Source organism: Triticum urartu, chromosome 6 (genome assembly GCF_003073215.2).
Source record: "Triticum urartu cultivar G1812 chromosome 6, Tu2.1, whole genome shotgun sequence".
Taxonomy (NCBI): Eukaryota; Viridiplantae; Streptophyta; class Magnoliopsida; order Poales; family Poaceae; genus Triticum; species Triticum urartu.
Genome location: NC_053027.1, coordinates 74,594,043 through 74,738,221, shown reverse-complemented (window position 1 = coordinate 74,738,221; position 144,179 = coordinate 74,594,043).

Sequence of the window (144,179 nt, the reverse complement as noted above, 5' to 3'; positions counted from 1 at the left end):
AGTTCGTCGTTTCTAAGCACGCCGTGATGATCGGGTGTGATGGATCCTTACGTTCACATACAACGGGTGTAAGACAGTTTTACACATGCAAAACACTTAGGGTTAACTTGACGAGCCTAGCATGTGTATAGACATGGCCTCGGAACACAGTAGACCGAAAGGTCGAGCATGAGTCGTATAGAAGATACGATCAACATGATGATGTTCACCGACGTTGGCTAGTCCGTCTCACGTGATGATCGGACACGGCCTAGTTGACTCGGATCATGTAATACTTAGATGACTAGAGGGATGTCTAATCTAAGTGGGAGTTCATTAATAATTTGATTAGATGAACTTAATTATCATGAACTTAGTCTAAAATCTTTGCAATATGTCTTGTAGATCAAATGGCCAACGTAGTCCTCAACTTCAACGCGTTCCTAGAGAAAACCAAGCTGAAAGACGATGGCAGCAACTATACGGACTGGGTCCGGAACCTGAGGATCATCCTCATAGCTGCCAAGAAAGATTATGTCCTACAAGCACCGCTAGGTGAAGCTCCCGTCCCACAGAACCAAGATGTTATGAACGCTTGGCAGACACGTGTTGACGACTACTCCCTTGTTCAGTGCGGCATGCTTTACAGCTTAGAGCCGGGGCTCCAAAAGCGTTTTGAGAGACATGGAGCATATGAGATGTTCGAAGAGCTGAAAATGGTTTTTCAAGCTCATGCCCGGATCGAGAGATATGAAGTCTCCGATAAGTTCTTCAGCTGTAAGATGGAGGAAAATAGTTCTATCAGTGAGCACATACTCACTATGTCTGGGTTACATAACCGCTTGTCTCAGCTGGGAGTTAATCTCCCGGATGATGCGGTCATTGACAGAATCCTCCAGTCGCTTCCACCAAGCTACAAGAGCTTTGTGATGAACTTCAACATGCAGGGGATGCAAAAGACCATTCCTGAGTTGTTCTCAATGCTGAAATCAGCGGAGGTAGAAGTCAAGAAGGAACATCAAGTGTTGATGGTCAATAAAACCACTAAGTTCAAGAAAGGCAAGGGTAAAAAGAACTTCAAGAAGGACGGCAAGGAGGTTGCCGCGCCCGGCAAGAAAGCTGCCGGGAAGAAGCCAAAGAATGGACCCAAGCCCGAGACTGAGTGCTTTTATTGCAAGGGAAGCGGTCACTGGAAGCAGAACTGCCCTAAATACTTAGCGGACAAGAAGGCCGGAAACACCAAAGGTATATTTGATATACATGTAATTGATGTGTACCTTACCAGTACTCGTAGTGACTCCTGGGTATTTGATACCGGTGCCGTTGCTCATATTTGTAACTCACAGCAGGAGCTGCGGAATAAATGGAGACTGGCGAAGGACGAGGTGACGATGCGCGTCGGGAATGGTTCCAAGGTTGATGTGATCGCCGTCGGCACGCTGCCTCTACATTTACCTACGGGATTAATTTTAAACCTCAATAACTGTTATTTAGTGCCAGCTTTGAGCATGAACATTGTATCGGGATCTCGTTTAATTCGAGATGGCTACTCATTTAAATCTGAGAATAATGGTTGTTCCATTTATATGAGAGATATGTTTTATGGTCATGCTCCTATGGTGAATGGTTTATTCTTAATGAATCTCGAGCGTATTGCTACACATATTCATAATGTGAGTACCAAAAGATGTAAGATTGATAATGATAGTCCCACATACTTGTGGCACTGCCGCCTTGGTCACATAGGTGTTAAACGCATGAAGAAGCTCCATGCAGATGGACTTTTAGAGTCTCTTGATTATGAATCATTTGACACGTGCGAACCATGCCTCATGGGTAAGATGACCAAGACTCCGTTCTCAGGAACAATGGAGCGAGCAACCGACTTATTGGAAATCATACATACTGATGTGTGCGGTCCAATGAGTGTTGAGGCTCGCGGTGGCTATCGTTATGTTCTCACACTCACTGATGATTTAAGTAGATATGGGTATATCTACTTAATGAAACGCAAGTCTGAAACCTTTGAAAAGTTCAAGGAATTTCAGAGTGAGGTTGAGAATCAACGTGACAGGAAAATCAAGTTTCTACAATCAGATCGTGGAGGAGAATACTTGAGTCACGAGTTTGGCACACACTTAAGAAAATGTGGAATAGTTTCACAACTCACGCCGCCTGGAACACCTCAGCGTAACGGTGTGTCCGAACATCGTAATCGCACTCTATTAGATATGGTGCGATCTATGATGTCTCTTACCGATTTACCGCTATCTTTTTGGTGCTATGCTTTAGAGACTGCCGCATTCACTTTAAATAGGGCTCCGTCGAAATCCGTTGAGACGACACCGTATGAATTATGGTTTGGGAAGAAACCTAAGTTGTCGTTTCTGAAAGTTTGGGGATGCGATGCTTATGTCAAGAAACTTCAACCTGAAAAGCTCGAACCCAAGTCGGAAAAATGCGTCTTCATAGGGTACCCAAAAGAAACTATTGGGTACACCTTCTACCTCAGATCCGAAGGCAAGATCTTTGTTGCCAAGAATGGGTCCTTTCTAGAGAAAGAGTTTCTCTCGAAAGAAGTAAGTGGGAGGAAAGTAGAGCTTGATGAAGTATTACCTCTCGAATCGGTAAATGAGCGCAACTCAAGAAAATGTTCCTGAGGTGCCTGCACCGACTAGAGAGGAAGTTAATGATAATGATCAAGATACTTCTGATCAAGCTCCTACTGAAATTCGAAGGTCCACAAGGACACGTTCCGCACCAGAGTGGTACGGCAACCCTGTCTTGGAAATCATGTTGTTAGACAACGGTGAACCTTCGAACTATGAAGAAGCGATGGCGGGCCCGGATTCCGACAAATGGCTAGAAGCCATGAAATCCGAGATAGGATCCATGTATGAAAACAAAGTATGGACTTTGACTGACTTGCCCGTTGAACGGCGAGCCATAGAAAATAAATGGATCTTTAAGAAGAAGACACACGCGGATGGTAATGTGACCATCTATAAAGCTCGGCTTCTCGCTAAGGGTTATCGACAAGTTCAAGGGGTTGACTACGATGAGACTTTCTCACCGGTAGCAAAGCTGAAGTCCGTCCGAATCATGTTAGCGATTGCCGCATTCTATGATTATGAAATATGCCAAATGGACGTCAAAACGGCATTCCTTAATGGTTTCCTTAAGGAAGAATTGTATATGATGCAGCCGGAAGGTTTTGTTGATCCTAAGAATGCTGACAAGGTATGCAAGCTCCAACGCTCGATTTATGGGCTGGTGCAAGCATCTCGGAGTTGGAACATTCGCTTTGATGAGATGATCAAAGCGTTTGGGTTTACACAGACTTATGGAGAAGCCTGCGTTTACAAGAAAGTGAGTGGGAGCTCTGTAGCATTTCTCATATTATATGTAGATGACATACTTTTGATGGGAAATGATATAGAACTCTTGGACAGCATCAAGGCCTACTTGAATAAGAGTTTTTCAATGAAGGACCTTGGAGAAGCTGCTTATATATTAGGCATCAAAATCTATAGAGATAGATCGAGACGCCTCATAGGTCTTTCACAAAGCACATACCTTGATAAGACATTGAAGAAGTTCAATATGGATCAGTCTAAGAAGGGGTTCTTGCCTGTGTTGCAAGGTATGAAATTGAGCTCAGCTCAATGTCCGACCACGGCAGAAGAAATAGAAGAGATGAGCATCATCCCCTATGCCTCAGCCATAGGTTCTATTATGTATGCCATGCTGTGTACCAGACCTGATGTAAACCTTGCCGTAAGTTTGGTAGGAAGGTACCAAAGTAATCCCGGCAAGGAACACTGGACAGCGGTCAAGAATATCCTGAAGTACCTGAAAAGGACTAAGGAAATGTTTCTCATTCATGGAGGTGACGAAGAGCTCGTCGTAAAGGGTTACGTCGACGCTAGCTTCGACACAGATCTGGATGACTCTAAGTCACAGACCGGATACGTGTATATTTTGAATGGTGGGGCAGTAAGCTGGTGCAGTTGCAAGCAAAGCGTCGTGGCGGGATCTACATGTGAAGCGGAGTACATGGCAGCCTCGGAGGCAGCACATGAAGCAATATGGGTGAAGGAGTTCATCACCTACCTAGGAGTCATACCCAATGCGTCGGGACCGATCAAGCTCTTCTGTGACAACACTGGAGCCATTGCTCCTGCCAAGGAGCCCAGGTTTCACAAGAAGACAAGGCACATCAAGCGTCGCTTCAACTCCATTCGTGAAAATGTTCAAGATGGAGACATAGAGATTTGTAAAGTACATACGAACTTGAATATAGCATATCCGTTGACTAAACCTCTCCCTAGAGCAAAACATGATCAACACCAGAATTCCATGGGAGTTCGATTCATCACAATGTAACTAGATTATTGACTCTAGTGCAAGTGGGAGACTGTTGGAAATATGCCCTAGAGGCAATAATAAAAGTATTATTATTATATTTCCTTGTTCATGATAATTGTCTTTATTCATGCTATAATTGTGTTATCCGGAAATCGTAATACATGTGTGAATAACAGACACCAACATGTCCCTAGTAAGCCTCTAGTTGACTAGCTCGTTGATCAATAGATAGTCATGGTTTCCTGACTATGGACATTGGATGTCATTGATAACGAGATCACATCATTAGGAGAATGATGTGATGGACAAGACCCAATCTTAAACATAGCACAAGATCGTATAGTTCGTTTGCTAGAGTTTTCCAATGTCAAAGTATCTTTTCCTTAGACCATGAGATCGTATAACTCCCGGATACCGTAGGAGTGCTTTGGGTATGCCAAACGTCACAACGTAACTGGGTGACTATAAAGGTAGACTACGGGTATCTCCGAAAGTGTCTGTTGGGTTGACATGGATCAAGACTGGGATTTGTCACTCCGTATGACGGAGAGGTATCACTGGGCCCACTCGGTAATGCATCATCATAATGAGCTCAAAGTGACCAAGTGTCTGGTCACGGGATCATGCATTACGGTACGAGTAAAGTGACTTGCCGGTAACGAGATTGAACGAGGTATTGGGATACCGACGATCGAATCTCGGGCAAGTAACATATCGATTGACAAAGGGAATTGCATACGGGGTTGATTGAATCCTCGACATCGTGGTTCATCCGATGAAATCATCGTGGAGCATGTGGGAGCCAACATGGGTATCCAGATCCCGCTGTTGGTTATTGACCGGAGAGTCGTCTCGATCATGTCTGCTTGTCTCCCGAACCCGTAGGGTCTACACACTTAAGGTTCGGTGACGCTAGGGTTGTGAAGATATGTATATGCAGAAACCCGAATGTTGTTCGGAGTCCCGGATGAGATCCCGGACGTCACGAGGAGTTCCGGAATGGTCCGGAGGTAAAGAATTATATATAGGAAGTACTGTTTCGGGCATCGGGACAAGTTTCGGGGTTGTCGGTATTGTACCGGGACCACCGAAAGGGTCCCGGGGGTCCACCGGGTGGGGCCACCTATCCCGGAGGGCTCCATGGGCTGAAATAGGATGGAACCCAGCCCATAGTGGGCTGGGGCGCCAGCCCCTATAGGCCCATGCGCCTAGGGTTCCACCATGGAAGAGTCCATGTGGTGGAAGGCACCCCTAGGTGCCTTGGGGGGAGGGAATCCTCCCCTTGGCCGCCGCCCCCCTTAGTAGATCTCATCTACTAGGGCCGGCGCCCCCCATGGCACCCCTATATATAGTGGGGGGGAGAGGAGGGATTTCACACCAGCCCCTGGCGCCTCCCTCTCTCCCCGTTACGTCTCCTTTTCGTAGTATAGGCGAAACCCTGCTTCTGTGACGCCCTGCATCCACCACCACGCCGTCGTGCTGCTGGATCTTCATCAACCTCTCCTTTCCCCTTGCTGGATCAAGAAGGAGGAGACGTCTCCCGTCCCGTACATGTGTTGAACGCGGAGGTGCCGTCCGTTCGGCGCTGGTCATCGGTGATTTGGATCACGTCGAGTACGACGACATCATCACCGTTCTTTTGAACGCTTCCGTGCGCCATCTACAAAGGTATGTAGATGCATCCGATGACTCGTTGCTAGATGAACTCCTAGATGATCTTGGTGAAACGAGTAGGAAAATTTTTGTTTTCTGCAACGTTCCCCAACAGAAGCACCGCTAGGTCAAGCACCCATCCCAGAGAACCAAGACGTTATGAATGCTTGGCAGTCACATGCTGATGATTACTCCCTCGTTCAGTGCGGCATGCTTTACAGCTTAGAACCGGGGCTCCAAAAGCATTTTGAGCAACACAGAGCATATGAGATGTTCGAAGAGCTGAAAATGGTTTTCCAAGCTCATGCCCGGGTCGAGAGATATGAAGTCTCCGACAAGTTCAACAGTTGTAAGATGGAGGAAAATAGTTCTGTTAGTGAGCACATACTCAAAATGTCTGGGTTGCACAACCGCTTGTCCCAGCTGGACATTAACCTCCCGGACGAGGTGGTCATTGACAGAATCCTTCAGTCGCTCCCACCTAGCTACAAGAGCTTTGTGATGAACTACAATATGCAGGGGATGGTGAAAACTATTCCTGAAGTATTTTCAATGCTGAAATCAGCGGACGTGGAAATCAAAAAGGAACATCAAGTATTGATGGTCAATAAAACCACTAGTTTGAAGAAAGGTAAGGGTAAGAAGAACTTCAAGAAGGACGGCAAAGGAGTTGCCGTGCTCGTAAATTAGTTTCCGGGAAGAAGCCAAAGTATGGACCCAAACCTGAGACTGAGTGCTTTTATTGCAAGGAAAAGGGACACTAGAAGCGGAACTGCCCCAAATACTTAGCGGACAAGAAGGCCGGCAACACTAAAGGTATATTTGATATACATGTAATTGATGTGTACCTTACCAGTACTCGTAGTAGCTCCCGGGTATTTGATACCGGTGCGGTTGCTCATATTTGTAACTCAAAACAGGAGCTGCGGAATAAGCGGAGACCGGCAAAGGACGAGGTGACGATGCGCGTCGGGAATGGTTCCAAGGTCGATGTGATCGCCGTCGGCACGCTACCTCTACATTTACCTACGGGATTAGTTTTAAACCTCAATAATTGTTATTTAGTGCCAGCTTTGAGCATGAACATTGTATCTGGATCTCATTTAATACGAGATGGCTACTCATTTAAATCCGAGAATAATGGTTGTTCTATTTATATGAGAGATATGTTTTATGGTCATGCCCCGCTGGTCAATGGTTTATTCTTAATGAATCTCGAACGTGATGTTACACATATTCATAGTGTGAATACCAAAAGATGTAAGATTGATAATGATAGTCCCACATATCTGTGGCACTACCGCCTTGGTCACATCAGTGTCAAACGCATGAAGAAGCTCCATACAGATGGACTTTTGGAGTCTCTTGATTTCGAATCATTTGATACGTGCGAACCATGCCTCATGGGTAAAATGACCAAGACTCCGTTCTCCGGAACAATGGAGCGAGCAACCAACTTATTGGAAATTATACATACTGATGTGTGCGGTCCAATGAGCGTTGAGGCTCGCGGTGGCTATCGTTATGTTCTCACTCTCACTGATGACTTAAGTAGATATGGGTATGTCTATTTGATGAAACACAAGTCTGAGACCTTTGAAAAGTTCAAGGAATTTCAGAATGAGGTAGAGAATCAACGTGACCGAAAGATAAAATTCTTACGATCAGATCGTGGGGGAGAATATTTAAGTCACGAATTTGGTACGCACTTAAGGAAATGTGGAATCGTTTCACAACTCACGCCGCCTGGAACACCTCAGCGTAACGGTGTGTCTGAATGTCGTAATCGCACTCTATTGGATATGGTGCGATCTATGATGTCACTCACTGATTTATCGCTATCATTTTGGGGATACGCTCTAGAGACAGCTACATTCACTTTAAATAGGGCACCGTCTAAATCCGTTGAGACGACACCGTATGAATTATGGTTTGGGAAGAAACCTAAGCTGTCGTTTCTAAAAGTTTGGGGATGCGATGCTTATGTCAAGAAACTTCAACCTGAAAAGCTCGAACCCAAGTCGGAAAAATGCGTCTTCATAGGATACCCTAAGGAAACCATTGGGTATACCTTCTACCTCAGATCCGAAGGCAAGATCTTTGTTGCCAAGAATGGGTCCTTTCTGGAGAAAGAGTTTCTCTCGAGAGAAGTAAGTGGGAGGAAAGTAGAACTCGATGAAGTACTACCTCTTGAACCGGAAAGTAGCGCAGCTCAGGAAGATGTTCCTGTGGTGCCTGCACCGACTAGAGAGGAAGTTAATGATGATGATCAAGGTACCTCGGATCAAGTTTCTACTGAACTTCGAAGGTCCACAAGGACACGTTCCACACCAGAATGGTATGGCAACCCTGTCCTGGAAATCATGTTGTTAGACAACGATGAACCTTTGAACTATGAAGAAGCAATGGCGGGCCCAGATTCCAACAAATGGCTTGAAGCCATGCAATCCGAGATAGGATCCATGTATGAAAACAAAGTATGGACTTTGACAGACTTGCCCGATGATCGGCGAGCAATAGAGAATAAATGGATCTTTAAGAAGAAGACGGGCGCGGATGGTAATGTTACCATCTATAAGGCTCGACTTGTCGCTAAGGGTTATCGACAAGTTCAAGGGGTTGACTATGATGAGACCTTCTCACCCGTAGCGAAGCTGAAGTCCTTCCGAATCATGTTAGCAATTGCCGCATACTATGATTATGAGATATGGCAAATGGACGTCAAAACGTCATTCCTTAACGGCTTTCTTAAGGAAGAATTGTATATGATGCAGCCGGAAGGTTTTGTCGATCCTAAGAATGCTAACAAGGTATGCAAGCTCCAGCGCTCCATCTATGGGCTGGTGCAAGCATCTCGGAGTTGGAACATTCGCTTTAATGAAATGATCAAAGCATTTGGGTTTATGCAGACTTATGGAGAAGCCTGCGTTTACAAGAAAGTGAGTGGGAGCTCTGTAGCATTTCTCATATTGTATGTGGATGACATACTTTTGATGGGAAATGATATAGAACTTTTGGACAGTATTAAGGCCTACTTGAATAAGTGTTTTTCAATGAAGGACCTTGGAGAAGCTGCTTACATATTAGGCATCAAGATCAATAGAGATAGATCGAGACGCCTCATAGGTCTTTCACAAAGCACATACCTTGATAAGATATTGAAGAAGTTCAATATGGATCAGTCCAAGAAGGGGTTCTTGCCTGTGTTGCAAGGTGTGAAATTGAGCTCAGCTCAATGTCCGACCACGGCAGAAGATAGAGAAAAGATGAGTGTCGTCCCCTATGCCTCAACCATAGGGTCTATCATGTATGCCATGCTGTGTACCAGACCTGATGTAAACCTTGCCGTAAGTTTGGTAGGAAGGTACCAAAGTAATCCCAGCATGGAACACTGGACAGCGGTCAAGAACATCCTGAAGTACCTGAAAAGGACTAAGGATATGTTTCTCGTATATGGAGGTGACGAGGAGCTCGTCGTAAAGGGTTACGTCGATGCTTGCTTCGACACAGATCTGGATGACTCTAAGTCACAAACCGGATACGTGTATATTTTGAATGGTGGGGCAGTAAGCTGGTGCAGTTGCAAGCAAAGCGTCGTGGCGGGATCTACACGTGAAGCGGAGTACATGGCAGCCTCGGAGGCAACGCATGAAGCAATCTGGATGAAGGAGTTCATCACCGACCTAGGAGTCATACCCAATGCGTCGAGACCGATCACTCTCTTCTGTGACAACACTGGAGCTATTGCCCTTGCCAAGGAGCCCAGGTTTCACAAGAATACTAGGCACATCAAGCGTCGCTTCAACTCCATTCGTGAAAATGTTCAAGATGGAGACATAGATATTTGCAAAGTACATACGGATCTGAATGTCGCAGATCCGTTGACTAAACCTCTTCCGCGAGCAAAACATGATCAACACCAGAACTCTATGGGTGTTCGATTCATCACAATGTAACTAGATTATTGACTCTAGTGCCAGTGGGAGACTGTTGGAAATATGCCCTAGAGGCAATAATAAAATGATTATTATTATATTTCCTTGTTCATGATATTTGTCTATTATTCATGCTATAATTGTGTTATCCAAAAATCATAATACATGTGTGAATACATAGACCATAACATGTCCCTAGTGAGCCTCTAGTTAACTAGCTCGTTGATCAACAGATAGTCATGGTTTCCTGACTATGGACATTGGATGTCATTGATAACGGGATCACATCATTAGGAGAATGATGTGACAGACAAGACCCAATCCTAAGCATAGCACAAGATCGTGTAGTTCGTTTGCTAGAGTTTTTCCAATGTCAAGTATCATTTCCTTAGACCATGAGATCGTGTAACTCCCGGATGCCGTAGGAGTGCTTTGGGTGTACCAAACGTCACAACGTAACTGGGTGACTATAAAGGTATACTACAGGTATCCCCGAAAGTATCTGTTGGGTTGACACGAATCGAGACTGGGATTTGTCACTCCGTATGACAGAGAGGTATCTCTGGGCCCACTCGGTAATGCATCATCACAATGAGCTCAATGTGACCAATTGTTTGGTCACGGGATCATGCATTACGGTACGAGTAAAGTGACTTGCCGGTAACGAGATTGAACGAGGTATTGGGATACTGACGACCGAATCTCGGGCAAGTAACGTACTGATTGATAAAGGGAATTGAATACGGGATTGATTGAATCCTCGACATCATGGTTCATCCGATGAGATCATCGTGGAACATGTGGGAGCCAACATGGGTATCCAGATCCCGCTGTTTGTTATTGACCGGAGAGTCGTCTCGGTCATGTCTGCATGTCTCCCGAACCCGTAGGGTCTACACACTTAAGGTTCGATGACGCTAGGGTTGTAGAGATATTAGTATGCGGTAACCCGAAAGTTGTTCGGAGTCCCAGATGAGATCCCGGACGTCACGAGGAGTTCCGAAATGGTCTGGAGGTAAATATTTATATATAGGAAGTCCAGTTTCGGCCATCGGGAAAGTTTCGGGGGTAATCGGTATTGTAGCGGGACCACCGGAAGGTTCCCGGGGGTCCACCGGGTGGGGCCACCTATCCCGGAGGGCCCCATGGGCTGAAGTGGGAGGGGAACCAGCCCCTGATGGGCTGGTGCGCCCCCCATGGGCCTCCCCCTGCGCCTAGGGTTGGGGGGCGCCCCACCTGACTTGGGGGGCAAGTCCCCCCCCCTTGGCCGCTGCCCCCCTTGGAGATTGGATCTCCTAGGGCCGGCGCCCCCCCATAGGGGTCCTATATATAGTGGGGGGGGGGGAGGGCAGCCACACCCAAGCCCTTGGCGCCTCCCTCTCCCTCCGTGACACCTCTCCATCTCTTTGGTACTTGGCGAAGCCGTGCCGAGATCCCGCTACTTCCACCACCACGCCGTCGTGCTGCTGGATCTCCATCAACCTCTCCTCTCCCCTTGATGGATCAAGAAGGAGGAGACGTCTTCCCAACCGTACGTGTGTTGAACGCGGAGGTGTCGTCCGTTCGGCGTTTGGTCATCGGTGATTTGGATCACGACGAGTACGACTCCTTCAACCCCGTTCACTTGAACGCTTCCGCTCGCAATCTACAAGGGTTTGTAGATGCACTCCCATCTCCCTCGTTGCTAGATGACTCCATAGATTGATCTTGGTGATGCGTAGAAAATTTTAAAATTTTGCTACGTTCCCCAACATTTTCAACTTGTTCTCCGGGTGCTTCGAAATCGTGCGTTTGGGCTACACCATCACCCTCATCCTCGACAATCATATTGTGTAGAATAACACAACATGTCATCAGCTGCCACAAAGTTTCTGATTCCCACATCATTGCAAACGCTCCGCAAAATTCCCCAGCGAGCCTGAAGCACACCAAATGCCCTCTCCACATCCTTCCTAGCTGCTTCCTGCATTGTGGTAAAGTGACTCTATTTATTGCCACACGACTCGGATATGGTCTTCACAAACGCCGCCCACCGAGGATAGATACCATCAACAAGATAGTACCCCATATTGTAGCCTTGTCCGTTCACGATGTAGTTGCATGGCGGTGATTGCAAAGCCTCCTAAACACCGGAGATCGTGAAAGCACGTTGAAGTCGTTGTGAGAACCGGGCATTTTCAAGAAAGCATGCCAAATCCATAATTCATGTAATGCCACCGCTTCTAGTATGATGGTGGCCTCTCTGGTGTGACCTTGATACATTCCCCGCAGACCTTTGGGGCAGTTCTTCCATTGCCAATGCATGCAATCAATTGATCCGAACATTCCTAGAAAACCCCCCTTGCCTCTCCAATAGCCAACAACTTCTCCGTGTCCTACGCTTTTGGTTCTCTCAGATACTCAGGTCCAAACACCTCCACCATGATGTGGGAAAACTTGACAGTATTCTTCAGGCACGTGCTCTCGCCCATCCTGACCATCTCACCAATTGCGTCTGCAACGGTACCAAGTGCAAGCATCCTTAGAGCAGGCGTGTACTTCTGCTTGGCCGAGAAGGAGAGTTGGTCGCGGCAATCCTGTAAGGGCATATTTATCCCTTAGTAGTTTTGGTGATTGATGACAATGCTTTTGCGGACTAATCGTGTGCATTGAGCATTTCAGATATATCATATCTAAGCATAAGACAATTCTGTGCCCCTCGAAGCTTATTGAAGACGGCGTTTTCTTTGTTTCTTTTCGGTGGATTTGAGTCGTAGGAAAGCTGTACTATTAAGAGGGGGTCCGCGTTGGAAAGGTTTGGGTGGAATCATTACGTACACATCTGTTCCTTTCTGCACCTCCCTTCCTTTGGCACTTTGGAGCATCCTCCGTTTCTCCGTGCCTCTGTAAAATAAAGGACTTCTAGTGTTGCTGAACTAGGGCATGCGGTAGTACCGCTCTTCGGAGCGGTAGTACCGCAAGGCCTTGTGGTAGTACCGGCCATGGGCGCGGTAGTACCCCTCCTTGGGCGCGGTACTACCGTGGCCTCAGGCCAGGCACAGCTGCATGAGCGGAAGTAGGGGCGGATGTAATTTTTTACATCCACGCCCTACGCGGTAGTACCGCTCCAGGCTTGCGGTAGTACCGTGTCAGATTTTTGCATAGATCGAAACTCAACGGAAGTAGCCACGGATATATTTTTATATATGTCCGTGCCTTCCCAGCCTAGACTAACACTGCCTTGCGGTAGTCCCGCAAGGGGGAGCGGTAGTACCGTGCCAACGATTCTACCGCTCTCTGCTTCTACGCAATAGGGCTAGTCTAGCTCCTGCCGTGCCAGCTATAGTACCATAGGGCCACACGGCAGTACCACAGGCCCTTGCGGTAGTACCGCTTGTCTGGTGCGGTAGTACCACTCTTCGCTGGCTGAGTTAGTGGATAACGGTTGGATTTGTTCTTTCACTACAAAAGGGGAGTCTTCTTCTTCGAGGTGACTACCTCTTCCACCCCCAAGCTACATTGTTGTTCTAAGCTCCATTTTCGCTCGATCTCTCTCCCTAGCCAATCAAACTTGTTGATTTTCTAGGGATTAGTTGAGGAGGCCACGATCTACACTTCCACGAAGAGAAATTTGATTCCTCCCACTAATCCCTTGCGAATCTTGTTACTCTTTGGTGTTTGAGCACCCTAGATGGTTGAGGTCACCGCAGATCCATATTCCATTGTGGTGAAGCTTCGTGGTGTTGTTGGGAGCCTCCAATTAAGTTGTGGAGATTGCCCCAACCTTGTTTGTAAAGGTTCGGTCGCTGCCTCCAAGGGCACCAATAGTGGAATCACGGCATCTCGCTGTAGCGACCCGACCTCAGACGGTCAAGTCTCTGTGCTTAAGTGTCATCCCTGGATCGGTATTGCTGACACACACAGTACTTGAGGAATTATAACAGAGTTCAATCACACACTTATTACATCGAATGTCTCAAAAGAGAACTTATTACAATAATATGGCTGAAGGCCATCTAAATAAGATAACAGTGGAAGCTTCGAAGGTAAATGAGTCCATCCAACTCCATGGCAAAACTGAGTGCATGACAACGAACTAGCGCACCTTACTCTCCATCTAAAAATTCTGCAACATAATACGTTGCAGCCTATGTAGGTCAACACATAGAATATGCTGGCAAGACAACACTATAGAGCAATGAACAAATAACAACTATCACTACATGCATATATGGCTGGTGGAGGCTCTATGGTTATCATTTGCATAAAGCTAATTTTTTTCTACAACAAAGGAATATATTTTATTTAACTACAAAGTTTGTTGAAAACATTGAGAAGGTAACCCCTAATCAATCCCAAAATTAAAAAGTTTAATAACCCGACAAATTAATTAAATAAAGTGATGAGATCAACATAATAATTCAAGTACCAGATACTCAGGATGTCCATAACCGGGGACACGGCTAACTATGATTAGTTTGTACACTCTGCAGAATTTTGCGCACTTTTCCCCACAAGACTCGATCTCCTCTATTACATTTCTCGCACTACATGATGTTTGAGAAACAGATGATCGAGACACAGTCTTTCAGAAGCATTAACTCTTTACGATGGGTAGACCGTACCACCTACATCCCCTACATTTGTTAGTCTACCACTGAAAGAGGTCACACAACATACTCAACTCTGCCAGAGCCCATAATGCCTTGTGGCTGCACACGGAAGTTTCTAGCATGAATAAAATTATGATCCCTTTGAGCCTGGGTGGCGAACCATATGATGATCACACAGATACCCCGGGATCTCCTTGGGCAACACTGGATTCCCCAGGTGCACACAACCAATCCACCCAGCTGTGTATTAAAGTAGCCACCTTAAGTTAAACCTTAGTTAACAATAACTCTCACATCTTTCATGATTTCTCTCAAAACCAAACCACGTCTACGAGCATAGCATAGCAGTATAAGCATAACGTAGTAACACCCAAGGTTTGAATAAAAGGCAATAGGTTCCTACCTCATCAACTACTTCCCAAATACCCATATGTTATCAAATCCTACTCAATGCAGTGTTTGAGGGTTGAAACTAATGCATAAAAACTGGGTAATAAAGGGATATGATCAAAGTGTTACTTGCCTTGCTGACGATCGGAAAACCCTAGTGATTCGTAGTAGCAAGCCTCGCACTCCGGAAACTCTATCGTGAACAAACAATAGCATACACAAGCACTCAAGCATAAGATGCAAAGTTAAACCAAGAGAAAATATTTGAACAGGAAGTTCAGGAGAAGAGCTTCAATTTGCAAAAAGAATCAATCAAATCGGATATACGAAACTCAAACTACGATAAAAAAAGTTCAAATTCAAATCTGCTTGAAACCAAATTTTAAATTTCCAAAATCATGTTCAAGTTGATTATCTGGACAGAGGGGAACAAGACAAAGATTTTGGCGTTGGTTTCACTGGATTTGGACAAACGAGCAAAAAGTAGAGAATGTTTGAAGATCAGGGACTAATCTGTAAGAAAGCTATTCACGGATAGGTCCCTGGCCAAAAATAAAACTAAAAATAAAAACCTAACGAACGAACATCCGCTAACAGAGACTAACAAACGAATTCGTTCGCTAACAAACCTAAATGAGAGAACGCTCGCTAAATAACCTAAAAATAAATAATAATAAAACCGATCTAATCTAATAAACCGAAACTTAAAAAACCAAACTAAACCGATAAAAACTGGATCGGTTTATACCGGTCGTCGTCGGCGGCGGAATCGGTCAACGGAGACCTCGGGCGAGGCGGTGGCGGCTCTGGCGGCATGCGGCGACGGCAGCGACAGCAGCGCACGACGACGGTGGCGGCTTGGCGGCGTGGCGAGTAGCGGTAGCGGCTTGGTGGCGCGGCGGCGATGGCTTAAGGTGGTGGTGGATCGGATTTGAGAAGGAGAGGGGGGCGGGGCGGCGGAGTATTTAAAGAGGAGGGTGCGCCGGCTTGGGGGAGGGGCAAAGGCGGCGGCGGAGGTGGAGTCGGAGCCGGACTCCGGCTCGGCTATGGCAGCGCGCGTGCGGGGGAAGGCGGCGGCGACTTGGGCCGGCTGGGCTTCCATCTCTACTCTTGGTTATCTTGTACCTCTACTTGTGCAAGCTTATTGTGTTGCATCTCTTGCTTGCTTGTATACTTGTTGTTGTTGCATCATATAGGTTGCTCACCTAGTTGCACATCTAGACAACCTACTTTGATGCAAAGTTTAAATTGGTAAAGAAAAGCTAAAAATTATTAGTTGCCTATTCACCCCCTCTAGTCAACTATATCGATCCTTTCAATTGGTATCAGAGCCTCGTCTCTTTATTAAGGACTTTGCCGTCCGAAGAGTATGGTTGACACCGTAGACGGTGAGGAGGAGCACCCCAGTGTGATTCCGTTCTCGTCTACGGCCGATGGGGGAACCTCGGTCTCACGTGAGGAGTTCAATGTGTCTTTGGACACATTGAAAACCTCCATGACGGCCGAGGTCAAATGCATGCTTAAGAACTTTCTTGATGGTCTCAAATTATCCACCGCATCGTTGGAAGTGGTCAATCCCACTAACAAGGTGACGGATGCTAACTCCGACAAGGGGGAAGCTACTAGTGAGAAAGTTCCTTTGTCTAGTTGTAGAAATTGTAGTGGCATCTTTTCCCATGTGGAACCTCCTATTACTTATGGAGGACCTATTCCCTCCACCCATTTAAATCATGCCGGCTCTCCTCCTAAGATTGTGAAAAATGAGGATTTTGACGCTTGGGTATATCGCTTTAAACAACATTTAAATCATGTTAATACTAATCTTTGGAGAATCATTGAGCAAGGTTTTTATCCACATGACCCAAGGAACTTCACCCCTAGGGAAGCTGCAGATCACCAATTCAACAAGAATGCTCTCTTCATCATCCAAGATGCAATTCCATCCGAAGATCTTGCACATCTCCGACCCTTCACCATGGCCAAGGAAGCATGGCACCATGTTGTCTCCCTTTACAAGGGAAGCGCAAGCATTCAACGCTCCAACTATGAAGTGGTGCTAGATGAAGCCGATGAGTTTGCAATGAATGAAGATGAAGAACCTCGTGAGCTTTACCGGAGGTTAACCACTCTCGCGGTCTCACTCCGAGATCATGGGAGCAAGGATACGAATGACAATTGGATCAAGCACAAGTTCCTCAAGGCCATGATGCCTTACCATAAGGCCATGTCCTCCATCATCCGTCAAAGGCCGGACTTCCACACCTTGTCCTCAAGTGAAGTGTTGGATGAGTTTGTGGCAATGAGGATCTTGGACAAGACCGCCGACAATGCGGTGTTGCATTCTCGAAGAGCTAAGAAGCCCAACCTTGCTTTGAAGGCCAAGGTTAGTGTGGAAGAAGAGGATGAAGAGGAGAGCAATCCCGAAGATACAAAATATGCTTACCATGAGCACATGGCTTTCGCTTCAAGGCAATTATGGAGCAAGAAGAACACGAGGCCCAACTTCAACAAGAACAACTCAAGTGGCGCGAAGGGCAAGCAACGAGTGAGGACTTGCTACAATTGTGTCAATGTGAGCCACTTTGTTGCGGAGTGCCCATATGAGAAGAGGGAAGACAATGGTGGCAAGCTCATTCGAAAAGACAAGGCCAAGTCCTTCCCCAACAAGAGCAACTTCACCAAGAAGACTGCTCCCAAGGGGTTGGTGGCATAAGAAGAGTAAAATGAGTATGATGATGATGATGAAGACGGTGAGTCGGTTTCCATGGCCTCCATGGCCATTGCAACAACTCCACGGGTGTCTCTCTTCGACTCACCAAATGAGAACATCACCGCCAAGTGTCTCATGGATAAATCCACCAACAAGGTAACCCCAAACATCAAAACGACCATCATTACTAATCCTTCTTTGACGGATTGCATTGATGAAAATGAGGGGTCTAATGAGGAGGGAAATGAATTTGAGTCTTTTATGAGTAAGCTCAAGGGTAAATCCAAGAAGCACTTCGTCGCTCTCTTGGAACAACTTGGTGAAGCCAATGACATGATCGACGCTCACGAAGAAACCATCTCTAAGATGGAGGGTCATAGTCGTGACTATGCCGATGAGATTTTGGATCTCTCTAATGCACTTGAGGAAGAACGCGGTCATTGTTTGGCTCTTGAGGAGTCACACAATGATGACCATGCTAAACTGAAGAAAGATCTTGATCATGCCCTTGTTGTATATCGTGTGCTAAATTCCGAGAAGGCCAAGCTTGGGGTTGATCTTTATAGACTCAAAGAGGAGTTTGATTTACTTGACAAGGCTCACAAGGTCTTGAAGGGAGCTCATGCTAGCCTCAAAGAGTCTCATGATCAACTCCAAGTAAATCTAACGAAGGAGAAAGCCACTTTTCCCCATATGGTTTTTATTGATAATGCAAATGCTACTAACCCGTGTTGTGAGCATGTGCATCTTGTTGAGGAGAATGCAAAGTTGAAGGAGCAACTTGAGAAAGGCCTTGTGTCGTGCATACAAGGTGAGAAGAACCTCAACGACCTTTTGAGCATTCAATAGGAAGTTGTGGCCAAGGAAGGGATTGGGTACGCACCCAAGTCCAAGAACAAGAAGAAGAATGACAAGGCCAAACGACCTCCTCCTCTCAAGCAAACTTTTGTGAAAGAGGGAGAGGGAGCTTCTAAGGAGAAGAAGAACAATGTGAAGGGTGGTGGTGTCAAGAAGGGCAATGCCACCCCTTCCAACAAAGCCGGTGACTTTAACCCTTCCTATGTGTTATGCCGTGCTAGTGATGGGCATGTTTATGCTAAATTCGTTGGTTCTCCTTATGAGTACATTGAATGGTCTATTTGGGTTCCTAAGACCCTTGTCACTAACATCAAAGGACCCATTACAAAATGGGTACCTAAAACCAAGCATTGATCTCTTATAGGTGTTTGCTTCCAGTGGGGGATCATGGTTGCTCGATAGTGGAGCCACTAATCATATGACCGGAAGCAAGGACTTGGTGGTGGACGTGCACAAGATTCCATCTATGCCCACCAATGTCTAGTGGGGCGATGCCTCGTCCTGTAAGGTATTGGGACTTGGCAAGGTTGTCATTTCTCATGATCTCATGATTGAGAAGGTCATGCTTGTTGAGTCCCTTGCATACAATTTACTTTCCGTTCGCTAACTTACAATCCTGGGCATTGCCACTTTCTTTGATATTGATACCGTGGCTCTCTTGTGGAGCAAGACTCTTAAAGTAGCCTTTGTTGGGCATGTCGAGAATGGTCTCTATGTGATTAACTTTTCGGAGCGAGCCACTAAGACCACGACATTCCTAATGGCTAATGTTGACGTGGGATGGCTTTGGCATCGCCGTTTAGCCCATGTCAATATGAGATCTTTGCAAAGTCTTCTCAAGGGGGACCATGTCTGTGGACTAACAAAAGTTAGTTTTGCCAAAGATCGTGCTTGTAGTGCTTGCATTGAATTAAAGCTACATGAGAAGGCTCCCCTCCCAGTACTATCATTTATCAAAGAGGCCTTTGGAGCTCCTTCACTTGGATCTCTTTGGTCCTTCGTCCTTTGATAGTCTTGGTGGTAGAAAGTATTGCTTGGTGATTGTGGATGACTATTCAAGATACACTTGGGTGTACTTCTTCAAGAGGAAGAGTGAGACTCAACAAACCGTCATTGACTTTGCAAATGAAGCTCAACGCCAACACAATGTAAAGATCTTGACAATAAGAAGTGACAACAGCACCGAGTTCAAGAACTACACCTTGGATGAGTTCCTTAGTGATGAGGGGATCGAGCATCAATATTCCGCACCTTACACCCCTCAACAAAATGGTGTAGTAGAGAGGAAGAATCGGACGTTGATGGATGCGGCAAGGACCATGATGGCGGAGTTCAAGTCTTCTTACAACTTTTGGGCCGAAGCCATCAACACCGCGTGTCATGCATCCAATCGGCTCTATCTCCGCAAAGGTTTAAACAAAACTCCATATGAGATACTCACTGGTAACAAGCCCAACCTCAAGTACTTTCGGGTGTTCGGGTGTAAGTGTTTCATTCTCAAGAAAGGTGTTCGTTTGTCAAAATTTGAGGCTAGAGCTCATGAGGGCATATTTGTTGGTTGCTACAAACTCTCATGCTTACCGTGTCCTCAATAAGTCCACAGGACTTATTGAGGAGACGTGTAATGTGGAGTTTGATGAGAATAACGGCTCCCAAGTGGAGCAAAGTGGTACTTGTGATGTAGGTGATGAAATTCCTCCCCAATCCATAAGAAGAATGGGTGTTGGTTTTATCCTAGCCATTGAGGAACCCCTTGTGGCCGAAGGAGAAGGACAATGTTCCACTCAAGTGGAACCATCACCAACCCAAGACCCACATGCTTCCGAAGAACAAAGTGAAGGCCCTCAACCTCATGAACAAGATCAAGGGCAAGATCAACCTCAAGATGGTGGTGAACCACCAAGTGATGCCCAAGGTCAAGTTCTCTCCTCCGAGCATGTTCAAGGTCAAGAACAAGCTCAAGACGACGCTCAAGATGATCAAGTTTCCGCTCCTCAACTCACTCCTAAGGAGGAATTGGAGCGTCATGCCGCCAAGATTGCTTCCAAGCTCTCTACCAAGGGTCATCTCATGACGAATGTGCTTGGAAGCATACGAAAGGGGGTAAGCACTCGTAGACAATTGGCAAACTATTGTGAACATCACACGCTTGTCTCTTGTGTTGAACCCCAAAAGGTCTATGAGGCGCTTGAAGATCCGGATTGGCTTAATGCCATGCATGAAGAACTCAACAACTTCAAGCACAACAAGGTGTGGAGATTGGTGCCAAGGCCAACGGGGAACCATAATGTCATTGGAACCAAGTGGATATTCAAGAACAAGCAAGATGCTCATGGAATTATTGTTCGCAACAAGGCTCGCTTGGTAGCACAAGGCTACTCCCAAGTCGAGGGTATCGACTATGGTGAAACCTTTGCTCCCGTTGCTCGCCTTGAATCTATTCGTTTGTTGATTGCTTATGCTTCTCATCATAACTTCAAGTTGCAACAAATGGATGTGAAGAGTGCTTTTCTTAATGGTCCTATTAATGAGTTGGTGTATGTCAAACAACCCCCCGGGTTCGAGGATCCCTTTTTCCTCGATCATGTGTACCAACTCGATAATGCACTCTATGGCCTTAAACAAGCCCCACATGCATGGTATGACCTATTGGAGATATGCCCTAGAGGCAATCATGTATGATGATATTTCCTATGTGTTTATGAATAAAGACAGTCCTTGGACATTATCAATGATGTGTATCAGCAAGTACGTGACTTGTTTGTGGGACTATGCATTGTATGATGACTGTCCTAAAAGGTCCCTAGTCGAAAGGGTTGTGTGGACGCGCAACCAACTAGACTAGCATATGACACGGTCGATGGCTTGGTCTCACTAGCCATGGAGCATTGGATGCTAACCGGATAATATGGACTTGGAAGGATCTGGTCGGATTCGACGTAGTCGGATCCGAGTTGAGATAAGGTCCGAGTTGGACAGACCCAACTATGAGACGCATCGATATGTCATCTGTGAGTATCTAGTACAACATATGTTGTATGTCCTAAGACCTGAGCTGACGCATGTACTCGGGATGGTGACAGACTTGCTTTGGGTCGACCAAACGCTACTCCGTAACTAGGTAGTTATAAAGGTAGGTTTCGGGTTTGTACAGAACCATGCTGCGAGACGTGGTCGAGAAAGATGGGATTTGCCCCTCCGATCAGGAGAGATATACTCTGGGCCCCTCGTGTGATGCGAACAGGATAAGCATGGCCATGCGACAAGGATTATGAGATAATCCGGTTTGTGGTCGGCATCACTGGAATGAGAAAGATGTCGGGCTAGCACAAGGATGACAGACTCGCCTTGAGCCCGACAACATATATCATGTGGCAAAAGGAATGGAAGTATGATGTATAGGTTCGCCTAACAAGCTTCATAGTCTGTTTGGTGTTCTGCATGCCTTGCTAGAGGCCGCTACCAACTGTGCAGTTCGGAGGTGATCCGAACTGCGACCAAGCCGGCTTGAACCTAAGGGGCCGCGCGCTTAAGGGAAGGAACCTATGAGGTCGGATCCAAGGACACTGGTCGGATGTGATCCAAGCTATATTCGGATTGTGGCCGAGTAGATTTATGGGCTTTAGGGTCCGTGTGAGGCCCAAGTGGTGAGCCCGCGACGGATGCCTATATAAAGTGGAGGTGCCACACACTCACGCGGTTGATCGCTTCGGCGCTGTCACTAGGGTTTGCATGTGTTGCGAATAGACACCTGCACTCGCCGCCGGTTGTGTGATCGGACCTAGCGGTCCGTCGCACGGCGTTCCTCCTGCACACGCGGATACCGTTAGAGGTGGTGCACTTGCACCGCTCTGGCAAACCTGTATGTGGGAACCGACTACCGGCCGTATGAGGGATGTCGGACGAGGAGGAGATGATCCATGCGGATGCGCTGCCCCAACTCTTTGTCCGCTGCACGGCACTGCGCATCTAGTGGTAACGAACTGTGATCCATCTCCCGTAGCATGTTCTTGGTTGTTCTATGCATAGGAAATTTTAATTTGCAGTTGAAGCACCCTACCGTAGAACCCAACAGTGGTATCAGAGCCTCTGCTATAGGATTTGGATTCAGATCATATGCATATTAGATATGTGGAGGCGATAGATGAGATCTATTGTCGTTGATGAGATCGGCTGTGTGCATGGTTGATGAGATCAATTGCACATGGGGATTGATGTGGCTATGTTTTCTGATGATCGGAATCGATGAGGTTGTGACACAACCTACCCCTACCGGTCGGTATCCGCCATCGGGGTTAACAGTGAAACGTAAATCCGAATTGGGCTCGTGATGATCGATAAGATCAGTCAGATCACAGAATTCAGCGTGATCGGAGTTCAGATGTGATATGTGATTTCCAAAAACGTCGGGCGCTGCCCGCACCCGCGAGGACCGCAGTGTGCATAGCGCCTTGTATTTCGTACATGATCACTCAAACCGGTAGAATGCGATTCTATCCGTAACCTTGTTTTGCAGGTTTGATGTGAATAGTATGGCTCATGTGTATGTGATGCATGTGTGTAAATTATACATGGCCTGCGTGTCATGTTTGTCAGCCGGCAGGAGCCAAAGTGCTGTCATTATATTGTATAATGACCTGCGTGTCGACTTATGACTCTATGTAAAATTCATTACTAGTTGTAGTAGTTGGATAATAGAGATCAGGTTGGTGGCTTGGCGTCCCGGCATGGCAAACAAGATGGAGTTCCTAGATGGTCATCGGAGTCGGAGCAGACCTAGAAGGACATCCATGAAGGAGCCATACTATTTCATAGTATATGTTTTTTTGTGATTGTTATGCTTCTTGTTTTCTATGCATGTTAGAATGATAGAAATATCGCTCGTTAATATCAAGAAATTTTCCATTCCTGATGTTACACCTTCGCACGTCAAGTACATCTAGTAGTGGGCTCATAAAATTGGGGTGTTGCTAGGTGTCCTTGAACTGAAGAGTTCGTGTCGGACACGGACATGCACTGCATTAGGTTAACTTGACAAGGCTATCAAAACGGTTTTGGGCCTTGTGGCAAAAGAGGTCGTGAGCCGGGGTATGAGATACCTACCCGACCGATAGGAGTCGTATAGAGATACGATTAGCAAGGAGTTGCATACCGGATAGGCATGTTGTCTAGCAGTGATGCTAAAGCTCACTAGTCGCATGTGGTAGTCGGATCCTGAATCACTGAGAGTTTGCGGAGGGATGCTGACTTCAGTGGGAGTATTTCTGTTTAAGGCTAGAATTACTCTACATAAACACATTGCTTAGTGATTGCATATTTTTCTGTTGTAGATCAATGGCACCACCTGCTCAACCCAACTTTGCATTGAAATCAATTCTGGAAAAGGATAAACTGAATGGAACAAACTTTACCACCTGGTATAGAAATTTGAGAATTGTTCTCAAGGATGATAAAAAGGAACATGTTCTAGAGGATCCGCTTCCAGAGGAACCTGCCGATAATGCTAGTACCACAACCAAGAATGCCTACCAGAAACTCGTTGATGGATCAAACGAGATCAACTGGCTCATGCTGGCTTGTATGGAGCCCGATTTGCAGCAGCATTTCAAAGACGTTGGGGCTTTCGATATGATCGAGAGTCTCAAGAGCATGTTTCAGGTGCAGGCTAGGACCGAAAGGTTCAACATCTGGTGATCCTTGATGTATTGTAAGCTGAAGGAAGGTGATCCACTGAGCCCACATGTGATCAAGATGATCGGATATGTGCAAGCTTTGGATCAGTTGGGCTTCCCGCTCTTGGATGAGCTTGCTACTAATGCAGTTCTGGGTTCTCTTCCACCCAGCTATGGGACGTTCATCTCGAACTATCATATGCATGGCATGGATAAGAAGCTCACTGAATTGCATGGGATGCTCAAAGTGGCAGAGCAGGATATTAAGAAAGGCACGCATCAAGTGTTGATGGTGCACAAATCAGCTAAGTTCAAGAAGAGTTGGTCCAAAAAAAGGCTAAGGCAAAGGGCACGGAGACGGTAACCTCCGCCGCTGCGCCGAAGTCTGGACCGGACTCAAAGACCATTTGCTATCATTGCAAGGAAACTGGTCACTGGAAGAGGAACTGTAGAAAGTGGCTTGCAGAGCATGGCAAGATGGCCGGGAATGCTGCTTCAGGCAAAGGTACACTTGTTGCATATGTTATAGACATTTACCTTGCTGACATACCTAGCAGCTCTTGGGTATTTGATACCGGATCGGTTGTTCACATTTGCAACTCGATGCAGGGGCTGGTAAGAACTAGGCGTGTGGCACAAGGGGAGATTGACATCAGGGTCGGCAACAAAGCAAGAGTTTCTGCGTTGGAGGTCGACACGATGCAGCTCCAGCTTCCTTCTGGATTTATTTTGGAATTGAATAATTGTTATTACATTCCTGCACTTAGTCGGAACATTATTTCTGCCTCATGCTTGATGAGTCAGGGTTATGACTTCAATTTAAAGGACAATGGTTATTTGATTTATTTGAATGGTATGTTCCACGGCTATGCACCCATTGTTGATGGGTTATTTATATTAAATCTAGAATAAGAACCGGTCTATAATGTGAATGTCAAGAGGCATAAGCCTAATGAGATAAATCTGACATACTTCTGGCATTGCCAGCTTGGACACATTAGTCTGAAACACATGAAGAAGATCCATGATGATGGACTCCTAACTTCGACCGACTTTGGGTCGTTCGAGACATGCGAATCATGCTTGCTCGGCATGATGACTAAGTCTCCTTTTGCAAATAGTTGTGAGAGGGCATCTGAGCTGTTGGAACTGATACACAGTGATGTGTGTGGACCAATGAGCACAACTGCCAGAGGTGGCTATCACTACTTCATAACTTTTACCGATGACTTGAGTAGATATGGATATATCTATTTGATGAGGCACAAGTCGGAGACTTTTGAAAATTTCAAAGAGTTTCAAAACGAGGTTGAGAATCAGCTCGGCAAGACTATAAAACTTCTACGATCTGATCGTGGAGGTGAGTACATGAGCCAGGAGTTTGATGATCATCTGAAAAGCAGAAGTATAGTACCTCAGCTCACACCTTCGGGTATGCCACAGAGAAATGGTGTATCGAAACGGAGGAATCGTACCTTGTTGGACATGGTTAGATCTATGATGAGCAAGTCGGATTTACCCTTGTCATTCTGGGGATACACTCTAGAAACTGCAGCTTTCACACTTAACAGGGTACCATCAAAATCCGTAGACAAGACACCACATGAGATGTGGACCGGGAAGAGTCCCAGTTTGTCTTTTCTAAAGATTTGGGGTTGTGAAGCATTTGTCAAGAAACTTATGTCAGACAAGCTTACACCCAAGTCGGATAAATGCATATTCATGGGATATCCGAGGGAAACCTTGGGATATAGCTTCTACAACCAGGAAGAGAACAAAGTGTTTGTTGCTCGGAACGGGGTTTTCCTTGAGAAAGAGTTTCTTAGTCAGGAGGCCAGTGGGAGGATGGTCCGACTCGAAGAAATTCAAGGACCACTCGGGGACGGCTCGGTTGGTGATGAGATCATACCGGAGTCAGTCAGGGAACCTGTAGTGGAAGCGGCACCGGAACCATGGAGGTCGGAAAGATTGCGCAGAGTGCGTGATGTATTGTTGCTAGAAAGTGACGAGTCGGCCACATATGCGGAAGCGATGGTGAGCCCAGATTCCGAGGCATGTGTAGAGGCCTTGAGATCCGAGTTAAAATCCATGGATGAAAATCAAGTCTGGGACTTGGTTGATCCACCGCCTGGCGTAAAGGCCATTGGCTACAAATGGGTCTTTAAGAAGAAAACTGATGTGGATGGAAATGTTTAGATCCACAAAGCTCAGCTTGTCGCTAAAGGTTATGGACAAATTCAAGGAATTGACTACGACGAGACTTACTCGCCGGTAGCAAAGCTGAAGTCGGTAAGGATCGTACTAGCTATAGCTGCATATTTAGATTACGAGATATGGCAGATGGATGTCAAAATGGTCTTCCTTCACAGAAATTTAACCGAGGACGTGTATATGATACAGCCTGAGGGTTTTGTCGACCCGACTAGCACTAGTAAAGTATGCAAGCTCAAGAGATCCATTTATGGGTTGAGGCAAGCATCTCAGAGTTCGAACATTCGTTTTGATGAGGTCGTCACTGGTCTCGGTTTCATCAAAAGTGATGAGGACGCTTGTTTATACAAGCAGTTAAGTGGGAGCTCGATAGTGTTTTTGATCTTGTATGTGGATGACATACTACTGATAAGAAATGATGTTTCGATGCTGAACCCGGTCAAGGAATCATTGAATGGCAAGTTTTCAATGAAGGACCTTGGTGAGGCAGTTTACATTTTAGGCATCAAGATCTATAGAGATAGATCGAGGGGGCTGCTCGGCTTGAGCCAAAGCACGTACATAGATAAAGTGTTAAAGCGGTTCAACATGAGTGAGGCCAAGAAAGGGTTCTTGCCACTCTCACATGGTATATGGCTAAGCGAGACTCAGAGTCCTTCGACATCTGATGAGCGAAGCAGGATGAGTAGGATTCTGTATGCCTCGGCAATCGGATCCATCATGTATGCCATGATATGTACACGGCCCGATGTTGCCTTTGCAATAAGCCTAACAAGTAGATACCATGCCAACCCAGGTGAGAGTCACTGGGCAGCGGTAAAGACTATTTTGAAGTACCTAAAAAGGAATAAAGAGATGTTCCTAGTTTATGGAGGTGAGGAAGAGCTCGTCGTAAGGGATTACGCCTGCTAGTTTCCAAACCGATAGAGATGATTGTCGATCATAGTCCGGATTCGTGTACGTCATGAACGGAGGAGCAGTGAGCTCGATGAGTTCCAAGCAAGATACGATGGCCGATTCTACTACAGAAGCCAAATACATTGCGGCTTGTGAAGCTGCAAAGGAAGGTGTTTGGATTCGGAACTTTCTGGATGATCTTGGTATTTTCCTAGCCTCAGTAAAACTATTGGACCTTTATTGTGATAATTCTGGTGCCATCACACAAGCCAAGGAGTCGAGGAATCACCACAAGGTCAGACACATAGATCGGAAATATCACCTGATATGAAAGATCGTAAAGAGCGGTGATGTAGAGTTATGCAAAATTCACACGGATGCAAATGTTGCAGATCTGTTGACTAAGCCGCTTCCACAACCCAAGCATGAGGGGCACATTGGAGCTATGGGAATTCGATGTCTATTTGATTGACTCTAGTGTAGGTGGGAGACTGTTGGAGATATGCCCTAGAGGCAATCATGTATGATGATCATTTCCTATGTGTTTATGAATAAAGATAGTCCTTGGACATTATCAATGATGTGTATCAGCAAGTACGTGACTTGTTTGTGGGACTATGCATTGTATGATGACTGTCCTAAAAGGTCCCTAGTCAAAAGGGTTGTGTGGACGCGCAGCCAAGTAGACTAGCATATGACACAGTCGATGGCTTGGTCTCACTAGCCATGGTGCATTGGATGCTAACCAGATAATATGGACTTGGAAGGATCTGGTCGGATTCGACGTAGTCGGATCCGAGTTGAGATAAGGTCCGAGTCGGACAGACCCAACTATGAGACGCAACAATATGTCATCTGTGAGTCCCTAGTACAACATATGTTCTATGTCCTAAGACCCGAGCTGACGCATGTACTCAGGATGGTGGCAGACTTGATTTGGGCCGACCAAATGCTACTCCGTAACTGGGTAGTTATAAAGGTAGGTTTTGGGTTTGTCCAGAACCATGCTGCGAGACGTGGTCGAGCAAGATGGGATTTTCCCCTCCGATCAGGAGAGATATACTCTGGGCCCCTCGTGTGATCCGACCAGGATAAGCATGGCCATGCGAAAAGGATTATGTGATAATCCAGTTTGTGGTCGGCATCACTGGAACGAGAAAGAGGTCGGGCTAGCACAAGGATGACAGACTCGCCTTGAGCCCGACAACATATATCATGTGGCAAAAGGAATGGAAGTATGATGTATAGGTTCTCCTAACCAGCTTCATAGTCTGTTTGGTGTTCGGCATGCCTTGCTAGAGGCCGCTACCAACTGTGCAGTTCGGAGGTGATCCGAACTGCGACCAAGCCGGCTTGAACCTAAGGGGTCACGCGCTTAAGGGAAGGAACCTACGAGGTCGGATCCGAGGACACTGGTCGGATGTGATCCGAGCTATATTCGGATTGTGGCCGAGTAGACTTATTTGCTTTAGGGTTCGTGCGAGGCCCAAGTGTTGAGCCCATGACAGACGCCTATATAAACTGGAGGTGCCACACACTCACGCGGTTGATCGCTTCGGCGCTCTCACTAGGGTTTGCATGTGTTGCGAATAGACACCTCCACTCGCCGCCGGTTGTGTGATCGGACCTAGAATTCCACCGCACGACGTTCCTCCTGCACACACGGATACCGTTAGAGGTGGTGCACTTGCGTCGCTCTGGCGAACCTGTACGTGGGAACCGACTACTGGCTGTACGAGGGAGATCGGACGAGGAGGAGACGATCTACGCGGACGCGCTGCCCCAACTCTTCTTCCGCTGCACGGCACTGCGCGTCTAGTGGTAACGAACTGTCATCCATCTCCCATAGCATGTTCTTGGTTGTTCTGCGCGTAGGAAATTTTAATTTGCAGTCGACACACCCTACCGTAGAACCCAACATGACCAACTTACCGAGTTGTTGCAAGATCGTGCATTTGAAATTGGGAAAATTGACCCCACTCCTTTTACTAAGAAGGTCAAAGGGGAGTTGTTTGTGTGCCAACTATATGTTGATGATATTATCTTTGGTTCTCCTAACAAAGCTTTCAATGAGGAATTTGCCGCTCTCATGACCTCAAAGTTCAAGATGTCCATGATGGGAGAGTTGAAGTTCTTTCTCGGGTTCGGAGTCAAGCAACAAAGAGAAGGAACCTTCATCAACCAAGCCAGATACACTCAAGAGATGCTCAAGAGATTCAAGCTAAGTGATGTCAAGCCGACTTCCACTCCAATGCCCGTCAAATGCCAACTTGACATAGATCCAAATGGTAAATCGGTGGATCAAAAGGTATATTGCTCCATGATTGGTTCCTTGCTTTACCTTTGTGCGTCTAGACTCGATATCATGTTGAGTGTGGGAATTTGTGCACGGTTTCAAGACGCACCTAAGGAAAGCCAATTTGTGGCGGTCAAGCGAATCTTTCAATATTTGGCTCATACCCCAAACTTTGGCTTATGGTACCCAAGAGGAGCAAACTTCAACCATGTAGGCTATTCGGACTCCGATTGGACAGGAGACAAAGTGGATAGGAAGTCAACTTCTGGAGGGTGCCAATTCCTTGGTTGCTCTTTGGTGAGTTGGTATTCTAAGAAACAAAGTTGTGTGTCTCTCTCGTCCACCGAAGCAGAGTATGTGGCTGCCGGTAGTTGTTGTGCACAACTTCTATGGATGAGGCAAACTTTAAAGGATTGCGGTGTCATTTGTGACAAAGTGCCTCTTTGGTGTGACAATGAAAGTGCCATCAAGATTTCTCTCAACCCGGTGCAACACTTCAAGACGAAGCATATTGAGATTCGGTATCACTTCATCTGGGATCACATTAGGCGAGGGGAGATCGAGCTCAACTATGTCAACACTCATGATAACCTTGCAGATATCTTCAAGAAGCCTTTGGATGAAGCAAGATTTCGCGAGTTAAGGCATGAGCTCAATATCATTGATTCGAGCAATGTGGCTTGAACCCTTGCACACCCCACCATACTCAACTTGATATCTTGTTTAGGTGTAGGCATGGACATAGGGGGAGTGTTGTTCTCTCAATGAACTCTCCCTCCCCCCATTATGCATAAATTGATCAACTCTTTCACATTAGCCATTTATGATGGCACTTGTGCTTCAAAGACGAGTGTTGGTCATGGGCCCAAGGATAATTCTTCCCGGTGCCATACCAATTAACTCAAACATAGGTGGCTCCGGCCACCGCCCTCTCTATGGAGAGGTTGTGTCTCGTGTTTGGTCCTTGTAGTCCTTGCCTTTCCTTCTTCGAGCCGAGCTTGTGCTTGAGTTGCCTCGTGTGTTAGCTCTTTAGTGTGTCCGTTCGCTTGTAGGTTGCATTGCAAAGGCCATTTTCTCTCTTTTTAGCAAAACTTGCATTTTCTTGGGTCTATGGTACTACTGTGGCTTGCCACGGTACTAGCGCAGGAGCTGTGCACGGTACTACCGCAACCAGCATGGTAGTAATATTTTTACTGCTGCTGGAGGAGCAGTACTACCACCCTTTGTGCGGTACTTCCGCCCGGGCGGTACTACCGCAACCAGCATGGCAGTAATATTTTTACTGCCGCTGGAGGAGCAGTACTACCACCCTGTGTGCGGTACTTTCGCCCGGGCGGTACTACCGCGCTGACCCACGGTACTACTGCGTCGTCGCGAGCGGGTGGGGTTCAAGAGCGGGCAGGGGGAGTTCCAACTCCCCCATACCCATTCAACTCCTTTTCCCCATGTCGTCTCTCTCTCTCCTACCCAAGCACGGTGCCGGAGGACCTCGCCGGATCTCCATCTCCGGCCACTCTCCTCGCATTCCGTCCGGTGGGATCGTTCCCCACCTCGCCCTCTTGTCATGGAACAAGGTTTCTCCCCAAATCCCTCTATTTTTTGCCCCTCTATTTGCTTTGTTGTTTTGTCTCTAGGTTTTGGGGAGATGCATGTTGTTCTTGAGTTTTTAGGCCAAAAATTTGCAAGAGTAGGCTGTAGGAGAGTAGTAATGCAGTAGAGATGCTATTTGGTATGTTGCTAGTCGGTAGTTTTGATCAACCGTAGTACCGCTCCATTGTTGCGACTGTACCTAGATCTGATTTGTTCCGGATCTGACCCCGAGCGGTACTATCGCACCTTCCGTACGGTACTACCGCTCTGGCCGCTTTCGCCTCATACGGTACTACCGCTCCTCCGGAGCGGTACTACCGCGCGCGACACGGAAGTGAACTTTTACTTCCGCTCTAGGCGCGGTACTACCGTGCCATCCCGGCGCAGTACTACCACGGCTAGAGCAGCAGTAAAATTTTAGTTCTGCATCATGGTGCGGTACTACCATTGACTTCAAACCTTCCTCGTGGCCACTACCCAATGTTGTTTCTACCTGTTTCATTTGTTTTTGTCATGGTCTTTGTATTGATCCTTCTCGCTTCTCTTGCGTGTTCTTGTGTTGTGTGTCATAGGTGGTAGCTACGGTTCCAATGTCCGTTGTTCGAATCCCAGACGTGACACATGCTCGAAGCGCCTGCGCAACTAAGAGGAGGCTCCAGAGGGCTCCAATGCTCCCCAACGCAGAACCAAGACCACCGCCACCAAGACCAGGGAGCCATCAATGGGCATGGATGAGATGCCACTAGCTGAGTTTGTCACTCGCAGGAAGATTAACCCCTATGTGAATCCCCGTGCAAATTTCAGAGGGAATGATTTGTTCTGGTCCAAGCAGCAGTATCTTATCTTTCTGGATGTGATCAAGGCCAAGCAGAACTTGTACGTGGACGTGCACTAGATTGACATGGTTCATATGAGGAAGGATCAACACCGGGCATATTTTGGTGAGGCTTTGGACCTGGTGGAGTAATTTGGCATTGAGAACTTGCTTACTTTTCACCTGGACTTTGACCCTGAGATTGTGGCCCAATTCTTTGATTTGGTCCACTTCCACAATGATGAGGAACGGACCATGACATGGATGACAAATGGACAACAGATGACTACTAAGTGGAAGGACTTCATGGATTTTCTACAGGTTCGCGATGAGGGGCTCAACAAGCTCGTTGATCTTCGCCCTCATGCCAACCCCGAGTTAGCCAGCAAGAACAAGCTTCAGCCCTACTATGTTGCGAAGACGCTTCCCATTGGCAAGAAGGCGTGGGTGCTGAACTCTTTCCTTAACATCATGCATCGGATCTTCTGTAACTCCCTCTTTCCGTGCATTGGTGACAAGGATAAGGTGCATGCCTATCTCGTGGATATGATGCTCATTTGTGAGGAGGCGCGTCGTGCTCAGACGCAACCACTTGATGTCTCACATATCATGTGGTGCGAGCTACGGTTTGCGGTGTTCAACCATAAGGTACCCATCTATGGACCTTACCTGTTTCTCTTGATCACGAGGACTTGGGAGAAGCTCTATCCCAATGATGAGTTTGTTGCCCCCGACTGGATTCGTCATGAGCCCATCAAGCTCCGCATCAAGAGCCAGTGGGCTAACACCACTACCCGTGCTAAGGCAGCGGCTGCTCAGATGGATGTGGATGAGGATGAGATTGTGGAGGAAGAAGCAGATGAGGATAGCTCTGCTGGCTACTCGCCTTCATCTTCTGAGCCTTCTTGGGCTAAGAAGCTGAAGAACAAGATGAAGGCTCTGTTCTGCATGCAGGACAAGGGACAGTACATGTCTCATGTTGCTCAGAAGGAGAGTCGCCGTCGCGACAAGCGGATCCTGTGGATGTTTGGCGAGGAGATATCAAGCGGGTCTGAGAAGCACATCACCCCAGAGGCAGAATGGATGGTGAAGTAGGGCTATCAGTGGGCTGAATCTGAGGAGGAGCCCATCCCCGCTGCCGAGTCCGACGAGGAGCGTGACGAGTGATCACTTCAGCTTGGGCTACCACCTGTGTCGTAGGTGTCCTTGTCGGCGTCCTGGGAACGGGGGTCCCCATACTTGCCTGCCTGCGGCCCATGGTGGGGCTCCACCAGCGGCCCTGTACGGCCCATCTTCACCAGCAAACACTCAAGACCCTCGCGAGGGGCCAAGCCTCTTGAGGTGGATGACGTAAGACCTCCTCGGGGGCGACCTCACCAGGCTGGCTCGCGAGGGGCAGAGAGATCATGGCAAGGGGCACCTCGCGAGGTTCCTATGACACAAGCCATGACGACCAGGGCTAGGCAGGCACCAGTAGGCGCAGTGTCCTCGCTTCCTCTTTCTTGCTAAATAAGCAAGCGCAGGCGTGGAGTCCCGAGTCATCAAGCTAAGGTTTCCATATCGATGCAACGAGACCAAGACCAGCAGGACGGAGGTCATCGTGGAGCCCAAGAGGACGTCATCACCAGAGCCTTTGGCAGGCGAAGACCATCTTTTGTCAGGATAGCCTGTACTAGCTGCCCCCTTCAAATTGGCCGTTGTGGGATCCCTTCCCGCCAAATATTTGGGAAGAGGACCCGGGCCTCTATAAATAGGACTAGCCACCATGGCAGAAAGGGAGGTATGATCGGTTGGGGAGAGAGAAAGATCCTCGACCGCATCAACTCACCAAGCACAAAAGCACCTCTCCTTAGTAGGCTGTTCTTCCCTTGTAACTGTTCATCCTCAGCCCAAGAGGCAATCCACCACACCACACTGGATTAGGGTATTACACCACATTGGTTTCTCGCACTACATGGTGTTTGAGAAACGGATGACCGAGACATAGTCTTTCGGAAGCGCTAGCACCTTACGATCGGGTAGACTGTTACACCTACTTTCCCCTACATCTGCTAGTCTACCACTGTAAGAGTTCGCACAACTTAATCAACTATGCTAGAGCCCATAGTAGCTTGAGGCTGCACACGGAAGTTTCTAGCATGAATAATCTCATGATCCCTTTGGGCCTGGGTGGCGGTCCAAAAGAAAACAGGCAATCGCTGGAATACCCAGGTGCCTCAATCCATCCAGATGTGTGTTTAGGTTGCCACCTTAGATAAGCCATTAATTAACAATCTCACATCTGTCATGGATACACTCACCCAATCCATGTCTACTAGCATAGCATGGCAATATAAGCATAATGTAGAAGTAACTCCCAAAGGTTTGAAAATAAACAGGTAATAGGTACTACCTCAACTACTTCCCACCCACAATTTAATTAGATCCTAAACAATGCAATGTGTGAGGATTGGTCTAATGCAATAAAACTGGGTAGTAGGAGATATGATCAAAGTGTTACTTGCCTAGCTGATGATCCACAAAACCTAGCGATTCGAAGTAGCAAGCGGCGCACTCCGGGTACTCTATCACAAACAAACAAGCATACAATAAATACTCAACTAATGCACAGGTAAAACTCAAATAAGAGATCTAACCAGAAAGTTCAACTTAAGAACTCCGGTTGGCAAAAGAAATCAAATCGAACGAAACAACGAAAGACAAACGGCAAAAGAAACAGGCTTCGATTATTATTTTGGATCTAGGGCAATTTTTACAGTGGCAAAAACTTGTTTGAGTTGGTTAAACGGAAATAGGGTTTCAGGATGAAACTCCAGGCGCTTGAATCGCCTGATTCCGATAAACGAGCGAAAAGTTAGACTAAAACGAAAATCGGATCAGGAATCGCGATCAGAAAAAATCACGGATTTAATCCGAGAAAAAAAACGATGAACGTTCGTTAAAGCGAACGAACGGACGAACGCTCGTTAATTAAATAAATCGGGAAAAAACCCGATCTATCTAAAAAAACGAAACTAAAAAAACTGAAAAAAAACCGGGCGGAAAACCGAACGGTTTTTCTCGAGGAAAACCGCCAGCGGGGCGGGGTCAACCTCCGGCGAGGCGGCGGCTCCGGCGGCGGCGTGGGGCAGCGTGGCAGCGGCTCGGCGGCGCGACGCGCGAGGCGAGGCGGCGGCGGCGGGGCGGCGGTGCGGCGGCGGCGGTGTCAGGGGCGGGGAGGCGCTAGGGTTTGGGCGGCTCAGGCTGGGCTCCCCCGGATTTTAAAGCTGGCCGGGCCGGGAGTCCAGGTCGGACACGGCCCTGTAAGGCGGTTCAATTTTTTTTTAAATAATTACACTCAGAAAAAAAACAAAAGGAATACTAAACAGACTCCAAAAATCCCGAAATAAATTTTCCCCGGCTTCTAAAATCAAGCCGCATAGGATGAACATTTATTTGGGGCCTAAATGCAATTTTGAAAAACGCGCATTTTTCCCTAATACAAATAAAATAGCAAATAAAACCAAAATAAAATCTTATTTGATTTTTTATTAAATCCTCAATATTTCTTTATTTTGGGAAAGTCATTTTATTCCCTCGCTCATATTTTTGTAATAGAAATAATTGAAGATAAAATAAATAAAATCAAATGATCCTATTTTCAAAATTTGAGAAAACTCAAATATGAAAATAACGAAATCCCCAACTCTCTCCAAGGGTCCTTGAGTTGCGTAGAATTTCTAGGATCAACCAGAATGCAATAAAATATGATATGCAATGATGATCTAGTGTATAACATTCCAAATTGAAAATTTGGGATGTTACAAACCTACCCCCCTTAAGATGAATCTCGCCCTCGAGATTCGGGTTGGCTAGAAAATAGGTGAGGGTGGTCCTTCAGCAATTCCTCCTCTCGTTCCCAGGTGGCTTCATCCTCCGTGTGGTGGCTCCACTAAACCTTGCAAAACTTGATAACCTTGCTGCGGGTGACTCGACTGGCATACTCTAAAATCTTGACTGGTTTCTCCTCATAGGTCAAATCACTGTCCAACTGAATTGCTTCCAGTGGTACTGTATCTCTTAGCGGTATATCAGCCATATCTGCGTGGCACTTCTTCAACTGGGATACGTGGAACACGTCGTGTACTCCTGACAATCCTTCGGGCAATACCAACTTATAGGCTACTTCTCCCATACGCTCCAAAACTTTGTATGGGCCTATAAAACGTGGCGCTAACTTTCCCTTAACTCCAAAGCGCTTAACTCCTCTAAGTGGTGATACTCGAAGATAAACTCGGTCTCCGACTTCGTAAACTGTCTCCTTGCGTTTAGAATCTGCATAACTCTTCTGCCTGGATTGAGCTACCTTGAGCCTATCGCGAATCAATTTCACTTTCTGTTCAGACTCCTTTATCAGATCCGGTCCAAACAACTGGCGGTCTCCAACTTCATCCCAAGACAATGGGGTCCTGCACCTCCTTCTGTACAAGGCTTCGAAAGGGGCCATCTTCAAACTGGATTGATAACTGTTGTTGTAAGAGAACTCTGCATATGGCAAATTCTCGTCCCAACTAGATCCGTAATCTAGCGCACAAGCTCTTAGCATATCCTCCAAAATCTGATTGACTCTCTCGGTCTGTCCATCTGTCTGCGGGTGGAAAGCTGTGCTAAATTCCAGTCTGGTACCCAAAGTTTCATGCAACTGATTCCAGAACTTTGAGGTAAATTGGGTTCCTCTATCTGATACTATGCTCCTTGGACCTCCATGCAGACAAACGATTCTGGTCATGTATATCTTTGCCAACTTTGCACTAGTATAGGTAGTCTTCACTGGAATGAAATGAGCTACCTTTGTCAAACGATCGACTACAACCCATATCGAGTCATAGCCTGAACGTGTTCTGGGCAATCCTGTAATAAAGTCCATGCCTAGCTTATCCCACTTCCATTCGGGTATCGGCAATGGCTGTAGCAATCCGGCTGGCTTCTGATGCTCTGCCTTTACTCTCTGACATACATCACAAACTGCTACATACTCCGCAATATCCTTCTTCATACCGGTCCACCAAAAAATATCCTTCAAATCCAAATACACCTTGGTATTTCCTGGGTGAATCGAATACGGTGAGTCATGGGCCTCTTGTACATAGACACGGTCTTCAAACCATAGGGTATCGTGCTCATCTTCACAAAATCCCTTAGCTTTTTCTTTGCTCATTTTCTCCTTAATAGAGGCAATCTCCTGTCAGTCTTTTGGGCTTCTCTGATCTTATCCATCAAGGTAGACTGAATCTCCAATGCTGGTACATAGCCTCTCGGGACTATCTCCAAACATAGGTCATGAAGATTTTCGGCTAACTCCCTTGGTAAATCTCCCATCATTAGGGTGTAGACATGGCTCTTACGGCTCAACGCGTCAGCTACTACATTAGTCTTTCCGGGGTGATAATGCAATCTCATATCATAATCCTTGATGAGCTCCAACCATCTCCTTTGCCTGAGATTCAAATCCTTCTGCGTGAAAATATACTTCAAGCTCTTGTGATCCGTGTATACTTCACAATGGTTTCCAATGAGAAAATGTCTCCAAGTCTTCAATGCATGCACTACGGCTGCTAACTCCAAATCATGCGTAGCATAATTCAACTCATGGGGCTTAAGCTGTCATGAGGCATAGGAAACCACTCTTCCTTCCTGCGTAAACACTGCTCCAAGTCCTCGACGTGAAGCGTCGCAATACACCTCATAATCCTTGGTCTGATCTGGCAAAATCAGTACAGGCGAGGTAACCAAACGTTTCTTTAACTCCTGGAAACAAGCCTCACATTCCTCACTCCATATGAACTTGGTATCCTTTTTCAACAACTCCGTCATAGGCTTCGCAATCTTTGAGAAATTCTCAATAAACCTCCGGTAGTATCCCGCGAGTCCAAGAAAACTCCGGATCTCTCCAACTGTTGTTGGGGCTTCCCAATTGGTCACAGTATCAACTTTAGTGGGATCTACTGCTATACCTTCTCCGGATATAACGTGTCCGAGAAATCCAACTTCTTTCAACCAAAACTCACATTTGCTAAATTTGGCATATAATTGATGTTCTCCGAGCTTTCCAAGTACCAAACGCAAATGCTCCCTATGCTCCTCTTCATTCTTCGAGTAAACCAGGATATCATCAATGAACACTAAGACAAACTTATCAAAAAACTCCATAAACACTTTGTTCATCATGTTCATAAAATATGCAGGTGCGTTAGTCAGACCAAATGACATAACGGTATATTCGTACATCCCATACCTGGTGGTAAAAGCCGTCTTAGGTATGTCATGTTCTCGAATCTTCAGCTGGTGGTATCCTGACCATAGATCGACCTTGCAAAATACCTTAGCTCCTTGCAATCAATCAAACAGATCATTGATCATCGGTAATGGGTATTTGTTCTTGATGGTTACTTCATTCAATCCTCGATAATCAACAATCATCCTTAACGATCCATCCTTCTTCTCCACTAGAAGTACTGGCGATCCCCAAGGTGAAGAACTTGGGCGAATATATCCTTTATCCAGTAACTCCTTAATCTGCTTCTTAATCTCCACCAAATCTTTTGCTGGCATCCTATATGGTCTCTTTGATATTGGCCCTGTGCCTGGCAAAAGCTCAATCAAAAACTCAATATCTCTATCCGGTGGCATGCCCGGCAACTCTTCTGGAAATACATCAGGGAAATCCTTCACTACTGATACTTCCTCCTGCACAACTCCTATTAAACAATTTACTTGAGTCCTTTTCGGCACATGCCGGGATACATACTTGATCCTTCTTCCTTCTGGGGTGGTAAGCAAGATCGACTTACTGGCGCAATCGATGTTTCCTCCATACATCGACAGCCAATCCATACCCAGAATTACATCCAATCCTTGTGATTCCAAAATGATTAAATCCGAGGGAAACACATGCCTACCTATACTCAATGGCACTTTGAAAACATCCCTTGCTAGCCATGTACTCCGCTCCTGGTGAGCTTACTAACATAGGTGTTCTAAGAACTTTGGTGGGCAGGTTATACTTATCCACAAATCCCCTAGATATGTATGAATGCGATGCACCAGTATAAAAAAGAACGAGTGCAGTAAATGACTTAACCAAAAACTTACCGATTATTGCATCCGGCTGCTCTTCAACCTCCTCCACGTTAACGTGGTTCACCTGTCCCCTGTTGAAAGGGATCGGCTTCTTCCCAGAGCTTCCATTGCCATTCCCATTCTGGGACTCAGGACATTCATTGGCATAATGTCTGGTCTTCTGGCACTTAAAGCAAGTGACTTGGCTCAGGTCTCTCTTGGCTGGGGTCGATGGGTTGGTGCGGTTCGGGCCGTTGCTTCCTCCATTCGCATTACCATTCTTGGTGCCATTGTGATTGTGTGAGCTACCTCATTCATGGGTATGCTGAAAATGTCCTCCCGGTCTAGGGGTAAAACGTGGGTTCTGCTGAGCTCCTGAATTGTACTTCCCTTGTCCATACTTCCTCTTGCGATTCTCAATCTGCTGCTGCTTCCCTTCAATCATGAGAGCACGATCTACCAACTCCTGGTAATTGTTGAAGGTTGCTACCATCAACTGCATGCTCAACTCATCATTCAGTCCTTCCAGAAACTTCTCCTGCTTAGCTGCATCCGTAGCAACGTCATCTGGGGCATAACGTGCCAATTTACTAAAGTCCTCCACATACTGGCCAAATGTCCTTCTTGCTTGGCGCAAGTTGCGAAACTCTCGCTCCTTCATGGACATAGCTCCTGCTGAAACATGGGCAGTACGAAAAGCCTGCTGAAACTGGTCCCATGTGACAGTGTCGAAAGGGAAAGTGGCTGTGAAATTCTCCCACCATGATGCTGTGGGTCCTTCAAGCTGATGTGCGGAAAACTTCACCTTTTCCGCATCCGTGCATCCTGCCGTGGTCAACTCCCTTGCTGTCTTGCGGAGCCAATCATATGCTACTATCGACTCGGTGCTACTAGAAAACACCGGCGGATTCAGCCTAAGGAAACGTGCTAAGTGATCAATAGGTGGTGGTGGTGGTGGGTTGTTGTTGTTGTTTCCCTGATTCTGATTCTGGACTAGCAACTGCATCAATGTGTTCTGCTGCTGGATCAACTAAGTGAGCTCCAGTGGGAAGGTAAATCCGGGGTCACGTCTTGGAGGCATCTAAGGGTTTAGAAAAGATGAAATTTAAGAATAGAGAGGGGTCTAAGGAGAAAACACTACCCATATGCACATGAGGCAAAAGCAAACAATTCACTTCATTCAATCAATCAAGCAAGGGCATACAATTGATCTAACTATCGCAAAAGTGCTCGGACTACTATATTTACATGGTGGACTACTACTACTACTGTTGGGGTGGTCTACTAGAAATATTCTTTGGTTGCAGACTCCATGGTATCTGCTCCAGCTTCATCAATAGTCATCATCGCTATCATCTGGATCCGAGTCGGTGTCATCGATGATGATGTAGTCTTCCGGGCGAATCTCCTTGGGTTCTTCGTCTTCTTCCACTAGTGTAGGGCCTCCCATGAATATTCCAATCTTCTTGATCAGATCGTCATTCTTCTCCACTAATACTTCGATTTCCTCTTCATAATCTTCACGTGTAGCCTTCAGTTCTTCCCCCAGTTCCTTGATTCTTGTCCTTGCCTTCTTCAGATCTATCATGTCGGCGCACATCTGGTTTTCCTGAGATCGAATGTGCTGGTTTAACTCCTGGATAAAAGCTGCAATTGATCTATCCTTCCTGGTGGTGATCATCTCCCAGTGCTCATCTCGGTGTCCACAAATCTGGTAGATAGTATCCTTGAGATCATTGCGGTAAACTTCTCCAATGCGTCCCATGGCGATGTGAGCTGCCATGCTCTTTCCTAGATTCCAAGTTGGTGCATCAAATGAAAACTCTATGGGCTCAGTGACTGGCATGAATGTCCTTCCTAGAACTTGAACTTGAATCATCCAGCGCTCTTCTTCAAGTAAAGTGGCGTTGTAGGTTCCGATGAAGCTTGGTACTCCTATGTTCAGGTATCTAGTGACTTCCTTCAAGTGACGTCCAGAGGGTGTATCTTCATCCGGTTGCGTGAACTTGTTCCTTGCATCCGCCATCCTAAAAGAGTAGAAAAGATGAGAAGTCAGAAGGAGAAGAGAGTGAGTAGTGATCTAGGTCTTTAGCTTAGTGGTCGTGTCCTACAGTCAGCGTGTGCTCTGATACCATCTTGTAGCGACCAGATCTCAAACGGTCCAATCTCTATGCTTAGGTGTCATCCCTGGATCAGTAATGCTGACACCACATAGTACTTGAAGGATTTATAACAGAGTAGCAATCACACACTTATTACATCGAGTGTCTCAAAATAGAACTTATTACAATAAATATGGCTTAAGGCCATCTAATAATGATAATAGCGGAAGGCTTGGAAGATAAGTGACTCCATCAACTCCAACGACATCACTAAGTATAGAACCACGACCTAAAAGCACCTTAATCGACGTCTGAAAAGTCTGCAACATTAACGTTGCAGCCCAAAACGGGTCAGCACATGGAATATGCTGGCAAAGTAACACATAGAGAGTAATGGAATGAAATAGTCTATACTATATGCATGTATGGCTGGTGGAAAGCTCTATGGTTACAGTTTTTGCGTAAAGCCAATTTTTCCCTACTGCAAAGGAATAGATTTTATTTAACTATCATGGTAGTTGTTAAACATTGAGAATGGTTGACAGCATTTTCAATCCCAATTAAGCATCATCATTAAACAAAACCCAACAAAATTAATTTTAGAGTAACATGATGAGATTCACATAATAATCCAGGTACTAGATACTCAAGATGTCCATAATCGGGGACACGGCTAACCATGATTAGTCTATACACTCTGCAGAGGTTTGCGCACTTTTCCCCACAAGACTCGATCGCCTCCGTTTGGTTTCTCGCACTACATGGTGTTTGAGAAACGGATGACCGAGACATAGTCTTTCGGAAGCGCTAGCACCTTACGATCGGGTAGACCGTTACACCTACTTTCCCCTACATCTGCTAGTCTACCACTGTAAGAGTTCGCAAAACTTAATCAACTATGCTAGAGCCCATAGTAGCTTGTGGCTGCACACGGAAGTTTCTAGCATGAATAATCTCATGATCCCTTTGGGCCTGGGTGGCGGTCCAAAAGAAAACAGGCAATCGCTGGAATACCCAGGTGCCTCAATCCACCCAGATGTGTGTTTAGGTTGCCACCTAGATAAACCATTAATTAACAATCTCACATCTGTCATGGATACACTCACCCAATCCACGTCTACTAGCATAGCATGACAATATAAGCATAACATAGAAGTAACTCCCAAAGGTTTGAAAATAAATAGGTAATAGGTACTACCTCAACTACTTCCCACCCACAATTTAATTAGATCCTAAACAATGCAATGTGTGAGGATTGGTCTAATGCAATAAAACTGGGTAGTAGGAGATATAATCAAAGTGTTACTTGCCTTGCTGATGATCCACAAAACCTAGCGATTCGAAGTAGCAAGCGGCGCACTCCGGGTACTCTATCGCAAACAAACAAGCATACAATAAGTACTCAATTAATGCACAGGTAAAACTCAAATAAGAGATCTAACCAGAAAGTTCAACTTAAGAACTCCGGTTGGCAAAAGAAATCAAATCGAACGAAACAACGAAAGACAAACAGCAAAAGAAACAGGCTTCGATTACTATTCTGGATCTAGGGCAATTTTTACAGTGGCAAAAACTTGTTTGAGTTTGTTAAAAAGAAGGAGGGTTTCGAGACAAAACTCCAGGCGCTTGAATCGCCTGATCCCAATAAACGAGCGAAAAGTTAGACTAAAACGAAAATCGAATCAGGAATCGCGATCAGAAAAAATCGCGGATTTATTCAGAGAAAAAGAAAAATGACAAACGTTCGTTAAAGCGAACGAACGGACGAACGCTCGCTAATTAAATAAACCGGAAAAAACCGATCTATAAAAAAACGAATCTAAAAAAACCGAAAAAAAACTGGGCGGAAAACCGAACGGTTTTTCTTGAGGAAAACCGCCGGCGGGGCGGGGTCAACCTCCGGCGAGGCGGCGGCTCCGGCGGCAGCGTGGGGCGGCGGCTCGGCGGCGGGGCGGCGGTGCGGCGGCTCAGCGGCGCGGCGCGCGAGGCGAGGCGGCGGCGGCGGGGCTGCGGCAGCGGCGTCTGGGCCGGGGCGGCGCTATGGTTTGCGCGGCTCGGGCTGGGCTCCCCTGGCTTTTAAAGCCGGCCGGGCTGGGAGTCCAGGTCGGACACGGCCCGGTAAGGCGGTTCGACTTTTTTTTAAATAATTACGCTCAGAAAAAAAACAGAAGGAATACTAAACAGGCTCCAAAAATCCCGAAATAAAATTTCCCCGGCTTCTAAAATCAAGCCGCACAGGATGAACATTTATTTGGGGTCTAAATGCAATTTTGAAAAATGCGCATTTTTCCCTAATACAAATAAAATAGCAAATAAAACTAAAATAAAATCTTATTTGATTTTTTATTAAATCCTCAATATTTCTTTATTTTGGGAAAGTCATTTTATTCCCTCTCTCATATTTTTGTAATAGAAATAATTGAAGATAAAATAAATAAAATCAAATGATCCTATTTTCAAAATGCGAGAAAACTCAAATATGAAAATAACGAAATCCCCAACTCTCTCCAAGAGTCCTTGAGTTGCGTAGAATTTCTAGGATCAACCAGAATGCAATAAAATATGATATGCAATGATGATCTAGTGTATAACATTCCAAATTGAAAATTTGAGATGGTACAATTTTGCACCAGAGGGAAGAAGTTGTGGTGGCGGCGAATTATGCAGCCATTGTCTCTCACGACCGTCGGCCCCTGCTCGCGACGTCTCTACTGGAGCCGCCTCTGCCTACTCTAGTGTGTTGCAGCTCCTTACTTTAGCCACATGCTGCTTGCTCTCCCGCTAGCCTCTGCCTCCTATGGTCTGGAAGTTGATGATATCCTGATGCAAAGCTCCCACAATCATTCGCTCTGTCTCAGCGTAAGAATCATGCTCGCACATTACCTGTCAACTAGATTAGTTCATTGCGTATGTGTGTAGCCATGATTTAGTTTTATTAATCGTTTGATATTACATTTTGGTCACCCTCTTTTGCTTTCTTAGAAATAAACATGTCCAGCTGCAGAAAAGGAGTTTGTATCCAGGTTGACCTCCATAACAGGAAGATTTTAGTAATCGTTCTATCAATGTTCTATTAATGGACAGAGGAGGAGAGCAATGGAAATAACACCCCATCGTGGTCCTGGCGCTTCTCTCCGTGGGTTCGCTTGGTCACCTAGGCATTTGTGGCTTCTACAGGTACGTACTAGACGACTACCAATTGTTTTTGTTTTCTATTGAAAGTTTGATTGCTTCATCAATCCTTCTAGAGGGTCTTGACAGGAAGGACTGAGCAGCCACTGTGCTAGAGTAGACTGTGTGACAGGTTTTTTCCTCTCTCTCCTACTCGTGATTGGTTTCTTTGGTGAAGAAAGCACCACTATCTTTCAATACATCATGGATGCTCAACCTGTATGTCTACATGGTACAAGAATGAAGATTAACCATTCAATCTATTGATTTAGAGTGAGACAAAGGTGAAACAGAATAAGCTCATTTTTTGGTGAGTTCCCTAGGCCCCAGACCTAGCATTTTAATTACAAAATTTAGTTTTTGATCACGTTATTTCAGCTTCATTATAGACCTCATAATATTTTATATATACTAATATAAGGTTTATAATATTTTTTGGAGCAATCAGTTCTGCATAGAAAAGAGCTCACCTAAATTAATGACATGTTCATCTTATCTTTGATTAAAAAAATCACCCCTAATATTCAGTTCTACTGAGAGTTGCAGAAGGCAACATTCAGCAAATTAACTCTTAAGTGGGTGTTTTTGGTATTTCCCAATGTAATTAAAAATTGCATAATCATACTGATTTATACATGGTGAAATTCAAGCATGTAAGTTATTTAGATACTGATTTTCCCCTGCTTTGTTTTAATATTTTTAGTTACATAATCTAACTTTTTCCATCTATTTCTCTTCCTCTATTTTTCGGTTATCAAGCTTTATACATGGTGGAATTCCTGAATAGAGGCTTCCTCATACTCATACTTCAATTCGGCTTATAGGGAACAATCATGAACCTTCGGCATCCTTCATAGATGGTTGGATTTCGGCTGAGATACCTAGTCCTTTGGTCGAGCCCTGGGTTATGCTCTTATGGATTAATTTATGGTTCACGGTCCATGTGGAGAATACAAAGTAAAGTGTGCATGTATGAAAGATGGATTGTGTTCCAAAAGATTTCCCAAAGATTTTAATGAGCAGACATCATTTGATGATAGAGGCTTTCCTATATATCATATATCATAGACGTGATTTGGGTTACTATGTGAGGAACAAGGGTACTGGTAAGCTGGATAATCGATGGGTAGTGGCGCATTGCTTACAACTGCTTAAAAGATTCTAAGTGCGCATTAATGCTGAGTGGTGCAACAAGACAAATTTGCTCAAATATTTGTTCAAGTATCTCACTAAGGGCCATGATGTTGCTCGCATAAGGTTTCAACCTACGGTCGAATGTAGAGCGTTTGTTGCCCTTGGTGTGACAACTAGAAGAAATGAAATTTTAAAATTTGTTGAGTGCAGGTAATAATTCTGTTTCTTATGTCTTTATTTATTTTGTATTGATTCCTGCTATTGATAACCGTTGGTTTTCCCAATTCCTTCTGCTTTGTTAGGTATCTTTCTGCTTGCGAAGCATACTGGCATATGCTTGCTTTCAATATACATGGTCGTCAGCCTGCAGTGGACAGATTGGTTGTGCACCTTCCTCGAGTCTTCATAAGGAGTTACCTTGGAACCAGGAAAGTTGCTTTAATTTTTGTTGGTAAGACGACGAAAAATAATGGATACAATTATAGAGAAAATAAATTACTTTGGATGAACAACCTACAACAAACTGAGCCATGGTTGTCATACTACTATCTGCTGTCATTTTCGGCCTCCTTTGGTTTGCAGGAATTTCATAGGAATTTCATAGGATAGGATTTTTATAGAAAATTTTCCTTTAAAGCCCTTTGGTTCATAGGAATAGATTCCTATTCCTACACAGGATTGGTTCCTATCCTCCACATTTCATAGGAAAATAAAAAAGAACCTAGACTCAATGGAAAAATTCCTTTGATGTCAACCAAATGACATCTCCTTTCCTATTCCTACTCATAGGATTTGACATACATGCCATCTCATTTCCTACAAAATTCCTATTCCTACGATAATCCTATCCTATGAACCAAAAGAGGCCTTCATGGTATTTTCTAGCTCTTAGTCTGCTAGTGTTGCCAACTCTAATGACTCACGACGCAGACTCACATATTGCATGATCACATCTTACCTTTCTTGGTAATTATGCACTTTGAAGGAAGTTCGTTTCTTTTCGGGAAATCAAGGTAGTTTATTTTGATCCAAATCCAATAATAAAATTTTATCAATTCCTGTATAATCTATGGAAGTTGCATATATTTGCCAGGATCAATCAGCTTGATTGATAAGTTATATTTTTCATTTTCTAGTCTGTATCTGGTGAAACTTTATAGGCCAGTTACACATACATATAGAAATAGCATCATTTTCATTTTAAAAAAGATTAGCGTTGCTTGTTCATAGTAGCATTGGCTAATAATTTCGCACCGAATATAATCTAAGATGAGACAGAAGCAGATGGACTGCAAGCTATAACTGAGTAGTGAACAACGACAGATAAACTAACGAATACGAACTCTTATTTATTTTGTAAGTGTTGCAACGCACGGGCTTGTGATTCATGGTTCGGACAAACGCCCGTAGCAACGCACGGGCATATTTACTAGTTGAAGCCAAAAGATGCAAAGTTAATAATGATAGTGGAACTTATATGTGGCACTGCCGTTTAGGTTATATTGGTGTAAAGCGCATGAAGAAACTCCATGCTGATGGGCTTTTGGAATCACTTGATTATGAATCATTTGATGCTTGCAAACCATGCCTTGTGGGCAAGATGACTAAAACTCCGTTCTCCGGAACAATGGAGCAAGCAACTGACTTATTGGAAATAATACATACTGATGTATGCAATCCGATGAGTGTTGAGGCTCGCGGCGGGTATCATTATTTCCTGATCTTCACAAATGATTTGAGAAGATATGGGTATATCTACTTGATGAAACATAAGTCTGAAACATTTGAAAAGTTCAAAGAATTTCAGAGTGAAGTGGAAAATCATCGTAACAAGAAAATAAAGTTTCTGCGATCTGATCATGGAGGAGAATATTTGAGTTACAAGTTTGGTCTTCATTTGAGACAATGCGGAATAGTTTCGCAACTCACGCCACCTGGAACACCACAACGTAATGGTGTGTCTGAATGTCATAACCGTACTTTATTAGATATGGTGCAATCTATGATGTCTCTTACCGATTTATCACTATCGTTTTGGGGTTATGCATTAGAGACAACTGCGTTCAAATTAAATAGGGCACCATCTAAATCCGTTGAGACGACACCATATGAACCGTGGTTTAGCAAAAACCTAAGCTGTCGTTTCTTAAAGTTTGGGGCTATGATGCTTATGTGAAAAAGTTTCAACCTGATAAGCTCGAACCCAAATCGGAGAAATGCATCTTCATAGGATACCCAAAGGAAATTGTTGGGTACACCTTCTATCACAGATCCGAAGGCAAGATATTCGGTGCTAAGAATGGATCCTTTCTAGAGAAGAAGTTTCTCTCGAAAGAAGTGATTGGGAGGAATGTAAAACTTGATGAGGTAATTGTACCTTTTCCCGAATTGGAAGGTAGTTCATCACAGAAATTAGTTCTAGTGATTTCTACACCAATTAGTGAGGAAATTAATGATGATGATCATGAAACTTTACATCAAGTTACTACCAAACCTCGTAGGCCAATCAGAATACGTTCCACACCAAAGTGGTTGATACGTCTATTTTGCATCATGCTTTTATATCAATATTTATTGCATTATGGGATGTTATTACACATTATGTCTCAATACTTATGCCTATTCTCTCTTATTTTACAAGGTTTACATAAATAGGGGGAATGCCGGCAACTGGAATTCTGGGCTGGAAAAGGAGCAAACATTAGAGATCTATTCTGCATAGCTCCAAAAGTCCTGAAACTTCACAGAGTTATTTACAGAATATATAAAAAAATAATGAGCACAAGAAGTACCAGAGGGGGGCCACCCACCAGCCACGAGGGTGGGGGCGTGCCCTACCCCCCTGGGCGCGCCCCCTGCCTCGTGGGCCCCCTGGTGGCCCTCCGATGCCCATCTTCTGCTATATGGAGTCTTTCGTCGAGGAAAAAATCATAAGCAAGCTTTCAGGATGAGACTCCGCCGCAACGAGGCGGAACCTTGGCGGAACCAATCTAGGGCTCCGGCGGAGCTGTTCTGCCGGGGAAACTTCCCTATGGGAGGGGGAAATCATCATCACCATCATCATCATCAACGATCCTCTCATCGGGAGGGGGTCAATCTCCATCAACATCTTCACCAGCATCATCTCATCTCAAACCCTAGTTCATCTCTTGTATCCAAACCTCAGATTGGTACCTGTGGGTTGCTAGTAGTGTTGATTACTCCTTGTAGTTGATGCTAGTTGGTTTACTTGGTGGAAGATCATATGTTCAGATCAATTATGCATATTAATACCCCTCTGATTATTAACATTAATATGCTTTGTGAGTAGTTATGTTTGTTCCTGAGGACATGGGAGAAGTCTTGCTATTAGTAGTCATGAGAATTTGGTATCCGTTCGATATTTTGATGAGATGTATGTTGTCATCCCTCTAGTGGTTTCATGTGAACGTCGACTACATGAAAGTTCACCATTGTTTGGGCCTAGAGGGAGGCATTGGGAAGTAATAAGTAGACGATGGGTTGCTAGAGTGATAGAAGCTTAAACCCTAGTTTATGCGTTGCTTTGTAAGGGGCTGATTTGGATCCATATGTTTCATGCTATGGTTAGGTTTACCTTAATACTTCTGTTGTAATTGTGGATGCTTACAATGGGGGTTAATCATAAGTGGGATGTTTGTCCAAGTAAGGAAAACACCCAAGCACTGGTCCACCCACATATCAAATTATCAAAGTACCGAACGCGAATCATATGAACATGATGAAAACTAGCTTGACGATAATTCCCATGTGTCCTCGGGAGCGCTTTCCTTCATATAAGAGTTTATCCAGGCTTGTCCTTTCCTACAAAAAGGATTGGGCCATCTTGCTGCACCTTATTTACTTTTATTACTTGCTACTCGTTCCGAATTACCTTATCACAGAACTATCTTTACCGATAATTTCAGTGCTTGCAGAGAATACCTTGCTGAAAACCGCTTATCATTTCCTTCTGCTCCTCGTTGGGTTCGACACTCTTACTTATCGAAAGGACTACAATAGATCCCCTATACTTGTGGGTCATCAAGACTCTTTTGTGGCGCCGTTGCCGGGGAGTGAAGAGCCTTTGGTAGGTGGAATTTGGTAAGGAAAAATTTATATAGTGTGCTGAAATTTACTGTCACTTGTTACTATGGAAAGTAATCCTTTGAGGGGTTTGTTCGGGGTATCTTCACCTCGTCAGGAACCAAAATTTGTTACTCCTCAACCTACTGAACCTACTGAAAATGAAAAAGTTTACTTCGAAATTCCTTCGGGTATGATAAAGAAACTGCTAGCAAATCCTTTTGCAGGATATGGATCATTGCATCCCGACTTACACTTAATCTATGTGGATGAAGTTTGTGGATTATTTAAGCTTGCAGGTATGCCCGATGATGTTATCAAGAAGAAGGTCTTCCCTTTATCTTTGAAGGGAGATGCATTGACATGGTATAGGCTATGTGATGATATGGGATCATGGGAGTACAAACGGTTGAAATTGGAATTCCATCAGAAGGTTTGTCCTATGCATCTTGTTCATCGTGATCATAATTATATATATAATTTTTGGCCTCTCAAAGGAGAAATCATCACTCAAGCTTGGAGGAGGCTTAAGTAAATGTTATATTCATTCCCCAATCATGAGCTCTCAAGAGAAATGATTATTCAAAATTTTAATGCTCGGCTTTCTGACAACAATTGCTCCATGCTCGATACTTGTTGTACTGGTTCCTTTATGATGAAGACTATTGAATTCAAATGGAATTTATTGGGGAGAATTAAACGCAACTCTGAAGATTGGGATCTCGATGAAGGTAAGGAGTCAGGTATAACACCAAAGTTTGATTGTGTTAAATCTTTTATGAATACCGATGTTTTCTATAAATTTAGCACTAAATCTAGGCTTGACTATGAGACAGTAGCTTCTTTCTGTGAATCCTTTGCTACTCATGTTGATCTCCCTAAGGAGAAGTGGTTTAAATATAATCCTTCCATTGAAACAAAAGTAGTTGCACCTATTAAAGTTGAAGAAAATACTATCGCTTATAATGATCCTATTGTTTCTACTGCTTATGTTGAGAAACCACCTTTCCCTGTTAGAATAAAGAATCATGCTAAAGCTTCAACTGTGGTCAAAAAAAGTAATATTAAGACACCTAAACCCCCTGAGCAAATTAAAGTTGAACCTAAAATTGCTATGATTAAAGATCCCTTGGCCGATAATATTGATGGGCATGTTATTTACTTCTGTGATGAAGCTGCTAGAATTGCTAGGCCTGATACTAAAAATAAACATAGACCTGTTGTAGGCATGCCTATTATTTTTGTTAAAATAGGAGATCATTGCTATCATGGCTTATGTGATATGGGTGCTAGTGCAAGCGCAATACCTCATTCCTTATACAAAGAAATTATGCATGATATTGCACCTGCTGAGATAGAAGAGATTGATGTCACAATTAAGCTTGCCAATAGAGATACTATTTCACCAGTTGGGATTGTTAGAGATGTTGAAGTCTTGTGTGGGAAGGTTAAATATCCTGCTGATTTCCTTGTTCTTGGTTCCCCACAAGATAGCTTTTGTCCCATTATATTTGGTAGACCCTTCTTAAATATTGTCAATGCTAAGATAGACTGCAATAAGGATATTGTTTCTGTTGGTTTAGGGGATATGTCTCATGAGTTTAATTTTGCTAAATTTCGTAGACAACCCCATGATAAAGAATTTCCTAGTAAAGATGAAATTATTGGTCGTGCTTGTATTGCTGTGCCTCCTACAGATCCATTAGAACAATATTTGCTAGACCATGAAAATGACATGTTCATGAATGAAACAAGGGAAATAGATGAAGTATTCTTTAAACAAGGACCTATTCTGAAACACAATTTTCCTGTTGAAATACTAGGGGATCCTCCTCCACCCAAGGGTGATCCCGTGTTTGAGCTTAAACCATTACCTGATACTCTTAAATATGCTTGATGAAAATAAAATATATCCTGTTATTATTAGTGCTAACCTTTCAAAGAAGGAGGAAGAGAAATTATTGAAAACTCTGAAGAAGCACCATGCTGCTATTGGATATACTCTTGATGATCTTAAGGGCATTAGTCCCACTCAATGTCAACACAAAATAAATTTGGAGGAAGACACCAAACCAGTTATTGATCATCAACGATGGCTGAATCCTAAGATGAAAGAAGTGGTAATAAAGGAAATATTAAAGCTCCTTGAGGCAAGTATAATTTATCCCGTTGCTGATAGTAAGTGGGTAAGTCCTGTCCATTGTGTCCTTAAGAAGGGAGGTATTACTGTTGTTCCTAATGATAAAGATGAATTGATTTCGCAAAGAATTATTACAGGTTATAGGATGGTAATTGATTTTCGCAAATTAAATAAGGCTACTAAAAAGATCATTACCCCTTACCTTTTATTGATCAAATGCTAGAAAGATTATCCAAACATACACATTTTTGTTTTCTAGATGGTTACTCTGGCTTCTCTCAAATACCTGTGTCAGCTGATGATCAATCAAAGACCAGTTTTACTTACCCTTTCGGTACTTTCGCTTATAGACGCATGCCTTTTGGTTTATGTAATGCACCTGCTACCTTTCAAAGATGCATGATGGCTATATTTTCTGACTTTTTTGAAAAGATATATGAGTTTTTCATGGACGATTTCTTCGTTTATGGATCCTCTTTTGATGATTGCTTGAGCAACCTTGATCGAGTTTTGCAGAGATGTGAAGAAACTAATCTTGTTCTGAATTGGGAGAAATGCCACTTTATGGTTAATGAAGGTATTGTCTTGGGGCATAAAATTTCTGAAAGATGTATTGAAGTTGACAAGGCTAAAGTTGATGTTATTGAAAAGATGCCATGTCCCAAGGACATTAAAGGTATAAGAAGCTTCCTCGGTCACGCCGGGTTTTATAGGAGGTTCATTAAGGACTTCTCAAAAATTTCTCGGCCTCTGACTAATCTATTACAAAATATATTCCTTTTTTCTTTGATGATGATTGTGTAGAAGCATTTGAAATACTTAAGAAAGCATTGATTTCTGCACCTATTGTTCAGCCACCTGATTGGAATTTACCCTTTGAAATTATGTGTGATGCTAGTGATTATGTTGTAGGTGCTGTTCTAGGGAAAAGAGTTGATAAGAAATTAAATGTTATTCAATATTCTAGTAAAAATCTAGACAATGCCCAAAGAAATTATGCTACTACTGAAAAGGAATTCTTAGCAGTTGTTTTTGCTTGTGATAAATTCAGACCTTATATTGTTGATTCTAAAGTAACTATTCACACTGATCATGCTGCTATTAAATACCTTATGGAAAAGAAAGATGCTAAACCTAGACTTATTAGATGGGTTCTCCTGTTACAAGAATTTGATTTGCATATTATTGATAGAAAGGGAGTTGAGAACCCCGTTGTAGACAACCTGTCTAGGTTAGAAAATGTTCTTGATGACCCACTACCTATTGATGATAGCTTTCCTGATGAAAAATTGAATGTCATAAATGCTTCCCATACTGCTCCATGGTATGCTGATTATGCTAATTATATTGTTGCTAAATTTATACCACCTAGTTTCACATACCAGCAAAAGAAAAAGTTCTTCTATGATTTGAGACACTAATTTTGGGATGACCCACATCTTTATAAAGAAGGAGTAGATGGTATTATTAGACATTGTGTACCTGAGCATGAACATGAATAGATCCTACACAAGTGTCACTCTGAGGCTTATGGAGGACACCATGCTGGAGATAGAACTGCACACAAGGTATTGCAATCCGGTTTTTATTGGCCTATTCTCTTCAAGGATGCCCATAAGTTTGTCTTGTCTTGTGATGAATGTCAAAGAATTGGTAATATTAGTAGACGTCAAGAAATGCCTATGAATTATTCACTTGTTATTGAACCATTTGATGTTTGGGGCTTTGATTATATGGGAACTTTTCCTTCCTCTAATGGGTATACACATATTTTAGTTGTTGTTGATTACGTTACTAAGTGGGTAGAAGATATTCCAACTAGTAGTGCTGATCATAACACCTCTATTAAGATGATTAAAGAAGTTGTTTTTCCAAGGTTTGGAGTCCCTAGATATTTAATGACTAATGGTGGTTCACATTTTATTCATGGTGCCTTTCATAAAATGCTTGCTAAGTATGATGTTAATCATAGAATTGCATCCCCTTATCACCCACAGTCTAGTGGTCAAGTAGAATTGAGCAACAGAGAGCTCAAATTAATTTTTCAAAAGACTGCTAATAGATCTAGAAAGAATTGGTCCAAGAAACTTGATGATGCATTATGGGCCTATAGAACTGCATATAAAAATCCTATGGGTATGTCTCCGTATAAAACGGTTTATGGTAAAGCATGTCATTTACCTCTTGAGCTAGAACATAAGACATATTGGGCCATTAAAGAGCTCAATTATGATTTCAAACTTGCCGGTAAGAAGAGGTTATTTGACATTAGCTCACCTGATGAATGGAGAACCCAAGCGTATGAAAATGCCAAATTGTTTAAAGAAAAAGTTAAAACATGGCATGATAAAAGGATACAAAAGCATGAGTTTAATGTAGGTGATTATGTATTGCTATACAACTCTCGTTTAAGATTTTTTGCACTCAAACTTCTCTCTAAATGGGAAGGTCCTTACGTTATCGAGGAGGTCTATCGTTCCGGTGCCATAAAAATCAACAACTTCGAAGGCACAAATCCGAGGGTTGTGAACGGTCAAAGAATCAAACATTATATCTCAGGTAATCCTATAAATGTTGAAACTAATATCATTGAAATCGTAACCCCGGAGGAATATATAAGGGACACCTTCCAGAACGTTTCAGATTCCGAAAAGGAATAGGTATGTGGTATGGTAAGTAAACCGACTCCAAAACAGTTCTAATGGTAAATTTTCTCTGTTTTGGAATATTTAGAAAAACCGGAAAATAAGAAGCAGACCGGAAAGGACACGAGGCTTCCACGAGGGTGGAGGGCGCGCCCTATCCCCTAGGCGTGCCCCCTGCCTCATGGGCACCTCGTGTGCTCTCCGGACTCTGTTTTCTTTCAGGATACTTCTTTTGGTTGGTAAAAATTCATTATATAATCTCCCGAAGGTTTTGACCACCGTATCACGCAAATATCTCTTGTCTTTGTTTCGAGCTATTTTTCTGACAAATCTAGGTCATCATGTCGTCTTGAAGTGCCCCCAAGGACATGTTCTTCGAGAAGGTCATCAACCCCTACCCGGCGGAGGTGCTGCAACACCCTCAAATCATTGAGACGTGAGGGGTTGTCGTACATCCGCGACGTTGAGGGACCAAGGAGGACCGGAAGCACGGAGGCAAGGCTCGAGGCATTGGAGCAAGAAGTTTTCAAGTGTCAGGAGATGGTGGAGCGTGGACTCGACTCCAACCACATTATGATCACGGAGTTCACCAACAAGCACAAGCTGGACGTTAAGGACATTAGGGAGGCCATCTTCAAGCTTCATGAGAAAATCGAGCACCTCCAAGCCCAGATCTATGACCTGCAAAGTCAAAACTGTGAGTATAAATATAGATTCAAGAGGATGAGTTTGGCTGCAGATTTGAGGATTCAGGAGACTCGATCATCCTTCTATGATGGTGAGCCTATGCCTTGGAAGAGGGACGACAAGCCTACATCATCAACAACTCCACCTTCTTCACCAACAAAGAAGAACTGAGTATCTGGTATGGGCACTCCCCTTGGAAACTGCCAAGCTTGGGGGAGTGCCCCGGTATCGTATCACCATCACTTTTATCTTACCGTTTTTCTTAGTTCAATCCTTTTGATAATATCTTGATCTAGTAGAATAAAGTTTTAGTATGATCTAGTTGTGAGTTTTGCTTTATGATCCTTCTATGTAATCGAGTCCGTGAGCTATATATAATAAAGATTAGTGTTGAGTCAAGGGCTTGATTATTTTGCTATGATCTTGAGGGAATAAAATAAAAGAGAAGAAATAAAAATAAATAAAGAGATCATATGGATCTTATGGATAGTAATGACTTCACATATAAAGAGTATGACGAATAAAAGTTGTTGAGAGTTGACAAACATAGTTTTGGTCATCGTTGCAATTAATAGGAAGTAATAAAGAAAGAGAGGTTCACATATAAATATACTATCTTGGACATCTTTTATGATTGTGAGCACTCATTAAAGTATGATATGCTAAAGAGTTGACGTTGGACAAGGAAGACAACGTAATGGGTTATGTTTTCTTTCATCTGAGATGAATTATATTGTCATGGATCATCCAACATGTTGAGCTTGCCTTTACCTCTCATGCTAGCCAATTTCTTTGCACCAAGTAGAGATACTACTTGTGCTTCCAAATGTCTCTAAACCCAGTTTTGCCATGAGAGTCCACCATATCTACCTATGGATTGAGTAAGATCCTTCAAGCAAGTTGTCATCGGTGCAAGCAATAAAAATTGCTCTCTAAATATGTATGACTTATTAGTGTGGGAGAAAATAAGCTTTATACGATCTTGTGATGTGGAAGAAATAAAAGCAATGGACTACATAATAAAGGTCCATATCACAAGTGGCAATATAAAGTGACGTTCTTTTGCATTAAGATTTCGTGCATCCAACCATAAAAGCGCATGACAACCTCTACTTCCCTCTGCGAAGGGCCTATCTTTTACTTTTATCTTCTACCTTGCGTAAGAGTCATGGTGATCTTCACCTTTCCTTTTTACATTTTATCCTTTGGCAAGCACAACGTGTTGGAAAGATCCAGATATATATAGCTAATTGGATGTGAGTCTTTATGAACTATTATTGTTGACATTATCCTTGAGGTAAAATGTTGGGAGGCAAAGCTATAAGCCCCTATCTTTCTATGTGTCCGATTAAAACTTCATACCCATAAATATTGTGTGAGTGTTAGCAATTGTGAAAGACTAAAAGATGATTGAGTATGTGGACTTGCTGAAAAGCTCTTATATTGACTCTTTCCTATGTTATGATAAATTGCAATTGCCTCAATGACTGAGATTAAAGTTTGTTGGTTCTCAATGAAGTTTATGATTCATACTTGAAATTGTTATTGAATTGTTACTTTAGCATAAGAGATCATATGACAATATATATATGTGTGTGTGTGTGTTGCTGTTCTAAGAATGATCATGATGCCCTCATGTCCATATTTTATTTTTATCGACACCTCTATCTCTAAACATGTGGACATATTTTTCGATTTTGGCTTTCGCTTGAGGACAATCGAGGTCTAAGCTTGGGGGAGTTGATACGTCCATTTTGCATCATGCTTTTATATCGATATTTATTGCATTATGGGCTGTTATTACACATTATGTCACAATACTTATGCATATTCTCTCTTATTTTACAAGGTTTACATAAAAGAGGGAGAATGCCGGCAGCTGGAATTCTGGGCTGGAAAAGGAGCAAATATTAGAGACCTATTCTACACAGCTCCAAAAGTCCTGAAACTTCACGGGAGTTATTTCCAGAATATATGAAAAATATTGAGCGCAAGAAGTACCAGAGGGGGGCCACCCACCAGCCACGAGGGTGGGGGCACGCTCTACGCCCCTGGGCGCGCCCCCTGCCTCGTGGGCTCCCTGGTGGCCCTCCGATGCCCATCTTCTTCTATATGGAGTCTTTTGTCGAGGAAAAAAATCATAAGCAAGATTTTAGGACGAGACTCTGCCGTCACGAGGCGGAACCTTGGCAGAACCAATCTAGGGCTCCGGCGGAGTTGTTTTGCCGGGGAAACTTCCCTCCGGGAGGGGGGAAATCATCACCATCGTCATCACCAACGATCCTCTCATCGGGAGGGGGTCAATCTCCATCAATATCTTCACCAGCACCGTCTCATCTCAAACCCTAGTTCATCTCTTATATCCAATCTTTGTATCCAAACCTCAGATTGGTACCTGTGGGTTGCTAGTAGTGTTGATTGCTCCTTGTAGTTGATGCTAGTTGGTTTACTTGGTGGAAGATCATATGTTCAGATCCATTATGCATATTAATACCCCTCTGATTATGAACATGAATATGCTTTGTGAGTAGTTACGTTTTTTCCTAAGGACATGGGAGAAGTCTTACTATTAGTAATCATGTGAATTTGGTATTTGTTTGATATTTTGATGAGCTGTATGTTGTCATCCCTCTAGTGGTGTCATGTGAACGTCGACTACATGAAAGTTCACCATTGTTTGGGCCTAGAGGGAGGCATTGGGAAGTAATAAGTAGATGATGGGTTGCTAGAGTGACAGAAGCTTAAACCCTAGTTTATGCGTTGCTTCATAAGGGGCTGATTTGGATCCATATGTTTCATGCTATGGTTAGGTTTACCTTAATACTTCTGTTGTAGTTGCGGATGCTTGCAATGGGGGTTAATCATAAGTGGGATGTTTGTCCAAGTAAGGACAGCACCCAAGCACTGGTCCACCCACATATCAAATTATCAAAGTACCGAACGCGAATCGTATGAACATGATGAAAACTAGCTTGACGATAATTCCCATGTGTCCTCGGGAGCGCTTTCCTTCATATAAGAGTTTTTCCAGGCTTGTCCTTTACTACAAAAAGGATTGGGCCATCTTGCTGCACCTTATTTACTTTTATTAGTTGCTACTCGTTACGAATTACCTTAACATAAAACTATCTGTTACTGATAATTTTAGTGCTTGCAATGAATACTTTGCTGAAAACCACTTATCATTTCCTTCTGCTCCTCGTTGGGTTTGACACTCTTAATTATCGAAAGGAATAGATAGATCCCCTATACTTGTGGGTCATCAGTGGTACAGTAATCCTGTTCTGGAGGTCATGTTACTTGACCATGACAAACCTACGAACTATGAGGAAGCGATGATGAGCCCAGATTCCGCGAAGTGGCTTGAAGCCATGAAATCTGAGATGAGATCCATGTATTCGAACAAAGTATGGACTTTGATTGACTTGCCCATTGATCGGTGAGCCATTAAGAATAAATGGGTTTTCAAGAGGAAGACGGACACTGATAGTAGTGTTACTATCAACAAAGCTCGAGTTGTCGCAAAAGGTTTTCGACAAGTTCAATATGTTGACTACGATGAGATTTTCTCACTCGTAGCGATGCTTAAGTCTGTCCGAATCATGTTAGCAATTGCCACACTTTATGAAATCTGGCAAATGGAGGTCAAAACTGCATTCCTTAATGGATTTCTTAAAGAATAGTTGTATATGATGCAACAAGAAGGTTTTTTCAATCCTAAAGGTGCTAACAAAGTGTGCAAGCTCTAGCGATCCATCTATGGACTGGTGCAAGCATCTCGGAGTTGGAATATATACTTTTATAAAGTGATCAAATCATATGGTTTTATACAGACTTGCGGTGAAGCCTATATTTACAAGAAAGTGAGTGGGAGCTCTACAACATTTTTGATAAGTATATGTGAATGACATATTGTTGATCGGAAATAATGTAGAATTTTCTGGAAAGCATAAAGGAGTGTTTGAAAAGAGTTTTTCAAAGAAAGACCTCGATGAAGCTACTTACACATTGAGCATTAAGATCTATAGAGATAGATCAAGACGCTTGATATATTTTCAATGAGTACATACCTTGACAAGATTTTGAAGTAGTTCAAAATGGAAAAGTCAAAGAAGGAGTTCTTGCCTGTGTTGCAAGGTGTGAAGTTGAGTAAAGACTCAAAACCCGACCACGGCAGAAAATAGAAAGAGAATGAAAAGTCATTCCCTATGCCTCAGTCATAGGTTCTATAAAGTATGCTATGCTGTGTACCAGACCTATTGTGTACATCACCATAAGTTTGGCAGGAGGGTACAATAGTGATTCAGGAGTGGATCACTGGACAGCTGTCAAAAATATCCTTAGTGGAATAAGGAAATGTTTCTTGGTTATGGAGGTGACAAAGAGTTCGCCATAAAGAGTTACGTCGATGCAAGCTTTGGCACCGATCTGGATGACTCTAAGTCTTGATCTAGATACATATCAAAAGTGGGAGCAATTAGCTAGAGTAGCTCCGCGCAAAGCATTGTAGACATAGAAAATTTGCAAAATACATACGGCTCTGAATGTGGCATACCCGTTGACTACATTTCTCTCACAAGCAAAACATGATCACTCTTTGGGTGTTAATCACATAGCGATGTGAACTAGATTATTGACTCTAGTAAACCCTTTGGGTGTTAGTCACATGGAAATTTGAACTAATCACATAAAGATGTGAACTATTGGTGTTAAATCACATGACGATGTGAACTATATTATTGACTCTAGTGCAAGTGGGAGACCGAAGGAAATATGCCCTAGAGGCAATAATAAAGTTGTTATTTATATTTCCTTATATCGTGATAAATGTTTATTATTCATGCCAGAATTGTATTAACTGGAAACTTAGTACATGTGTGAATACATAGACAAACAGAGTGTCCCTAGTATGCCTCTACTTGACTAGCTCGTTAATCAAAGATGGTTAAGTTTCCTAGCCATGGACATGTGTTGTCATTTGATAAACGAGATCACATCATTAGAGAATGATGTGATGGACAAGACCCATCTGTTAGCTTAGCATAATGATCGTTCAGTTTTATTGCTACTGCTTTCTTCATGACTTATATATGTTCCTCTGACTATGAGATTATGCAACTCCCGAATACAGGAGGAACACCTTGTGTGCTATCGAACGTCATAACATAACTGGGTGATTATAAAGATGCTCTACAGGTGTCTCCAATGGTGTTTGTTGAGTTGGCATAGATCGAGATTAGGATTTGTCACTCCGTCTATTGGAGAGGTATCTCTTGGCCCTCTCGGTAATGCACATCACTATAAGCCTCGCAAGCAATGTGACTAATGAGTTAGTTGTGGGATGATGCATTACGGAACAAGTAAAGAGAATTTATGGTAACAAGATTTAACAAGGTATTGAGATACCGATGATCGAATCTCGGGCAAGTAACATACTGATGACAAAGGGAACAATGCATATCGTTATGCGGTTTGATCGATAAAGATCTTCGTAGAATATGTAGGAACCAATATGAGCATCCAGGTTCCGCTATTGGTTATTGACCAGAGACATGTCTAGGTCATGTCTACATAGTTCTCGAACCCATAGGGTCCGCACGCTTAACGTTCGGTGACGATCGGTATTATGAGTTTATGTGTTTTGATGTACCGAAGGTAGTTCGGAGTCCCAGATTTGATCACGGACATGACGAGGAGTCTCTAAATGGTTGAGACATAAAGATCGACATACTGGACGACTATGTTTGGACATCAGAAGGGTTTCGAGTGAAGTTCGGGCTTATACCGGAGTACCAGGGGGTTACCGGAACCCCCCGGGGAGTTTAATGGGACTTATGGGCCTTAGTGGAAAGAGAGGAGGGGCTGACAGGGCAGGCCGCGTGCCCCTCCCCCTCTGGTCCGAATTGGACTTGGAAGGGGGGGCCTTTCCTTCTCCCTCTTTCCTCATTCCTTCTCCTACTCCTACTACATGGAAAGGGGGGATCCTACTCCCGGTGGGAGTAGGACTCCCCATGGGGCGCGCCATAGGAGGGCCGGCCCTCCCCCTCCTCCACTCCTTTTATACGGGGGAGGGGGCACCCCATAGACACACAAGTTGATCAATGATCTCTAGCCGTGTGCGGTGCGCCCCTCCACCATAATCCACCTCGGTAATATTGTAGCGGTGCTTAGGCGAAGCCCTATTATGGTAGCAACATCATCACCGTCATCACGCCATCGTGCTGACGAAGCTCTCCCTCGAAGCTCTACTAGATCGTGAGTTCGCGGGACGTCACCGAGCTGAACGTGTGCAGATCGCGGAGGTGCCTGCTATCTCTTGAGCTTGCGTTGGTTTTCCCCGAAGAGGAAGGGATGATGCAGCAGAGTAGCGTAAGTATTTCCCTTAGTTTTTGAGAACCAAGGTATCAATCCAGTAGGAGGCCACGCTCAAGTCCCTCGTACCTGCACAAAACGATAGCTACTCGCAACCAACGTGATTAGGGGTTTTCAATCCCTTCACGGTCACTTACGAGAGTGAGATCTGATAGATATAATATTTTTGGTATTTTTGGTATAAAGATGCAAAGTAAAAAGTAAAGGGAAAGTAAAAAGCAAAGCAAGATTAAAGTGATGGAGATTAATATGATCAGAATAGACCCGGGGGCCATAGGTTTCACTAGTGGCTTCTCTCAAGAGCATAAGTATTCTATGGTGGGTGAACAAATTACTGTTGAGCAATTGACAGAATTGAGCATAGTTATGAGAATATCTAGGCATGATCATGTATATAGGAATCACATCCGTGACAAGTAGACCGAAACGATTCTGCATCTAATACTATTACTCCACTCATCGACCGCTATCCAGCATGCATCTAGAGTATTAAGTTAAAAACAGAGTAACGCCTTAAGCAAGATGACATGATGTAGAGAGATAAATTCATGCAATATGAAATAAACGCCATCTTGTTATCCTCGATGGCACCGATACAATACGTGCCTTGCTGCCCCTTCTGTCACTAGAAAAGGACACCGCAAGATCGAACCTAAAGCTAAGCACTTCTCCCATGGCAAGAACTACCAATCTAGTTGGCCAAACCAAACGGATAATTCGAAGAGACTTGCAAAGATAACCAATCATACATAAAAGAATTCAGAGAAGATTCAAATATTATTCATAGATAGACTTGATCATAAACCCACAATTCATCGGTCTCAACAAACACACCACAAAAAGAAGATTACATCGAATAGATCTCCACAAGAGAGGGGGAGAACTTTGTATTGAGATCCAAAAAGAGAGAAGAAGCCATCTAGCTACTAACTATGGACCCGAAGGTCTGAGGTAAACTACTCACACTTCATCGGAGGGGCTATGATGATGTAGAAGCCTTCCGTGATGACGGCCCTCTCCGGCGGAGCTCCGGAACAGGCCCCAAGATGGGATCTCGTGGATACAGAAAGTTGCGGTAGTGGAATTAGGTTTTTGGCTCCTGTTCTGATCGTTTGGGGGTACGTAGGTATATATAGGAGGAAGTAGTACGTCGGTGGAGCATCGAGGGGCCCACGAGGCGGGGGGGCACGCCCTAGGGGGGGGCGCCCCCACCCTCGTGACCGCCTCTCTGATGCCTTGGCGTAGGGTCCAAGTCTCCTGGATCACGTTCGGTGAGAAAATCACGTTCCCGAAGGTTTCATTCCGTTTGGAATCCGTTTGATATTCCGTTTCTTCGAAACACAAAATAGGCAAAAAAACATCAATTCTGGGCTGGGCCTCCTGTTAATAAGTTAGTCCCAAAAATAATATAAAAGTGGAAAATAAAGCCCAATATAGTCCAAAATAGTAGATAATATAGCATGGAGCAATCAAAAATTATAGATACGTTGGAGACGTATCATGCATCCCCAAGCTTAATTCCTGCTCGTCCTCGAGTAGGTAAATGATAAAAAGAGAATTTTTGATGCAGAGTGCTACTTGGCATAATTTCAATGCAAATCTTCTTAATTGTGATATGAATATTCAGACTCGAAAGATTCAAGACAAAAGTTTATATTTACTTAAAAAAATAATAATACTTCAAGCATACTAACAAAGCAATTATGTCTTCTCAAAATATCATGGCCAAAGAAAGTTATCCCTACAAAATCATATAGTCTGGCTACGCTGTATCTTCACCACACAAAGTATTTAAATCATGCACAACCCCGATGACAAGCCAAGCAATTGTTTCATACTCTAACTTTTTCAAAACTTTTTCAATCTTCACGCAATACATGAGCGTGAGCCATGGATATAGGACTATAGGTGGAAGGGAATGGTAGTTGTGGAGAAGACAAAAAGGAGAATATAGTCTCACATCAACTAGGCGTATCAACGGGCTATGGAGATGCCCATCAATAGATATCAATGTGAGTGAGTAGGGATTGCCATGCAACGGATGCACTAGAGCTATAAGTATATGAAAGCTCAAAAAGAAACTAAGTGGGTGTGCATCCAACTTGCTTGCTCATGAAGACCTAGGGCAATTTCAGGAAGCCCATCATTGGAATATACAAGCCAAGTTCTATAATGAAAGATTCCCACTAGTATATGAAAGTGATAACATGAGAGACTCTCTACTATGAAGATCATGGTGCTACTTTGAAGCACAAGTGTGGTAAAAGGATAGTAACATTGTCCCTTCTCTCTTTTTCTCTCAATTTTTATTTGGGCCTTTTCTCTTTCTTATGGCCTCTTCTTTTTATTTGGGCTTCTTTGGCCTCTTTTATTTATTTTTCGTCCGGGGTCTCATCCCGACTTATGGGGGAATCATAGTGTCCATCATTCTTTCCTCACTTGGGACAATGCTCTAATAATGATGATCATCACACTTTTATTTTTCTTACAACTCAACAATTACAACTCGATACTTAGAACAAAATATGACTCTATATGAATGCCTCCGGCGGTGTACTGGGATATGCAATATGACAATGATGAATGTGTCATGAACGGAACGGTGGAAAATTGCATGGCAATATATCTCGAAATGGCTATGGAAATGCCATAATAGGTAGGTATGGTGGCTGTTTTGAGGAAGGTATATGGTAGGTGTATGATACCGGTGAAAAGTGCACGGTATTAGAGAGGCTAGCAAAGGTGGAAGGGTGAGAGTGCGTATAATCCATGGACTCAACATTAGTCATAAAGAACTCATATACTTATTGCAAAAATCTAGAAGTTATCAAAGCAAAGTATTACGCGCATGCTCCTAGGGGGATAGATTGGTAGGAAAAGACCATCGCTCTTCCCCGACCGCCACTCATAAGGAAGACAATCAATAAATAAATCATGCTCCGACTTCATCACATAATGGTTCACCATACGTGCATGCTACGGGAATCAGAAACTTTAACACAAGTATTCTTTAAATTCACAACTACTCAACTAGCATGACTTTAATATTATCACCTCCATATCTCAAAACAATTATCATGCTTCAATCTTTTCTTAGTATTCAACACACTCAACAGAAAGTTTCACAAATCTTGAATACCAAGCACATTATTATTAAGCAAATTACCATCCTACTAAGAGACTCTCAAAATAATTTAAGTGAAGCATGAGAGATCAATAGTTTCTTTAAAACAAATACACCACCGTGCTCTAAAAGATCTAAGTGAAGCACATAGAGCAAAATTATAACGCTCAAAAGATATAAGTGAAGCACATAGAGCAAAACTACATAGCTCAAAAGATATAAGTGAAGCACATAGAGCAAAACTACTTAGCTCAAAAGATATAAGTGAAGCACATAGAGTATTCTATCAAATTTTAATTCATGTATGACTCTCTCAAAAGGTGTGTACAGCAAGGATGATTGTGGCATACTAAAACAAAAAGACACAAATAATACAAGACGCTCCAAGCAAAACACATATCATGTTGGTGAATAAAAATATAGCTCCAAGTAAATTACCGATAGAAGTGGACGAAAGAGGGGATGCCTTCCGGGGCATCCCCAAGCTTTGACTTTTTGGTGTACTTGGATTATATTGGGGGTGCCATGGGCATCCCCAAGCTTAGGCTCTTGCCACTCCTTGTTCCATAATCCATCAAAAGAACTCACCCAAAACTTGAAAACTTCACAACACTAAACTTAAAGTAGAAAACTCATGAGCTCCGTTAGCGAAAGAAAACAAAAGACCACTTCAAGGTACTGTAATGAACTCATTATTTATTTATATTGGTTTTAAACCTACTGTATTCCAACTTCTCTATGGATTATAAACTATTTTACTAGCCATAGATTCATCAAAATAAGCAAACAACACACGGAAAACAGAATCTGTCAAAAACAGAACAGTCTGTAGTAATCTGTAGCTAGCGCAAGATATGGAACCCCAAAAATTCTAAAATAAATTTCTGGACGTGTGGAATTTATCTATTAATCATATGCAAAAATAATTAACTAAATAGCACTCTTCAAATAAAAATGACAGCAGTTCTCGTGAGCGCTAAAGTTTCTGTTTTTTTATAGCAAGTTCAACAAGACTTTCCCCAAGTCTTCCCAACGGTTCTACTTGGCACAAACACTAATTAAACACAAAAAACACAACCAAAACAGAGGCTAAATAATTTATTTATTACTAAACAGGAGAAAAAATCAAGGAATAAAAATAAAATTGGGTTGCCTCCCAACAAGCGCTATCGTTTAACGCCCCTAGCTAGGCATAAAAGCGAGGATAGATCTAGGTTGTGCCATAGTAATAAGATAGATCGGTGAAACTCATTTCATATTCTCTACGTTCGGCCGAAAGTTTTCTTTGAGGCAAGCAAAAGTAATCAAAAGGGCTGAATTTAATGGGACAGAAGTCCCCAAGATCAATTTTAGGAGGTATAGGTTCCTCTTTCGGCCCTTCGTATTGTACAACCAATTCATCATTATAAGCATTCTTTTGACAGAACCTTGTGAGCCTAAACTCAAGAGAGCATCCTAGCTCATTATTTCGAATAGCTAAATCATCATTAAGTTCAGAGATTCTATCAATTAAAATATTGATAGGCACCTTTTTTCTAAGGTTTTCATTAAAAGCAACATAGTCAAGAGATTGAAAGCGCATAATTTCTTCTTGATCGAAGAGGATAGATTCTATGGGAGGACGACCAGCGTCCACCCTACAGTGCGCAAAGATTTCTTTGGCTTCTTTTATTATAAATCTGAATTCGTGAGCCAAAAAGATAGTAGCGGCACGCTTAACAGAGGAATGCTCGATATTAGAAAATTCTAGGAAAACTCTTTGTATAGATGGGTGCATATGCATAAATTGCCTTTCAAGTTCAACGATAAGCATGGCAATAGCGTCAGCAAGACTACTAGTTCTATGGAGAATAGAACCGCCCATAGAGGGCAAAGCACGGCCACAAGTAAAGAAATTTTGAATAACTCCTTTTCCAATAATATTACCACTACCAATTCGAAATCTTTTTGTATGGTAAGTGGGGGGTTCTTCAGCAGGAGCATCAGAATTTTCCATGATATTGTTATCGCCCATATCGGCGATAACTTTCCCAATTTCAGACATAACGACAAGCAAGCAAACTAGCACACGAGCAAACAAAAAGGCAAGCGGAAAGGAGTGGGAGGATAGAGAGAGAGAGGGCGAATAAAACGGCAAGGGTGAAGTGGGGGAGAGGAAAACGAGATGCAAATGGCAAATAATGTAATGCGAGAGATAGGGATTGTGATGGGTACTTGGTATGTTGACTTTTTGCGTAGACTCCCCGGCAACGGCGCCAGAAATCCTTCTTGCTACCTCTTGAGCTTGCGTTGGTTTTCCCCGAAGAGGAAGGGATGATGCAACAGAGTAGCGTAAGTACTTCCCTCAGTTTTCAAGAACCAAGGTATCAATCCAGTAGGAGGCCAGGCTCAAGTCCCTCGTACCTACACAAAATGATAGCTACTCGCAACCAACGCGATTAGGGGTTGTCAATCCCTTCACGGTCACTTACAAGAGTGAGATCTGATAGATATAATATTTTTGGTATTTTTGGTATAAAGATGAAAACTAAAAGTAAAGGCAAAGTAAAAAGCAAAGCAAGATTAAAGTGATGGAGATTAATATGATGATAATAGACCCGGGGGCCATAGGTTTCACTAGTGGCTTCTCTCAAGAGCATAAGTATTCTACGGTGGGTGAACAAATTACTGTTGAGCAATTGACAGAATTGAGCATAGTTATGAGAATATCTAGGCATGATCATGTATATAGGCATCACGTCCGTGACAAGTAGACCGAAACGATTCTGCATCTACTACTATTACTCCACTCATCGATCGCTATCCAGCATGCATCTAGAGTATTAAGTTAAAAACAGAGTAATGCCTTAAGCAAGATGACATGATGTAGAGAGATAATGTGACGCCCGCGTAACCAAGCTACAGTAACCCTCTGGTAATGGTGCCATGTCACCTCGATTATTGTTGATAATCTCGTGTTAGCTCGGAACCAAACCAAATTCAAATTTGAATTAAAGTCAAAACAATTAAACTTTTCAAAAGTCAAAACTAAATTATTCCTAATGTGTCAAATAATCCATAATAAATGTTGGTAAAGAAATCATCATTTACTAAAATAATTAAATGCACTAAATAAACTAAAATGATTTAAAAGAAAAAAGTAAATAAATAAATAGAAAAAGAAAATAATCAAAAGATAATAGGAAAGCGGAAAAAAAGAGAACCCCCCACCCCAGCTGGGCCCCGGCCCAGCTGGCCTCAGGCCTTACAAGGCCGGCCCACCCCGCACCTCCCTGGCCTATATGGCCCCTATCCCCCGAAACCCTAACCTACCCCCACCCCCACTCTCCCCACGACGCTCCCCTCCTCTCTCCCGATCTGGATCGGGATCCAGAGGAGGCCGACGCCGCTCGACGCCGCCCCGCGCCCGGAGCTCGCCGACCACCCACGCCAGGACGCCGCCACCTCGCCGTCCTGCTCCACTCCGTCGCTCGTCCCCGTCCCCCTCCACAACGGCCCTCCCCGACCTCCACCGAGCCCGCTGCCCGTGCCTTGCGACCCGCTGTGAGCCTCGCTCCCTCCCCTCTCCCTCGCGCGGCACCGACTGCTAGCTCTGCGCGCATGCCCCGCTTGTTCCTCGTCGTTGCCGCTCCGCCTAGCCCCGTGTCGGCCCGCCTCGCGGCCTCACCGTGCTTGCACGCACGCATCGACCGCGCCTTGCTCCTCGTGCTGCTGCTCCGCCGCGCCCCACCTTGCAAGCCCGCATTTCGCGACCGCAGCCCCCCTGACCCCGCGCCTCCCACAGCCCTCCCTGCTCCGGCCGTCCTCGCCGACCGCGCCCTGTGCGTGCACCCGTGGCCCTCCTGGCCTCGCTCCCGCGCCGTGGCCACCCCCTTGCTGCTGCTCTGCTCCTGGCCATCGCACCGCGCCGCCCCCTGTGTCCGCCTCCGCCTGCCTTGGCCGGCCGGCGAGGCCCGCCGTGGCCACGGCCTCATCCCGCGTCCTGGCGGGCAGCGCCCCGCCCGCGCCCGTCGGGATCGTCCGGCCGCCCCTGGGCGTGTGCCCGTTCGGGCCGCGCCCTTCGCCTGCTAGCGTCCGGCGCCCACTAAGGCCCCTGGGCCTATGATGTTGGGGCCCCACCCCCCCTGAACGAAAATGATATATATAAAAATAATAATAATAATTAAATTAATTAAAAAATGAATTAATAATTAATATTAATTAAAATGATAATTAATTAGTTAATTAAAGAATTAATTAAACTAATTAAACCTGATTAGATTAACATAACCAATAATTAATCTAATTGGCATTGTTTAATTAACCTACTAATTAAACAGCCAATGACATGTGGGCCCCACACGTAGTTGACCCAGTCAACTGCACAGTTGACTGCTGACATCAGCATGATGTCATGCTGACGTCATCCTTTACTGTTCTGGATAATGTTGAATTAAATCATTAATTCGAAAAATTAATAAAACCTTAGAAAATCATATAAAATAATCCGTAACTCGGATGAAAATGCTTTCTACATGAAAGTTGCTCAGAACGACGAGACGAATCCGGATACGCAGCCCGTTCGTCCGCCACGCATCCCTAGCATAGCGAACATGCAACTTTCCTCCTCCAGTTCACCGGTCCGAAAACGCGAAACTTCGGGAATACTTTCCCGGATGTTCCCCCCCTTCACCGGTATCACCTCATACCGCGTTAGGGCACGCCTAGCATCACGCATTGCTTTGTCATGCATCGTTACGCATCTGTTTGCATTGTATTCATTGTTTCTTCCCCCTCTTCTCTCGCTAGACACCGATACCGACGCCGCTGCTACCCAGTACGACTATGGTGTTGATGACCCCTCCTTCTTGTCCGAGCAACCAGGCAAGCCCCCCCTTTGATCACCAGATATCGCCTACTCTTCTCTCTACTGCTTGCATTAGAGTAGTGTAGCATGTTACTGCTTTCTGTTAATCCTATCCTGTTGCATAGCCTGTCCTTGCTACTACTGTTGTTACCATTACCTGCTATCCTACTGCTTAGTATAGGATGCTAGTGTTCCATCAGTGGCCCTACACTCTTGTCCGTCTGCCATGCTATACTACTGGGCCGTGCTCACTTCGGGAGGTGATCACGAGCATATACTATATATTTTACACAGTTACATTACCTATGGTACTGTTCGGAGTTGGGGGCTGAAGGGGCAGGTGGCTCCATCCCGGTAGAGGTGGGCCTGGGTTCCCGACGGCCCCCGACAGTTACTTTATGGCGGAGCGACAGGGCGGGTTGAGACCACCTAGGAGAGAGGTGGGCCTGGCCCTGGTCGGTATTCGCGGATACTTAACACGTTTAACGAGATCTTGGTATTTGATCTGAGTCTGGCTACTGGCCTATACGCACTAACCATCTACGCGGGGACAGTTATGGGCACTCGACGTCGTGGTATCAGCCGAAGCCTTCGTGACGTCAGCGACTAAGTGGTGCGCGCCGGATTGGATTGTAAGCCTGCTCTTGTATTAAGGGGCCTAGTTTTGCTTCCGGCCGCGTACGCAACGTGCAGGTGTGCAATGGGCAATGGGCCCAGACCCCTGCGCCATAGGATTTAGACCGGCGTGCTAACCTCTCTGTTGTGCCTAGGTAGGGCTGCGACGTGTTGATCTTCCGAGGCCGGGCATGACCCAGAAAAGTGTGTCCGGCCAAATGGGATCGAGCGTGTTGGGTTATGTGGTGCACCCCTGCAGGGAAGTTAATCTATTCGAATAGCCGTGATCTACGGTAACAGGACGACTTGGAGTTGTACCTTGACCTTATGACAACTAGAACCGGATACTTAATAAAACACACCCTTCCAAGTGCCAGATACAACCGGTGATTGCTCTCTAACAGGGCGACGAGGGGAGGATCATCAGTTAGGATTATGCTATGCGATGCTACTTGGTGAACTTACCATCTACTCTCTTCTCCTGCTGCAAGATGGAGGTTACCAGAAGCGTAGTCTTTGAAAGGACAAGCTATCCCCCTCTTATTCCGGCATTCTGCAGTTCAGTCCACATATGATAGCCTTATTCCATTTGATACCAATGCATACATATGTAGTGTAGCTCCTTGCTTGCGAGTACTTTGGATGAGTACTCACGGTTGCTTTTCTCCCCCTTTTGCCACTTTCCTATATCCGATTGCTGCAACCATACATTGGAGCCCAGGAGCCAGACGCCACCGTCGACGACGACTACTACTACTCGGGAGGTGCCTACTATTACGTGCAGCCCGCTGACGACGACCAGGAGTAGTTTAGGAGGATCCCAGGCAGGAGGCATGCGCCTCTTTCGATCTGTATCCCAATTTGTGCTAGCCTTCTTAAGGCAAAACTTGATTAACTTATGTCTGTACTCAGATATTGTTGCTTCCGCTGACTCGTCTATGATCGAGCTCTTGTATTCGAGCTCTCGAGGCCCCTGGCTTGTAATATGATGCTTATATGACTTATTTTATTTGTAGAGTTGTGTTGTGATATCTTCCCATGAGTCCCTGATCTTGATTGTACACATTTGCGTGTATGATTAGTGTACGATTGAATCGGGGGTGTCACAAGTTGGTATCAGAGCCGACTGCCTGTAGGAATTCCCCTTCCACACTCCTTGGCCGAAGTCGAGTATAGACATTACAAAAACTTTTACTAACATGGATGTGTGCCTTACGGGCCCACGTCGCCATCTGGGTGGTATTAGAATCTTTTGCTCCTCGATCCTTACTCTGGGATTCTAACTCTCTCCTACTTGGGTTAAATGATTTTGCTAAACCTGACTCTAGGTTCTCGTAACTACTTTCTCCCGGAGAGCCCATTATCATAGATGATCGCATGCTGCACCAGAAGATTCCGAAGATACTCTCCAATGTTCTCTTGAGACTTTGTGCCCGCCGCCTTTGCAATTCCCTACCACCAAATTATCCCTATGGATAAATAGATACACCAGTCGTCCTTACTTTTATTCCTAGCTGATCTTGTTATTGCAAGATACCCCGAAATTCTCTCTATTGTCTCGAGAATACTTTGTGCCTACCGCCTTGCAGTTCTTTGCCGCCTGAATGTCCCTATGGATAAATTCTCGCACCTACCGAGTATCCGCTCATCCCCAGTTGTTTATGTGTTTCACTAAGGTCTTCGAAATAATATTCGATCTTCCGAAAATCCTTAGCAGCTTATTGCCCTTGAAATTCTTGCTTGCTTGCATTATGGTTAATCCCATAAGTCTGTAATCATTATTGGCATCCCTTGTCATTGTCATTTTGGGTCTTTGATCCAATATGGTTGTGAATGCTTGCAATCCTCAGGATTTATCCTTCCGGCTCAGACATCATTTTAAACATGAGTTGGTTCTCGACCAATCGGATTGCCATCAATAGTACCCTAAGCATACATAACTTATCCATCCTTAATCAAAGTGTTTGCTTCTGATCCCTTGGTCGGAAATCATAATTCTTTTGCATTTGAGCTTTGAATTAGTCATTTGTTTCTATAGTCTGATCTCCTTGCATTGTTTCTTCCTCTGGTTGAGTACCGATGCTCACATCAGATCCTTTGAGGACCACCGGATCCTTTGTTGGATTTTATCCGATAGCGTCCTTCATATTCAATCCCTTTGGAAGTTCTTTCTCCATTGGTAAATCCTATCCTCTGATTGACCAACCATGCTCTGCTTTCGAGCTTGTGGTATTTACTATTGAAGCTTGTGGTATATGTTTCCACGATACCCTGACGGGTTGAACCTATGCCTTCCTTAATATGTGTGAACTTGAAAGTTTTCACGAGTCATACTCATCTGGTATTTCACCAGATAAAACTTTCAACACTAATGCCTTTATCAAAGCGAAAAGTGAATGGAAGGTTATACATTGAAGAAGTGGGAGTCGACCTTGAACCTTGCGTTCATGCCTAGGGACACGATGTATAACTTATCATGGAAGCTGCTCGTAAAAAGAATTACCCCCATGTTATAAGTTCATCTTGTAACCGTGGTTCGATCCTTTATGATCGTGGATTCCAACCATGTTCTCCTTTAAATACCATTTCTCGTGCAAGTTTAAGTATTTGTCTTCTGCAGAGCATTACCCTAGTCCAACCTCTACTTTGATCTGTCATCAAGTATTACCCCCCTGGTATCTCGAAATTATCATGGAACTGCATAACTTCTTATGAGTTCTCCATCAAGTGCTACATTCTCACTGGTTCCAATTTTTCACGGGCCCTGAGTTATTAGACACTCGAGGACACCGTTAAGTGAATCGATTCCGCACTACGATTCAATAACTCTAAGTAATTTTTGTTGCTTATGACTTAATAGCCCTTCAAGTTATTCCTAGCCTCATCGGCTATACCATTATCGTGCAACTTTTTAATTGTGTTATCTGGTCCTTCTTTCCGAAGCACAATTTTCAACGATGAGTTAAGCTTACGTCGACTTTCCTCGTCATATCATTTCGCCTTGGACAACAAACTTGATTTCGAGTTTGTGGCGTACCCTTGGTTCCCACAACCTTTCGCTGCATCATCATTTGACTTGATGTCCTCGCCGACTGATTACATCTTCATGAAACCTCTCGACAAATGTGTCGTGGTCATCATCAACATCCTGAGCTCTTCCAAGATATATATCGAATTCTTGATGAGAAATACCATCCTCGCCCCTCAATGGTTTGTGATATCACCGACCACTTTATTGCCTTCCGTTCAACACAAACTTGTCCATGATTTATGTTACACCTTGAGCTCCTCGCTATCTAGCTCATGTTCTGTTTTACCTTGGAGTATTACCATCTCTTTTTGTCAAGAATATGGTGAGAATTTCACCACCTCTTAAGGGTTCTTGATATAATAATACTTCTCGCCATCTCCGTTCATTCCTTGGTCCCCGTGTTGTTCTTAACTGGAATACTGACAGTTGAGCTATGGCGTGTGAATTCGAAACTTCTACGCAACCCTATTGCTTTGAAGTGAATGGGCGATGGTATCATTCTAAGACTTTCGATAATTGAATCACCATTCTAACTTTGGTCATGCAACCCAACCCATATTTCGAGTGCACCTTTCAACCAATGTTTAATTATGTATGTTTTCCTAGAGCATACAACATTATATCATTTGAGTTGACAAATGTTATCCCCTTGTTCACATAATTGTGGAAATCCATCCTTTTGGAAATCTTGAGGAATTGTCGCCGAGTCCATCAGCCACCTCCTCATCTTCTCCTTGGTTTAGTGATGAACTCTTGTTTTGGAAATCCTTCTTTTCCCGATAAACTTACTATGTCATCTCGTCAAATTGTGTTGCACCTTTTCTTCTCAGGCATCCTGAGTCTGAGGTATCCTAACACCGATCAGATCTGAATCTCGGTCAGATATGATGGTTGGAACATTTTTCCAAGAGTTATAACACTGGTCTTTTATGACTCGGTAAGGTGATGTCATGCCCAACGCACCTGGCCGAAGGACCTACTGTTATAGCTTCCTTATTAGCAAGGTTATCCATTCTTCCATGAGGAAATTGTAAGACTTATTCTACAAGTTGTTCCTAATGGATCCTTCCTGTATCCAAAGTCTGACCTTTGCTTGAAGACCTTGTCAACGCTATCTCGAAGCATGTCTGTGGTACTTTGATTTTCAATAAAAACATTTAAAGCACAATGCTAAATTTTTCCTTATCAATTATCCAAACACCGTTGTATGGGTAATATCATGAGATTCCTCCCCACTTACCTAAATGGTTTCCTACTTTCTATCCTGTCATGGATATCATGCTCTGCTTGTCCTTGGGAAGGATATACCCCTGGTATATGTGTCAAACACATTATCCTTTCCATTGTTTTGTTTGATCTGAAGATCACATTTTCCTTCCATTGATTTGTTTAACCTTCCTTGTGATCTATATGATCTAAGCAGTAATATTCTCTGCTTATGTAAACACCTTGGTGTACAACTGTGTCAGTAAGACTGTGTTACTATTGTTGATGACATTTCGGTAACCACCGAAGGACGAGAACTTTGCCTATTGGTCCGCCTCGTTTCAACGAGCAGGAAAATGGTTCTCTTCGTCCCTCGCCCTTGGTACCAACGTTGTTGCCGACATAGCTGACATGGTACTCCCTAACATGCCTTGCTATCATGACCGTGCAAGTTGTCACTGCTCCTATTAAATAAAAGAACCACATGGTGGGCCCATAACCCATAGTTTCACAGGATCGAAACCTGACACTCCTGTACACCACCTGTTCCCAAGGTTGTTCCTCGCGCTTGACTTCGTATGTAATTCACGGACCACCTATCTAGTGATCTATTCTGGTATGTGGCGCAATACCTATTCTCGTTGCCCTGAAACCCTTTCACCTTCTGATTAGGCATCGAACGATTGCCTATCCGTTTGAAACTTCTCATGGTACCTTCTTACTTTGCTCTCGATATCTTCTTAAGTTTCAATTCGAGAGATACTTATGCTTCTTCCCTGAGTTAACTGTCTGTTGCTCGATCTTGTTAGAATCCATCCATATAGAGTATTCCCTTCTTACCATTTTGTAAGTACGATGGAGTTCCCGAAGAAAGGACGACAACTTCATCATGATACATTGATGCATAGGAATGAAGACATCGACACTATGGATCGACCTGTTCGAGAAGAGCAACCAAGACCGAGAAGATCCGTTAGGTTTTTCGTAACCCAATCCCTCCCCCTTACTCCCTCCTAAAACTTGGGACGAGATTTCTTGTAGTGGAGGAGAATTGTGACGCCCGGGTAACCAAGCTACAGTAACCCTCTGGTAATGGTGCCACGTCACCTCGATTATTGTTGATAATCTCGTGTTAGCTCGGAACCAAACCAAATTCAAATTTGAATTAAAGTCAAAACAATTAAAGTTTTCAAAAGTCAAAACTAAATTGTTCCTAATGTGTCAAATAATACATAATAAATGTTGGTAAAGAAATCATCATTTACTAAAATAATTAAATGCACTAAATAAACTAAAATGATTTAAAACAGAAAAGTAAATAAATAAACAGAAAAAGAAAATAATCAAAAGATAATAGGAAAGCGGAAAAAAAGAGAACCCCCCACCCCGCTGGGCTCCGGCCCAGCTGGCCTCAGGCCCAACAAGGCCGGCCCACCCCGCACCTCCCTGGCCTATATGGCCCCTATCCCCCGAAACCCTAACCTACCCCCACCCCCACTCTCCCCACGACGCCCCCCTCCTCTCTCCCGATCTGGATCGGGATCCAGAGGAGGCCGACGCCGCTCGATGCTGCCCCGTGCCCGGAGCTCGCCGCCCCCACGCCAGGACGCCGCCACCTCGCCGTCCTCCTCCACTCCGTCGCTCGTCCCAGTCCCCCTCCACAACGGCCCTCCCTGACCTCCACCGAGCCCGCTGCCCGTGCCTTGCGACCCGCTGTGAGCCTCACTCCCTCCCCTCTCCCTCGCGCGGCACCGACTGCCAGCGCTGTGCGCGCGCCCGCTCGTTCCTCGTCGTTGCCGCTCCGCCTAGCCCCGTGTCGGTCCGCCTCGCGGCCTCACCGTGCTTGCATGCACGCATCGACCGCGCCCTGCTCCTCGAGCTGCTGCTCCGCCACGCCCCACCTTGCAAGCCCGCATTCCGCGACCGCAGCCCCCCTGACCCCGCGCCTCCCGCAGCCCTCCCCGCTACGGCCGTCCTCGCCGATCGCGCCCTGTGCGTGCACCCGCGGCCCTCCTCGCCTCGCTCCCGCGCCGTGGCCACCCCCTTGCTGCTGCTCTTCTCCTGGCCGTCGCACCGCACCACGCCGCCCCCTGTGTCCGCCTCCGCCTGCCGTGGCCGGCTGGCGAGCCCCGCCGTGGCCCCGGCCTCATCCCGCGTCCTGGCGGGCAGCGCCCCGCCCGCGCCCGTCGGGTTCGTCCGGCCGCCCCTGGGCGTGTGCCCATTCGGGCCGCGCCCTTTTCCTGCTAGCGTCCGGCTCCCACTAAGGCCCCTGGGCCTATGACGTTGGGGCCCCACCCCCCTGAACGAAAATGATATATATAAAAATAATAATAATAATTAAATTAATTAAAAAATGAATTAGTAATTAATATTAATTAAAATGATAATTAATTAGTTAATTAAATAATTAATTAAACTAATTAAACTTGATTAGATTAACATAACCAATAATTAAACTAATTGGCATTGTTTAATTAACCTACTAATTAAACAACCAATGACATGTGGGCCCCACACGTAGTTGACCCAGTCAACTGCACAGTTGACTGCTGACGTCAGCATGATGTCATGCTGACGTCATCCTTTACTGTTCTGGATAATGTTGAATTAAATCATTAATTCCAAAAATTAATAAAACCTTAGAAAATCATATAAAATAATCCGTAACTCGGATGAAAATGCTTTCTACATGAAAGTTGCTCAGAACGACGAGACGAATCCGGATACGCAGCTCGTTCGTCCGCCATGCATCCCTAGCATAGCGAACACGCAACTTTCCCCCTCCGGTTCACCGGTCCGAAAACGCGAAACTTCGGGAATACTTTCCCGGATGTTCCCCCCCTTCACCGGTATCACCTCATACCGCGTTAGGGCACGCCTAGCATCACGCATTGCTTTGTCATGCATCGTTACGCATCTGTTTGCATTGTATTCATTGTTTCTTCCCCCTCTTCTCTCGCTAGACACCGATACCGACGCCGCTGCTACCCAGTACGACTATGGTGTTGACGACCCCTCCTTCTTGTCCGAGCAACCAGGCAAGCCCCCACTTTGATCACCAGATATCGCCTACTCTTCTCTCTACTGCTTGCATTAGAGTAGTGTAGCATGTTACTGCTTTCCATTAATCCTATCTTGTTGCATAGCCTGTCCTTGCTACTACTGTTGCTACCATTACCTGCTATCCTACTTCTTAGTATAGGATGCTAGTGTTCCATCAGTGGCCCTACACTCTTGTCCGCCTGCCATGCTATACTACTGGGCCATGATCACTTCGGGAGGTGATCACGTGCATATACTATATACTTTACATAGTTACATTACCTGTGGTACTGTTCGGAGTTGGGGGCTGAAGGGGCAGGTGGCTCCATCCCGGTAGAGGTGGGCCTGGGTTCCCGACGGCCCCCGACTGTTACTTTGTGGAGGAGCAACAGGGGGGGTTGAGACCACCTAGGAGAGAGGTGGGCCTGGCCCTGGTCGGTGTTCGCGGATACTTAGCACGTTTAACGAGATCTTGGTATTTGATCTGAGTCTGGCTACTGGCCTATACGCACTAACCATCTACGCGGGGACAGTTATGGGCACTCGACGTCGTGGTATCAGCCAAAGCCTTCGTGACGTCAGCGACTGAGTGGTGCGCGCCGGATTGGATTGTAAGCCTGCTCTTGTATTAAGGGGGCTAGTTCTGCTTCCGGCCGCGTACGCAACGTGCAGGTGTGCAATGGGCGATGGGCCCAGACCCCTGCGCCATAGGATTTAGACCGGTGTGCTGACCTCTCTGTTGTGCCTAGGTAGGGCTGCGATGTGTTGATCTTCCGAGGCCGGGCATGACCCAGAAAAGTGTGTCCGGCCAAATGGGATCGAGCGTGTTGGGTTATGTGGTGCACCCCTGCAGGGAAGTTAATCTATTCGAATAGCCGTGATCTACGGTAACAGGACGACTTGGAGTTGTACCTTGACCTTATGACAACTAGAACCGGATACTTAATAAAACACACCCTTCCAAGTGCCAGATACAACCGGTGATCGCTCTCTAACAGGGCGACGAGGGGAGGATCATCGGTTAGGATTATGCTATGCGATGCTACTTGGTGAACTTACCATCTACTCTCTTCTCCTACTGCAAGATGGAGGTTACCATAAGTGTAGTCTTTGAAAGGACAAGCTATCCCCCTCTTATTCCGGCATTCTGCAGTTCAGTCCACATATGATAGCCTTATTCCATTTGATACCAATGCATACATATGTAGTGTAGCTCCTTGCTTGCGAGTACTTTGGATGAGTAGTCACGGTTGCTTTTCTTTCCCTTTTGCCCCTTTCCTATATCCGATTGCTTCAACCAGACGTTGGAGCCGAGGAGCCAGACGCCACCGTCGACGACGACTACTACTACTACTCGGGAGGTGCCTACTACTACGTGCAGCCCGCTAACGACGACCAGGAGTGGTTTAGGATGACCCCAGGCAGGAGGCCTGCGCCTCTTTCGATCTGTATCCTAGTTTGTGCTAGCCTTCTTAAGGCAAAACTTGATTAACTTATGTCTGTACTCAGATATTGTTGCTTCCGCTGACTCGTCTATGATCGAGCTCTTGTATTCGAGCCCTCGAGGCCCTTGGCTTGTAATATGATGCTTGTATGACTTATTTTATTTGTAGAGTTGTGTTGTGATATCTTCCCGTGAGTCCTTGATCTTGATCGTACACATTTGCGTGTATGATTAGTGTACGATTGAATCGGGGGTGTCACAGATAAATTCATGCAATTTGAAATAAAACCCATCTTGTTATCCTCGATGGCAACGATACAATACGTGCCTTGCCGCCCCTTCTATCATTGGGAAAGGACACCGCAAGATCGAACCCAAAGCTAAGCACTTCTCCCATGGCAAGAACTACCAATCTAGTTGGCCAAACCAAATGGATAATTCGAAGAGACTTGCAAAGATAACCAATCATACATAAAAGAATTCAGAGAAGATTCAAATATTATTCATAGATAGACTTGATCATAAACCCACAATTCATGGGTCTCAACAAACACACCACAAAAAGAAGATTACATCGAATAGATCTCCACAAGAGAGGGGGAGAACTTTGTATTGAGATCCAAAAAGAGAGAAGAAGCCATCTAGCTACTAACTATGGACCCGAAGGTCTGAGGTAAACTACTCACACTTCATCGGAGGGGCTATGATGATGTAGAAGCCCTCCGTGATGACGGCCCTCTCCGGCGGAGCTCCGGAATAGGCCCCAAGATGGGATATCGTGGATACAGAAAGTTTTGGCGGTGGAATTAGGTTTTTGGCTCGTGTGCTGATCGTTTGGGGGTACGTAGGTATATATAGGAGGAAGGAGTACGTCGGAGGAGCATCGAGGGGCCCACGAGGCAGGGGGGCGCGCCCTAGGGGGGGGCGCCCCCCACTCTCGTGACCTCCTCTCTGATGCCTTGGCGTAGGGTCCAAGTCTCCTGGATCACGTTCAGTGAGAAAATCACGTTCCCGAAGGTTTCATTCCGTTTGGACTCCGTTTGATATTCCGTTTCTTCGAAACACTGAAATAGGCAAAAAATAGCAATTCTGGGCTGGGCCTCCGGTTAATAAGTTAGTCCCAAAAAATAATATAAAAGTGGAAAATAAAGCCCAATATAGTCCAAAATAGTGGATAATATAGCATGAAGCAATCAAAAATGATAGATATGTTAGAGACGTATCAGTGTCGTATCTTCGGTACTAGATCGGTCAATCGTGAAGACGTACGACTACATCAACCGCATTGTCATGACGCTTCCGCTTACGGTCTATGAGGGTACGGGGAAAACTCTCTCCCCTCTCGTTGTTATGCATTAGCATGATCTTGCGTGTGCGTAGGAATTTTTTTGAAATTACTACGTTCCCCGACAAGGTAGGAGTGCGCCGAAGCCTCTCTTCCATCAGCAGACCCGCCAACACTCTACAGCGCCGATGTCTGGCGACCCGAGGGCCGACGCCGATCGCTGGGCAGCCTGGCCAGTCCAGGCGGTGCCATCCGGCCAAGAAGACCTCAACCCTGCGCTCCAGGTGGCACGCGCACCACCAAGCACCGATGGGCGTAGGTGGTGTGGTCCGACGCCTTCCACCCTTACAGGGCGGCACGTGCGGGCCTCCGCAAGGGCTTCAAGCTACGCCGTGGCAACGGTGCCGCACTCTCGATGGGAACAAGCGAACATGAGGGCCACGCTCACAGTGGCGCGGGAGCTGCTGCGATGCCAACTGATGGAGAGCGGTCGGGATGCGTTGCTGGAGCGTGTTGCCGAGCTGTTGGACGCCGCAGCCAGGGGTGCACCTCCTTTCTGCTCCTTGCTTACGCCTCAGGCTGCGGACGGATCGCATGGTGGGCCTCGTCTCGCCCGCGCGCCCCTAGGCGCACCAGGAGGTTTCATCGGCACCGGCGCAACCAGCAGCGCCGGACACCCAACCACACCCGTGGCTCCCCCATTGGGTGCAGGCATGAGCATCGCCACCCACGGTCCCGGTAGGATGCCGCCCTACCACCCTGGCGCACCGAGGCAAGCGACATGGAGCATCAGGCACCTCAGCGAAGTCTCCTGGGCGACAGCTCCAGAGGCCTATGTGCCCCGCATGATGGACCAGGAGTATACACCGGAAGACGACCCTGGTTTGTTCCTTGAGCCGGGCTGGGAAGAGGAAACGGTGGAAGCCGAGGCCTTCCAGGAGCCGCCCGGGGGCCTCGCCGACCACGTCGGCGACAACACCTACAAGGTACCACTGATCTCTCAAGAGCAGGTTTACGCTAACCATGGGTCGCGAGTGAATCAGGTCGCAGCGGAGGACGACGGCCCCAGCGCGGCAGCTCCCCTCTCACCAGGGGAACCGCAATGGGGGCCGCAGGGGAGGAGCCGGGAGCAAGGCCCCTCCCCGCATAGTACAGAGCAAGGCATCGCCCGGAGGTAGGTCCTCTGCCGGGGAGGCACCAGCGAGCCTTCCCCTGGCAGAGGGCCCGTGGTCGCCGAGGGCGCCGCTGGCGTCCCCTTTGCCCCTTCGCATCGTCCTGGTTTCTGGATGCCCCAACGGTGGTCGAGGGTGGCGCAAGGTGGGGCCCTCGTCTAGCGATATGAAGTAAGGCTCACGCCTATGAAGGCCTCCGCCTGTGACACTCTCGCGTAATAATGAGTGCGGCTGTACACGCCCCGGAGTCTCTGGAGTGCTGCCCTCGGGCCTCGGGGGCTCCCGCCCACGTCCTAGTGGAAGCACCATGCTCCACGCTGGCCATCGACACTGTCCCCCAGTGACTATGCTCACGGCATGTGACAACACTTAGCTCCACACTGGTGAGAAGACTCGAAGACAAGAAGACTAGCTAAGTGCCAGACGCGGCCATTTGCTTTCGACCTCTCTTATGTAGCTCAGGCTCGCAGTTTTTGATCTTCATTTCGAAGTTGCATTTCCATCAGCAATCGAGGGGGGCATCCTTTCTTGTTCGTGTTGATTTCGTGAGTTTCTTGATTCATGTTTTGTTTGACATTTACGACCGCTATCTTCCCCCCTTTCGAAGGCCTCGCGAGCGGGGGCTGGCAGCGGCGCACACGCTCTGCGCGCACATCTTGCCATTACTGGCACTTGCTTCTCGCAAGGGCCTCTCGGGTGGACCGACAGACCTCTGAGGAAACCAAAACCTCGCGAGCTTGTGAGGGGCTCCTCTCAGAAAGAATGCACGTCCACAACCGCCGAACCAGTTTGAAGCTCGGCTAAAGCAAAGTAAGTTACAGCATCAAGCCCGCAAGGGGAGTCGCAGCATCCAAAAGCATGCTTTAAAGCCTAGCCTAAGGAATGAAGTGGTAGTCTATTTACATGAGGGGCTTCCCCTCTCAAAAATGCTCTTACATCATGAGGGGACGTACCCAAGATTTTTGCGTGCAGGTTCAAAATAAAGGAGCAAGAGCTCAACCGGACATGTTGCTCGCCTCATCCTCCGAATCGCTCCCGGACAGGCCGCTGGTGCCGTCACTGGCACTGTCTCCACCGCCATCAGCCACACCGCCATCAGCCGCGCCACCATCGAACACGTCGCCCTCATCCGCCGCGACTACCACCGCGTCGTCATCAGAAGCAAAGGCCCTAACCAGAGCATCCGCATTGTCATCCACCCAGTGCACAAGGTTGCCTGGGACGACCGCGGGCACCGAGGCAATGGCGACAGCAAAATCAAAGTCAAGATTGGCGTTCAGGAGATGGCTGAAGACGCGGGAGAATGCACGCCCGAGCAGGCCTCGGCTCTTTTCGTCCACAAGCTCGCGAGCCCTCTCAGCACAGCTCTCCAAGCGCATCGCAACATCAGTGAAGAAGCGAAGATGGCTGGCGTAATCCTCGGCGTGGGGATGAGGGGCGTGCTCATCACAGATGACACCAAGCGCCTGGTTGGCCCTCATCGTGAGGTCCCGAAGCATGCGAGCATGCTCGCGTAGCAGCGTCTGCCGGCGAAGTGCCTCCTCCCTGCATTGCTGTGCAAGGGACTCGGCGCTGGCAACCCGCTGCTGAAGGGAGAGCATCTCGGCACGGGCGGAGGCCAGCTCGGCCTGCACCGAGATCAGGGCAGCTGTGGCGGCCTTCTCGCACTGTTCCGCCTCAGCCAGCCCTGACTCAAGGGCAGCGGCCCTGCCCACACCTTCGTCGTGCACGAGCTTCAGCTTCAAGTAGTACCTGCTGGAAAGATCCGCGCGAGTCTCGACCACCCTGCCGTCAACCTCCTCCTGGGCCCTGGCCTCGCGCGCGTCGATAGCATCCTCTGCTTGGGCGACTTGGAGCTCCCTCGTCCCCAACCGCTCGAGCTCAAGGCTACGCTCCACGGCCTCTAGCAATAGTGCTTCCTCGCGCCCAAGATCTCCTCCTCGTTGGACGGGGCGCCCTTCATCAACGCCGGGGCAACTCTGTGTGCCTCCACCTGCTGCTCCAAGGGGGCGTTCAAGGCCTGAAGCTCCCGCATGTGCTCCTCGGCGGCAGTGCGGCAATTGTCCGCCTCCCTGGCGTCCTCCAAGGCCCGGGCGCTGGACTCTCACGAGGTCGCTAGGGATGCCTCGGCCTTCGCATCGGCGTGCTCGCACTAGAGGCGCCTGAGGTTGATAGCCACCTTTAGGCGATGCCACTCCTCCACCAGCCGGAGGCCTTTGGCCTCAAGGCGGGCGTCGACGTCTGCGAGTTCTCTGCCGAGTCAGCTCATCGCGCCCATTGCCTCCTGAAAGAGCTTGTGGCGGATGACACTCCGCTCATGCGCAAGCTTAAGCGCGCAACAAGGTCCGTCCCCCACAGTGGGGGTGGCAGACGGGATCCGAAGCGGCTCCCCCCCTTCGGCAGGGGGCTGGGGGCTGGCACCTCCCGGGTCGCCGACCGGGCTTCGGCAGGGTCTGGATGGGTTGAGGCCCGTTGCTCGAAGAAGGAGCCAGGATCGAGGTCATCCAGCCGCCATCCACAACCAGAGGAGGAGCCCTTGGCACACTCGCTGCACCCTAGGCGAGGCCATGAAGGAAGGCCAGCAAAGGCGCGGGCTCCAGGCGCCAAGCTAGCGCATTTGTCTCTCAAGTGGACCTCACACCGGGCATGGCCTGCTGGCTTGGGGCGCTCAAGGCCAGCGGGGGATTCGAGGTAGGAGGAGGTTGCTTCCCCGAAGACTTCGCGGCCTTAGCAGACGGGACCCTGAGGAGCCACCATTAGGAGGGGAAGCAGCACTTGAGAAATCACAAAGATAAGGTACTCACTCATTTATGGTGATATTCTTCCTTTGTTTCAACGGCCAGAAGGCATCACTACTGCAGCTTGGTGACCCTTTCCTTTTGTGGAGCGCATCGAAGTCCACACGGAGCCGGCCGAAGTGTTGGACGCGGCCACCAGCGCGGGGGATGGTTGGCGAGGCTCCCGAGGAGACGACCTCGGGAGTGCTGGGCTGAGGAGAGCCCTCGGGCACCGCCTCATGATGGCCCGCTTCGGCCTCAGAAGCTTCGGCCTCACGAGCAGCGGATTGCGTTGCCCCCTCAGCTGTTGCCCCAAGGCAAGGGTCACGGGCTCCCGAGGATGGCACCTGGGGAGCCTCGAGCGGTGCCAACGCCTCAGCACCCCGCCTCTGGCTTCCAGCGGAGCTCGCCCCTCTGCACCCACACTTGGGGTGAGTTCGGCGTTGGCGGCAGGGAGGGGAACCACGAAGACGGGGTTCTCGCGGGGCCCTTCAAGGCCAACTGGACGCAGCCCCCATTCATCGAAGGGGGGCATCTGCCCCGCGACTCCACCCTGTTCGAGCAGCAGTATGGAAGACAGCCCTCCGGCGGCATGTCAGCTAGCGAGGGGTCGCCCGCCAAGACCTCGAGCACCGTTCTTCGTGCCCCGAGCGTAAGCCCCGCTTCCTGAAGCCTCATGTGATCCTGGCCATCGGACAAGGCCCACATTGGCCGCGAATGACGCTGGAGGGGGGCGACGCGGCACCGAAGGAACTCCTTCATCAGCATGGGTGCAGTCACGCCGATATCCTTCATCCTCTTCAACCGGAGCCATACGAAGGCAAGGTGGGGGTCCGCAAGCTTCTCATGACCCCAGCCGGAGCTGGGGACGGCAGGCACCAATGGGTGCGAGAGCAGGGGGCTGAGCACGCCGACGTCCACGAACACCCACCATGTCCGAAACCTGCTCGTAGATGGTGGGAGCTCAAAGTCGATCCCCGAGTGTGCCGTCGAGGCCACGGCCTGGAAGCTCAGGCATCCCGAGCGATGTCGGGGATCGGTCAGGTGTAGCGAGAAGAAATGGCGCAGTATGGCCACAGAAGGGGGAATGCCCACCATGGCCTCGCAGGCGAAAGCATAGACGTCAAGAAGGGAGATTGATTGAGGATCCAGGTGCAACATATGGTTCTGATAGTGGGAGAGCACGGCGTTGAAGAAGGCAGAGAAGGGAGGAACCAGGCTAACCTACAAGGCGTCGATGAAGAATGGAACCTCGGTGGCTGTGCTGTCAACGGAGGCGCGAGATGTGGGCCAGGCCGCTGTCCTCCCCCATTCATTGGAGTCAATGGCGAGCACAGGGCAAACCTTGTCCATGGCTTCCTGGTTGTGCACCAGTGATAGGCCAACGGCGGGTTCAACGGTCGGGGGTGGCCCGACTGAAGACTGAGACTTCTTATTTTCCTTCTCCGTTTGCTGGGGCGCCATGGCAACGAGGAGGGCTGAGCTCGGGACCAATTGGTAGAGGAGGCTATGGTTTCGAAAAGGCAGGAGAGTTGGAGGGGCACGTCACCAGCAATAGGGGGATAACTGTGTAAGTCACGGTGGCCGCCTAGCCAAGTGGATATCAAGGTAGCATGGGGAAGCAGAGACGCCCACATCCAATCAGTCGCCATGTGTCAAACGAGGCCGTAGGCTGTTGGGGCCCGCGGCGCTCCGCACTTGTCCTTTGGTTGGCCCTGAAGCCAAGTCCGAGCACACCTTGGGCCCGGGGGCTACTATTGGCGTCCTGGGAACAGGGGTCCCCAGACTTTCCTGCCTGCGGCCCATGGCGTGGCTCCACCAGCGGCCCTATACGACCCATCTTCACCAGCAAACACTCAAGACCCTTGCGAGGGGCCAAGCCTCGGGAGGCGGATGATGCAAGACCTCCACGGGGGCGGCCTCACCAGGCTGGCTCGTGAGGGGCGGAGAGATCAAGGCAAGGGGCACCTCGCGAGGTTCCTGTGACGCAAGCCATGACGACCAGGGCAAGGCGGGTACCAAGCGGGCGCCAGCGGGCGTAGTGTCCTCGTTTCCTCTTTGGTGCTAATGAAGCTAGCGCAGGCACGGAGTCCTGAGGCATCAAGCAAAGGTTTCCATATCGGTGCAACGAGACCAAGACTAGCAGGACGGGAGGACGGAGGTCACCGTGGAGCCCAAGACTGCATCATCACTAGAGCCTTTGGCAGGCGAAGACCATCTTTTGTCAGGATAGCCTGTACTAGTTGTCCCCCTTCAAATTGGCCGTTGTGGGATCCCTTCCCGCCAAATATTTGGGAAGAGGACCTGGGCCTCTATAAATAGGACTAGCCACCATGGAAAAAAGGGAGGTCTGATCGGCTTGGGAGAGAGAAGGATCCTCGACCGCATCAACTCACCAAGCACAAGAGCACCTCTCCTCAGGAGGTTGTTCTTCCCTTGTAACTGTTCATCCTCAGCCCAAGAGGCAATCCACCACACCACACTAGAGTAGGGTATTACACCACATCTGTGGCCTGAACCAGTATAAATCTTGTGTCCCTTTGTTCTGCGAGTTCGACGCACTAAGCCTTGAGATTGCGGTGAGGGCGTCAGCTAGAGGGAGGAGAGACCTTCGTGCGCACCCCAGTTTTCGAACCTCAATGGTTTTGCTCGAACCCTAAATCCGACAGTCCTCTTTGCCTTTTTGTTGTCTCGATGCCAATGGGGGAAAGAGTGTAGGATTTGCAAGTCGTGTGTCGTGTTGTTTCGCCGTGTCGCTTTTCTTTCTTTCTATTGAACCTCGTTTGCTTTGGTTTGGCTTGTGTCATGAGTCGTATTTACCTTTCATATGGTGTAAGACATATGCACTCTAGCGTATCTTATTGTCTTTCATGCTTAGTAGCCCGTGAGCTTATGCTATCTTGTGCTAGTTACTTTATGCTCATAGTTATTATCTTGCCTCCTTGCTTAGTATTAGTCATTCTTTTGCAAGATATGCCTCGTTTATAAAATATAGGGGGAGTGTTGATCCTAGTACGTGTGTCGTGCAGTCCAAAGCACTTCTCTAGAGTGCACACATCTAGGGGGAGCCCGTCTATATTTTATAAATGTTGGGTTTGCCTATGTTTCTTTTTATATCCATATGTGCAAATCCCGTATTGTCATCAATCCACCAAAAAGGGGGAGATTGTAAGGGCATATTTATCCCTTAGTAGTTTTGGTGATTGATGACAATGCCTTTACGGACTAATCATGTGCATTGAGCATTTTAGATATATCATGTCTAAGCACAAGACGATTCGGGGCCCCTCGAAGCTTATTGAAGATAGCGTTTTCTATGTTTCATTTCAGTGGATTTGAGTCATAGGAAAGTCGTACTGTTAAGAGGGGGTCCGCGTTCGAAAGGTTTGGGTGGAATCATCACGTACATGTCTGTTCCTTTCTGCACCTCCCTTCCTTTGGCTCTTTGGAGCATCCTCCGTTTCTCCATGTCTCTGCAAAATAAAGGACTTCTAGTGTTGCTGAACTGGGGCATGCGGTAGTACTACTCTTCGGAGCGGTAGTACCGTAGGGCCTTGCGGTAGTACCGGCCATGGGCGCGGTAGTACCGCAGGTGCTCACGTAAGTACCGCTCCTTGGGTGTGGTATTACCGTGGCCTCAAGCCAGGCACAACTGCATGAGCGGAAGTAGGGGCGGATGTAATTTTTTACATCCGCGCCCTAAGCGGTAGTACCGCTCCAGGCTTGCGGTAGTACCGTGTCGGATTTTTGCATAGATCGAAACTCGGTGGAAGTAGCCACGGATGTATTTTTATATATGTCCGTGCCTTCCCAGCCTAAACTAACCCTGCCTTGTGGTAGTACCGCAAGGGGGAGCGGTAGTACCACGCCAACGGTTCTAGCGATCTCTGCTTCTACGCAACAGGGCTGGTCTAGCTCCTGCCGGGCCATCGGTAGTACCGCAGGCCCTTGCGGTAGTACCGCTCTTCCCTGGCTGAGTTAGTGGACAACGGTTGGATTTGTTCTTTAACTATAAAAGGGGAGTCTTCTTCTCCGAGTTGACTACCTCTTCCACCCCCAAGCCTCATTATTGCTCTAAGCTCCATTTTCACCCGATCTCTCTCCCTAGCCAATCAAACTTGTTGATTTTCTAGGGTTTGGTTGAGGAGGCCGCGATCTACACTTCCACCAAGAGAAATTTGATTCCCCTCACTAATCCCTTGCGGATCTTGTTACTCTTGGGTGTTTGAGCACCCTAGACGGTTGAGATCACCGCGAAGCCATAGTCCATTGTGGTGAAGCTTCGTGGTGTTGTTGGGAGCCTCCAATTAAGTTGTGGAGATTGCCCCAACCTTGTTTGTAAAGGTTCGGTCGCCGCCTCCAAGGGCACCAATAGTGGGATCACAGCATCTCGCATTGTGTGAGGGTGTGAGGAGAATACGGTGGCCCTAGTGGCTTCTTGGGGAGCATTGTGCCTCCACACCGCTCCAACGGAGACGTACTTCCCCTCAAAAGGAAGGAACTTCGGTAACACATCCTCGTCTTCACCGGCTCCGCTCTTGGTTATCTCGTACCTCTACTTGTGCAAGCTTATTGTGTTGCATCTCTTGCTTTTTATGTACTTCTTGTTGTTGCATCATATAGGTTGCTCACCTAGTTCCACATCTAGACAACCTACTTTGATGCAAAGTTTAAATTGGAAAAGAAAAGCTAAAAATTGTTAGTTGCCTATTCAGCCCCCTCTAGTCAACTATATCGATCCTTTCAAATCCCTTCTGAGCTTGAAGTAGTCATCGTGTGCCTCCACTCCCTCCATAATGCGTAAAAATAATAGTTTCCTGCTAGCTCTTGAGCACTTCGTTGGATTTCCTTGAAGAGGAAAGGATGATGCAACAAAGTAGCGTAAGTATTTCCCTCGGTTTTTGAGAACCAAGGTATCAATCCAGTAGGAGGCTATGCGCGAGTCCCTCGTACCTGCACAAAGCAAATAACTCCTCTCAACCAACGCGATAAGGGGATGTCAATCCCTTCACGGTCACTTACGAGAGTGAGATCTGATAGATATGATAGACTAATATTTTTGGTATTTTTGTGATAAAGATGCAAATTAAAATAAAAGCAAAGTAAAAAGCAAAGGAAATAACTAAGTATTGGAAGATTAATATGATGAAGATAGACCCGGGGGCCATAGGTTTCACTAGTGGCTTCCCTCAAGAGCATAAGTATTTTACGGTGGGTGAACGAATTCTGTTGAGCAATTGACAGAATTGAGCATAGTTATGAGAATATCTAGGTATGATCATGTATATAGGCATCACGTCCGAGACAAGTAGACTGACTCCTTCCTGCATCTACTACTATTACTCCACTCATCGACCGCTATCCAGCATGCATCTAGAGTATTAAGTTCATGAAAACAGAGTAACGCCTTAAGCAAGATGACATGATGTAGAGGGATAAATTCATGCAATATGATAAAAACCCCATCTTGTTATCCTCGATGGCAACAATTCAATACGTGCCTTGTTGCCCCTACTATCATTGGGAAAGGACACCGCAAGATTGAACCCAAAGCTAAGCACTTCTCCCATTGCAAGAAAGATCAATCTAGTAGGCCAAACCAAACTGATAATTCGAAGAGACTTAATACTAAACTGATCAATCTAGGCGGCATCCCACCTGAGGATCTCTCCACTGCCAAGCTTTCAGCCTCGACGGAGAGCGCATCCTATTCCTCCACTTAAGTCGCTGGCCTGATGCCACCGAACCAACAGTGGAAGGTGTTGGTTTGGAATATTAGGGGAATAAATTCAGATGATAAACTACTTGCTATTAAGAATGCGATCGATGCCTCTGGTTGTAATGTTATATGTCTTCAGGAGACGAAACGCACGACTTTTGATTTGGCTTATATAAAAACCTTCTGCCGTCACCAATTTGATAAATTTGAGTTTGTCCCCTCTAAAGGAGCCTCTGGGGGTTTGATTACCATATGGAATAGTGCTGCATTTTGATGGTGTTATGAAATTCTCGGATTTCTTTGCTCTTGGCATATCTTTTACTTGCAGACTTTCTGGATGATGTTGGCAACTTTATAACATTTATGGTCCATGTGTTGGAGAAGACCGCCGCACTTTCACTGATTGGTTGTATGATCTGGTTATACCTGATACTGAGGATTGGATATTGGTTGGTGACTACAACTTCATCCGATCCACACAAAATCGAAACAAACCGGGTGGGAATCACAATGACATACTCCTGTTTAATGACATCATCAGAGCCCAAGCGCTTATTGAAATCCCATTAAAAGGACGCTCTTACACTTGGAGTAATATGCAGGAAAATCCATGATTGGAACAACTCGATTGGTGTTTTTCTTCATGTCACTGGACGCAAACCTACCCCAATATATTGGTCACATCTCTTGGCAAACCTGTATCAGACCACTCTCCTTGCGTGGTGAACATTGAGACTTGCATACCTCGGAGCAAAATCTTCCGCTTCGAAAACTATTGGATTAACCACACCGGCTTTCTTGATACAGTCCAAGCCTCTTGGAGTAAACAATGCCACGCTAAGAACAGTGCTGCCCTTCTCTGCAAAAAATTGAAAACACTCAGATATGATCTCAAGAAGTGGAGCAAAGGGATTTCCCGCCTGTCCATCCTTATTCAAAACTGCAACTGAGCCTTGAATGAACTAGATGGGCTTGAGGACCAAAGGCTCCTCACTACACCTGAGGCCAATTTCAGACAAATTGTCAAAGCCCATCTACTAAAATTGTTGCAGTTTCAGAATGAATACTGGAAGAAACGTCGTACAATTAGATACATTAAATTGGGGGAAGAAAACACCAAGCTATTTCAGTCTCTTGCAACGGAAAGATACAGAAGGAATTCGATAGCTTCTCTCAAACTCCCCGGTGGCTCACAGGTTACTGATCACAATGCAAAAGAATCGGTCCTATTTGATGTGTTCAAAGACTAGGCACCAAGTCCACTCCTCCTATGAAATTTGACCTGGCGACGATCATAAAAAAAATTGACGGGCTTGAGGCTCCCACTGTACCTTTCACTCGCAAAGAGATTGATGATGTTGTCAAAACCATGCCTACGGACAGAGCTCCAGGACCAGATGGATTCAATGGAGGCTTTTTGAAAGCTTGCTGGCATATTATCGAAAAGGAATTTTACAAATTATGTGATGACTTCCATGAAGGAACTTTGGACATGACTAGCATAAACACGGGATACATTACCTTGATCCCAAAAATTGGGTCGCCAGAAACTGCAAATGATTTCAGGCCAATCACGTTGTTAAATTGTTGCATGAAAATCATCACAATTTTTTTGGCTAATCACTTGCAAAAACTCATCCTGAGCATTGTCCATAAAAACCAATATGGATTCCTACGCAGTAGAACAATCCAGGACTGCCTGGCATGGGCGTTTGAATATATCCATCAGTGCCAAACGTCCAAACGTCCTATCATACTGCTGAAGTTGGATTTTGCTAAGGCTTTCGATACAATTGAGCACTCGTCCATGATTGAGATTATGAGGCACATGGGATTCTGTGATAAATGGTTGGGCTGGATTAAAATGCTTTTCAGTACTGGACCATCGTCGGTCTTGCTTAATGGGGTCCCCGGGCGACAATTTCTCTGCCAATGCGAGGTGAGACAAGGCGATCCTCTTTCACCGCTCATATTTGTACTTGCCACTGATCTACTTCAAGCAGCCATCAACGACGCACATAGATCGGGCTTGATCGACCTACCCCTTCCCAACCAGCGATCGGTGGACTACCCAGTGATCCAGTACGCAGATGACACGATTCTTGTCATGCCGGCCTGTCCCGTCCAAGTAGCACATAAGAAGAAACTACTGGTCGACTACGCTGATTCCATCGGACTGAAAATCAACTTTCAAAAGTCAATGCTGGCATCGGTGAACGTACCTGATGACACAGTACTGGAACTGACTCAAATCCTGCAATGCTCCATTGGCAAACTGCCATTCACATACCTGGGACTATCGATGGGGACTACCAGACCATCAGTGACAGATTTGATGCCAGTTGTTGAAAGTGCAGAAAGAAAGCTATCTTCATCTCTCTGTATGCTAAACCATGGGAGCAAACTGACACTCCTAAACTGGCTGATCACCTCGCTAATGATATATCCAATGTGCACCCTCAAATTCCCACCAAAGCTGATAGAATACTTGGATAAGATAAGAAGAAGATGTTTGTGGCGCAAGAAAACAGAAAATGGAGAATCGTGCCACTCCCTGGCTGCTTGGGACATAGTATGCCGGCCCAAAAAACATGGAGGGATGGGGATTCTGGACATCAAGGTTCAGAATACGGGCTTACTGCTAAAATTCCTACATAACTTCTACAATAAAAAAGATATCCCATGGTGCGAGCTGATTTGGTCTACCTACTATGACAATAAAATCCCACATGCATCGGCGCCGTGCGGCTCATTTTGGTGGCGCGATGTTATGAGCCTAAGCGACATTTACAGAGGAATCACAAAGGTTTCGGTGGGGGCAGGAGATGTGACTCTATTCTGGAAGGATATGTGGCAAGACCGAACGTTGGAGATAGCGTACCCTAGAGCGTTTTCATATGCTACGGATGAGGACGCTTCTGTGGCCGCATTCCTTTCCATTACATCTCTTAGCCAGGGGTTCCATGTGCCGGTCTCTCCACAAGCCACTGATGAAATCAGGGAAATGCAAGCCATCACTTCACACACAACACTGGATGGATCAATACACGACTCTTGGACATGTGTGTGCGGGGTGCCAAATACTCAGCCAGAAAATACTATGCCTTCTACTTCAAAGATGTCCAGGCGGATGCGGTGTTTCGATGGATATGGAAATCTAGATGCACGATGAAAATTAAGGTATTCGCTTGGTTGGTTGCAGCGGACAGAATAAACACCAAGAACATGATAAAAAGGAGACATTGGAATGTCGCAGATGGGGTCAACTATGCCCTTTGTGACAGGGCGACGGAGGAAACAGTGGAACATCTCTTCTTCGAATGCCCGTTCAGCGCTGAATGCTGGGACTCCATTGACATGCATTGGGAGGGCGCTGGGAACAGACTGACAAAAATACACTCTTAAAAGGAAGAATGGGTAGGCCCTCTTTTCATGGAAGTCTTCCTAACAGCAGCCTGGTGTATATGGAAAGAGCACAACTATAAAATATTCAGAAGAATCCCCCATTCGATTCAATCCTGGAAAAGAAGACTCAAGTCAGACCTGATCCTACTCACTCATAGGGTCAAAGCTTCCCTAGTGATGCCAATACAGAACTTTGTAGCTTCTGTAAATTAAACACTTTTGACACCTCTGTACTCACCACCACCTCCACATGTAAAAGTGTTAGTAGGCCTCCCAAAGTTAGGGGCCGAAAATGATACTAATACCAAGGATGGTGGATATCTTGTAACCTTGTTATGTTATATAAAAATACGTCAGTAGGAGCCTCTCCTATTGTCTTTGATTGCTCAAAAAAATCGAAGAGACTTGCAAAGATAACCAATCATACATAAAAGAATTCAGAGAAGATTCAAATATTGTTCATAGATAATCTTGATCATAAACCCACAATTCATCGGTCTCAACAAACACACCGCAAAAAGAAGATTACATCGAATAGATCTCGACAAGAGAGGGGGAGAACTTTGTCTATTGAGATCCAAAAATAGAGAAGAAGCCATCTAGCTAATAACTATGGACCCGAAGGTCTGAGGTAAACTACTCACACTTCATCGGAGAGGCTATTGTGTTGATGTAGAAGCCCTCCGTCATCGATGCCCCCCAGGCGGAGCTCCGGAACAGGCCCCAAGATGGGATCTTGTGGATACAGAAAGTTACAGCGGTGGAATTAGGGTTTTGGCTCCGTATCTGATCGTTTGGGGGTACGTAGGTATATATAGGAGGAAGGAGTACGTCGGTGGAGCAACAAGGGGGGGGGGCCCACGAGGGTGGAGGGCGCGCCTGGGGGGGTAGGCGCGCCTCCCTGTTGGTTGCTTGACGTAGGGTCCAAGTCTCCTAGATCTTGCTTGTTGTAAAAATCAGGTTCCCGAAGGTTTCATTCCGTTTGGACTCCGTTTGATATTCCTTTTCTTCGAAACCCTAAAATAGGCAAAAACAGCAATTCTGGGTTGGGCCTCCGGTTAATAGGTTAGTCCCAAAAATAATATAAAAGTGGTCAATAAAGCCCAATAATGACCAAAACTGTAGATAATATAGCATGGAGCAATAAAAAATTATAGATACGTTGGAGACGTATCAAGCATCCCCAAGCTTAATTCCTGCTCGTCCTCGAGTAGGTAAATGATAAAAAAGATAATTTTTGATGCGAAGTGCTACTTGGCATAATTTTAATGTAATTCTTATTAATTGTGGTATGAATATTCAGATCCGAAAGATTCAAAATAAAAGTTTAATATTGACATAAAAATAATAATACTTCAAGCATACTAACAAAGCAATCATGTCTTCTCAAAATAACATGGCCAAAGAAATTTATCCCTACAAAATCATATAGTCTGGCTATGCTCTATCTTCACCACACAAAGTATTTAAATCATGCACAACCCCGATGACAAGCCAAGCAATTGTTTCATACTTTTGACATTCTCAAACTTTCTCAATCTTCACGCAATACATGAGCGTGAGCCATGGATATATCACTATATGTGGAATAGAATGGTGGTTGTGGAGAAGACAAAAAAGGGAGAAGATAGTCTCACATCAACTAGGTGTATCAACGGGCTATGGAGATGACCATCAATAGATATCAATGTGAGTGAGTAGGGATTGCCATGCAATGGATGCACTAGAGCTATAAGTATATGAAAGCTCAACAAAAGAAACTAAGTGGGTGTGCATCCAACTTGCTTGCTCATGAAGACCTAGGGCATTTTGAGGAAGCCCATCATTGGAATATACAAGCCAAGTTCTATAGTGAAAAATTCCCGCTAGTATATGAAAGTGACGAAATGAGAGACTCTCTATCATGAATATCATGGTGCTACTTTGAAGCACAAGTGTGGTAAAGGATAATAACATTGTCCCTTCTCTGTTTTTCTCTCATTTTTTATTTGGTCATTTTCTCCTTTTTTATGGCCTCTTTTCTTTCCCTTTTTTTATTTTTCGTCCGGAGTCTCATCCCGACTTGTGGGGGAATCATAGTCTCCATCATCCTTTCCTCACTGGGACAATGGTCTAATAATGATGATCATCACACTTTTATTTTCTTACAACTCAACAATTACAACTCAAAACTTAGAACAAAATATGACTCTATATGAATGCCTCCGGCGGTGTACCAGGATATGCAATGAATCAATAGTGACATGTATTAAAGAATTATGAATGGTGGCTTTGCCACAAATACGATGTCAACTACATGATCATGCTAAGCAATATGACAATAATGGAGCGTGTCATAATAAACGGAACGGTGGAAAGTTGCATGGCAATATATCTCGGAATGGCTATGGAAATGCCATAATATGTAGGTATGGTGGTTGTTTTGAGGAAGGTATATGGTGGGTGTATGATACTGGCAAAAGGTGTGCGGTATTAGAGAGGCTAGCAATGGTGGAAGGAAGAAAAGTGCGTATAATCCATGGACTCAACATTAGTCATAAAGAACTCATATACTTATTACAAAAATCTACAAGTTATCAAAGCAAAGTATTACGCGCATGCTCCTAGGGGGATAGATTGGTAGGAAAATACCACCGCTCGTCCCCGCCCGCCACTCATAAGGAAGACAATCAAAAAATAAATCATGCTCCGACTTCATCACATAACGGTTCACCATACGTGCATGCTACGGGAATCACAAACTTTAACACAAGTATTTCTCAAATTCACAACTACTCAACTAGCACAACTTTAATATCACCATCTTCATATCTCAAAACAATTATCAAGCATCAAACTTCTCATAGAATTCAACACACTCATAAGAAAGTTTTTACTATTCTTGAATACCAAGTGTATTAGGATTATTTAAGCAAATTACCATGCTATTTAAGACTCTCAAAATAATCTAAGTGAATCATGAGAGATTAATAGTTTCTATAAAACAATTCCACCACCGTGCTCTAAAAAATATAAGTGAAGTACTAGAGCAAAACTATATAACTCAAATGATATAAGCGAAGCACATAGAGTATTCTAACAAATTCCAAATCATGTATGGCTCTCTCAAAAGGTGTGTACATCAAGGATGATTGTGGTAAACTAAAAAGCAAAGACTCAAATCATACAAGACGCTCCAAGCAAAACACATATCATGTGGTGAATAAAAATATAGCTCCAAGTAAAGTTACCGATAGAAGTAGACGAAAGAGGGGATGCCTTCCGGGGCATCCCCAAGCTTTGGCTTTTAGGTGTCCTTAGATTATCTTGGGGGTTCCATGGGAATCCCCAAGCTTAGGCTCTTGCCACTCATTGTTCCATAATCCATCAAATCTTTACCCAAAACTTGAAAACTTCACAACACAAAACTTAAAGTAGAAAATCTCGTGAGCTCCGTTAGCGAAAGAAAAAAAGACCACTTCAAGGTACATTCTTTAGTTATATTGGTGTTAAACCTACTTTATTCCAACTTCTCTATGGTTTATAAACTATTTTACTAGCCATAGATTCATCAAAATAAGCAAACAACACATGAAAAACAGAATCTTTGAAAAACAGAACAGTCTGTAGTAATCTGTAGCTAGCGCAAGATCTGTTACCCAAAAAATTCTAAAATAAATTTATGGACGTGAGTAATTTATCTATTAATCATATGCAAAAATAATTAACTAAATCTCACTTTCCAAATAAAAATGGCAGCAGTTCTCGTGAGCGCTAAAGTTTCTGTTTTTTGTACAGCAAGATAACAAGACTTTCCCCAAGTCTTCCCAACGGTTCTACTTGGCACAAACACTAATTAAACACAAAAAACACAACCAAAACAGAGGCTAGGTAAATTATTTATTACTAAACAGGAGAAAAAAGCAAGGAATAAAAATAAAATTGGGTTGCCTCCCAACAAGTGCTATCGTTTAACGCCCCTAGCTAGACATAAAAAGCAAGGGTAGATCTAGGTATTGCCATCTTTGGTGTTAGGAAAGAAAAGAGCAAACTTTATATCTATAGAATTAATCCTTCTATTTTGATAAAGCACATGGCTATTAATGGTAGAGGAAAGATTAAGTATGTTACGGAAATTTGTATCTAGGCTAGCCTTTATCTCTTTAATAGATTCGTTTTGGTAAGAGAGCAAAAGAGATGTAGATTCAACTTTCTCATTCATGGGGTGCCCAAATATGGTTTTCATTTTTTCATAAGTGTCTATGACATCACCTTCAAGAAAACCTTCTTCAAATATAGAATCTAAGACATGCTTAAAAGAAGAAGGAAGGGCGATATAAAAGCTTTTTAAGTAAACTTCAATTTGGTATTGAGGCACATAGCTAGCCCTGATCCTTAATAGTCTATACCAAGCATCTTTCAAAGATTCATCAAGTAAATAATGAAAAAAAATCCAGAATCATCTTCATCAAAATTATTAAGATTCTCATTGATAACTCCGGTAGGTTTTTCCATAGTATCCTTATTTATGAGCTTAGCGAGAATAGAAGGGTTGTCCAAAGTACTAAAACTCTGGAGAGAACCCCCAACCCTTTTTGATTCAGACATGGCGAAAGGAAAGCGAGCGAGAAGAGAGACAAAATATAGAAAGAGAGGGAGGATAGAGAGAGAGGGCGAATAAAATGGCAAGGGTGAAGTGGGGGAGAGGAAAACGAGAGGCAAATGGCAAATAATGTAATGCGGGAGATAAGGGTTGTGATGGGTACTTCGTATGTTGACTTTTGCATAGACTCCCCGGCAACATCGCCAGAAATCTTCTTGCTACCTCTTGAGCACTGCGTTGGATTTCCTTGAAGAGGCAAGGATGATCCAGCAAAGTAGCGTAAGTATTTCCCTCAGTTTTTGAGAACCAAGGTATCAATCTAGTAGGAGGCTACGCGCGAGTCCCTCGTACCTGCACAAAACAATTAACTCCTCGCAACCAACGCGATAAGGGGTTGTCATTCCCTTCACGGTCACTTACGAGAGTGAAATCTAATAGATATGATAGAATAATATTTTTGGTATTTTTGTGATAAAGATGCAAAGTAAAATAAAAGCAAAGTAAAAAAGCAAAGGAAATACCTAAGTATTGGAAGATTAATATGATGAAGATAGACCCGGGGGCCATAGGTTTCACTAGTGGCATCTCTCAAGAGCATAAGTATTTTACGGTGGGTGAACGAATTACTGTTGAGCAATTGACAGAATTGAGCATAGTTATGAGAATATCTAGGTATGATCATGTATATAGGCATCACGTCCGAGACAAGTAGACCGACTCCTTCCTGCATCTACTACTATTACTCCACTCATCGACCGCTATCCAGCATGCATCTAGAGTATTAAGTTCATGAAAACAGAGTAACGCCTTAAGCAAGATGACATGATGTAGAGGGATAAATTCATGCAATATGATAAAAACCCCATCTTGTTATCCTCGATGGCAACAATACAATACGTGCCTTGCTGCCCCTACTGTCACTGGGAAAGGACACCGCAAGATTGAACCCAAAGCTAAGCACTTCTCCCATTGCAAGAAAGATCAATCTAGTAGGCCAAACCAAACTGATAATTCGAAGAGACTTGCAAAGATAACCAATCATACATAAAAGAATTCAGAGAAGATTCAAATATTGTTCATAGATAACTTGATCATAAACCCACAATTCATCGGTCTCAACAAACACACCGCAAAAGAAGATTACATCGAATAGATCTCCACAAGAGAGGGGGAGAACTTTGTATTGAGATCCAAAAATAGAGAAGAAGCCATCTAGCTAATAACTATGGACCCGAAGGTCTGAGGTAAACTACTCACACTTCATCGGAGAGGGCTATGGTGTTGATGTAGAAGCCCTCCGTGATCGATGCCCCCTCCGGCGGAGCTCCGGAACAGGCCCCAAGATGGGATCTCGTGGATACAGAAAGTTACGGCGGTGGAATTAGGTGTTTTGGCTTCGTATCTGATCGTTTGGGGGTACATAGGTATATATAGGAGGAAGGAGTACGTCGGTGGAGCAACAGGGGGCCCATGAGGGTGAGGGCGCGCCTGGGGAGGGTAGGGCGCCCCCCTACCTCGTGGCTTCCCTGTTGGTTGCTTGACATAGGGCCCAAGTCTCCTGGATCTTGTTTTTCCAAAAATCACGTTCCCGAAGGTTTCATTCCGTTTGGACTCCGTTTGATATTCCCTTTCTTCGAAACCCTAAAATAGGCAAAAACAGCAATTCTGGGCTGGGCCTCTGGTTAATAGGTTAGTCCCAAAAATAATATAAAAGTGGATAATAAAGCCCAATAATGTCCAAAACAGTAGATAATATAGCATGGAGCAATAGAAATTATAGATACATTGGAGACATATCATTTCCGCATGCAAAAACGGCGACGAAACCATGGATCATCTGTGAAAGCAGGTGTGGGAGCAAAGTAGTCATTGTGTAGTAGCTTTGCTCCGGACACCCTGTCCCGGTTGATCACTCTTCTCCTTTTGATTGAGCCCTCAAAGTTGAGAATATGCTCCACTTTCCGGTCCATTTCCTCTTGCATGCTCATGAGCGTGATCTGTAGGAAATATGCCCTAGAGGCTATAATAAAGTTGTTATTTTATATTTCCTTATATCATGATAAATGTTTATTATTCATGCTAGAATTGTATTAACCGGAAACTTGATACATGTGTGGATACATAGACAAAACACTGTGTCCCTAGTAAGTCTCTACTAGACTAGGTCATTAATCAAAGATGGTTAAGTTTCCTAACCATAGACATGTGTTGTCATTTGACGAATGGGATCACATCATTAGTAGAACTAGTCGTCAACCCGTGCAACACACGGGCTAGTTTAATGTTGAGGAACACATAAATTGTAGAATTATTACTAATTATCACCGTGTGCAATTGGATTGAAAATGATTGAAATTGCCCTTTGAAAACAGTAGCACTGAAACCCAAACAACATAACATAGATATGTGTGTGTGGGGGGGGGTCAAATGATTGACTTACATAGGAAGTTCAATCTCACTTATTTAAGATAATATTGAAAGATCTGGTGCTAGACCATAACTTTGGCTTACTCGCTGGAATTTAGTACATGCGGAATCCCTTTGAAATCACCTCCAAACTGCATGCATATCCTGCCCTAGTGAGATTCTCTGTCTGTATCGGCCAACACAATATTATTCTTTCTTGTTGTCTTGAATTGACCTAGATCTAGACACACATTAACGGAAGCCAATAAATTGAGTGTTTGAGAGCTAGCTTTGTAACTAATTTTATAATAGTGAAAATATCCTATGACTAATATATGCATCCCAATTTATTTACTTTGGACTAATGTATGCAGGCAGAAAATTAAATTTTGGGTCTGTCAAAATGTTAATCTAACAATAGACACTGAGCTTATAAGCAAATATGATGTGACAGAAATATTTGATCATTTGGAGGACGAGGGTCAAGGAACGCATATATACCTCGATAAACATAATAAAACATACATTCATATTTGGTTATAATTGGAAACAACAAAATATATATGTCGACATGGAGTAACACGATCATAGGTAAAGGCAACTTTTCATCAGACATTTTAAACAATAAAAGATACCTCTGGCAAAGCAATGTAGAAGAAAGATATTACATTAATTGTACCATCAGAAAGCTCTTCTTGGTTCATAAATAGTAAACAAAACATATAGTACTCTCACGGTTTTACCCTATCAGAAGAGTAGGATGGTAGAAATAAATCCAGCAAGAATAATAATAAATAAAAGACCAAGTAAGGGGATAATGCAATAAAACTTATACCTTTCATCTGACACCAAAAATTCAGCAATAAGCAAAACATGCTATTTGTGCTGTAACTTCCATGGTTGTTGATTGCACCATTACGGGAGGCAGATGATCAATTCATAGTGGCAACTATGTCATTTACAGTCTCACAATCTCGCTGTGTCTAGATTAAATCAGTACATGGATCTGATGGGAAAAAGAAGATCAAGTCGCTTACATTATATATTAGTTAAAGTGGTGTCAGAGTCAATTAGCAGGTTCAAAGATACATTATTTGTCTGCCCCAATATGGTGTGATGACACAAACTTCGCGTAGCGCCCCGTGACCAAGGTGCCAGGTGTCCTCCAGTTATTCGATTGTTGCCTTGTCTTTGCTTGCGTGTCATGCATTGCATATCATGTCATCATGTGCATTTCATTTGCATACATGTTCGTCTCATGCATCCGAGCATTTTCCCCGTTGTCCGTTTTGCATTCCGGCGCTCCGTTCTCCTCCGGTGATCACTTCTACCTTTCTTTCGTGTGTGGGGATTAAACATTTCCGGATTGGACCGAGACTTGCCAAGCGGCCTTGGTTTACTACCGGTAGACCGCTGTCAAGTTTCGTACCATTTGGACTTCGTTTGATACTCCAACGGTTAACCGAGGGACCGAAAAGGCCTCGTGTGTGTTGCAGCCCAACACCCTTCCAATTTGGCCCAAAACCCACCTAAGACCTCTCCATCATCTGGGTGTTCGATCACGATCGCGTGGCCGAAAACCGCACCTCATTTGGACTCTCTAGCTCCCTCTACCTATATATATGTGATCCCTCCGAAATTCGCGCAGATGAAACCCTAAAAACTCCTCCCCGCGCCGCCGGACACTTCCTCCCGCCGGCCGGACATGTCCACCCCGCCGCCACATCACTCCGGCCAATCGAGAGCCGCCACCTTAGCACCGCCGCCTCCCTCCTCCACTCCGCGCCGCCATGTGTCCTCGCGCCTCGTCTCCACGCGCCCGTCCACCGCGCCGGCCCGCCGGGCCCATCGTGGACGCGCCCGGCCCGGTCGCCGCGCGCCGCCGATCCCGCTCGCCGCGCGCTGCCAATCCCGCTCGTGGCGGAGTCCGGGAAATGAACACGGTGTTGGAGTTATGCTTGACGTAGGTTGTTATAGGATCACTTCTTGATCATAGTTTCTCGACTGTGCTTTGCCTTCTCTTCTCGCTCTCTTTTGCGTATGTTAGCCACCATATATGCTAGTCGCTTGCTGCAGCTCCACCTCATACCTTTTACCTTACCTATAAGCTTAAATAGTCTTGATCGCAAGGGTGTGAGATTGCTGAGCCCTCGTGACTCACAGATACTTCCAAAACCAGTTTGCAGGTGCCGATGTTACCGAGCAGGTGACGCAACCAAGCTCAAGGAGGAGCTCGATGAAGATCTTGTCCTTTGTGTTGTTTCGTTCTAGTTGATCAGTAGTGGAGCCCAGTCGGGACGATCGGGGAGCTGTGTAGCATTTGGGGTAGTCTTCTTTTATTTTGGTTCCGTAGTCGGACCTTGATTGTATATGATTGATGTAATGCTTTATTCTTGTAATGTGTGAAGTGGCGATTGTAAGCCAACTATGTATCTCTTTCCCTTATGTATTACATGGGTTGTGTGAAGATTACCTCACTTGCGACATTGCTTTCAATGCGGTTATGCCTCTAAGTCGTGCTTCGACACGTGGGAGATATAGCCGCATCGAGGGCGTTACAAGTTGGTAATCAGAGCCTTCCCCGACCTTAGGAGCCCCCTACTTGATCGAATCGATGGCGTTATTGAGTCTAGAAATGTTTTGAGTCATTTAGGAATTATATATCGGAGAGTTAGGAATTTTTTTACTCCCCAATCCCTTCATCGCTCTGGTGAGGCATCCTGACGTAGAGTTTTCACTCTTCTCTTCTAAAATTTCACTAAATTTTTTTTAGGATCACGCGGGTATCTTGGAATCGTTCCGATGGTTTTGTGACGAGAACATTGTTCTTGGTGCCTCCTGACATTTAGGGGTTGTGGCAGTGTCCCGGGGAGTTGAGCTCCGAGGTGTTGTCGTCACAATTTTATCGTTGAGATCCTGGAATACCTGAGTTTAGTTTCGCCGACATCGAAAATTTATTTTATGCAGTTGTTGGTGAGATAACCTCGACGCCACCCAGTACTGGGGCGGGAGTTCGGGAGTATTGCCATAACTCGTATAACGGATGCTTTTCGAAGGTTGAGGTAAACGATTTCCGAAGGTTTCTTGGTTATGTGTTGAAGGATGGATACAACTGGATGTAGGATTTGTTAGTTTGGGTGAGATATCATGCTTCCCCTGTATCCCCAACACCTGATTGCATAACCGGAATGTTTCGGGAGTTTATAAGTGGTAATTCAAGTAGATTCTAGGGTATCTTTCCGACGGATGTATGATATGATATTGGGGTTCGACGTCTAGTGGTCCGCCTATCCACGGTTGGTTTTACAGTGGTCTCGTTGTGTCTTAAAGAGTCCTTGGCTATGCCGACTCGGGGACGCTTCGTATGTCATGTGCACTGCCTTGTACATGATGGTGCTGTACGATCGAGCCCGTGTAGGCCCCACCACGAAAACTTCGGACGAAATCTCTATCATATGTTTGTTCTGGCTTATTCCGCAAGCCAATCCTTTGTTTTGTTTTGAGTTGTGGTATTCGAGTTGCTTCGAAGTCAAATGTTGATTCCATACCTTTTCCTAAGCGGTGTTCTCATACCCCGATGTGAACACTAATCCTTCTCGATCATCGAGTTTGTCATGTCAATCCTTTTTAACCGGTGTGCTTCTCTTCAAGTGGATCCGATCATTGCAACATCCGCAAGATCAAGTATCAGTTCTTCTCAACAGTGTTTGTTTCATCCATCCCCAAGTTGCCTTTGTTTATCCCGCCCACCCACCCCTTTTCTTCAAGGAATCCGATGTCTTAATCAAGTATCCATTTTATTTGTGTGAAGTCTCTTCATTCTTTTCTTTCAATGTTCTTATCCGGTGATTCTCATGAAGATCCTAATGGAGCCTCAAGTTCATCATTCTTCATTCTTTTCATCTCTGGTGGTATCAAGTCAAGCTTTGTTGATCATACCTTTTCCTCATTTCAATGCTTTCTCATGCCGGTGCAATTATTAATCGTTCACCTCTCGCTATTCATTTGTTCCGGAGTGCTGAAGATATCTCAGAAGATGCTAGAGTTTATTGTCATTCTTTGAAGATCTTTCGAGGTTGTTATCTCATTCTAGCCATTTAAATCTTACCGGTGCATTCACTCTTTTAAATCGTTCAACGGTGTTTCTTTTGAGTGGGCCCTAACCCACAGGTCTTTTCCCAGGATCTTACCTGACTCTTCTTATTTTCCCGGAGGTATTCTCAAATTCTTTTCGAAGTTTTGACGTAAGAATGAATTATCATCAGTCAAATGCCTTTCTCCAAGATCTTTCAAAATCTTTTCATCGTTGGCTCAACCTTTCCTATTTTTCATTCCGGAGTATCTCAACAATTTGGTGGTGTTTCTCGTCGTAATTCTCAGATTTTGATGACCGAAGAAGAGTTTTTTTCCTCCATATCTTATCCGCTCTCTCAGAAATTCATGATTCTAGCTTGTTGCCATCCTCTCGTAATTGCTTTGATCGTGAGAATTCTTTTCACCTATCCGGAGCAATTCAAGAGTCTTCTCAATTTGTTATCCGGAGTCCATCAATTCACGTTTATTCATTCTCAGCTGTCAGTTATCATTCTCCTATCTTACCGGTGCTTCGTCAACTGATCTCTAATCGGCTCGTGATCTGTTCGTTCTCATGTATCTAAATCCTCTCAAGCATCTTCGTTCATTTTATAATTCTTCCCGGTGTTTCTTCATGTTTTAATCGTTCTTTTTCAATTCTTATGGTGGTTCATTCTACATTCTCTTCCTTGGTGATCATATCAATTCATTCATTGTTTCAATCCTATCGGTGTTTCATTGAAGACCTTATCAAGTTATCGATATCTCTCTTAATCCTTCTCTACGAGAATAAGTAGTATGCCAAATCCGTTTGCTCTTCATCAATTTAAATTGATGAAGGATAAGCATAATGTAATTCTTATCTTTGTTTCATCCAAGTGATTTAATTCCCTACTCCGGAGGCTCATCAATTTACTGATTTCAATTGTTTCATTTTTCTCTTTTTCCCGGAGTTCCAACCTTTTTCAATTATATCACCACGGAGATTCATGTAAATCATCGCAAGGTTTCACCTTGTGTTTTCAACCTCTCTTTCTTCCGTTTGATCGTCCTTTTTGTTATCGGAGTTCTTCAGGGAGGTTCTACATGATGGTTCATCTATGATTTAATTCATTCTCGAAGTGTTCATTGAGATTCTTTTCTAAGGAGCTCAAGCATTCTTCATCTTGCAATCCGGAGTGCAATTCTTCCTTCCGTATCAATAGAGGTGGTATTATGTCATTCTTGATAATTTGAGTTCATGTTTCATGATTCACATGTTGTTAAGGATGAGATTTGTTAAATCCATCAATCTCGTCATTGGAGTTATCTTGGGTTATATTTCGCCTAAAGCCTTCCCTAAGGATTGTTGCTCTTTGTTGTGCGCATAAATGACTCAAGTTCTTCATCTATCCTCCCGGTGAAATAGCTTTCTCGTCTCCTTGTTCATACCAATCCAATTCTTTTTGTTGTGAGTGGCAAATTGTCACCTCATCATTTGAGATGTATTCTATAAGACCATATCAAGATTATCCTTTTAGTTGTTGGTTTTCCAAAAACTCTGTCTGACCCTTGTCCTAAGGATTCCTTCTCAAGCTCAATTGTGGCACAAGTTGGCATTTTCTTCCCCATTCTTTTATTTCAATTATCTATCTTTTATTTCTTCCTTCCGGAGGCATTGTGATGTTGCTCTCTTCAACCCATCTTCTTGTTTTGTCAGGATCGCGTTCTTTTCATGCATATCCATTTAACCGGAGTGTCGTGTTTTCATTCAAGTATCTTCTCATCTTATCAAGTTCTTATTCAATTCCTATTATTTTCAATCGGAGTGCTGCCCGAAGTTGTTCTCCCGTGTTCCTCTTTTCTAACAGAATGCTTTCAACTTTGTTCATCTCCGTTGCATTCTTTTCTCGAAATGGTTTAACCTTTTCAAGGTTCTTTGGTTTCACTCGTTTGTCAAAGGAGCAACTTAGTTTACCTCTTCTCTTTCTCTTCTGTTTTCCCTCCAGTGCCATTCTAGATCTCGGGACGAGATCCTCTCATAGTGGTGGAGTGTTGTAGCGCCCCGTGACCGATGTGCCAGGTGTCCTCCAGTTATTCGATGTTGTTGCCTTGTCTTTGCTTGCGTGTCATGCATTGCATATCAAGTCATCATGCGCATTTCATTTGCATACATGTTCGTCTCATGCATCCGAGCATTTTCCCCGTTATCCGTTTTGAAATCCGGCGCTCCTATGTCACCCGGTGTCCCTTTCTACCTCTTTTCGTGTGCGGGTGTTAAACGTTTTCGGATTGGACCGAGACTTGTCATGCGGCCTTGGTTTACTACCCGTAGACCGCTTGTCAAGTTTCGAACCATTTGGACTTCGTTTGATACTCCAACGGTTAACTGAGGGACCGAAAAGGCCTCGTGCGTGTTGCAGCCCAACACCCTTCCAATTTGGCCCAAAACCCACGTAAGACCTCTCCATCATCTCGGTCGTTCGATCACGATCGCGTGGCCAAAAACCGCACCTCATTTGGACTCTCCTAGCTCCTTCTACCTATATATATGTGATCCCCTCCGAAATTCGCGCAGATGAAACCCTAAAAACTCCTCCCCGCGCCGCCGAACACTTCCCCCCGCACCGGCCGGACATGTCCACCCCGCCGCCACATCACTCCGGCCAATCGGGAGCCACCACCTCAGCACCGCCGCCTCCCTCGTCCACTCGTGCCCCGCCATGTGTCCCGTGCCTCACCTCCACCGCGCCGGCCCGCCGGGCCCATCGCGGGCCCACCCGGCCCGGTCGCCAAGCGCCGCCGATCCCGCTCGCCCGCTCCGCGCCCCGCGCCTGGTCGGCCCCAACCGCCGGCGACTTGCCCCGCCGCCCCGCTCGCCGGCCAGCGTCGCCGCCCCGCCATCGCGCCTGCACGCCGCCGGCCGGCGCACCTCGCCGCCCCACCGCACCGGGCTAGCACCGGGTCCCGCGCCTCCCGCGGCCACGCGACTCCGCCCTTCGCCGCCGGTGTGCCACCGCGGCACCGTCGCCGGCCTCCTCCGTCCTCTCCCTCCTCCGCGGATTCCGGCGAGGATCCGGCCACCGCGGCCTCCATTCCCGGCGATCTCCGGCCGCTCGCTGCTACAGTACCTCGGAGGAACCCTAGATCTGAGGTTGAACTCGGTTGACTTTCTCCCCCTCTCTCATTATTTTTTGCAATCTTCATCAGCTCATAACTCTACATCTATAGCTCCGATTCGTTTGTGTAGCATATCGAAATGTTCGTCACGAGGAGTACATCATTTCATCTCATTGCATCATTTTCATATGAGCTCATCTTGATGCCCGAAATGCTGTTGGAAGAGTGCTATGTGATGAATTTGTCAGATCTATTTCAGCAAATGGTATTTTGTCATTTTTGCCATGATTAATGTGTGCATGCTATGATCCTGAGCTCTACATGTGTTTTGTAGTATGCCATGCCATCTTTACAGGGGTGCTTGCCATGTATTTTTGTGTTATTTGTGGTGACTAGCACAAGCTTGCAATGTAGCGTAATCGGTAATGCTGATTTCAGGGACTTAGAATTTCACTAAGTCCTTGTCCTGATTTTGTTGTTATGCCATATGTTCATGTCGATTCCTAGTGATCCGTGCCTCTTTGGAGGGTGATCAGTAAGGATGTTTTGTTAACATTGTGGTGCTATATCCATCCATGTCTTTGTTTGCATTTATGGAGCAACCTAGCTTGAGTCAATCAAGCTCTACTTTTGCTATAAAATGATCCTGGCAGATTGTTGACATGTTTAGGAATTTTGCCGAGGTTGTTGTTATTGATCCGTGCATGCTATGATGTTGTTCTTGCCATGTCTAGCTTCTATGCAATGTATTCTTCATGGGTGTATACTTAGTTTGTCATGCCATGCTCTGTAGTGAGTGCATCGAGCTCGTAAACATGCCTACTCGTTAACTGTTTTGCATGCTCTAGTTTTTCACCAAGTCTGAATCTGTTTATATTTTTGCCATGTTCACATGCTTGCAATTGTATTTTCTGATCCCTTTTGGCTCAAGGTCACTAAGGGACTTTTGCTAAGTGCTTTGAGTAGCTTCATACCATGCCTTGCTTTGCCATGTTAAGTTCCTGTAGCATGTAGTTTTCATGCCCTAAAGTGTGCTTCATGATGATAAATTCCAGACTTGTGTTAATTTCACCAAGTCTGAAACCTGTTATCATTTGCTCTTTTGCCATGCTTGTTTGAACCTGTTAATGAGTGAATTAGCCATAGTTCAGTGTTTATCTTTTGTCAAGCTTCATGAGTGGATCCCTGCCATGTATTTTGTTGTCATGTTTGGGTGCTGTAGCATATTTATCTTGATGCATTTCGATGGCTACTTGCAGTTTATCGCAGACCGGTGCCATATTTGTTTTGCTTGCCATTTCCAAACCGTGCATACGATTCCGGTGATCTTTATATCGATTTCAACCAAAATCACCTCACCTTTCCAGTGGCACTCTTGGATTTCCAAGTTGAAGCCAGGTTCAATCATTCCTTGTCAGATCATGCATATGCATCACGTACCGCATCCCGCATATCATACCATGTTCGTGTGTTGTTTTTTTACTTTGTTGTGTGCTTCTTTCCGGTGTTGCTTCTTCGGGTTGGTTCCGTAACGTCGCATTTTTGAGGAACCATTCGACTACGTCCGTTTATCTTCTTCATGGACTCGTTCTTCTTCCGTGCGGGATTTCAGGCAAGATGACCATCCTCTCGAAATCACTTCTATCTTCGCTTGCTTAGTTATTCTCTCTTTTTCTATGCATATGCTGCGATACCTACCACTTTCTTATCATGCCTCCCATATTGTTGAACCAAGCCTCTAGCCCACCTTGTCCTAGCAAACCGTTGTTTGGCTATGTTACCTCTTTGCTCAGCCCCTCTTATAGCGTTGCTAGTTGCAGGTGAAGATGAAGTTCGTTCCTTGCTGGAACATGGATATGTTGTTCCTTGTTGGAACATGTTTATATGTGGGGATATCACAGTATCTCTTATTTAATTAATGCATCTACATACTTGGTAAAGGTTGGAAGGCTCGGCCTTATGCCTGGTGTTTTGTTCCACTCTTGCCGCCCTAGTTTCCGTCATATCGGTGTTATGTTCCCGGATTTTTTGTTCCTTACACGATTGGGTTATAATGGGAACCCCTTGACAGTTCGTCTTGAATAAAACTCCTCCGCAATGCCCAACATTGGTTTTACCATTCGCTACCTAGCCTTTTCTTTCCCTTGGGTTCTGCAGACTCAAGGGTCATCTTTATTAAAAAAACCCGGGCCAGTGCTCCTCTGAGTGTTGGTCCAAACTAGAGCCCCTTACAGCGCCACCTCGGGGAAACTCGAGGGCTGATTTTAGTTGTACGGATTGCTCATTTGAGTGTGCCTTGAGAACGAGATATGTGCAGCTCCCATCGGGATTTGTCGGCACATTCGGGCGATGTTGCTGGACTTGTTTTACCACTGTCGAGGATGTCTTGTAACCTGGATGCCGAGCCTGATCGGATTGTCTTGGGAGAAGGAATATCCTTCGTTGACCGTGAGAGCTTGTGATGGGCTAAGTTGGGACACCCCTGCAGGGATTTGAACTTTTGAAAGCCGTTCCCACGGTTATGGGCAGATGGGAATTTGTTAATGTCCGGTGGTAGAAAACCTAAAACTTACCTTAATTAAAATGCATCAACCGCGTGTGTTACCGTGATGGTCTCTTCTCGGCGGAGTCTGGGAAGTGAACACGGTGTTGGAGTTATGCTTGACGTAGGTTGTTCTAGGATCACTTCTTGATCATAGTTTCTCGACCGTGCTTTGCCTTCTCTTCTCGCTCTCTTTTGCGTATGTTAGCCACCATATATGCTAGTCGCTTGCTGCAGCTCCACCTCATACCTTTTACCTTACCTATAAGCTTAAATAGTCTTGATCGCGAGGTTGTGAGATTGCTGAGTCCTCGTGACTCACAGATACTGCCAAAACCAATTTGCAGGTGCCGATGTTACCGAGCAGGTGACGCAACCAAGCTCAAGGAGGAGCTCGATGAAGATCTTGTCCTTTGTGTTGTTTCGTTCTAGTTGATCAGTAGTGGAGCCTAGTCGGGACGATCGGGGAGCTGTGTAGCATTTGGGGTAGTCTTCTTTTATTTTGGTTCCGTAGTCGGACCTTGATTGTATCTGGTTGTTGTAATGCTTTATTCTTGTAATGTGTGAAGTGGCGATTGTAAGCCAACTATGTATCTCTTTCCCTTATGTATTACATGGGTTGTGTGAAGATTACCTCAGTTGCGACATTGCTTTCAATGCGGTTATGCCTCTAAGTCGTGCTTCGACACGTGGGAGATATAGCCACATCGAGGGCGTTACACTTCGGTAGTTGTTGCTACGGCCAGACAAAGCTGACTTCTCTATGTTGGACTGGCTGGGTCAAAATATTATGAAATATGACAACGTGAGAGAGATACAGCCAGTCTTGCTTTCAGGACAAACCATAATGGGGCACATGAGTAATTTAAGATGCTAATAAGTAATAATACAATGCAGAAACAATCGAATCATATAACCTGTGTGCCATTGGCCGCTTATGAAAGCCTTGTGATGTTGTCGTCAACAACATCACGCATCACAGGCTTCTTCACATCCTCTCATCCTTCCTGTAATTCTTAGTATGATGTACCGAGTGCAATTGATCTGTCGTTAATTTGCCGTCCTTCCATGCTGAACCTCAACATGCCATGGAAGAGACATGCGTGGGAGAGGGGGCTTAATTAAGACCCAAGATTGATGATGCGTAGATTTGTTTTTGCACCTCAAGATGTATCGATGAGCAGCAGACTTGTTTTTTATATAAAAAATACAACGTGGACTTCCTGACTAATTACTGTAGATGAGAGATTAATGCATTGATCAGATGCGCTGATCTATTTTTATGAGACCAATGTGGATAATCAGATCGATATAACTAATATAAAATTGATCGAAGGTATTTTAAGGTGGGGTGGTTGTGTTTTTTCAAGCCGTGTCTGGTTAGATTCGAAAATTGATTTATTGAAAGATCTACACCATTATAATTCAGTCCCACACCTGATAAACGGCTCCTAATTACTAATTAACATGGTAATTTCTAGGGAGTCTGTAATTAGTATAGGTATAGATAGATATAGATATAGATGATGTGATGGACAAGACCCATCCATTAGCTTAGCATAATGATCGTTAAGGTTTATTGCTATTGCTTTCTTGATGTGATATACATATTCCTTTGACTATGAGATTATGCAACTCCCGGATACCGGAGGAATACCTTGTGTGCTATCAAATGTGACAATGTAACTGGGTGATTATAAAGATGCTCTACAGGTATCTCCGAAGGTGTTTGTTGGGTTGTCAAAGATCGAGATTAGGATTTTTCCTGACGCTGACGGTAATGTTACTGTCTAGAAAGCTCGACTTGTTGCAAAAGGTTTTCGACAAGTTCAAGGGATTGACTATGATGAGACTTTCTCACCTGTAGCGATGCTTAAGTCTGTCTGAATCATGTTTGCAATTGCCGCATTTTATGATTATGAAATTTGGCAAATGGATGTCAAAACTACATTCCTAAATGGATTTCTGGAAGAAGAGTTGTATATGATGCAACCAGAAGGTTTTGTCGATCCAAAGGAAGCTAACAAAGTGCGCAAGCTCCAGCGATCCATTTATGGACTGGTGCAAGCCTCTCGGAGTTGGAATAAACCCTTTGATAGTGTGATCAAAGCATTTCATTTTGTACAGACTTTTGGAGAAGCCTGTATTTACAAGAAAGTGAGTGGGAGCTCTGTAGTATTTCCGATATTATATGTGGATGACATATTGTTGATTAGAAATGATATAGAATTTCTGGATAGCATAAAGGGATACTTGAATAAGAGTTTTTCAATGAAAGACCTCGGTGAAGCTGCTTATATATTGGGCATCAAGATCTATAGAGATAAATCAAGACGCTTAATTGGACTTTCACAAAGCACATACCTTGACAAAGTTTTGAAGAAGTTCAAAATGGATCAAGCAAAGAGAGGGTTCTTGGCTGTGTTACAAGGTGTGAAGTTGAGTAAGACTCAATGCCCGACCACTACAGAAGATAGAGAGAAGATGAAAGATGTTCCCTATGCTTCAGCCATAGGCTCTATCATGTATGCAATGATGTGTACCAGACCTGATGTGTGGCTTGCTATAAGTCTAGCAGGGAGGTACCAAAGTAATCTAGGAGTGGATCACTGGACAGCGGTCAAGAACATCCTGAAATACCTGAAAAGGACTAAGGATATGTTTCTCGTTTATGGAGGTGACAAGGAGCTAGTCGTAAATGGTTACGTCGATGCAAGCTTTGACACTGATCCGGACGATTCTAAATCGCAAACCGAATATGTGTTTACATTGAACGGTGGAGCTGTCAGTTGGTGCGGTTCTAAACAAAGCGTCGTCGCGGGATCTACGTGTGAAGCGGAGTACATAGCTACTTCGGAAGCAGCAAATGAAGGAGTCTAGATGAAGGAGTTCATATCCAATCTAGGTGTCATACCTGGTGCATTGGGTCCAATGAAAATCTTTTGTGACAATACTGGTGCAATTGCCTTGGCAAAGGAATCCAGATTTCACAAGAGAACCAAGCACATCAAGAGACGCTTCAATTCCATCCGGGATCTAGTCCAGGTGGGAGACATAGAGATTTGCAAGATACATACGGATCTGAATGTAGCAGACCCGTTGACTAAGCCTCTTCCACGAGCAAAACATGATCAGCACCAAGGCTCCATGGGTGTTAGAATCATTACTGTGTAATCTAGATTATTGACTCTAGTGCAAGTGGGAGACTGAAGGAAATATGCCCTAGAGGAAATAATAAAGTTATTATTTATTTCCTTATATCATGATAAATGTTTACTATTCATGCTAGAATTGTATTAACCGGAAACATAATACTTGTGTGAATACATAGACAAACAGAGTGTCACTAGTATGCCTCTACTTGACTAGCTCGTTGATCAAAGATGGTTATGTTTCCTAGCCATTGACATGAGTCGTCATTTGATTAACGGGATCACAACATTAGGAGAATGATGTGATTGACTTGACCCATTCTGTTAGTTTATCACTCGATCATTTAGTATGTTGCTATTGCTTTCTTCATGACTTATACATGTTCCTATGACTATGAGATTATGCAACTCCAGTTTACTAGAGGAACACTTTGTGTGCTACCAAACGTCACAACGTAACTAGGTGATTATAAAGGTGCTCTACAGGTGTCTCCGAAGGTACTTGTTGGGTTGGCGTATTTCGAGATTAGGATTTGTCACTCCGATTGTTGGAGAGGTATCTCTGGGCCCTCTCGGTAATGCACATCAAAATAAGCCTTGCAAGCAATGTGACTAATGAGTTAGTTGTGGGATGATGCATTACGAAATGAGTAAAGAGACTTGCCAGTAACGAGATTGAACTAGGTATGGAGATACCGACAATCGAATCTCGGGCAAGTAACATACCGATGACAAAGGGAATAACGTATGTTGTTATGCGGTCTGATACGTCTCCAACGTATCTACTTTTCCAAACACTTTTGCCCTTGTTTTGGACTCTAACTTGCATGATTTGAATGGAACTAACCTAGACTGACGCTGTTTTCAGCAGAATTACCATGGTGTTATTTATGTGCAGGAGCAAACGTTCTCGGAATGACCTGAAACTTCACGGAGCCACTTTTCAGAAAATAAGAAAAATACGTGTAAAAGATGAAGGCCAGGGGGCCCACCACCTCTCCGCGAGCACCCCCTACCTCGTCGGCCCCCTGTTGCCTCTCCGACTCCAACTCCAACTCCATATATTGAGTTTAAGGGAGAAATCATCACGTTTTACGATACGGAGCCGCCGCCAATCCCTAGAACCTCTCGGGAGGGCTGATCTGGAGTCCGTTCGGGGCTCCGGAGAGGGGAATCCATCTCGATCGTCATCATCAACCATCCTCCATCACCAATTTCATGATGCTCACCGTCGTGCATGAGTAATTCCATCGTAGGCTTGCTGGACGGTGATGGGTTGGATGGGATCTATCATGTAATCGAGTTAGTTTTGTTAGGGTTTGATCCCTAGTATCGACTATGTTCTGAGATTGATGTTGCTATGACTTTGCTATGCTTAATGCTTGTCACTAGGGCCCGAGTGCCATGATTTCAGATCTGAACATATTATGTTTTCATCAATATATGAGTGTTCTTGATCCTATCTTGCAAGACCATAGTCACCTATTATGTGTTATGATCCGTTAACCCCGAAGTGACAATAATCGGGATACTTACCGGTGATGACCGTAGTTTGAGGAGTTCATGTATTCACTATGTGTTAATGCTTTGTTCCATTACTCTATTAAAAGGAGGCCTTAATATCCCTTAGTTTCCGTAAGGACCCCGCTGCCACGGGAGGGTAGGACAAAAGATGTCATGCAAGTTCTTTTCCATAAGCACGTATGACTATATTCGGAATACATGCCTACATTATATCAATGAACTGGAGCTAGTTCTGTGTCACCCTAGGTTATGACTGTTACATGATGAACCACATCCGGCATAATTCTCCATCACCGATCCATTGCCTACGAGCTTTCCATATATTGTTCTTCGCTTATTTACTTTTCCGTTGCTATTGCTATCATCACTACAAAATACCAAAAACATTACTTTTACTATTGTTACCTTTTGCTACCGTTACCACTACTATCATATTACTTTGCTACTAAATACTTTGCTGCAGATATTAAGTTTCCAGGTGTGGTTGAATTGACAACTCAGCTGCTAATACATGAGAATATTCTTTGGCTCCCCTTGTGTCGAATCAATAAATTTGGGTTGAATATTCTACCCTCGAAAACTGTTGCGATCCCCTATACTTGTGGGTTATCAAGACTATTTTCTGGCGCCGTTGCCGGGGAGCATAGCTCTATTCTTTGAGTCACTTGGGATATATATCTGCTTATCATTATGAAGAACTTTAGAGATCCAAAAACCAAGATCTAACCCTCAACTACGAGGGGAGGTAAGGAACTGCCATCTAGCTCTGCACTTGATTCACCTTCTGTTATGAGTAAGCTTGCGACACCTAAACCTGCTTCTGCTATTCGTTCTGATATGTCGCATGTTATTGGTGATGCCACTTCTGCTATGCATGATACTTATGATGAAACTACTTCTATGCTTGATACTACTGTGCCACTTAGTGATTTTCTTGATGAACAACTTGCTAGGGCTAGAGAAATTGAAAATATTGAATCTGATGATACTGATGAAAGTGATGATGAAGAATCATTTGTTATTCCTAAGGGTTATGTTTTTGATCAAGAAGCTTCTTTCGCTATTTTAGCTTGCAAAAATAGAAATGAACTCAAAAGGTTATTAGCTAAATGGAGTAAGCAATCTCTAAATGCTAGAATGAAACCTGACCCTGCTTTTGCTACTTCACCTATCTTTGTTACTAATAAGGATTATGAATTCTCTATTGATCCTGACATAATTACTTTATTGAATCTGATCCTTTTCATGGTTATGAATCTGAAACTGTTGTGGCACATCTTACTAAATTGAATGATATAGCTACCCTGTTTACTAAAGATGAGAGAACTCGTTACTTTCACATCCTTAAAATATTCCCGTTCTCATTAAAGAGTGATGCTAAGATATGGTTTAATTCTCTTGATCTTGGTTGTGTGCGTAGTCCCCAGGATATGATTTATTACTTCTCTGCTAAATATTTCCCTGCTCATAAGAAACAAGCTGCTTTAAGGGATATATATAATTTTGTGCAAATTGAAGAAGAGAATCTCCCACAAGCTTGGGGGAGGCTTCTCCAATTACTTAATGCTTTGCCTGATCATCCTCTTAAGAAAAATGAAATACTTGATATCTTCTATAATGGACTAACCGATGCCTCTAGAGATTACCTGGATAGTTGTGCTGGTTCTGTTTTCAGGGATAGAACACCGGATGAAGCTTAAATTCTATTGAATAATATGTTGACAAATGAAAATAATTGGACACCTCCGGATCCAATTTCTGAGCCTATTCCGAAACCTACTCCAAAGAAGAGGGGTATTCTATTTCTCAGTCCTGAAGATATGCAAGAGGCAAAGAAATCTATGAAAGAAAAAGGTATTAAAGCTGAAGATGTTAAGAATTTACCTCCTATTGAAGAAATACATGGTCTCAATTTACCGCCTATTGAAGAAATTGTTGGGGAACGTAGTAATTTCAAAAAATTTCCTACGCACACGCAAGATCATGGTGATGCATAGCAACGAGAGGGGAGAGTGTGATCTACGTACCCTTGTAGATCGACAGCGGAAGCGTTAGCACAACGCGGTTGATGTAGCCGTACGTCTTCACGGCCCGACCGATCAAGCACCGAAACTACGACACCTCCGAGTTTTAGCACACATTCAGCTCGATGATGATCCCCGGACTCCGATCCAGCAAAGTGTCGGAGAAGAGTTCCGTCAGCACGACGGCGTGGTGACGGTCTTGATGTTCTACCGTCGCAGGGCTTCGCCTAAGCACCGCTACAATATTATCGAGGATTATGGTGGAAGGGGGCATGCACACGGCTAAGAATAAGATCATGTGGATCAACTTGTGTGTCTAGGGGTGTCCCTTGCCTCCGTATATAAAGGATCCAAGGGGGGGGTGTTACACCCTCGATGCGACTATAGCTCCCACGTGTCGAGGCACGACTTAGAGACATAATCGCATTGAAGGCATATGTCGCAAGTTAGGCAATCTTCACAACATCCCATGTAATATAAATAATAAAGGGGAGTTAACATAGTTGGCTTACACTCGCCACGTCAATCAAGTACATAAATAACATTACATCATCCAAACACTCATGGCTCGACTACGACATCTGGTGTAATAGTAATCTGTGAGCCACAGGGACTCATCAATCTCGCACCCTCGCGATCAAGACTATTTAAGCTTATAGGTAAGGCAAGGTAAAATATGAGAGGAGCTGCAGCAAGCGACTATCAAGTATGGTGGCTAACTTATTCGCAAAAGAGAGCGAGAAGAGGAGGCAAAGCGCAAGCGTGAAACTAGAGAGCAACCTGCGCAAACATTACTCCAACACTGTGTCCACTTCCCAGACTTCGCCGAGAAAAGGCCATCACGGTAACACACTCAGTTGATTCATTTTAATTAATTAAGGTTCAAGTTATCTACAACCGGACATTAACAAATTCCCATCTGCCCATAACCGCAGGCACGGCTTTCGAAAGTTCAAATCCCTGCAGGGGAGTCCCAACTTAGCCCATGACAAGCTCTCACGGTCAACGAAGGAATAGACCTCCTCCCAAGATGTTCCGATCAGGCTCGGTATCTCGGTTACTCAAGACACTTCGACAGGTTAAAACAAATCCAGCAACACCGCCCGAATGTGCTGACAAATCCCGATAGGAGCTGCACATATCTCTTTCTCAGGGCACACTCAGATTGTCTAAACTTCTGGTAGGCCAGCCCAGAGTTGCCCCTGGTAGCCACCGGCGGCTGACGGTTTGGACCAACACTCAGAGGAGCACTGGCCCGGGGGGGAGGGGGGTTAAAATAATGATGACCCTTGAGTCTGCAGAACCCAAGGGAAAGAAAAGGCTAGGTGGCAAATGGTAAAACCAAGGTTGGGCATTGCTGGAAAAGCTTTAATCAAGGCGAACTACCCAGGGGTTCCCATTATAACCCAACCGCGTAAGGAACGCAAAAATCTGGGAACATAACACCGATATGATGGAAACTAGGGCGGCAAGAGTGGAATAAAACACTAGGCGAGAGGCCAAGCCTTCCACCCTTTACCAAGTATATAGATGCATTAGGATAACAAGATAATATAATGATATCCCAACAAGTAAATAAATGTTCCGACGAGGAACGGCCTCCAATCTTCACCTGCAACTAGCAACGCTATAAGAGGGGCTGAGCAAAAGCGGTAACATAGCCAATCAACGGTTGGCTAGGACATGGTGGGTTAGAGGTTTGACATGGCAATTTGGGAGGCTTGAAGGCAAGTGGTAGGCATCGTAGCATTGGCATAGCAAAAGAGCGAGCAAACTAGCATAGCAAAGATAGTAGTGATTTCGAGGGTATGATCATCTTGCCTGCACAGTTGTCAGAGTTGACTGGATCCTCGAAAGAAAACTCAACGGGCTTCTCGTTAGCGAAATCGTCTCCCAGCTCTACCCAAACAAGACAAACAAGCAACAAGGATACAATCAACCACGTGCAAGGATCAAGCAATATGATGCAATGATAATATGCTATGCGGGATACGATGCGGGATGCAAAAAGCAAGATATGACAGGAAATACATGAACCTGGCCTCTACTTGGAAAACCAAGTGTGCCACTGGAAAGATGAGATGAAATCGCTTGAAAACGATATAAGGAACGCCGGAATCGGAGTTACGGTTTGCAAATGGCAAGCGATTCAAAAATGACACCGATCTGCGATTTAGAGCAAGTAGGCATCTAAATGCAATGAAATGAACATGCTACAGCACCCAAACATGACAAAAAAATACATGGAAGGGATGCACACAAGATGCTTAACAAAAGTCTAGCACTGAGCTATGGCCAATTCATCCATTAACAGGTTCAAACAAGCATGGCAAAAATGCATATGACAAACAGTTCTCAGACTTGGTGAAATTAACACTTGTCTGGAATTTCAGATCAGGTAGCCCTCTTCGGAGCAACAAAACTACCTGCTACAGGATCTGAACATGGCAAAGTAAAGCATGGCATGGAGCTAATCAAAGAGCTTAACAAAAGTCCCTTAGTGACCTTGAGCCAAAAGGGATCAGAAAAATACAAGTGCAAGCATGTGAACATAGCAAAAACATAATCAGATCACAGACTTAGTGAAAACTGACACATGCTGAAATATAACTCAAGTAGGCATGTTTACGAGCTCGATGCACTCACTACGTTGCAAGTCATGGCAAGAAAAGCATACACCCATCAAGAAGGCACAAAATGTAAGCTATACATGGCAAGAACAATAGCATAACATGCACGGAACAACTACAACATCACCGGCAAAATTGCAAACAAGTTGACAATCTGCCCAGATTCGCAAAGTAGCAAAAGTAGAGATCGATTGACTCAAGCTAGGGTGCTCCATAATTGCAAACAAAGACATGGATGGATAGAGCACTACAATATTAACAAAACATCCTTACTGATCATCCTCAAAAGAGGCACGGATCACTAGGAAACAACATGAACATATGGCATCATGAGATGAACAGCTCCAGGACTTAGTGAAATTACTAAGTCCCTGAAAACAGAATTAGCAAGTGCACCACTTTGCAAGCTTGCACTAGTCACCACACACATCACAAAAATACATGGGTTGCACCTCTGGAAAGATGACAAAACGCTTAACAAAACACATGTAGAGCATCAGGGCATACCATGCACACATTAATCATGGTAAAAATGACAAAAACCTAAACGGAGCAGCAGATCTGACAATTATTTCAAGTAGCCCACTTCTAACAGCATTTCGGGCATCAAGATGAACTCAAATGAAAATGATGCAATGGAATGAAATGATGTACCCTCTGAGATGAACATTTTGACATGCTATATGCATGAATCGGAGCTACGGATGCAAAGTTACGGAGCTACGAACATTAGCACTTGGACTGAAAATTCCGAGGACTTGGTGAAAAAAATCAACCTCTCCGGGACAGATCTAGGGTTTGCACGGAAACCGAGGCATGGCCGGATCTCGCCGGAATAGTGCTCACCGGCTTGGAGCTCACCGGAGTCGATGAGGAGGGCGGCGGGGTCGGATCCCGGCGAGAGGAGGGCGGGGCGGCGACAGCGGTCGCCGGACTTGGCGGCAGCGGTGGCTGACGGCGAAGCGGCGGCCGGGCTGCGGCAATCCGGGCGGTGGCGGCGCCGACCGGAGAAGGAGGCGAGGCAGCGCCGGGCTGCCGCGCCCGGGGAAGGCGGAGGCGCGAGCGGCGGCGCAATCCGGGCGGCGGGGCTTGGCGATGCGGGCCTCGGGGGCCGGCCACGGGCCGGCGGGCCCGCGCGGGTGTGGCGGCGTTGATGTGGTCCGGGGCGCCCACGTGGCGGCTCCCGGTTGGCGGATGCGGATCCGGATGTTGTCCGGCCTATGCGGACACGTCCGGCGGCGGCGGAGATGGTTTTTTTTAGGGTTTGACGAGGGGATCCGAGATTTGGAATGGGGGAGGTATATATAGGCATAGAGGGAGCTAGGAGAGTCCAAATGAGGTGCGGTTTTCGGCCACGCGATCGTGATCGAACGCTCTAGATGATGGAGCAGAGTTTGGTGGGTTTTGGGCCAAATTGGAGGGGTGTTGGGCTGCAACACACACGAGGCCTTTTCAGTCCCTCGGTTAACCATTGGAGTATCAAACGAAGTCCAAATGATACGAAACTTGACAGGCGGTCTACCGGTAGTAAACCAAGGCCGCTTGGCAAGTCTCGGTCCAATCCGGACATGTTTAATCCCCACACACGAAAGAAAGCTAGAAATGACCACCGGAGGAGAACGAAGCGCCGGAATGCAAAACGGACAACGGGGAAAATGCTCGAATGCATGAGACGAACACGTATGCAGATGCAATGCACATGATGACATGATATGAGATGCATGACAATGACAACAACACACGGAGACAAAACCCGAACCCAAGGAAATAAATATAACTTAACACCGGAAATGGCAAGAGTTGGAGTACAAATTGGGAAAGTTACATCCGGGGTGTTACAGGGGGGTGCGGCCGGCCCTAGTAGTAGGCGCGCAGGAGGAGTCCTACTCCTACCGGGAGTAGGACTCCCCTTCCTTTCCTTGTCCATGTAGGAGAGGGGGAAGGAAGGGAGAGAGGAGGGGAAGGAAAGGGGGGCGCCGCCCCTCCCTCCTTGTCCAATTCGGACTAGGGGGAGAGGGGGCGCGCGGCCTGCCCTGGCAGCCCCTCCTCTTCTCCACTTTAGGCCCATGAGGCCCATTAACCCCCCGGGGGGTTCCGGTAACCCCCCGGTGCTCCGGTTTTATCCGAAACTTCCCCGGAACACTTCCGGTGTCCGAATATAGCCGTCCAATATATCAATCTTTATGTCTCGACCATTTCGAGACTCCTCGTTATGTCCGTGATCATATCCGGGACTCCGAACTAACTTCGGTACATCAAAACTCATAAACTCATAATATAACTGTCATCGAAACCTTAAGCGTGCGGACCCTACGGGTTCGAGAACAATGTAGACATGACCGAGACACGTCTCCGGTCAATAACCAATAGCGGAACCTGGATGCTCATATTGGCTCCCACATATTCTACGAAGATCTTTATCGGTCAGACCGCATAACAACATACGTTGTTCCCTTTGTCATCGGTATGTTACTTGTCCGAGATTCGATCATCGGTATCTCAATACCTAGTTCAATCTCGTTACTGGCAAGTCTCTTTACTCGTTTCGTAATACATCATCTTGTAACTAACTCATTAGTTGTAATGCTTGCAAGGCTTATGTGATGTGCATTACCGAGAGGGCCCAGAGATACCTCTCCGACATTCAGAGTGACAAATCCTAATCTCGAAATACGCCAACCCAACATGTACCTTTGGAGACACATAAAGAGCACCTTTATAATCACCCATTTATGTTGTGACGTTTGGTAGCACACAAAGTGTTCCTCCGGCAAACGGGAGTTGCATAATCTCATAGTCATAGGAACATGTATAAGTCATGAAGAAAGCAATAGCAACATACTAAACGATCGGGTGCTAAGCTAATGGAATGGGTCATGTCAATCAGATCATTCACCTAATGATGTGATCCCGTTAATCAAATAACAACTCTTTGTCCATGGTTAGGAAACATAACCATCTTTGATTAACGAGCTAGTTAGTAGAGGCATACTAGTGACACTCTGTTTGTCTATGTATTCACACATGTATTATGTTTCCGGTTAATACAATTCTAGCATGAATAATAAACATTTATCATGATATAAGGAAATAAATAATAACTTTATTATTGCCTCTAGGGCATATTTCCTTCAGTCTCCCACTTGCACTAGAGTCAATAATCTAGATTACACAGTAATGATTCTAACACCCATGGAGCCTTGGTGCTGATCATGTTTTGCTCGTGGAAGAGGCTTAGTCAACGGGTCTGCTACATTCAGATCCGTATGTATCTTGCAAATCTCTATGTCTCCCACCTGGACTAGATCCCGGATGGAATTGAAGCGTCTCTTGATGTGCTTGGTTCTCTTGTGAAATCTGGATTCCTTTGCCAAGGCAATTGCACCAGTATTGTCACAAAAGATTTTCATTGGACCCGATGCACTAGGTATGACACCTAGATCGGATATGAACTTCTTCATCCAGACTCCTTCATTTGCTGCTTCCGAAGCAGCTATGTATTCCGCTTCACACGTAGATCCCGCCACGACGCTTTGTTTAGAACTGCACCAACTGACAGCTCCACCGTTTAATGTAAACACGTATCCGGTTTGCGATTTAGAATCGTCCGGATCAGTGTCAAAGCTTGCATCAATGTAACCATTTACGATGAGCTCTTTGTCACCTCCATAAACGAGAAACATATCCTTAGTCCTTTTCAGGTATTTCAGGATGTTCTTGACCGCTGTCCAGTGATCCACTCCTGGATTACTTTGGTACCTCCCTGCTAGACTTATAGCAAGGCACACATCAGGTCTGGTACACAGCATTGCATACATGATAGAGCCTATGGCTGAAGCATAGGGAACATCTTTCATTTTCTCTCTATCTTCTGCAGTGGTCGGGCATTGAGTCTTACTCAACTTCACACCTTGTAACACAGGCAAGAACCCTTTCTTTGCTTGATCCATTTTGAACTTCTTCAAAACTTTGTCAAGGTATGTGCTTTGTGAAAGTCCAATTAAGCGTCTTGATCTATCTCTATAGATCTTAATGCCTAATATGTAAGCAGCTTCACCGAGGTCTTTCATTGAAAAACTCTTATTCAAGTATCCCTTTATGCTATCCAGAAATTCTATATCATTTCCAATCAGTAATATGTCATCCACATATAATATCAGAAATGCTACAGAGCTCCCACTCACTTTCTTGTAAATACAGGCTTCTCCAAAAGTCTGTATAAAACCAAATGCTTTGATCACACTATCAAAGCGTTTATTCCAACTCCGAGAGGCTTGCACCAGTCCATAAATGGATCGCTGGAGCTTGCACACTTTGTTAGCTCCCTTTGGATCGACAAAACCTTCTGGTTGCATCATATACAATTCTTCTTCTAGAAATCCATTCAGGAATGCAGTTTTCACATCCATCTGCCAAATTTCATAATCATAAAATGCGGCAATTGCTAACATGATTCGGACAGACTTAAGCATCGCTACGGGTGAGAAGGTCTCATCGTAGTCAAACCCTTGAACTTGCCGAAAACCTTTTGCGACAAGTCGAGCTTTGTAGACAGTAACATTACCGTCAGTGTCAGTCTCAATTGCTTGCCGATCATTGGGCAAGTCAACAAAAGTCCATACTTTGTTCTCATACATGGATCCCATCTCAGATTTCATGGCTTCAAGCCATTTTGCGGAATCTAGGCTCACCATCGCTTCTTCATAGTTCGTAGGTTCATCATGATCTAGTAGCATGACTTCCAGAACAGGATTACCATACCACTCTGGCGCGGATCTCACTATGGTTGATCTACGAGGTTCAGTAGTATCTTATTCTGAAGTTTCATGATCATCATCATTAGCTTCCTCACTAACTGGTGTAGGTGTCACGGAAACAGGTTTCTGTGATGTACTACTTTCCAATAAGGGAGTAGGTACAGTTACCTCATCAAGTTCTACTTTCCTCCCACTCACTTCTTTCGAGAGAAACTCCTTCTCCAGAAAGTTTCCGAATTTAGCAACAAAAGTCTTGCCTTCGGATCTGTGATAGAAGGTGTATCCAATAGTTTCCTTTGGATATCCTATGAAGACACATTTCTCCGATTTGGGTTCGAGCTTATCAGGTTGAAGCTTTTTCACATAAGCATCGCAGCCCCAAACTTTCAGAAACGACAACTTTGGTTTCTTGCCAAACCACAGTTCATAAGGCGTTGTCTCAACGGATTTTGATGGTGCCCTATTTAACGTGAATGCGGCCGTCTCTAGAGCGTATCCCCAAAACGATAGCGGTAAATCAGTAAGAGACATCATAGATCGCACCATATCTAGTAAAGTACGATTACGATGTTCGGACACACCATTATGCTGTGGTGTTCCGGGTGGCGTGAGTTGTGAAACTATTCCACAATTTTTCAAATGTACACCAAACTCGTAACTCAAATATTCTCCTCCACGATCAGATCGTAGGAATTTTATTTTCTTGTTACGATGATTTTCAACTTCACTCTGAAATTCTTTGAACTTTTCAAACGTTTCAGACTTATGTTTCATTAAGTAGATATACCCATATCTGCTTAAGTCATCTGTGAAGGTAAGAAAATAACGATATCTGCCACGAGCCTCAACATTCATCGGACCACATACATCTGTATGTATGATTTCCAATAAATCTGTTGCTCTCTCCATAGTACCAGAGAACGGTGTTTTTGTCATCTTACCCATAAGGCACAGTTCGCAAGTACCAAGTGATTCATAATCAAGTGGTTCCAAAAGCCCATCAGTATGGAGTTTCTTCATGCGCTTTATACCGATATGACCTAAACGGCAGTGCCACAAATAAGTTGCACTATCATTATCAACTCTGCATCTTTTGGCTTCAACACTATGAATATGTGTGTCACTACTATCGAGATTTAATAAGAATAGACCACTCTTTAAGGGTGCATGACCATAAAAGATGTTACTCATGTAAATAGAACAACCATTATTCTCTGATTTAAATGAATAACCGTCTCGCATCAAACAAGATCCAGATATAACGCCCATGCTTAACGCTGGCACCAAATAACAATTATTTAGGTCTAATATTAATCCCAAAGGTAGATGTAGAGGTAGCGTGCCGACTGCGCTCACATCGACTTTGGAACCATTTCCCACGCGCATCGTCACCTCGTCCTTAGCCAATCTTCGCTTAATCCGTAGTCCCTGTTTTGAGTTGCAAATATTAGCAACAGAACCAGTATCAAATACCCAGGTGCTACTGCGAGCATTAGTAAGGTACACATCAATAACATGTATATCACATATACCTTTGTTCACCTTGCCATCCTTCTTATCCGCAAAATACTTGGGGCAGTTCCGCTTCCAGTGACCAGTCTGCTTGGAGTAGAAGCACTCAGTTTCAGGCTTAGGTCCAGGTTTGGGTTTCTTCTCTTGAGTAGCAACTTGCTTGCTGTTCTTTTTGAAGTTCCCCTTCTTCTTCCCTTTGCCCTTTTTCTTGAAACTAGTGGTCTTGTTGACCATCAACACTTGATGCTCCTTCTTGATTTCTACCTCCGCAGCTTTCAGCATTGCGAAGAGCTCGGGAATAGTCTTATTCATCCCTTGCATATTATAGTTCATCATGAAGCTCTTGTAGCTTGGTGGCAGTGATTGGAGAATTCTGTCAATGACGCAATCATCTGGAAGATTAACTCCCAATTGAATCAAGTGATTATTATACCCAGACATTTTGAGTATATGCTCACTGACAGAACTGTTCTCCTCCATCTTGCAGCTATAGTTCTTATTGGAGACTTCATATCTCTCAATCCGGGCATTTGCTTGAAATATTAACTTCAACTCCTGGAATATCTCAAATGCTCCATGACGTTCAAAACATCGTTGAAGTCCTGATTCTAAGCCGTAAAGCATGGCACACTGAACTATCAAGTAGTCATCAGCTTTGCTCTGCCAGACGTTCATAACATATGGTGTTGCTCCAGCAGCAGGCCTGGCACCCAGCGGTGCTTCCAAGACGTAATTCTTCTATGCAGCAATGAGGATAATCCTCAAGTTACCCAGTCCGTGTAATTGCTACCATCATCTTTCAACTTCGCTTTCTCAAGGAACGCATTAAAGTTCAACGGAACAACAGCACGGGCCATCTATCTACAATCAAGCATAAACAAGCAAGATACTATCAGGTACTAAGTTTCATGATAAATTTAAGTTCAATTAATTTACTTAAAGAACTCCCACTTAGATAGACATCCCTCTAATCCTCTAAGTGATTACGTGATCCAAATCAACTAAACCATGTCCGATCATCACATGAGATGGAGTAGTTTCATTGGTGAACATCACTATGTTGATCATATCTACTATATGATTCACGCTCGACCTTTCGGTCTCCGTGTTCGGAGGCCATATCTGTATATGCTTGTCTCGTCAAGTATAACCTGAGTATTCCGCGTGTGCAACTGTTTTGCACCCGTTGTATTTGAACGTAGAGCCTATCACACCCGATCATCACGTGGTGTCTCAGCACGAAGAACTTTCACAACGGTGCATACTCAGGGAGAACACTTCTTGATAATTAGTGAGAGATCATCTTATAATGCTACCGTCAATCAAAGCAAGATAAGATGCATAAAAGATAAACATCACATGCAATCAATATAAGTGATATGATATGGCCATCATCATCTTGTGCTTGTGATCTCCATCTTCGAAGCACCGTCGTGATCACCATCATCACCGGCGCGACACCTTGATATCCATCGTAGCATCATTGTCGTCTCGCCAATCTTATGCTTCCACGACTATCGCTACCGCTTAGTGATAAAGTAAAGCATTACAGCGCGATTGCATTGCATACAATAAAGCGACAACCATATGGCTCCTGCCAGTTGCCGATAACTCGGTTACAAAACATGATCATCTCATACAATAAAATTTAGCATCATGTCTTGACCATATCACATCACAACATACCCTGCAAAAACAAGTTAGACGTCCTCTACTTTGTTGTTGCAAGTTTTACGTGGCTGCTACGGGCTTAAGCAAGAACCAATCTTACCTACGCATCAAAACCACAACGATAGTTTGTCAAGTTGGTGCTGTTTAAACCTTCTCAAGGACCGGGCGTAGCCACACTCAGTTCAACTAAAGTTGGAGAAACTGTCACCCGCTAGCCACCTCTATGCAAAGCACGTCGGGAGAACCGGTCTCGCGTAAGCGTACGCGTAATGTCGGTCTGGGCCGCTTCGTCCAACAATACCGCCGAACCAAAGTATGACATGCTGGTAAGCAGTATGACTTATATCGCCCACAACTCACTTGTGTTCTACCCGTGCATATAACATCAACATATAAAACCTAGGCTCGGATGCCACTGTTGGGGAACGTAGTAATTTCAAAAAAATTCCTACGCACACGCAAGATCATGGTGATGCATAGCAACGAGAGGGGAGAGTGTGATCTACGTACCCTTGTAGATCGACAGCGGAAGCATTAGCACAATGCGGTTGATGTAGTCGTACGTCTTCACGGCCCTACCGATAAAGCACCGAAACTACGGCACCTCCGAGTTTTAGCACACGTTCAGCTCGATGACAATCCCCGGACTCTGATCCAGCAAAGTGTCGGGGAAGAGTTCCGTCAGCACGACGGCGTGGTGACGATCTTGATGTTCTACCGTCGCACGGCTTCGCCTAAGCACCGCTACAATATTATCGAGGATTATGGTGGAAGGGGGCACCGCACACGGCTAAGAATAAGATCACGTGGATCAACTTGTGTGTCTAGGGGTGCCCCTTGCCTCCGTATATAAAGGATCCAAGGGGGGGTGCGGCTGGCCCTAGTAGGAGGCGCGCAGGAGGAGTCCTACTCCTACTGGGAGTAGGACTCCCCTCCCTTTCCTTGTCCAAGTAGGAGAGGGGGAAGGAAGGGAGAGAGGAGAGGAAGGAAAGGGGGGGGCGCCGCCCCTCTCTCCTTGTCCAATTCGGACTAGGGGGAGAGGGGGCGCGCGGCCTGCCTTGGCAACCCCTCCTCTTCTCCACTTTAGGCCCATGAGGCCCATTAACCCCCCGGGGGGTTCCGGTAACCCCCCGGTGCTCCGGTCTTATCCGAAACTTCCCCGGAACACTTCCGGTGTTCAAATATAGCCGTCCAATATATCAATCTTTATGTCTCGACCATTTCGAGACTCCTCGTTATGTTCGTGATCATATCCGGGACTCCGAACTAACTTCGGTACATCAAAACTCATAAACTCATAATATAACTGTCATCGAAACCTTAAGCGTGCGGGCCCTACGGGTTCGAGAACAATGTAGACATGACCGAGACACGTCTCCAGTCAATAACCAATAGCGGAACCTGGATGCTCATATTGGCTCCCACATATTCTACGAAGATCTTTATCGGTCAGACCGCATAACAACATACGTTGTTCCCTTTGTCATCGGTATGTTACTTGCCCGAGATTCGATCGTCGGTATCTCAATACCTAGTTCAATCTCGTTACCGGCAAGTCTCTTTACTCGTTTCGTAATACATCATCTTGTAACTAACTCATTAGTTGTAATGCTTGCAAGGCTTATGTGATGTGCATTACTGAGAGGGCCCAGAGATACCTCTCCGACATTCGGAGTGACAAATCCTAATCTCGAAATACGCCAACCCAACATGTACCTTTGGAGACACCTGTAGAGCACCTTTATAATCACCCATTTACGTTGTGACGTTTGGTAGCACACAAAGTGTTCCTCCGGCAAACGGGAGTTGCATAATCTCATAGTCATAGGAACATGTATAAGTCATGAAGAAAGTAATAGCAACATACTAAACGATCGGGTGCTAAGCTAATGGAATGGGTCATGTCAATCAGATCATTCACCTAATGATGTGATCCCGTTAATCAAATAACAACTCTTTGTCCATGGTTAGGAAACATAACCATCTTTGATTAACGAGCTAGTCAAGTAGAGGCATACTAGTGACACTCTGTTTGTCTATGTATTCACACATGTATTATGTTTCCGGTTAATACAATTCTAGCATGAATAATAAACATTTATCATGATATAAGGAAATAAATAATAACTTTATTATTGCCTCTAGGGCATATTTCCTTCAGAAACATATAATCTTAATCCATTACCTATTGAAGAAACTCATGGTCTTGATAACCCGACATAGGTAGTAAAGGTAAATTCTCTCTATAGATATGATAAAGCTGAAATCCCATTTACTAAATTTGCTAGCCCATGCTTAGATGAGTTTGATAAATTTATGGCTAAGCAAGAAGATTTTAATGCTTATTTTGGTAGACAATTGAAATATAATTCGAATATGCTTGAATACTTGGGTGATTATATGGCTAATGTCAAAGGTGAACTTAAACTTATTAGTAAACATGCTTCTATGGTTACCACTCAAGTAGAACAAGTACTTAAGGCTCAAAATGATTTGCTCAATGAATTGAATAGTAAAGATAATGATAATGATGTTAGAGTGGCTACTAGAACTGGTAGAATGACTCAGGAACCTTTGTATCCTGAAGGCCACCCAAAGAGAATTGAGCATGATTCTCAGAGAAATAATATAGATATACCTAGTACTTCTAAAAAGAAGAAAAAGAAAAATGATAGGACTTTGCATGCTTCTAGTGATCCTATTGTTGAAACACCTGAGAATCCAAATGATATTTCTGTTTTTGATGCTGAAACACAATCTGATAATGAACCTAGAACTAGTGGTAATGTTAATGATAATGTTCATAATGATGCTCAACCTAGTAATGATAATGACATAGAAATTGAACCTGCTGTTGATCTTGATAACCCACAATCAAAGAATCAACGTTATGACAAGAAAGACTTTGTTGCTAGGAAACATGGTAAAGAAAGAGAGCCTTAGGTTTAGAAACCCATGCCTTTTCCTCTCAAACCATCCAAGAAAAAGGATGATGAGGATTTTGAGCGCTTTGCTGAAATGATTAGACCTATGTTTTTGCGTATGAGATTAACTGATATGCTCAAAACCAATCCTTATGATAAGTACATGAAAGATATCATTACTAATAAAAGAAAGATACCAGAAGCTGAAATTTCCACCATGCTTGCTAATTATACCTTTAAGGGTGGAATACCAAAGAAACTTGGAGATCCAGGAGTACCCACCATACCATCCCCCATTAAAAGAAATTATGTTAAAACTGCTTTATGTGATCTTGGAGCCGGTGTTAGTGTTATGCCTCTCTATTTATATCGTAGACTTGATTTGAATAAGTTGACACCTACTGAAATATCTTTGCAAATGGCTGATAAATCAACTGCTCTACCTGTCGGTATTTGTGAGGATGTGCCTGTTGTAGTTGCAAACGTTACTATTTGAACGGACTTTGTTATTCTTGATATTCCCGAGGATGATAGTATGTCTATTATTCTTGGAAGACACTTTTTGAATACTGCAGGGGTTGTTATTGATTGCACTAAAGGCAATGTCACTTTTCATGTTAATGGTAATGAGCATACAGTACACTTTCCGAGGAAACAACCTCGAGTTCATAGTATCAACTCTATTGGAAAAATTCCATCAATTATATTTCGAGGTTTTGAATTTCCTCTTCCTACTGTCAAGAAGAAATATGATATTCTTATTATTGGTGATGTGCGTATCCCCGTTGACGTAACATAGTGTTATTCGAAATTTCTCCGGTTCCATGTTATTCGGAATGAGTTCGTTAACAAGACTTGATCAACCTTGTTAGAGGATTCCTTTTGATGATCATGAGATTGATGAAACTAGAAGGCACAACCTTTTGTACCCTCCTTTTACATTCTGTTATTTATATTAAATAAAATAAAATAAATATTTTTCTTTCTGTTATCTTATTATCCGTGCAATATAAAAATACCCCGAAAATAAAAGTTCTCCAAATGCCTTGAAATTTAAATACGGTTTTTTCTAGAATATTTAAGAATATTTGGCACTGAGAACACAGCAAGGGGGCCAAGCACCTGCCCACGAGGGTGGAGGGCGCGCCCTACCCACCTGGGCGCGCCCCCTACCTCGTGGGCCCACGGTGGCCTTCCTCCACTCATTCCTGCACCTACACACTTCATCTTCCTCCCCCAAACACGAATATCCAGCTGAAGCACGAGTTCTAGCTCATCTTGCTGCCATTTTCGATCTCCTTGCTCAAAGCACCTCTCACAAAACTGCTTGGGGAGATTGTTCCTTGGTATGTGACTCCTCCATTGGTCCAATTAGTTTTTGTTCTAGTGCTTTATTCATTGCAAATTTTTGCTGCTTAGGTGACCCTGTTCTTGAGCTTGCATGTCAAATTTATATGGTCAAAAGTAGTTTTGATGCATGATATAGGCCTTAGGCACTTGTAGGAGTAGTTGCTATCAATATTATTGAGTTTGGTCTACTTTTATTTTGAAGTTACTAAAAATTTCAGAATTTTTCAGAAAATGATGAGGAGACTCTTGAGGGGCTCATCGAGCCAAAGCTCGAAGGAAAAGGCACTGAAGCCTAAGTATAATTTGCCGCGCGCCACGGAGGTTTCTAGCGTGTGAATGGCCTTCCGATGATTTCTTGAGAGCAGCCGGGATTTATGAAGATTTTCATGAATTGGCTAAAAATGCAGGCCTCGCCGCTTTCCTCCATGACCAATGCGATCAGTATCTCTTACTCACAAATACCTTTGTGCAAAACTTTCATTTCCATTCTAGGAATTCACCACCTACGGTGGAGTTTCATTTATATGATGAGCATAAGGATATGTCACTTTAGGATTGTTGTCGGATTTGTTTAGTCCCTTTTGAGGCCAAGATAGAAGAACCACATCATGATGATGTGGAGGGGTTTATTGATACTATCACTGTAGGGGAAACCAGGAAGGTTTCCGATGCACGAATCACTAGCATACATTTTCCTGTTTTATGCTACTTTGCATTATTTGCTAGTCGTTGCTTAATTGGACGCGGAAACTGTGGAAACCTTAGTATCCCTGATATAATTATTCTGCTCCACGATTTATATAGTGATAACACTTTTAGTATGGGCGGTATTATTGCCAAACGGTTAAGTCTGAACCATACCAAGGGCCCCATTTTTGGAGGCATCTATGCTTCACGCCTAGCTGCACATTTTAACATACCTATTAGGCAATTTGAGAAGGAAGAAAAGGTGCTGCCTCGTGTTTATCTAGATTATAGAAGTATGGTGGCACATGATTTTATTGTTAAGAATAGGGAAGGAGAGCTTAAATATCAATTGTTCTTTAACAAACATCATCCTGAGACTAATACCCTGCCTGCTCCTTCTTTGTCTGATCTATCTTCAGGCACGTACCTTGTTCTGTTGAAGGCTATTCACGCCTACCAGAACCCTGCACCAGCCGTGGAGCCAGAGCCGGAACCACAAGTTGATCCTCCATGACAGTCTAATTACCAGTGGGATCCGGAGATGATTGTCAGCCAGTGGCAATCGGAGTCTTCCTCTTTCGCATCTCAGTACGACCCCAACTACTATTATGGATATCCGCCAGGCCAGCCGTGGCCATAGTCCAACTTAGGCCAAAAGCCTAAGCTTGGGGGAGTACGTATTTCCCACCGACATTACATTTATGTTCACACACTCATTGCTAGATGTCGGCGCTCATACTTTTTCATTGTATCATCCATGCTAGTTTACTTTCCTTTTTATGCTTTCTTCTTGCGTGTTTAATAAACCTTAAGAAAAACCAAAAAAATTAGTTGTAGCTTTTAATCAGTTTAATTTCCATGCTTGTAGTAGTAATTAAAAAGAAAACCCAAAAATGTTTCCTGTTCTTCTTTTGCTTGTTGGGAGCTTTCCCATGTAAATAGTTTTATTTCTTTTCTTTTCTTTGGGGTCGATAGGACAAGACCATGATTAAATTGTTGAAGTGGATCTTATATGCATTATTGTTTATCTGACAAAAGAGTCCATATTGCCTTGTCTTCTCCTGTTTATTGAATGCTTGCAGATTCCAGCTTAGTCCAATGCACATGCAGTATTATTATTATTATTCACACTATTCTGTCGTGCAAGTGAAAGGCAACTATGATGATATATGATGGACTGGCTGAGATGAGAAAAGCTGGTATGAACTCGACCTCTTTTGTTTTTGGAAATATGATTAGTTCATCGTTCCTAATTCAACCTATTATGAATAAACATGTTTGCAATGACAACTAGAGATCGTAGTTTCTTGTGCCATGCTTGATTAGCTATGAGTTATAATGGTTTACCTTGCGTGCCAGCATGCTATTGAGATAGTTATGATGTGGTATGATAGGGTGGTATCCTCCTCTGAATGATTTAAGTGACTTGACTTGGCGCATGTTCACGCATGTAGTTGAAACAAAATCAACATAGCCTTCATGATATTTATGTTCATGGTGGATTATATCCTACTCATGTTTGCATTCGGTGTTGATTAATTTTAATGCATGTTCATGACTGTTGTCACTCTCTAGCTGGTCGCTTCCCAGTCTTTTGCTAGCCTTCACATGTACTAAACGGGAATACTGCTTGTGCATCCAATCCCTTAAACGCCAAAGTTATTCCATATGAGTACACCATACTTACCTATATGCGGTATCTACTTGCCGTTCCAAGTAAATTTGTATGTGCCAAACTCTAAACCTTCAAATAAATATCCTATTTTGTATGCTTGAATAGCTCATGTATCAACTAGGGCTGCCTGTATCTTCCATGTTAGGCGGGTTATTCTCAAGAGGAGTGGACTCTGCTCCTCACTCTCGAGATAAATGGCTGGTCACCTGGATGCCTAGTCCCATCCATTATGCAAACTAAATCAAAATAATTGCAAACAAAACTCCCCCTGGGACTCTTGTTAGTTGGAGGCACTCGTTGTTTCGAGCAAGCCATGGATTGATGCTTGTTGGTGGAAGGGGGAGTATAAACCTTACCATTCTGTTTGGGAACCGCCTATCACTACCAAAAAAAGACACATCCGTGACATTTTGGGCCGAACGAATTTTTTTTGTGTCATACATATGACACTTCTATGACGATAATTGTGACAAAACCCGGTATCATCATAGATGTGGTGGGCTCCTACTTCTATGACAAAAAAGCATGACAAAAAATGGGCTTTTCGTCCTGGGCGGGCCGGAGATGCAGTTGCATGACATTCTTTGGGCCGTCCATGACGGAAAAAACCATGGTAGAAGCGAGGGGGAGGAAAATTTCGGGGAGTTCCCGGTTACGGTGGGAGGTCGGGGGCCGAGCGATGCGCGTTTCTCTCGTACACGTACGCGCGTGTGTGCGAGGCGTTGGCTCTAACTGAACTTGAGCGAGGCGTTGAGCTCTAACTGAACCTGAGCGATTGCACTGCAGGCTACGCGTTACTGAACCCGGGCGATCGATCGATGGCTATTAACTGAACCCGATCGAGTGATTCCTTCGCTACTGCTGCTAACTGAAGCCGATCGATGGGATGAACAGTGAGTGTTGCGGGGGGGTTTGGATGAACAATGAGCGGTGGCGTTGCCTCTGGATGAACAGGACCCCGTGGTGTGGTGGAGGGCTGGATAAACAGTAGACGGTGGAGCGGTGCCCGTGGAGGGGTGGATGAACAGGACCCCATGGTGTGGAGGGCTGGATGAACAGTAGACGGTGGAGGGGTGGTTGAACAGGACCTCGTGGTGTGGAGGGCTGGATGAACAGTAGACGGTGGAGGGGTGGTTGAACAGTAGCTGGTGAACTAGCGCGCGGTGGAGGCTGGATGAACAGGAGCCCGCGGAAGCTGGATGAATAGGAGCCCGTGGAGGCTGGATGAACAGGAGCCCGTGGAGGCCGGAGGAGGTCGATGGTGGAGATGAACAGTATCCCGTAGAGTCCCGTTTTGCGGTACGCCACACCCCTCCCGATGAACAGGACCCCCGTTTCGACCGTAGCGCTCCAACACAAGTCTGTTTCGTCTGTTTTGCGGTACGCCACACCCCTCCCGATCAATAGGACCCCCATTTCGACTGTAGGAGGTCCGTTTCCTCTGTTTTACGGTACGCCAGACCCCTCTCGATGAACAGGATCCCATTTCGAACGTGGCCGGTCGAACACAAGGCCGTTTCCTCCGTTCTGCGGTACGCCAGGCCTCGTTTCCATCGCCAGTTTCGTCCAAGCCCTCCCGATGAACACGACGCATTCTGTTGCCTCCCCATGTACACGACGCATTCCATTGCCTCCCCATGAACACAGCGCATTCCGTTGCCTCCCCATGGACACGACGATGACGTTGTTTCTCCGTTCCGACCCAGCCATGTACACGAGCCCTGGCCGTACGTATGCGCGAGTAGGCGTTCGAGACCCTGCCCCTATGTACACATACGTGGCCGTATTTTCTTTCTTGCACCCTTGCCGCTGTACATACGTGTACATGCTACGTGCGCGCCTCTACTATGACATGTGCGCGCCTCTACATCGACCAGTATATATGTACGTACACGTTCGCGACCTGAATGACAACGCTACTTACGCTTCGACCAGGTGGGTCCCGACTGTCAGGCACTTCCTTGCGTGCGAAGATGTAGCTGGTGGGTCCCAGCAGTCAGGGGGGCAAAATACGGTGGCCCGTCCGGTGGGTCCCCGCTGTCAGGTGGAGGAATAATTATTTTGCACGTAATAAGGAGGCACTTCCTTGCTGCGGCCGTGGACCCAGCTGTCAGCCTCTCCACGTATAGTCCACGTCCGATGGAAGCCATTCCTTGACCACGTTGACCACGCCGCGCCGAGAGCACTAGGGAGGTGGACGATGGCGAGGCCTAGGAAGGTGATGACACGGAGCCAGGGAAGACGCGGTAGTGGATGCCCACGCGTAGAGGAGTAGGAGGGTTCACTGGTTCGCTGCGGTGTGAGGCTGCCGTCGTCGTAGAATAACAGGGGGTGTGGGTGAGTAGAGGGATGGCCTGGCTAGCGATGGGAGTAGTAGGGGGCGGTGAGGCCTTCGCCGCATCGCAGCCGGCCATGGGAGGCAGGAGCACAAGGCACGACCGGCGCTGGTTTGGGCGGCTGGAGCAAGAAGACCAGAGGTTGAAGAAGCAGTACGGCCATTGGATGGACATCGTACGGTCGCTGGAGCTAGAATCGTGCATATTGACTAAGTTGACAAAGCCCTCCGTCCCCGTCAACTTAGTAGGCCCACAAGTCAGCCTCCCACCAAGGTGGGTCCCAGCTAGCGTGGGGGCATTCATTTTTTGAGCGTAATAAGGAGGCACTTCCTTGCGTGCGAAGATATAGCTGGTGGGTCTGAGCTGTCAGCGGCGGTAACGTTTATTCAGAAAATACAGAGGACCTTTCGGTGGGTCCCTGATGTCAGGTGGAGGAATCATTATTTTGCGCGTAATAAGGAGGCATTTCCTTGCGTGCGGCCGTGGACCCAGTTGTCGGCCTCTCCACGTACAGTCCACTTCAGATGCATGTCGGTTGTTGACCACGTTGACCAGGCCGCGCCGAGAGCACCAGGGTGGTGGACGACGGCGAGGCCTAGGAAGGGAACGACATGGAGGCAGGGAAGACTCGGCAGTTGTTTCCCACGCGGAGGGGAGTACGACTGTACGAGGGTTTACTGGTTCGTCTGCCGTCACCGAAGAATAACAGCAGGTGTGGGTGAGTAGAGGGATGGCTAGGCCAGCGATGGGAGTACGGTTGGGCTGTGAGGCCTGCGCGGCAGCACAGCCGGCTGCGGGGAGGAGGGAGCAGGCAGTCCCGCCGGCGCTTGTTTGAGCGGCTGGAGCAGGAAGAGCAGAGATTGAAGAAGCACGACGGCCATTCGATGGACATCCAACAGTCACTGCTTGTGTGTCAACCTTTTTTTAGGAAAGCCTCAAATCTGTGGAAAATAGCATACAACCCATCTGCCATTATTTCTAATAATTTACAGCACATTTGCTAATTCTTAAGGTTTTTTTTGGAGCCCATATTCTTTTTGTTAGCATTATAGCCCATATTGTGGCCACGGTTAAAAAATTAATGAAATTTTGCATATTTCGGTGCGGTCCGAACTATTTTTAATCCTGAAATTTCGACTCACATTCAAACAGATTTTAAAAATAAATGTATATCAATATAAAATCCAACAAATTATCCATGCATAAAAATTAATGTAATTTAAAATCTCGAAATGAAAAAAAAGATATTTTAAACTAATTGCCGGTTTGATGTGTTTTAAAAATGTACATCCCATTTCTCATTACTGATGGGCCATTTTCTCGGCCAGCCGAATGAAGCTCTCCTCGTCTTGAAAGATTTGCAGCCCAACAGGCCTGACAAAGCGACTTACATGGCAAATCACAAAAAACTGGGTTGTGGCCATGGACCCAGCTCTCAGCCTCTCCACGTACAGTACTCTTCCGATGGAAGTCGGTCGTTGACCACATTGACCACACCGCGCCGAGAGCACCAAGGCGGTGGACGACGGCGAGGCCTAGGAAGGGGACGACGCGTAGCCGGGGAAGACGCGGCAGTGGATGCCCACACGGAGAGGACTACGAGGGTTCACTAGTTCGGCTGCGGCGTGAGGCTGCCGTCGCCGCAGAATAGCAGGGGGTGTGGGTGAGTAGAGGGATAGCATGGGCCAGCGGTGGGAGTAGTAGGGGGCGATGAGGCCTCCGCTGCATCACAGCCGGCCACGAGAGGCAGGAGCACGCGACACGACTGGCGCAGCTTTGGGCGGCTGGAGCAAGAAGACCAGAGGTTGAAGAAGCACTACAGTCGTTGGATGGACATCGTACGGTCACTGGAGCTAGAATCATTCATATTGACTAAGTTGACAAAGCCCTCCATCCTCATCAACTTAGTAGGCCCACAAGTCAGCCTCCCACCAGGTTGGGTCCCAGCTAGCAGGGGGAGTATTCATTTTTCTGTGCGTAATAAGGAGGCACTTCCGGTGGGTCTGAGCTGACAACGGGGTGGGGGGGATGTTTTTATCGCGAAATACGGTGGTCCGTCCGGTGGGTCCCAGCAGTCGCAAAATACGGTGGCCCATCTGGTGGGTCCCAGCAGTCAGGGGGAAACATTTTTTCTGCGAAATACTGGTGGCCCGTCCAGTGGGTCCTTGCTATCAAGTGGAGGAATAATTATTTTGCACGTAATAAGGAGGCACTTCCTTGCGGCTGTCGTGGACCCAGCTGTCAGCCTCTCCACGTATAGTACTCTTCCGATGGAAGTCGGTCGTTGACCACATTGACCACGCCGTGCCGAGAGAACCACGGCGGTGGACGACGGCGAGGCCTAGGAAGGGGACGACGTGGAGCCGGGGAAGACGCGGCAGTGGATGCCCACACGGAGAGGAGTACGAGGGTTCACTGGTGAGGCTGCAGTGTGAGGCTGCCGTCGCCGCAGAATAACAGGGGGAGTGGGTGAGTGGAGGGATGGCCTGGCCAGCGGTGGGAGTAGTATGGGGACGGTGAGGCCTCCGCGGCAGCACAGCCAGCGACGGGTGGCAGGAGCATGCGGCACGACCGACACTGCTTTGGGCGGTTGGGGCAAGAAGACCAAAGGTTGAAGAAGCACTATGACTGTTGGATGGACATCGTTGACCATGCCGCGCCGAGAGCACCAGGGCGGTGGACGACGGCGAGGCCTACGAAGGGAATGACACGAAGCCGAGAAAGACACGGCAGTGGCTGCCCACACGGTGGAGAGTACGAGGGTTGACTGGTTCGGCTGCCGTCGCCGGAAAATAACAGGAGGTGTGGGTGAGTAGAGGGATAGACAGGCCAGGGATGCGAGTATGATGGGGCCGTGAGGCCTTCCCGGCAGCACTGCCAGCCACGGGAGGCGGTAGCAGGCGGTTTCGACGGCGCTGGTTTGCGCGGCTGGGGCAGGAAGATCAGAGACTGAAGAAACACGATTGCCGTTAGATTGACATCTAACGGTCTGACGCTGGTAGAGTCGATTGTTGACTAAGTTTCTTTTTTGAGAAACCTTGTGTACGCATGAACTTAGTAGGCCCACAAGCCAGCCTCCAAATCTGTGGCAGACAACATAAAGCCCATTTGCTATTTTTTATAATTTGCAGCCCATTTGCTAATTCTTAAGTAATTTATTACAACCCATTTTCTGCCCAGGACCCCGGTCAAAAAGTCCAACCTTATTTTCTATATTTCGGTGGAGTACGAACTGTTGTAATCCCGAAATGATAAACATTTTTTAAGAACTTATTGATTTGCCAAAAAATCGTTTTGTTTTTGTAAGCAAATAAGACGTGGGACAATTTAGTTGGTTTAAGGGAAAACCAGTGGTAAAAAAATCAGCGCTGGGTGGGAAAAAACAACAAAAATAAGGATGTAAATATGAAAAGGGAATTTTATGTGTTTTCAATATAATGATACATGTATATGAACTAGTAAAACTATAGGTAGAGATTAGAAAACGGATGTAGGACATGCGTTTCAAGAGGAAAATAGAACTGGGCTGTGTGTTTGATTCAGTAAAAAAACTGCCTGCGGATGTTGTAAGACAAAATATAACTAACACTGGCGGGCCAGAGGCTAGTAGATACCTGCTGGATCTTTGTGCCCCGTTGTCGTCATGGGCTGGGCCTGTTAAAAACAAAACAACCCTGGGCAATCTACAGCCCAGTTGAAACTTGCTCGACCTGAAAAAACAATATACGTGCTCAATAAACGAGAGAATTCTGCAAGTACAGACTGATAACTGGGATGCAGCACGGATTTTTTTTATCGTGATAATAAGTGCATGCACTTGTTTCGAATAAATTGGAGAACTGGGAATTCGAACGGCGGGTGCTTATGCTACCCATCGAATAAAAATCAGGTGCCTGAAAATTTGTTTCGAAACAAATGATTCAGCTTTATATCCATGTCGACCCTCGGCATGATGGTTGGAAGCAAATGCAAGTTCATACCAAAAGATTGTTAACAACAATACCAACTTGCGGACGACAAGGTAGTACAACCAATACCAAACTAACTTATAATCTTTTTACTCCGGGCCCTAGTGTTCGTCTGGTAGAAAATCTTGTAGAGGACCAGCTCCCGCTCCTTCTCTTGCTCCAGGTCCCCGAGGTGGTACTGGTGCATCACCCAGTTGGTCCTCTGCTGGTCGAAGTTCTTGTTGGTGTGCAGCACCAAAACCTTTTTTGCTGCTCGTCTGCCGGCCGTTGACCATCACCGGCGAGGTATTGCCGGTCTTGTGCCACATCGCGTGCATGCCGCACTCCGGCTGTATCTTGCGACACGTCCACGCGCCCCTTTTGAACGCCCTGGAATTGCGCTGGAAGAAATGCTTCCTTAGGCCACTCAGTGTGATACCTGCAGTATTGTGGAATACAGGTTTTAGTGTACCTAGTTGGCATTTTCATAACATCTTTGGCATGTTGCAGTCACTTGTTTCACTTTTTATTAACTGTCAAATTGTAATTGCTTCACCAGGTCTGCGTATAAAAATAAAAATAGAGCTATAAACAAAGGAATATGTTTGTGCAAGTAGACGGCCGATCGGTGTCTTACCTGGAAGTTTCTCAGGTGGGTGTAACATATGCCGTGCTCGCTGTCGATGGTTGATATGAACAAATCGATGAGAGACTGAAATCTCGCGCTGTCAGCACTCACTTTGGCCTCAAGGTGCTTGATCAGCTCCTGATCCGTGGGATCAAACTTGACGCCAGCCAGCAGCACGGGCCAATCCTTCTTCGACTTGCATCGGTAATTCCAGTTATATGGTACTCAATGTATGATCAATCGACTGTTTTAAGTGAATGATGAAAGATTTCAACAGATAAGTGGCACTCCAAATCTGAAGTCCGGAATACCCGAACACGCCGCCGGGATTCTTGTGTCACCTCACGCGCAGCGTGTTGTCACATCAATTCAATGTGTGGATATGATGAATAATTTGACCGACGTATACTAGTACTGCTACTGTACTACTTACTAGTCATATTTAGTGTCACAATTTATACATAGGTTTAACTAACAAGTACGCACTTGAAGCCTAACTGATATATATATATATATGGCTTCTGCACAACATCTCCATCATCATTATTAGTACATCCTACGCAGGTGAGTAAGGATGCACTTGATCCCAGGAAGGTATCTATCCTTCAAACCAGAGGAGTGCTTCAAACTAACAACAGTACATAATATCCAACAAAAGAGGGTCGTGCTACAGCAGCAGAATACATGGCTTAGTCTAGATATCAGCACGAACCAAGTTGTGCATATTTGCTGTTGGCATGAACCACATCGCCGCATGTCAGGTTTGCAAAAGCCATCCATCGCATGGAAGCTTGATGCCTTTCACACACTGAAGATTATCTGGCAACAAGCTGTGTCGACGAATCTCTGGATATGGTGATTCATGAAACCATGGTATGATGTGTAAACACAGCCCCCCTCGCGAATGGAAGTTGCATAGCACAGTAATCATCGCCGGTGATATGATCGATGATTGGTTGGGTGATCGGATAATTGAGCCCGAGGAACAAGGAGTGGTTGCCGAGGCTGTAAACCCACCTCCAGTTGAATACGCCTGGCCCAACGGAGCTGGAATCTTTCTCGAACATGAAGCAGCCATAGCCATCAATGTCACGAACGCCCCACGCATTGTACTGCATGTGGTTTGATGTAATGGTTTGGTCAATTTGGTACGTGCGAATGAGCATCAAATGACCGCCGTCAGCTGAACGAGCGATAAACCACCACCCATCGGCTGGTATGATTCCAGGTCCTGGAATCATGAAGGCCAGCGCATTTGCGTCTGCTGCAACAATTCAAATTGGAGACCAAAAGGACAAAAATAAACAATCATGTTCAGAGTATGTGTGGAATTAAGATTATTATAAAGTGACACATATCATAGACAGAGAATTGCAATGCCATGGTCATAATCATACCCAAGTTAGAAAATGAGCCAATGGCTTTCATATTCTAGCAATATGTCATGGTTCAAACATCATGTAACAATGAGAGGAAAACAGCTATGACAGCGCCTACTCATATTCTACCATAGCACTTACTACTACTGTTCTCATATCAACTCTAAGCAATAACATGCATTGTTATAAAAATCTTGTAAATGAGAGTAACATATAGCAACCATGATGTTATGCTCATAATATGTATTCTAACAATCATTAGATGCCAATTGTTCTCATATCAACTCTAACAATAACATGTGTGGTCATAAAAATCTAGGAAACGAGAGGAACATATAGCAATGATGTGGTTATAGACATGCTATGCATTCTAAATTTGTAACAAATGAATAGGCAGTCGTATTCATAAGGTAAATATGAGATGAGATGGAACAATTACACAGCGATAGATTCCAACAATATAGGTAGCCAATCTGTGCGTCGACCGCGTAAACGATGCCATCATGCACTATAGCATCAGACAGAAATGTTTCCTTAACAGGATTGATGATGAGCCATAACCATGTATGGCGACCGGATTCCAGATAGACTAATCCCTTGTTGTGGGCACTTCGCAGATTACAACTTTCTACAAACAGAGGTCGAGCCAAAAGCTTGACGCGTCTCGTGCGTAGTAGGCAGGAGTGTCCGGCGAGCCGCGAGGCTCGATGGCAGCGGTATCCAACGATGGAAGGGTGATCTCTCGCTGGGTGTAGATATCCACGAGACGCCACGGACTGCCGGTGTGGTGGATGAGGATGATCCAGTTGGCCTTCATGCCCGCCTAGTAGTGGCCGTGCATGAAGGACAGGTGGACGGGTAGTGGTAGCATGTCGAGGGGCACCACGGCAACCTCCGTAGGATCGTCAAGTCGGTGTTTGGGCCACCTGCGAGGATCAGGCATCAGCAAACAGGGTGTCTTGAAAAGAGCCGGCCGGTTACAGAAGAGTAGACGGTACAAAGACACCGAGCATGCGGCCAGACGAACGGTGCTGAGTAGGTCCATACGACTACAGATGTGCTCCAAGAGAACATCGGGGAGGGAATTCCAATCGCGGCTCTGCGTGTCAGTCGGTTCTGCCATTGGGGTTTTCGGTGCCTGCGAGCCAGCGGGGAAGTGGATTCGGGCGAGTGAGCGAAGAAGCTTCTCCTCGTGTGGCCGAGCAGTGAGCGGGGGGGATATGGTACGCGCGAGCTACCAAGGAAGATGGCGCGGGCGGGCGAGCAGTGAGCGGGGATAAATGGTGTGCGGCCGACGATGGGGAAGAGAGGAGGAAGAAGAAGAGAGGAGGAAGAAGAAGAGAGGAGGAAGAAGAAGAGACTAGTTGAATAGTTCTCTCTGACCAAGATGGGGAATAAATGGATTGCGAGGACTTCCTTTCTACGGTATCCCTATGCCTCTACGCTCACTTCACTCATTTTGCTCCATACCTAGTCACTTGTTGAAATCTGTAGAAAGACAAATACTCCGTATTTGGGAACAGAGGGGGTATCACCATATGGAGGGAACAGAGGAAGCTTGAAATATGAACATGTCAATGGGAGGGAGTAAGCCCCATGCATGCATGCAATGCAACATGCAACACTCACACGTACACATGGATGCATGCAACACTCACGCACCCATGCGGCACACAGCACACGACGCAACACACACGCTCACGCTCAAGTGCTCAACCTACTCCCTACGTCCGTGAAAGACTGTACATTTAGAGATTTACACATTGACCAGGGCATAATTAACGCCCAAAAGTAGCAGACTTATGTGTGCATGCGACCATTGAGATAAGAAGATTAAATGAAGGCCGTTGCATGCTGTAATTAAGGATAGACATGTAGCCTATACCTACAGCACAAGTTGGTGCATTAGTCAATCAATATCGATTTAGATTAAAGGCTAAAAACATTGGAAGTGTAGATGTACATCATGTAGTACACTCTTTGTTGGAAGACCGAGGGAGGACACATGCATGCACTCACATACACAGCCAGGGCGGTTCGCGCGCAAGGGTTGGACTCGTGTCGCGCCTGCGTAAAGTTTTGTTTAACTGATTTCTTTGCTCTGCCAACTGACGGGTGGGACCCAGAAACCAGGTGACAATTTAACCAGTCAACAAAGTGCCACGTCGACTATGTGGCCGGTCAGTAGTGTGCAATACGGTGCTCTACGATGAGCTA